Below are 144,179 nucleotides of genomic sequence, written 5' to 3'. Positions count from 1 at the left end.
AACACACTATTCCTGCCCCAACATGAACTGCTTATTGACTAAACAGCTGAACCAAAGCAAGCACCTCCTCCAGTAATTGTTTCCTTCTCCACAGCACCCCATTTTCCACTGTAGATACCCAGCGACCAACCAGCATGACAAAGTGTGCCAAGGAAAGGCCTTTGATTGCCCATGGTCTGTCCCCAACGTTCACGCACCTTGCATTCCACTGTTTCCCTGTGGTGATTATTCAATGCGCCTAAATAAGTACCTTTCTACCTCTCTGCACATGCATAATAGCAAATGCTTTAGTTGACCTTCATATCTACAGTGCCTGACTTAATTTATGAGTCAATTTTTTTTAAAACAAAATCAGTGCTTCTGCATTTCAGCTGTTTTTATTGTCTTATGCCATGGAGATTGCTAACTCACTGAGCAGGGATATGAGATCAATAGTCAGCTTTAGAGCAACACCTCGGTCTCAAGGCTGCTGCAATTCCACACTATTAAGTTTTAAAAGCAGCATTTTTAGGTATATTCAGAAGCTCTCCTTTGCCAGATTAGATCAAACAATAACAAATATGGTTATCCTATTAACAGGAAACATTGCTGTAACAATATTTCACACATGAATCCAATTAAACAGAATCAAAGGTTTGGAAATAAATAAAATCAGGGTAAAACAAAAGAAATGTTTGAAGATATAAATTAATTTCATGTAAATCCAACCAAAGGGGTTTGTTATTTAATCAGATCGAGTTTTCACAATGGAATACTGATTCTTTTTATCACAGCAAAGCTCTGTAATTAAATCAACAATACCATCTGCTATTTAAGTCACAGACGCTAGTTGGACATTACGGTCAAGAAAATCACATTCAGGCATGTCATAGCTGTTATTATTCACAGTTATTCATGCCAGAGAGAAATGCCACTCCTCTAGACAATGCCCAGTTCTATACTTCAAGAAATTATTGACACTCATTAAGAAGGATCGTACAGTATCTGGGAACGAAGGAAGCTCCTGTAGTTCCTATGGGGAATAAAATTTTAGGTGATTCACTTTCCTGTGAACAACCTTCACATTGGAGAAATCCACCTAATTTCCATAGTTCTTGTAGCAGAAAAGACAAAAAGCTCATTGCTTTACAGGAAAATATAGTCTGTAAAATTTGAGAGCTGTGATCTTGATAATGTTCATTTTTCAAAAACGGACTTACACGACACTAAAAACATATATTCTTTGTATACTGCCTCCTGCAAAGATTTGTAATATTTTCTGTTCTAGAGTTTGTAAAATATAATATGTCTGTAAGTAAATGCATCATTTTAAAACACTCTGCTGCTTACATTTGGCGTCATGGAATATTGCGTGGTCACCTGAGTTGAGGGTGCTTAAGGTTGTTATAGCCAGGAGTGGTAATGGGGACAAGATCCCACTACTTATTAAATGCTCCCAATGATGTACGCCTCAAGTAGCCTCTGGCAACCAAGTCCAGCGCCTGGCCTTCACATGTGGTTTAGCTACTAATCCTGGCAGAACCATTTCTACTGACAGGAGAAGGGGCAAAGGCGGATTTCTACTGCCTTGGGCAGATGGGGCTCATAGCCGTGGTTGGCAGCTCATTTAGGAGAAGGAAAACTCTGATCTCAAACCTCTGCTGCCTTGCAGTTATACCCACCCACGAGGAAGGATTCACGAGTAAATCCTGATGGGATAATCTGGAACCGGAGTCCCTTCGGCAGTCCTACGATGAGTTTAATGCTGACTGGAAACTCCTGTGACACTTCTGGTATCAAACTATCTGCCTCTGTTGTCCCTTTGGGCTTATCAGAAGTGTGGAGGGGGGAGCCTGATACATGGGCAACAGCTTGCTCTCTATATTGTACTGTCCAGGCTTGCGCTCTGAGCAGCTAGGGAGCAACATCCAAGGTCGACCATGACCGACGGAGGCTTCACTCACTCACTCACCTGAATCCAATATAAAGTGCTTCAAAGGGCTTGTGTACTGATGGTGTCCGTCTCTAGCGGCTGATTCAGGATCCACACATTCCGGTGCAGTGTGGGTATGAGTAAGTGGTGGCTGTGGTTAGTGGTTGGGTTGTTTGGTTGAAATTTACTACGCTTCAGTCATACTGTTTAATTCATTCCTTATCTTGATAGTCAGAATTGGATTCCCTGTGTTTCTTTTGAATGTCCTGAATTTTGTATAACTATCAAAGATAAACTTTTAAGTTTCAAAGGTACATTTAATGTCAGAGAAATGTATACAATATACATCCTGAAATGCTTTTCCTTCACAACCATCCACAAAAACAGAGGAGTGCCCCAAAGAATGAACGACAGTTAAATGTTAGAACCCCAAAGTACCCTCCAGCCATCCTCCCTCCCATGTGAAAACGGCAGCAAGCAACAATTCCCTCTCCCCCCACCGGCAAAAAAAAGCATTGGCACCCGCCACTGAACACTCAATCATGAGCAAAGCAACAGCAAAGACACAGACTTGCAGTTACCCCAAAGACTTCATGTTTCCCCCCCAGTATTCGACACACCACATGCTCTCTCTCTCTCTCCATAATAAGGGAGAAAAAGGTGTCTCAGTTTTCACAGCGAGTGGGGAGACGTAACAAACAGCTTGTTGGTTTATGATGTTGAAAGTCCAATTATGTCACTTTTTTTGAGCTCTGTGCCCAAAGATTTGGGCACATAGCCATGGATATTCGAACTCCCCCGATGACATATAGGTCTCCAGTCATGACACTGACCTTCAATCCACCCCTTTCCAGAGCCCCGAGATCCTAGGCCTCCTAAGCTGAGTCAAACTCTTAGGCCGAGCCCTTGGCATGCCAAACAACGGCCAGTTATGAAACCCTGAGAGTGGGTTCCATTCCCACAAAGAACCACAGTCAGCGTGTAACTCAAGGTCAGGGTCTTCAAAAGAACACTGAAAGGGAAAAATAAAGATATTAAAGATAGAAATAGAACTCTTTCCAAAGATGCAAGCAAAGGAGTCACCATTTAGCACCATCATTACTTCATTCCACCTCCAGATGTTGACCCCACTTAACAGCTTGTGGCTGTCTGGAACTCAGAAACCAACAGTTATAATATTGTGTCTTGGAAGCACCATTTCTCCATGTGACACATTTCAATTTCAACACAAGGAGTTGAAAACCTATAGATTCACTGATTCTAGACAATAAATTTGCACTAAATACTGGGTGTGCTTGTGTATGATTATAAAGAACAGCACAGGACAGACCTTTCAGCCCACAATACCTGTGCCAACCATGATATATATCAAAACTATTCCCATCTGAATGCACATGGCCTGTCTTCCTCCATCATGTGTGCCTTTATAAATGTTGCTATCACATCTGCTTCCACCACCTCTAGCACATGCTAGACATCTAACACTATCTGTGTTAAAAAATTGCCTTGCACATCTCCCTTAAACTTTCCCCTTTCTACTTAAACTTGTACCCTCTATTATTTGGCACTTCTATCTTGGAGAGAGATTCTAATTATCTATCCCAACTATGCCTCCCATGATTGTGTGTGTGTGTGTGTGTGTGTGTGTGTGGCTATCACTCAGCCTCTGACACTCCAGAGAAAACAATCCACATTTATCCAACATTTCCTAAGAGCTAATGCACTCCAGTTCATACAATGTCCGAACGAACTTCCTTTCATCTCTCTCCAAAGCCTGCATGTCCTTCATATAATGTGGTGTCTATTAGAATAGACTAAACAATATTCAAAAATGATCTAGCCAGAGCTTTATACGGGTGTAAATGACTTCATTGCCCTGACAGTTCAAAGCAAGTATGACATTCACCTTCTTTACCGCCCTATCAATTTGCGTTGCCACTTTCAGAGAGAAATGGACTTGACTCCAAAAAACCCCTGTGCATCAATGCTCCAAAAGATCATAAGATCATAAAACATAAAAGCAGAACTAGGCCATTCAGCCCATCATGTCTGTTCTGCTCTTCCATCATGGTTGATGGTTCCCACTCAACCCCATACACCTGCTTTCTTGCCCTGAACAATCAGAAAACTATCAACTTCCGCCTTAAATATACCCTCGGACTTGGCCTCCATCGCAGTCTGTGGCAAAGCATTCCACAGATTCACTACTCAATGGTTAAAAAAATTCCTCCTTACCTCAGTTCTAAAAGGTCGCCCCTCAATTTTGAGGATGTGCCCTCTAGTTCTGGATACCCCCATCACAGAAAACATTCTCTCCACATCCATCTTATCTAGTCATTTCAACATTCAGTAGATTTCAATGGGAACCCCCCACATTCTTCTGAATTCCAGTGAATACAGGCCTAAAGCTGCCAAATGCTCCTCATATGTTAAACCTTCATTCCTGGAATTATCCTTGTAATCCTCCACTGTACTCTTTCCGAAGACAACATATCCTTTCTTATAGAGTCCAAAACTATTGACAATACTCCAAGTGCAACCTGACTAGTGTCTTATAAAGGCTTGGCATTATCTCATTGCTTTTATATTCTATTCCCTTTGAAATAAATGCCAACATAGCATTTGCCTTCTTTACCACAGATTCAAACTGTAAATTAACCTTCTGGTAGTCTTGCAAGAGGACTCCTAAGTCCCTCTGCATCTCTGATGTTTGAACTTCCTCCCCATTTAGATAATGGTCTGCACTGTTGTTCCTTTTACCAAAATGTATTATCATACATTTATTTCCCAACACTGTATTTCATCTGCCATTTTTTTGCCCATTCTTCCAATATGTCTAAGTCCTGTTGCAATCGCTCTGCTTCTGCAGCACCACCTACTTCTCCACCTTGTCTTTGTATCATCCACAAACTTTATGACAAAGCCATCAATTCCATTATCCAAATCATTGACAAACAATGTGAAAAGTAGCGGTCCCAATACTGACCCCAGAGGAACACCACTAGTCACTGGCAGCCAACCAGAAAAGGCCCCTGCCACTTCCATATACTTTCCCCTGGCAGTTAACCTCCCGAAAAGCAATACCTCAGCATTTTCTGGATTAAGTTCCACTGGCCATTTCGCATTCTGTATTTCCAACTGGTCTATTTCCTGCTGCACTTTTGACAATCTTCTTCACTGTTCACAACTTTGCAAACTTTCATGTCAACTGCAACTTTATTGATCAGCCTACCAACATTTTAGTCCAAATCATATACATACAGTATATATCTATATATGCATATATTCTTGTATGTATGTGTATATATACTGTATATAAATGATTTGGACAAAAATGTCCAATTCAGAAAAGTATGAGTTGTTGCTCTTTGGTAGATTAACAGTAAATAGCAGGACCTTTTGGAGTATTGATGTACAGGGGAATTTTGGAGTCAAGTCCATATCTCTCTGAAAGCGCAAAACAAGTCAATAGGGTGTTAAAGAAGGTAAGTGTCATAGTTACTTTTATCTTTCAGGGCAGTGACATGTGCAAATCATGTCACAGCTATATGAAACTTCAGCTAGGCCAGTTTTGAATATTGTATGGTCTATTCCTAAGGTTGAAACATTACGTGAAGGACATGCAGGCTTTGGAGAGAAATGAAAAGGGTTCACTGGGGTATAGTTTGGATTGGAGGGTGATTGGAGTACATGTTACAAACAACAGAGGTCTTAGCACTAATCCCCACAGAACGTCACTGACCACAGATTTCTAGACAGAACAATACCCCTCCGTGGATCTTCTATCACCAAGCCAAAGCTGAATCCAAATAAATTGATCCCATTTGTGCTTTAATCTTCTGGATCAGTCTGAAACAAAGGGCTGTGTGGAATGCATTGTTAAAGTTTATGTAGGTAATATTCACTGCCCTCTACACATCAGTCACTTGCATCATCTCTTCAAATGCTCAATTGTTCATAAGACATGACCTCCCCACACGAAGCCCTGCTGACTATCCCTAATAATCCATGATTTTCAAGATGGAATTAAACACTATCCCTAAACATCACCTCCAATAATTTCCCAACCAGCGATGGAAGGTTCATCGGCCTATAATTTCCTGGTTTTTCCCTATTGTTCTTTTTGGAATTTTAAAAATATTCTAGTCCAATGTACTAATCCAAAAATCATATCAAACTTCAATGATATGGATTGTGTAATCTTGAATTTGAAAAATACATTAAAAACAAATAAAAAATCTGCATTGAATAAAAAATGGTCAGAAAATGGTTTGGCTAAATGCACTAATTTCACAAATTTATTGGTTTAGACATATATATATATGTGTGTGTGTGTACCCTCACTGTGTTAAAGTATTACAAACGGTGAGTGATACAACATTGCAGGACCATTATAGATCAAGAATAGAGTCAAATAACAGTGAGCGAAATAAATGTTTTCTAAGTATTGCTTATGTGCTGAGCATGTAGAATAGAATGATTCTGCCATTATTTACGGTAGGTATCAGTTGCTAAGGCACCTGTTCTAAACTGGCCACCTACTGAGCACAATATCATTCAGGAGACATTTTAATTGCTCATATTATCTATGGTTTCTGCTGGCATTAACTGTATCTTTGAAAACTATACTCCTACTACCTCAGGCTGATATTCATTTTATAACTGATTAATGAATTTCCTTAGCACTTTGAAGTTGACGATAAATTACTTTACTTTTTGGCATGGATGAGGAGCAACTGTATACTTGTGCGTCTGGTGGATTTTTATATTGTGAAGTTAAACTGATCATCTTGAACAATATTTTCAGAAGTTTTTTTTTCATTTTTTTAAAATGGTCATATAAATACATCCAAATTCTGCAAAAGAACTACATTCAAAAACACAAACCAGAACTGAAGACTACTGTAATATTAACTTAACAGTTAACGTTGCTGCAGTAACATCTTCCTAGTAGAAGATCCAAGTTAAACTGGATGTACTAATGGGGTAAAAAACAAATGTGTAATGTAATCATCAAATGGTTCTGCGTATTCTTAGATCTGCTATAGAGAAATCGTCTATGGTGACCCCTGTTCTTGATCTCAGCATGGGTGGGCTTTCTCAGAAGGTGCAGTTTGGATTATGACGGACTTCCTCTCCACCCCAGCAGAAGACTTTGACTATAGAGTAGTGCAAATTTGATCATTGTAAGAAATCAGGCAAAAGTGGGTTTTGTATGCAAATTACTAAAGAACTGCAACAAAGTTGAAATTGCTTCCATCACCTTGTCTAGTCTTTCAGCAGTAGTTCATAAAGTGGACGACAGCTGTAAGACCAGACAAGAAGCTAGAAGCATTCTCACGGTTTGCTTTTTTTCAAACAAGGTAAATATCTTATTTGGCATCAAAGTCAATATAAATTTAAGAATAATATTGATTTAACGTACATTAGAAAGGAAACTCAAAGTATTCAGTTTATTAGGTGAACCAATTTTTTTAGACTTTTCCTTTATAATGTGCATATCTTATTAATATCTAAGCTGTCAACCTTGTCTTCGTGCCAGAACTCTCTCCTCTCAGGTGAAAGGTTGAGGATTAAGCCTTACTCTGCAAACACATAATCCAAGCTAAAATTTTCAGGGCACCAACCCAAAGATATCCAACTGCAGCTGGTTATTTGCTCAATGCAGACCCCACACTCTTCCACTCTATTTGGAAATTCTCTTATTCTTTTCCACTTCCAGAAATCACAAGGGATATTTTTACTGTGCGGAGAAGCACAACATATGAGTAATTATTATGATTCTGACTGTATTGCTGATTCTCCTTTGGTCTGTAAACTTCCTTCTTTGAATCTCTCTGCACCTCTACCCTACTTGAAGACACTCATTAAATGGTAGAACTTCCAGTTGTTCTAATTGAACAATTGGTGGCACCAAGGTGCAAAGCACAGTATGTACTGTGCTGGAGTCCTGGGTCCTGGGCAAGGTTTATAAATGTGGTTTGTGGACTGGATTCTGTAGTTCACATTATGTGTTTCTGGTCACTACCTTTCTTGTTGCTATATTGTGTGATTTTGATTTGGGTTGGGTGGCACTCGACTGGACTGAATATGCCTGGACTCTTACAATGACTTTGGAGGTTTGGTGTTTTGGTTGGAGGGGGAGGGGGAGCAGCCAGATGTCTTAGTACATATTGGTACTAATGACAAGGGAAGGATTAACAAAGAGGTAAGATGAAGGAACACATACCAATTCTCATAGAGGGGTCAGAAGTGGAGAGAGTGAGCAGTTTCAAGTTCCTGGGTGTCAAGGTCTCTGATGATCTAACCTGGTCCCAACATATTGATAAAGAAGGCGAGACAGTGGCTATATGTCATTGGGAGTTTGAAGAGATTTGGCATGTCAACAAGTACACTAAAAAACTTTTATAGATGCACTGTGAAGAGCATTCTGACAGGCTGCATCACTGTCTGGTTTGGGGGAGGGAGCTACTGCACAGGACCAAAAGAAGCTGCAGAGGGTTGTAAATCTAGTCAGTTCCATCTTGGGTGCGAGCCTACAAAGTACCAAGGACACCTTCAGGAGCAGTATCTCAGAAAGGCAGCATTATTAAAGACCTCCAGCACCCAGGGCATTCCCTTTTCTCACTGTTACCATCAGGAAGGAGGTACAGAAGTCTGAAGGCACACACTCAGTGCTTCAGGAACAGCTTCTTCCCCTCTGCCATTCGATTCCTAAATGGACATTGAACCCTTGGACTACCTCACTTTTTAAAATATACAGTATTTTCTGTTTTTGCACAGTTTTTAATCTATTCAGTATATGTATACTGTAATCGATTTATTTGTTTATAATTATTTTTATTTTATTATTTTTTCTCTTCTATATTATGTATTGCATTGAACTGCTGCTGCTAAGTTAACAAATTTCACGTCACATGCTGGTGATAATAAATCTGATTCTGAGAGGTTATGACGAGAGAATTTAGAGAGTTAGGTAGAAAGCTGAAAAACAGGACATCCAGGGTAGTAATTTCTGGATCGCTACCTATGCTAGGCAGGGTAGAAACAAGATGATTTGGCAGATAAATGCATGGCTGAGGAGCTGAGAAGAGAGATGAGAGTGGATATAGGACCACTAGTAAATGAGACCAGAGAAATAATAACGGGGACAAGGAGATGGCAGATGAGCTGAATGAGTATTTTGCATCAGTCTTCACTTTGAAAGACATTAGCAGTAGGCCAGGTGGTGAAGGGTGTGAGGGAAGAGAAATAAGTGCAGTTGCTATTACAAGGGAGAATGTGCTCAAACAGCTGAAAGATGTAAAAATGCATAAGTCACCAGACCAGATGAACTGCACCCTAGAGTTCTGAAAGAGGTAGTGGTAGAAACTGTGAAGTCATTAGTAATGATCTTTCAAAATCATTGGACACTGGCATGGTTCTGGAAGACTGGAAAATTGCAAATGTCACTCCACTCTTTAAGAAAGGAGAGTGGCAGCAGAAAGGAAATTATAGACTAGTTAGCCTGACATCAGTGGTTGGGATGATGTTGGAGTCAATTGTTAAGGATGAGGTTATGGAGTACTTAGTGATACTGGACAAGAAGGCATGGTTTCTTTGATGAAAATCTTGCCTGAAAAACCTGTTGGAATTCTTTGAGCAGATTAGAATTTGGATAGATAAAGGGGATGTAGTGGATGTTGTATATTTGGACCTTTAGAAGGCCTTTGATAAGGTGCCACACACAAGGCTACTTAACAAGTTAAGAGCCCATGGTATTACAGAAAAGTTACAGGCATGGTTAAAACTTTGGTTGATTGGTAGGAGGGAGTGTGTGGGAATAAAAGGATCCTTCTCTGGTTGGCTGCCAGAGACTAGTGGTGTGTCGCAGGGGTCAGTGTTGGGACCACTTCTTTTTTTGCTGTATATCAATAATTTAGATGAAGGAATAGACAACTTTGTTGCCAAGTTTGCAGATGATATGAAGATTAATGGAGGGTCAGATAGTGTTGAGGAAACAGGAAGCTGCAGGAGGGCTTAGACAGATTGGGAGAATGGGTAAGAAAAAGGCAAATTAAATACAATGTTGGAAAATGAATGGTCATGCACTTTGGTAGAAGAAATAAATGTGCAGACTATTTTCTAAACAGGGAAAAAATCCAAAAAGCATAGATGCAAAGGAACTTAGAAGTCCTTGTGCAGAACACGCTAAAGATTAACTTGAAAGTTGAGTCAGTGGTGAGGAAGGCAAATGCAATGTTAGCATTCATTTCAAGAGGTCTAGAATATAAGAACAGGGATGTGATGCTGAGACTTTATAAGGCACTAAAGAGGCCTCACCTTGAGTATTGTGAACAGTTTTGGGCTCCTTATCTAAGGAAAGATATGCTAGCATTGGAGAAGGTTCAGAGGAGGTTCACAAGGATGATTATGGGAATTGATGGCTCTGGGCCTGTACTCACTGGAATTTATAAGGATGAGGGGGGATCTCATTGAAAACTTTTGAACGTAGAAAGTCCTAGACAGAGTAGATATGGAAAGGATGTTCCTTTGGTCAGGGAGTCCAGGACAAGAGGCCACAGCCTCAGGATAAAGGGGTGTCCATTTAAAAAAGATATGCGGAGAAATTTATTTAGCCAGGAAATGGAGAATTTGTGGAATTTGTTACCATCGGCAGCTACCGAAGCCAGTTTGTTGTGTGTATTTCAGGCAGAGTTTGATAGGCTCTTGATTGGCTTGGCATCAAAGTAGTCCAGAGAGCGGGGCAGAGGAAGGGAAAAAAAAGATCAGTCAGAGCAGACTCGATGGCCCAAATGGCCTAATTCTGCTCCTATGTCTCATGGTTTTATATTCTGTGTTTTTCACTCATTTCTTTTGCTATTTGCATGATTTGTTCTTTTTTTGTGCATTGAGAGCTTGATGATTTTCCTTGAATGTTTTCCATAGTGTTTCTTTGTTCCATGGCTGTCTGTTGAAAGACAAATCTCCGGACTGCATACTGTTTGCATATAAATGTACTTGGAATCTTTGAATCTTTCTATATCATATACACCACATAAAATAACATTAACTGATAATAAAAATATTCTGCAGATATACAAGTTGACATAATGTGCAAATATGACATATAGTTGAATATACAACAGTCATAAATAATATGTATTGGGTGGTAGCAAGTGTTCAGAAGTCTCACAGCCTGAGGGAAGAAGCTGTTACTCTAATAGTTGTTATGGTTATACTGCAGTACCTTGTGCCCGACGCAAGGACAAAGAGATTGTGTGATGATGGGAGGGTTCCTTGACAATGCTGAGAGCTCTGCCAACACAGCACTTCTGTATGAACGAGAGAGAAACCTCAATGATTCTCTCAGCTGCCTTCACATCCTTTGCAGGGTCTTGCAGTCAGATGCCTTGAAGTTCCCATACAGCTGGTCGGGACACCCTTGGTGGTGGCAACACGCACAACACGCTGGAGGAACTCAGCAGGTCAGGCAGCATCCATGGAAACAAACAGTCAACATTTCGGGCCCAGACCCTGCTCAGGTTAGAATGGGGGTGAGGCCTTGTTTGCCTCCTGAGGAAATCAAGGTACTGTTGTGCTTTCTTGGCCAAAGAGGTGGTGTTGAGGAACCAGGTGAGATCATCCGTGATATACACTCCAAGAAACTTGGTGCTCCTGACGATCTCCACAAAGGAGCTGTGAGTGTGCAGTAGAGAGTGATCAGCCTGCACCTTCCTGATGTTCACAATCATCTCTTTAGCCTTGTCCACTTTGAGACTCAAGTTGTTTGCACCAGCCCTCAAGCCACTCCACCTCCTCTCTGTATGCTGACTCATCATTGTTGTTGATGAGGCTGTTGTGCCATCTGAGAACTTAATGATGTGGTTTGAACTGGATCCAGTATCACTGTCATGCATCAGCAGTGTGAACAGAAGTGAACTGAGCACACGGCTCGGGGGTGGGGGGGGGGGGTGGTGCAGTGGCTCAGCATTATGGATCTAGAGATTTTGCTGCCAACACAAACTGCCTGAAGTCTCTCCATCGAAAAATCCAAGATTGAGTTATTTTCACCTTAAATCCATAAATCCATGCACTCCTGCTTTGATCTGGGAATATGATTCTGACTATCTACCCTATCTACATCTCCTATTATTTTATATAGCTCTATCAGGGCATTTCTCAGCCTCCTTAGCTCCAAGGAAACTAGCCCAGCCTACCTAGTCTCTCCCCATAATTAACATGCATCTTAGGGAATCTACTTTGCACACTCTCCAGTGCAACCACATCCTTTCTATATGTGGCAACCAAAAATGCATACAATAATCCAAATGCAACTCTGAACAATGGACTTCCTGGAGCAGCATTTTGGGGTTGATTGCAAGCAAAGAAACACTCCAATTGACCTTGGATGCCTACGTATGCATGAATGCAGCCCAAAGTCAGTGGGAATTAACATTCATTTTGGGTGCCTGGAGTGTGAAGAAGGAAGTGCTTGAAAACTATATGTAATTCAAAGGAAGCATTGCAGATACACTGTAACTATAGGATTGTCCTGCTGCTACCTTCAATTTCAGCATCTAAAAATGTCATGTAATATTGGGTCAGGTTCTTCCAAGAGTGCCTCAAATATGATACCTGCTGCTCATTTTGCTGAATAAAGACACCTTTATCCACCAGCTTCAGTGTTTTTGTTCACCGTCACAAGTTATCATATTCTTCCTTGAGATCCATTTTCTTGTAGGCATTTACAGGAACAAAAGAAATACTATAGAATCTTATGAAAAACAAAGGCTGACACCAAACACCAAAGTACAAAAGAAGACTAACTGTGCAAAATATTACTGAAAACATGAGCTGTAAAATGTCTTTGAGTGTGAGTCTGTAGATTATAAAATCAGTTCAGACTAGAAGTGAATTAAGTTGTCCATGCCAGTTCAAGAATTTGATGCCTGAACCTGGTGGTGTGAGTCCTAAGGCTTCAGTACCTACCAACTTTCAGGTAGAGCAATGGAAGTGCTGTGTTATATATTTTTGTATTTCATGGCTTTCTGGAGAAGATGAATATCAGAGTTGTATTGTATATGGATACTTTAACAATAAAATGAACTTTGAAATTAAGCTAATATAACTTTGAAAGACCTGGGATTAGACGATGCATGGGTAAATGTATCAGTTATGCAGGATATAGAAACTCTGCTACAAATAGTGTATACAATGTTCAGCAGGTGACTGGTTAAAAAAAGAAAGCTAGAAGAATTAGCTAATGTCACAGAATGTGACGTTGTGTCATTTAGACCATTAAATGAAGTAAGATGGCTGTCAAGACATTTTGCCATTACTGCTTTAATGAGGAATTACAAAGTTTTGATCCAGTATTCCAAAGAGCAAGTTAATGAATGATCCAATTAGCAACAACTGTCTGAAGATTTTGACCAATCCACAATATTGAATAGTATTATCTGTCCTTAATGATGTTTTAGATCAGGCATCTTTTTGTAAATTTCTTCAGAAAAGCTATTTGAATACAATTGAAGCACTGCAAAATGCAAAAGCAAAAATTAATGAGTTATGGTCACACTATCTTGATAATACCATTTATTGGAGTTACAAAATGAAAGATCCTCTTGCACCTGATATTTTGATGTTGATTCATTCAACATGTGTGTAATCACTTTGATAATAGATTTTCTGAAGATGAGTTAAGAGAATGGCAAGCTCTTGATCCTGTTGCTATTGCGAATGCAACCAACTTTGAATTTGGAAAAGAGAATGTTGTACAATTGACAAAAAATACTCAGCTACTATTACAAACAATGACTAAAGCATTGCCTCAAAAATATCACAGCAATACAGTGATTTCAAATTTGTAATTTCTGAGTAAGTTAAGCCTGGTTCAACTAAGATGTTCACTGATATTTTGAACTATGTGCTTAGAAGCAAAGAATTAGAAGAACTGTCAATTCTTGTTGACATCATTGGAACATTTCAAGCTACTCATGCTGATGTGAACGTGGATTCAATCAAACGTTAATCTAGAAACAGACTAGAGGTGGAGCATTTGAATGATCTAATGAGGATTAAGATACTTCTTTCATCTGGATACAAAGTTAATCTGGACAGTGTTTATAGACAGTGTTTTGTAATAAAGACAGATGAGAAAAAGTTTACGAAGCATGAAATACTTTCTTTGTTGTACATTTCATTACACTAATTAACAAATAAAATAAAAAGTATGTGATTTTTCAGTTTTTATTCTAAATATTCATTGTATGCATATTACAAAAAAGAACATTTAAAATGCTGCACAGTTTTCAGGCCGTGAGTGTAAAGATTTCCTGCTCAGAGCAATGGCTGGTCTGCGTAGCTGTAAATATAATTAGAGGAAACATTAGAGACAGATATATTAGGGAGATTTAAGAAACTCTTAGGCACATGGCTGAAAGAAAAATGGAGGGTTTGGTGGGAGGGAGGGTTAGTTTGGTCTTGGAGTAGGCAAGTAGTCTAGTAGTCAGCGCAAAATTCATCTGTTCCCAGGATCTCTGGTGTCCTGGAAAGGAAACCCACATCCTGGGAACAGATGAATGTATCTGCATTAGCACGTTGTTAAAGGTGTATCCCTGCACAGGACACACAGCTCAGGACAGATCTGTTTTGCCACTTAACCCTCTGCTTGGTTTCATATTCATGTAGCGACCCCTTAGCCCTGTATCAAAGCAGTTTTTGGAGTTTGTACTGGCTTTTGTGATACCAGTTCTGAATATATTCAAATGGCTTCTACAAGTAGGTATGTGCTACCATTGAAAATATCTAATTCTGTAAGTTTACCGGACTATATTAAAATTGATAAGTAGATGTTCATAGCAATTGAAATTGGAGTTATTTATTGTTATCCTTCTGTTGAAGAAGTATAAAACCTTGTGTCAGGAGAATCAACTCCTGCCTAAGTAAGGACCTGGACCTGCAATTTGTCTATCGCCCGATAGGTCTACAGTGGAGACCTATATGAGGCTGTATTTATCGTTTACAGTTCAACACCATCATGCCCTCATTACTAATCAACAAGTTCCAGAGTTTGGGCCTCTGCCCCTCTCTCTGCAACTGGATCCTTGACATACTCATCAGAAGACCACAGTCAGTGTGGATTGAAACTAACATCTCCACCTCTCTGACAATCAAGACTGGAGCACCTCAATGCTTAGCCCACTGCTTTACTTGCTCTACACCCACCACTGTATGGCTAGGACCTACTCAAATACCATATATAAGCTTGACAATGACACAACTTTTGTTGGCAGAATTTCATATGGTGACAAGGAGGTGTACAGAAGTGAGATAGATTGTCTGATTGAGTAGTGTTGCAACAACAACCTTCCACTCAGCATCAGTAAGACTAAGGAATTAATTGTGGACTTCAAGAATGGGAAGTTGAGGAATCACACACCAGTCCTCATCAAGAGAGCTTTTGCATCACTGTCTGCTATGTAGGGTTTAAAAAAGCTGCTGAAAGTTGTAAAGTTGGCCAACTCCATCATGAGCACTAGCCTCCCCAACATCGACAGTACATCAAAGGGCAATATCCCATAAAGGTGGCGCCCATCATTAAGGACCCCATCCTCTAGTGCATACCCTTTTCTCATGGCTATCATCAAGGAGGAGCTACAGGAGCGTGAAGACACATATCTAACTTTTTTGGAACAGTTTCTTCACCACCACCATCAGATTTCTGAATGGACAAATGAACTCATGTACACTTCTTCACTATTTTTTGACTTTTTGCACTACATATTTAATCTTAGATACATAATTTTCTTATTGTAATTTATATTTTTATTATGTGTTGTAATGTACTGCTTCATGACATATGCCAGTAATATTAAAGCTGATTCTGATTCTGACTGACACTCTTGGATTCTCCTGGATATTTGCTGTGTGAATAAAGACTTTTATATTTCCCAGTGATAGCTCCCATGAGGCTCAGTTTAAGTCATTCACAACACCCACCAATGAAGTTACACTGACCGGCCTATAATTTCCTGCATTTGCCCTCTCCCTTTTCAAAGAGTGGAGTGGCTTCTGCTATTTTCCATTCCTCAGAAACCATTCCAGAATTTAGTGATTCTTGAAAGCTAATGCCTGCACAATCTCTTTGGCAACCTCTTTCCAGTTTTCTGTAATTCTTTTCCCTCCTTCACCATCCATACTTCCCCAGCTCTCAGTCTCATTAAAGGCAAACACTTCATTAGTCCCTACATATCAGCCTCTAGCGACATTCTATTTGAATCTGGATTGAATTCATTTTATTTCTTACATACTTCACATATATGAGGAATAAAAATCTTTACATCTAAATGTGCAATTGAAGTAATTTATAATAATTTATAATAAATAGAACAGTCAATGCAACATGCACTTCTATTTGCCCTTTGTTGCTTTTACTAACAAGCCATCTTCCCTCAGGATTTCCTTCCTCACATCACATCCACTCCTTAATCAACACCTCCTCGTTCCATTGCTTGTTTTCTCTTGCCATTGGCACTTCTAACGCAAGTTATTCTGACACAAAGCTCAGTCATGTGTGGTTTTCTAATTGGTAGCTGTTACTCTCTAATCTTCTGGAATGGAGTGGTTGAAATAGGCAACTATTGAGAACATAATTTTTTTATTTGCTGTTAATTGTAGATACCGGTAACACACTTAAAAATGAAAGCTGCCTCAAATTTCAATTTACTAGTAGGGAATTTCTAATTTTTCACACATTTTTCTTTAAAAATGTGATCGTAAGCTGCTCTTCCCAGTTTAATTTTCGTAACTAATTATTTTATTTGTGGTATCTCTCCGAAGACTACATTTATTTGCACTATCAATACTCAAAGGTTTGTAAGGTTACAGCGCCCTCCAGTGCATTTGTGTGGTACTGAGAACTACCATCTGATAAACACAAGAGACCCTGCGGATGCTGGAAATCCAAAGCAACACACATAAAATGCTGGGGGATCTCAGCAGGTCAGGCAGCATCTATGGAAATTAATAAACAATCAACATTTCAGATAAATTAATTTTGTTCTTTAAGCACTAGCAGCAATCTCCGGGATAAAACAAACTACAACCAAAACCATAAAACCAAAAATGTAAAGTCAAATGAACGACTATACTCATCAAAATGTTTCAAAGTGACAGTGAGTCAGAGAGCGAGAACTTTGCAGAGCAGAACCTATTTAAAAATAAGTCTCGTTGAGTGTTTTTTGGAGCCAATAAAAAGAAGTTAGATGTGAGTGGGGCGGCCATTGTGGGAGTGGCCCAGTGTTAGAGCGGTCAGGTTTTGGCTCACCAAGCCTAGGGAAGAAAGAGGGGAAGATGTTAGTTAAGTACCTTGTAAATTTTTGTTTTTCTCTGTCTATTAGTACATAGATTGTGTGATAAGAAAGGGTCCAGGGTTAGTGGTAAGTACTTCATCTGAGATGTGGGATCTCTGGGAGACTTCCAGTCTCCCTGATAACTACATCTGCTTGACATGCATCCAGTGCAGCTCCTTACAAACTGTGTTCAGGAACTGGAGCTGCAGATGAATAACCTTCCGCTCGTACAGAAGAATGTGGAGATGATAGATAGGAGTTACAGCAAAGCAATTGGATGATTGTCAGAAGAAAGAGAAAGGGAATAGGCAGGTAGTATGGAGTGCCCCTTAATAACAATACTGCCTTGAATACTTTTGAGGGGGACAACCTGCCTGGGGAAAGAGGCAGGAACCAGGTCTCTGGCGCTGTGGCCCAGAAGGGAAGTGGGTAGCAGAGGAGTTCAGTAGTGATAGGGGATTCCATTGTTAGAGGAGCAGACAGGAGATTCTGTGTTTATGAAAGAAACACCCAGATGACATGTTGCCTCCCAGTTGCCAAGGCAAGGGATGTCTCAGATCAAGTCTAAAGAGCATTCTAAAGAGGGGCAGTGAGCAGCCAGAAGTCGTGCTACATATTGGTACCAATGACAGAGGGAGTAGGAAAAGGGAGAAGATCCTAAAGAGAGTACATAGGGAATTAGGAAGAAAGCTGAAAACATACAAACATACAAACAGTAAAAACCTACAACACAAAACAGGCCCTTTGGCCCATGATGCTATGCCATACATGTCCTTACCTTAGAAATCACCTAGGGTTACCCATAGCCCTCTATTTTTCAAAGCTCCATGTACCTATCCAGGAGTTTCTTAAAAGACCCTATCTTATCCACCTCCATCACCATCACCAGCAATCCATTCTAAGCACTCAACCACCCTCTGCGTAAAAAATTTACCCCCGATATCTCCTCTGTTCCTACTTCCAAGCACCTTAAAACTGTGCCCTCTCGTGCTAGCCATTTCAGCCCTGTGAAAAAGTCTCTGACTATCCACACAATCAATGCCTCTCATCACCTTATACACATCTATTAGGTCATCAAGTGAAAAGTAGGACAAGTGTAGTAATCCCTGGACTGCAGCCAGTGCCACATACCATTGAGAGTATGAATAGGATGATTTGACAGATGAATACATGGCTGAGGATTTAGTCCAAAGGGCCAAATTTCAGATTTCTGGATAACTGGGATCTCTTCTAGGGAAGGTACACTATGACCTGTACAAAAAGGACCTGTACTCCTGAATTTGGTGGGGGGTTGCGGGGAGCAATATCCCTGCGGGCAGGTTTGCTAGAGCTGTTGGAGAGGGTTTGAACTAATCTGGCAGAGGGATAGGAACCAAAGTGACAGGGCGGAGGATTTGGCAGTTGGTATCTAAGTAGATGCAGTGTGTAGTTCAGAAGTGGATAAGAATTTAACTTCCAGTAATATAGGAGAAAATTTGAGAAGGCTGATAAATGAACCTATATTTGAGTATATGGAATATGGTAGATGATCTTGTAGTGTAGTTAGAGATTGGTAGGTATGAGGTTATGGCCATTACTGAGTCGTGGCTGAAAGAAGATCATAGTTGGGAGCTCAACATCCAAGGATAAATATCGTATCGAAAGGACAGGCAGGTAGGCAGAGGGAGTGGGGTGGCTCTGTTGGTAAAAAATGAAATCACATCCTTAGAATGAGGTGACATAGAATCAGAAGATGTATAATCTTTGTGGGAAGAGTTAAGAAACTGCAAGTGTAATACGACCCTGATGGGAGTTATATACAGACCTCAAAAACAGAAGCCAGGATGTGGGATACAAATTACAATGAGAGATAGAAAAGGCATGTAAAAAGGGCAATGTTATGACTGTGATTGCCTGTGTTTTCAATATGAGGTGCATCCTTAGCCGTTTAGTAACATTCTATGTTCAGTATTAAAAGCAAGTGGTGTAAATTCAGCACAGCAATTCCAACCATAATAAACTAAAGTTCGAGGAGACACATGAGATCTTATTTCTATTTCCACTGGAGCAGATAAAAACCGTGCAAATTGAATGAAGGCTTCTAAGATTTGATAAGAGTAAATAGGGAAACACTACTTACATTGTTCAAAGGAAAATTGATTTAAAATTGCTGTTGTGAGAGTAGAAGCAAGATTATAATAAATGTATTTAAACAGTGAGTTGAATATGATTAAGTGGAAAATAAATGAATCAGGCTAGCGTGCAAGTTTGTGATTTAGCAGGAAGCACACAGTAAATAGGCATAACACCATACTCATAACTAGTATTTCAGAAACAGAATCAGAATCAGGTTTAATATCAATGGCATATGTTGTGAAATTTGTTAACAGTGACAGCAGTACAATGAAATACATGATAATATAGAGAAAAAGTACATCATTTACAGTGTGTGTGTGTGTGTGTGAAGGAGAGAGAGATTAAATAGTTAAATTAAAACTAGAACAAAAGTAGAAATAATATAACTGAGGTAGTGTTCATGGGTTCAACGTCCCCACTTTCCCAAAGGAACTGTCCCTGGGTGCTGGAGGTCCTTAATGATGGACGCTGCCTTTCTGAGACACCGCTCCTTGAAGATGTTTTGGATACTATGGAGGCTAGTATCCATGATGGAGCTGACTAAATTTTATAACTTTCTGTAGCTTCTTTCAATCCTGTGCAGTAGAACACCCCACCCCACCACCACCACACCAGACAGTGATACAGCCTGTCAGAATGCTCTCCACAGTAGATCTGTAGGTTTCATGTATTTTAGGTGACAAACCAAATCTCAAACTCCTAATGAAATACATCCACTGTCTTGCCTTCTTTATAGCTGCATCGAAATGTTGGGACCAGGTTAGATCCTCAATATCTTGACACCCAAGAACTTGAAATTGCTCACTCTCTCCACTTCTGATTCCTCTGTGAGGATTGGTTTGTGTTCTCTCATCCTACACTTTCTGAAATCCACAATCAGCTCTTTGGTCTTACTGATGCTGAGTGCCAGGTTGTTACTGCCACACCACTCAACTAGCTGATATATCACACTCCTATATGCTCTCTAGTTCTGTCAAAGATTCTGCCAACGATGGTTGTATCATCGGCAAATACATAGATGACATTTGAGCTACGCCTAGCCATACAGTCATGGGTATAGAGAGAGTAGAGCAGTGGGCTAAGCACACAGCCCTGAGGTGCACCAGGGTTGATCATCAGCAAGGAGGAGTTATTAATACCAATTAGCACAGATTGCGGTCTTCGGGTTAGGAAATTGAGGATCCAATTGCAGAGGGAGGTACAGAGGCCTAGGTTCCATAGCTTATCAATCTGGACTGTAGGAATAATGGTGTTAAACGTTGAGCTATAATCAACAAACAGAATCCTGACATAGGTGTTTATATTATCTAGGTGATCTAAGGCTGTGTGAAGAGCTATTGATATTGCATCTGCCATAGACCTATTGCGGCGATAGGCAGATTAAAGTAGTTCCAGGTCCTTGGTGAGACAGGAGTTCAAAGCATTTCATCACCATAGATGTGAGTGCTCCTGGGCGATAGTCATTAAGGCAGCTCACACTCTTTCTCTTGGGCACTGGTATCATTGTTCCCCTTTTGAAGCAGGTGGGAACTTCCAACAATGAGAGGTTGAGAATGTTCTTGAATATACCTGCCAATTGGTTGGCACAAGTTCTCAGAGCCTTACCAGGTACTCCATCAGGGCCTGCCGCCTTACAAGGTTTCACCCTCCTGGAAGACAGCCTGACATTGGCCTCCAAGACAGAGATCACAGAGTCACCTGGTGCAGCTGTAGTTATATCCTCCCTTCCAAAGCAGGCATAGAAGGCATTGAGCTCATCACTGCCATTCATGATAATGGGTTTCGTTTAATTTCCTGCCAACCCTGCCAGAGTTGACTTGCATCTGATGTCGCTTCCAACCTCACTTGGAATTGTTTCTTCACTCTTGAAATAACATCTGCAAGACATATCTGGTTTTCTTGTAAAGGCCTGGGTTGTTAGACTTAAATGCCACAGATCTAGCTCTCAACAAATGATGAACCTCCTGGTTCATCCCTGGCTTTTGGTTCGGGAATTTACAGCAAGTTTCTGTAGGCACACATTCATCTACAAAAGTTTTAATGAAGTTGGTAACAACAGTGGCATACTCATCCAGATTTGAAGATGAATCCCTGAAAACAGTCCAGTCCCCCAATTCAAAGCAGTGCTGTAAGCATCCCAGTGTTTCCCTTGTCCATACCTTTTGGTGCTGCGGTCTTCAGTCTCTGCCTATACTCAGCGAGTAGAAGTACAGCCAGGTGATCAGACTTGCCAAAGTGAGGGTGTGGTAGAGCAAGGTGGGCATTCTTGATTTAGTGTAACAGTGGTCCAGTGTGTTGTTTCCTCTAGTATCAACACACTGGACCACTGGAACCCATTGTCTCATTACCCAGAAATTGTCCCATTTCTGGGTCATGAAACAATGTATGCATTTGATATACAAATGAAGATACTAAAATTCCAAAACAGAATCAGAAACATTCAGTAGATCAGGCAGCAGAGAGAAACAGGGATAATATTTCAGGTCAAGGACTTTTGCGAACTGGAAAAATGGAAAACATGTTAGTTTTAAGTTGTAGAAAGAGTGGGATAGGGATAGATAAGATAAAGAGAATATCCCTGATAAGCTGAAGGCAGGGATTTTGCAGTGATAAGTTATTGGTACCAGTGTTGTCTACTGTATCTGGTGAAGTTTCCTCTGCACTAGCGTGACCTGACATAGACTGGACAACTGCTTTGTCAAGCACCTTTGCTCCATCTGTCACACGAGGCAGGAGTTCCTGGTGGCCACCATTTTAATTCTACTTCCCATTCCAGCTTGTCGGTCCATGATCTCCTCTGCTGCTACGATGAAGCTATTCTCAGGTTGAAAGAGTAACATCACTTATTCAATATAGGCAACCTCCAACCTGAGAGCAAAATTGCTCTAATTTCTGGTAATTTCTCCCTTGCCCCTCTCTTTTTCCATTCCCCATTTCTTGCTCTCCTCTTATTCTTTCTCTTCTCCTCACTTGTCAATCCCTTCTCTCTGGTGTCCCTCCTCTTTCTTTTTCTCCCCGATCCACTCTCCTCTCCTATCAGATTCCTTCTTCAGCCCTTTACCTCTTCCATCTATCATCTCCCGACTTCTCACTTCATGCCCCCTCCCTCACTCATCCACTCACACTCCTCTCACCTGGTTTAACCCATCACTTTCCAGCATACTCCTTCCCTTCCCCCCACATTCTTATTCTGGCTTCACTCCCCTTCCTTTCCTGTCTTGATGAAAGATCTCGGCCTGTACCATCGGCTGCTCATTTTTCTGCCTGGATGCCTGACCTGCTGAGTTCCTCCAGCACTCTGAATGTGTTACTCTGGACTTCCAGCAGAATACCCTGGTGACACCAAGCCACCTGACTGAGAGGTTAATGAGAATCAGGGAGAAAGGCCACAAACAAAGAAACAGTAAAAGCTGTGAAATGCGGAACTGTAGGAAATGCCAAGCAAGTCAGGCAATGCTAATGAAGAAAGAAAAGCTGGTCAATATTGCAGATTGAACTCCAACAGAAGTGACCAGTTCTGAGAGAGAATTGGAAGTATGAAGCCTGTGAAGCTGTTGATTTCACTGTTGAATCCATGATGCTGGACTCAATACTAAAATCATTAGAGCCCAGTGCAAATGGAAGACGGGTGCTGTTCCTCAAGCTGACATTAGGGTCTCTGTTGTGGAGGAGGCCAGAGATGGGGAAGGTGTAGAATGGGATGCAAGATTTAAGTGACAAGCAACTGGAAGCGCCTGATTTCCCCCTATGGACAGAATAATGTCCATCTCCGTTTAATTTTTCCATTAAAAAGGAGAGCACATTGCATGCACTGAATGCAGTACGTTAGACTAGAGACAGAGTGACCATCAGGAAAGGGAAAGAGGTTAAACAGCCAGTGCAGAGTACCCCTGTACCACCCCCCCCCCCAACAACAAGTATATCACTTTGGATACTGTCGGGGGGGGAGTGGGGGTGACCTGTCAGAGGAAAGTCACAGCAGTCAGATCTCTGGCACTAAGTCTGACTCTGTGACTCAGAAGAAAAGGGGGGAAGAAGAGGTAAGCTGTGGTGATAGGGAATTTGTTAGTTTGGTGAACAGAAAGAAAGTTCTCTGGATGAGTACGAGATTCCTCGATGGCACGTTACCTCCTAGGTGCCAGGTTCCAGGACATCTTGGATCGAGTCCTCAGCATTCTTAGGTGGGAGGGTGAGCAGCCAGAGGTCATGGTCCATGTAGGTACCAATGAACAGGTAGGACGAGTAACCAGATTCTGCAAAGTGAGTTCAAGAGTTAGGTGCTATGTTAAAGGACAGGACATCCAGGGTAATGTCCAGGGCTACCTATGACATGTATTAGTGAAGTCAGAAATAGGAAGATCAGATAGGTTAACGCTGATGCACCATCAATAACTCTCGGAGACGTGAGGCGAGATATAGGATTTTATTGGCTAGAAGAAAGAACAAGCAGCAAATTACCACCACACTACATCCTGGAGACTGAGGCCAGGGCTGTGTCTCCAATTGCCCTTTATAACGGGGTCCGTGGGAGGAGCCACAGGAGCAGTCAGCAGGGGGTGAGTCCAGACAGGTATCTGTAGTTCACCACATTCACCGCCCCCCCTTTGTTTTAAAAGAGAGTCTCCATGGGGCGAAGTTTCTTACAAGTATATTTACAGGTTAAGTCTATCAGGTGGTCGAATCTGTCGCTGCGATCTATGTAGCACCGGCTGTGATTGCACAGGTGCCAGTGGTTGCGCTGGTTCCGGCCTGACTGGAGGTGTCAGCCCACTAGGCGTCAGTGATCCCTCATGTGTGTGCAAGGCACCTGGTATATGCGTGTGCGAGGTGCCCAGTATGGGAGTGTCGTGAGGAGTCTGTGTAGGGCTTGGTGTACGTGGTGTCACCTCGGGTACAGGGTTCATAGTCACCGTGGAGTGTTCGGAGTAGGGGTCTAGTGCTCCTGCGGGCACCAGGTCGCAGACAGAGACCGTGTCCTCCCGCCCATCAGGTAAGACCACGTAGGCATACAGGGGGTTCGCATGTAGTAGGTGAACCCTCTCAACCAGCGGGGAGTATTTATTGCCCCGCGCATGTTTCCAGAGCAGCACTGGCCCTGGGGATGTCAGCCAAGCCGGTAGGGTGGCCCCAGTGGCATACTTACTGGGAAAAGAAAAGAGTCGCTCATGAGGGGTGGCATTGGTAGACGTACATAACAGGGAGCGAATAGAGTGGAGTGCCTCAGGGAGGACCTCCTGCCATCGAGAGACCGGCAACCCTTTTGACTTAAGGGCTAATAGTGTGGCCTTCCACACTGTGGCATTCTCCCTCTCCACCTGTCCATTTCCCCGGGGATTATAGCTCGTGGTCCTACTTGTAGCAATGCCCCTAGCCAGCAGGTACTGGTGCAGCTTATCACTCATAAAGGAGGACCCTCTATCACTGTGGATATAGCAGGGATATCCGAACAGAGTGAAGATCTGGCGCAGGACTTTTATGACGGACGTGGCAGTGGTGTCGAGGCAGGGGATGGCAAAGGGGAACCGTCAGTACACGTCGATAATGTTGAGAAAGTAGACATTGCGGTCGGTGGAGGGAAGGGGGCCCTTAAAGTCAACACTCAGTCGCTCAAAGGGGCGGGTGGCCTTGATAAGTTGCGCCTTTTCAGGACTGTTGAAGTGCGGTTTGCACTCAGTGCAGACTTGGCAGTCCCTGGTCATCGTCCTGATGTCCTCAAGGGAGTACAGCAGGTTCCGGGCTTTCACGAACTGGTAAAGTCGGGTGACCCCCAGGTGGCAAAGATCTGCATGGAGGGCGTATAGCTGGTCGAGCTGTGCGTGGGCACACGCTCCCCAGGATAGGGCATCAGGGGGCTCATTGAGCCTTCCAGGCCGGTACAGGATATCATAGTTGTAGGTAGAGAGTTCTATTCTCCACCACAAAATTTTATCATTTTTGATTTTGCCCCGCTGTTGGTTGCTGAACATGAACGCAACCGAGCGCTGGTCGGTCAGCAAGGTGAACCTTTTATCGGCAAGATAGTGCCTCCAGTGCCTTATAGCTTCCACTATGGCCTGGGCTTCTTTCTCCACCGCGGAGTGCCGAATTTCAGGGCCTTGAAGGGTACGAGAAAAGAATGCTACTGGCCTGTCTGCCTGATTGAGGGTAGCAGCCAGCGCGAAATCGGAGGCATCACTCTCTACTTGGAAGGGAATGGTCTCGTCCACCGCATGCATCGTTGCTTTGGCAATATCCCCTTTAATGCGGCTGAAGGCCGCGCAGGCCTCGGCAGAGAGGGGAAATGTGGTGGACTTGACCGGGGGCGGGCCTTGTCTGCGTAGTGAGGGATCCATTGGGCGTAATAGGAAAAGAAGCCCAGGCACCGTCTGAGGGGTTTGAGAGTGGTGGGAAGAGGGAGTTCTAACAGGGGGCGCATACAGTCAGGATCAGGGCCAATGACCCCGTTCTCCATGACATACCCAAGGATAGCGAGTCGGGTGGTTCCGAACACACACTTGTCCCTGTTATAAGTAAGGTTCAGGGCTTTGGCCACTTGGAAAAATCATTGGCGGTTGGAGTTGTGATCCGGCCAGTCGTGACCACAGATGGTTATGTTATCCAGATAGGGAAATGTGGCCTTCATTTGGCACTGGTCCATTTCCCTCTGGAAGACAGAGACACCATTTGTGACACCGAAGGGGACACACAGGAAGTGATAGAGCCTGCCGCCCGCCTCAAAGGCGGTGTAGGGGCAGTCCTCTGGGCGGATGGGGAGCTGGTGATAAGCGGATTTCAGATCTATGGTCGAGTACACCTTGTACTGAGCTATCTGGTTGACCATATTCGCGATGCGGGGTAGGGGGTACGCGTCAAGCTGCGTGAACCTATTGATGGTCTGGCTATAGTCCACGACCATCCTATTTTTCTGCCCGGTCTGAACAACAACCACCTGGGCCCTCCAAAGACTTGTGCTTGGCTCAATGATCCCCTCCCTGAGCAGCCGCTGCACCTCTGACTGAATGAAGGCCCTGTCCCCCACGCTGTACCTCCTGCTTTTAGTTGCCACAGGTTTACAGTCGGGGGTCAGGTTGGCGAACAGCGGTGGGGGAGGGATCTTGAGGGTGGAGAGGCTGCAAGTGGTGTCAGTAGCGCAGCTGTTGGCATGGTGCTGGGTGGGATGTGTGGGTCGGTGTGTGCATGTGGTCAGTAGTGGGGTATATGACGAAGTCCCACAAAATTGAGGATTCCTGACAGTGACTGGTGGGAGGGGCCCATCATATGCCATAGTCACACTTTTGAGGTGGCTCTGAAAGTCCAGCCCCAATAGCACAGGCGCGCACAGTTGAGGCATGACCAGTAGCGCAAAGTCCCGATAATCTGTGCCCTGCACCACCAATGTCGCTACACAACCCCCCTGGATGTCTGTGGAATGCGACCCAGAAGCCATGGTGACCCTCTGGCTTACCGGCCGTGTCACGAGTCCGCAGCGTTGCACCGTGTCCAGGTCAATAAAACTCTCAGTGCTGCCCATGTCAATCAGGCACCTAGTCCTGTGCCCCTCCACCATGATGTCCATCATTGACCTTGCAAGCTGGTGAGGGGCGCTTTGGTCGAGGGTTATGGAGGCCAGAGTTGAATCGCCATCTTGGTGCCCAGTAAGCACCCGTGGGTCGGGGGCGGGGCGAGGTGGCGCCAACAAAGATGGCCGCCCCCATGTCTCGCACGAGGTGGGCAGGCAAGATGGCGGCCCCCATGCCTCGCATGCGGCGCTGCCCGACCCCATTCATGGTTTAGACTTACAGACCTTGGCAAAATGGCCCTTCTTTCCACAGCTGGAGCAGGTCGCTTCTCAGGCCAGGCAGTGTTTTCGGGGGTGCTTTTCGAGTCCGCAGAAGTAACACTGCATGGACTCGTGACTGGCAGCAGCGGTGGTGGATTCGCTCGCATGTGGCGGGGTCTGCAGCGTCCACAGAACCAGCGGGGGATCGCTGCGTATATTTCAATGCAGGAACTATTGCAGGAAAGGCAGATGAGCTTAGGGCATGGATCAATACATTTTATGATATTGTAGCCGTTAGTGAGACTTGGTTGCAGGAGGAGCAGGATTTGGCAGCTCACTATTCTGGGGTTCTGTTGCTTTAGGCGTGACAGAGCGGGAGGCTTTAAAGTGGAAAGGATGCTACTACTAGATAGGGAAAATATCACAGCAGTGCTCAGTCAGGACAGACTAGAGAACTCCTCTAGTGAGCAACCACTTTCCATCTAGTAATCATAATGCCATTAGTTTCAAAGTAAATATGGAAAAGAATAGATCTGGTTCACCAGTTGAGCAAAATTGGAGAAATGCAGATTTTGATGTTATGGGAAAGGATCCAGCAAGTGTGGAATGGGACAGGCTGTTCTCTGGCAAATGTGTAGTTGGTAAGTGGGAGGACTTCAGAAGTGAAATTTTGAGAGTACAGAACTTGAATTTCCCTTAAGGAATAAACGGTAAAAATAACAGGTTTAGGGGACCTTTGGTTTCAAGAGAAATTTCTGGCTAAGGAAAAAAATGGAGGTACATAGCAGGTAGGAACGAATGAAGTATTTATGGAGTACAAGAAATGTAAGAGAACACTTAGAAAGAAATCAGGAGGCTAAAAGAAGGCATGAAGTTGCCCTAGCAGACATGGTGAAGGAGAATCCAAAAGGATACATGAAGAACAAAAAGATTGCAAGGGACAAAATTGGTCCTCTGGAAGATCAAAAATGTACCTATGCATGGAGCCAAAAGAGATTGAGGAGATCGTAAATGGATGTTTTTGCATCTGTAATTACTTGAAAGATGGACATAGAGTTTATATAAATGAGGCAAAGCAGCAGGGTGGTCATAGACCCTATACAGATTACTGAGGAAGAGGTTTTCTCCTGTCTTGAGGCATACGGGGGTGAATAAATCCTCACGGCCTGACAAGGTGGTTCCCTTGGACTCTAAGTAGGGGCCCTAGCAGAGATATTTAAATCATCATTAGTGACAAGTGAAGTGCCAGACAACTGAAGTATAGCTAATGTTATTCTGCCGTTTACGAAAGGCACTAAAAATAAACCAGGAAATTATAGGCCGGTGAGCATGAAATCAGTAGTGGGAAAGTTATTGGAAGATATTCTAAGGGACTGGATATATAAGTATTTGGATAGACAAGGACAGATTAGGGATAGTCAGCATGGTTTTGTGCAAGGTAGCTCACGTCTAACCAATCTTATAGATCTTTTGAGGAAGTTATCAGGAAAGTTGAAGGCAAGGCAGTGGATGATGTCTACATGGACTGTAAAGGTTCGGAGGTTTCAAAGGTTTATTTTATTGTCAATGTATGAATGCAGAATACAACTCTGAGATTTGTCTTCTCCAGATAGCCATGAAATATAGGAAGACCATAGAGGTAATTGAAAAATATCAAGTCCCCCCTCCCCACCATGAAAAAGAAGAAGAAACAAAAACTCACAAACCCCAAAGCTCTCCAACCCCACCCTTGCACAAAAACTAACAGATTGCCTGTCTGGAAAATGGCAGCTAAAATATCAAACCCCAAATTTCCAACCCCCTCCCTTGCAAAAAAAGTAACATAAAACCTCAAGAGAAAAAAACAGAGACAATGACATCAAACTCCCAAATCCCTCTCTCATACACAAAAAATCTAACAGAAGGCCCACATAGAAAAATACCTACAAGAACATCAAACCCCAACCCCAACCTCACCCACACCTCCTCGCACAAAAACCAACATATCACCCACGACATTAAAACCCCAAACCCCAAATCAGCCAATCTGTAACAAGAAAGAAAACACAGAAAACTGAAGGAGACCAATATAAGCTACAGTCCACACCAATGATCACATAAGGCTCAGAATTTCCAAAATATACTCCATCAGCTTCGAGGAGAGCGATTGCTCGAACTCAGTCCCTCCTTGGAGAGTGATCACCAACCTGACTTTCTCCGCATTCACCTCGACGTTTCAAACTTTCTCAGCATTTTGATTGGCCAGAGATGGAGTCGATAAAGGCCCCACACCCCATCTCTCAACTTCTCCTCAGCGCAGCTCATACTCACAGTCCTCTCCTGGTATTTTCTTGGGAACAGCAGAGCACTAGATCACTCAATCGAACTCCAACCTGTAAGTCACTGGCTCCAACAGTTTCAGAAACACAATTAAAATAAAAGGAATAAGTAAAAGATGGAGAAAAGTGAAATCATTGACTATCTGAAAGATGTCACCCAATGAACCATTGTTCACTGATACCATCTTAACTGGAAGCAAGGCATTAGACAAGGTCACACAAAGGTTCGTTAGAAAGGTTGAATCGCTTGGCTTTCAAAATGAGGTAGTAAATTGGATTAGACATTGGCTTTGTGGGAGAAGCCAGAGAATGGCAGTAGATGGTTGCCTCTCTGACTGGAGGCCCGTGACTTGTGGAGTGTTGCAGGGATCGATGCTGGGTCCTTTATTGCTTATCATGCATTATCAGTGATCTGCATGAGAATGTGGTTAACTAGATCAGCACATTTGCAGGTGACACCAAGATTGTGGGTATAGTGGACAGTGAGGAAGACTATCAGAGCTTGCAGCGGGATCTGGACCAGCTGGAAAAATGGGCTGAAAAATGGCAAATGTAATTTAATGCAGATGAGTATGAGGTGTTGCACTTTGGTAGGACTAACCAGGGTAGGTCTTACACAGTGAACTGTAGGGCACTGAGGAGTGTGGTAGAACAAAGGGACCTGGGAATACAGCTACATAATTCATTGAAAGTTGTGGCACAGGTACACAGGGTCATAAAGAAAGCTTTGCCACATTGGACTTAATAAATCAAAGTATTGAGTACAAGAGATAGAATGTAATGTTGAAGTTGTACAAGATATTAGTGAGGCCTAATTTGGAGTACCATCTGCAGTTCTGGTCACCTCCCTACAGAAAATATGTAAATAATGATGAAATAGTACAGGGAAAATTTACAAGGATATTGTTGGGACTTGAGGACCTGAATTATAAGGAAAGATTGAATAGATTAGGTTCCTTGGAACATAGGAGAATGAGGGGAGATTTGACCGAAGTATGCAAAATTATGAGGGGTATAGATAGAGTAAATACAAGCAGGCTTTCTTGCACTGAGGTTGGGTGGGATTACAACTAGAGGTCATGGGTTAAGGGTGAAAGGTGAAAAGTTTAGCTGGGAATATGACGGGAAACTTCTTCAGAGGGTCATAAGGATGTGGAATGAGCTGCCAGCACAAGTGATACATGCGTGCTCTATTTCAACGTTTAAGAAAAGTTTGGATAGGTAAGTTGATGGGTGGGATATGGAGGGCTATAGATCCCGGTGTAGGTCAATGGGACTGGTTCAGCATGGACTATAACCATATAACCATATAACAATCACAGCACGGAAACAGGCCATCTCGGCCCTCCTAGTCCGTGCTGAACTCTTAATCTCACCTAGTCCCACCTACCCGCACTCAGCCCATAACCTTCCACTCCTTTCCTGTCCATATACCTATCCAATTTTACCTTAAATGACACAACTGAACTGGCCTCTACTACTTCTACAGGAAGCTCATTCCACACAGCTATCACTCTCTGAGTAAAGAAATACCCCCTCGTGTTTCCCTTAAACTTCTGCCCCCTAACTGTCAAATCATGTCCTCTCGTTTGAATCTCCCCTACTCTCAATGGAAACAGCCTATTCACGTCAACGCTATCTATCCCTTTCAAAATTTTAAATACCTCGATCAAATCCCCCCTCAACCTTCTACGCTCCAATGAATAGAGACCCAACTTGTTCAACCTTTCTCTGTAACTTAAGTGCTGAAACCCAGGTAACATCCTAGTAAATCGTCTCTGCACTCTCTCTAATTTATTGATATCTTTCCTATAATTCGGTGACCAGAACTGAACACAATATTCTAAATTTGGCCTTACCAATGCCTTGTACAATTTTAACATTACATCCCAACTTCTGTACTCAATGCTCTGAAGGCCAGCATTCCAAAAGCCTTCTTCACCACCCTAACTACATGAGACTCCACCTTCAGGGAACTATGCACTGTTATTCCTAGATCTCTCTGTTCCACTGCATTCCTCAATGCCCTACCATTTACCCTGTATGTTCTATTTGGATTATTCCTGCCAAAATGTAGAACCTCACACTTCTCAGCATTAAACTCGTTGAGCTAGATTAGACTAGATGGGCTGAAGGGCCCATTTCTGTTTTGTACTTTTCTAAGATACTATGGAAGTTCAAATGAATCACTGTTTCACCTGTTAAGATTGCTTGGGATTGTGAAAAAAATGAGAGTTGCAGCACCTATAATTACCTGTGACAGTGCTGAAAGAAAGGGGAATGGTTGGTGGATCTGAAAGAGTAGCATCAGGGAGTAGCAGAAGGAATGGGTACAAAACAGTATAATATTGAATGTATGTTTGTCCTCCTACCTAAGGAAGAACACTGGAGGTTCCAATGTTCAAAATCGAAAAAAGCTACTGAGGGCTGTGGACTCAGCCAGCTGTATAAATGGCATAACCCTCTCCACATTTTCAAGAGTTAGTGCAGCAAGAAGGTGGTTTCCACAGCAAAGGCCCCTCACCATCTGGGACTTGCTCTCTTCTCTGTACAATCATTGGGGAGGAGGTAGAGGAGCGGAAGACCCACAGTCAACATTTAAGGCACAGCTTTTCTCCCTCCACCATCAGATTTCTGAACAGTTCATGAACACTATCATGTTATTCTTCTTTTGCACATTTTAAAAAATGACTTTTAGTAATTCTTATGCCTTTGCATGTACTACCGCAAAACAAAAAAATTATGACATATAACTGTGATAAAAAATCTGATGCTGATTCTGACATACTGTAAATTGCAAAAGAGGGACTGCAAAAAAGATTAATGAGAATGACTCCTGGAGTATGGATTTTGTCCTAAAATTAATACCCAGTGCTCCTGAATTTAGAAGGACATGTAGTGATCTCATTACAACATCTGGGGCCTGACAGAACATAATGTAAACATGACGTTCTTTCCTGACTGGGGTATCTGGATTCAGGAGTCACCATCTTAAGATGAAAGGCTGGCCGTTTTAAGAGAAAGACATTTCATTGCCCAGAGGGGATGAATCTTTGGAAGTCTCTATCTAAGAGGACTGTTGATAAATGTATTCAAGATACCAGTTAATAGATTTCTGAATATTAAGATCATTAAGAGATGCCACAATAATGAGTTATATCTTTCTCATGTAACACTGACAATCAATATCATCTTCTGAGCTCCTCAACATACAAACTCCATACAATACCCAATAACATTGGTATTATTTTCATTGCACAGGACCAGATCCAGGATAGCACGTTCCCTTGTAGGTTCAGTAACATGTTGTTCAAAAAAGTTATTACATATGCATTCTATGAAGTCCTCCTCAAGACTTCCTCGACCAACTTGGTTCACCTAATCTATGTGCAAGTTAAAGTCCCCCACGATAACTGCTGTTCCATTCTTACATGCCTCAGATATTTCTCTGTTTATTGCCTGTGTCCCTGTAATGTTATTATTTGGTCGCCCATAGACCACTTCCACCAGTGCTTTTTTTCCCCTTACTATTCCTAATTTCTACCCAGATGGATTCAACATTCTGCTTCTTAGATCTTATATCGTCTTTCACTGTTGCTTTGATCTCATCCTTAATTAAGAGCACTACCCCATCTCCTCTACCTTCCTGTCTATCCTTCCGTATTACCTGATATCCTTGAATATTTAATTCCCAATCCCCCATCCTGTAACTACCTTTCTGTAATGACCACTAATCATACCCCTTGGTACTGATTCATGCCACCAGTTCACTGACCTTGTTACGAATACTACAGGCAGTCAGATAAAGTGCCCTTACACTCATTGTGCCTTTAAAATCAAGTAATCTTTGTCTCTTATGCACTTGCCTTTTCTGCACTCCACCCTTTTGTCTTAACTTTTGTTTTTACTTTATCTTTAGCCACACTTTTCTCTTTTACTTTATCCATACTTCTCCAATCTGTTGAAACCACCCCCCTGCTATTTAGTTTAAAGCCCTATCCACAACCCTAGTTATGCGATTCGCTAGGATCCAAGTGCCATCATGGTTCAGGTGGAGCCCGTCTCAATGGAACAGCTCCCTCCTTTCCCAAGAATTCAAACCCATTTCTCCCACACCAATCCTTGAACCACATATTTAACTCTCTAATCTTCTTAACCCCATGCCAATTTGCAAGTGGCTCAAGTACAATCCAGAGATTACAGCTTTTTGGTTCTGCTTTTTAATTTAGTCCTTAGCTGCTCAAATTCCCTCAGCGAGACCTCTTTCCTTGTTCTTCCTATGCCGTTGATACTCATATTGACCTCTACAGGAATAACCTTCCACTTACTTCTAACTAATCACCTGCAGCCTATTTAAACCCAGTTGTCAGCCATAGTCCTTGTTCACTCATCATATCAGCTCCTGGCCTCCAGTTACCTTGTTGCCTGTCGTTTTAGTATTTGTTCTCTCTTGTTTTATGGCCCCTCATGGCTTGTTATTTTGCAGTTTATTAGTAAAGTATCATTTACCATTAAGTCATCTCTGCTGCATTGCTTTGGGTCAAACCACCTCTACATTTCCTGGCACTTGGTAGTTAATGTTTGGATCCTTTGTCAGTCTTTGAAATAGACGCAATGTTTTATTCATACACTATTTTGCAGAAACCCGCCCGCGACGTTAAAATCGATCGAAACCTCGGATGCCACCTTCAGCGTGGGGCCGGGGTACAAGAGCACCAGAACCCGAGATGGCCGTTCGCTCGGATGTTATTGTTCGGGAGAGGGCATTCGTCCTGGCAGCGGGCGCGCAGGAACAGAGAGGGTCGGGGACGCGGCGGCGAGATCTGCGGCTCCCCGGAGAAGGGCGCGCGGAGACAGGTCGCCATGGTTACCGCATTGACGGTCTGCACCAGAGGGGGGAAGATGGTCATGTGCTGAGGCAAAATGGCGGCATGGAGAGCGGAGGATGTAGTTTGATCCCATCCCTGGCACTGGTAATTAATCTTTACGGCACACTGTACCTCTGGGGTCCACGTTGCACAGATCCCACGTAATATTTCCCTTTTTTTGCGATCGTATTTTAGAAAGTGATCTTCCATAAACCGTCATGGTTGTTTTATTTTATTCTTGCGGACCGGCCTCCAATCTGAATAAAATGTTCTGTTTTTCTGTTTGGTTATTTAGCATGTTAAGAGATGGAGTGTCAGATATGTAATCCATTGCACATTTAATTCTTTGTCACGTTTGTAGAAGAGACGATTAGGGTGTCTTTAAGCACATGAGGCGGATGACGGGCATTGGCGTTTATGAGTCACTGACTGGACATTGAGAAGCTGCGAACGGAGAGATTCAGATTCCCAGCAATGATGGCTCTAAGTGTGTTTGGTAAGTTGCACTGACAAACTTGAATACTGAGTTAAATGACTTATCTATTTATCTTATAACGGAATGAACTGTAATATCTCCGCCAAACAATCTTACACGATTTTACGAAAGGTTATTGTTTTATTGCCTAAATTCAAGGGCGTGTGCTCTCAAACATATGGCATTACATTTTACAATGAAGAGCTCAGTTGAAGTTTGCTGATAATATGCGTTTGTTTTGTTTAGATTCTGTAGGCTGCGGTTAGAAAACATCAAAATATAAATATTCCGTGAATACCATTGAAATGCGTTATGTACATAAATCCTGAACTAGATTTATCTATGGAATTGACATTACCATCCTGTTATCTAGACAAGATGAGGTAAACATAGTAGTACAACTGGCACTAAACATAAATAGCACAATAAGCTATTTTCAGTCACTGATACTGATTTTGGAAATGCATTATTAAATTTCTAACACTAAAGAATGTATTGTTTCAAAGATTGATCAGAGTGCTACTGTAATCTATAAAACAAAATACATAAAAGTGGAATTTGTATTAATTTCACTATCTGTTTAACTCCATTAATTAAATGAAAACAAAGTACTCATCCAGATTAAATGTTGCTAATACAAATTGTTGCCTACTCCAGATTAGCAGTGAGAAATGTATGTGTGACTGTTTGTGTTGTGAGAATGTCAAAGCTTTTCAGTGGTCAGATATTGCTTTTCAGACTAGGCAGTAACACATGATTAATTCAGAGAGCATGGTTCATTTTTTTTTATAATTATAAAACATACAGTAACAGATTATTTGGTTTTTCTACTTGAGTTGATGGCATATCTATAGCTAGAGCATTCTACCTAATTCCTTGTTATTTCTTTTCCTGTATATTTTTGTTTTCACTCATGTTTTAGTTGATATGAATATTGAAATTGATTGTTTCAAATCTCATCTCAAAGAGGACATTTCAGTGCTGTACAAAGACAAACCTTGCCCTGACATATGTGTCATTTTTTTTTTGTCAGTTTGCAGATAAAGAATGTGCAAGATACCTAAACAACAAATTAAATTTTTAAAAAATCTGGGCATTGTTGCGTTGGAACTTTGACTAGGTTTCCATAAAAATGCTTTGGGACATCCTAATGTTGAAAAATCCACTATTGATATACTTGTATATTTTCAAAGTGATGCTGTTTTTGCTATATATCCACATAAGGTAGATATTCTATATTCAATTCTTGACGGGGAAAAAATCTTTAGTTTTTGGTGTGCTTCTTAGTCAGTTCCTTGCCCTTTATATTTAAAAAGTTACTATCTTTTAGACCGTGACTACATTTCAGACTTGGAATATTTTCCTTCGGATAACATCTCAAATGATCTATTATTTCCAATAGTGTTCCAAAGAATTTTATTACGATTATGCTAATTCTACATTAGTTTATTTGGGACATTATTAGAATGACACATAACATTCTAATTACTATCTGATCAACATCTCATTCAAATTGTTTTGTAAACTTTACTCAAAAATAATACTAGTTTCTATAGTTCTGATCACTTTATTTGTATTGTTACCCATATGTGTAGAAATATTTGTAATTGAACTTTACTATTTCTGCTCTTTTTGAAACTTAACTATTTTGGCTACACTTCTATCTTTCCCAAAATGCTTGGGAAAGATCTTTTTAACTTCTCATTGTACTTGACACTGATCTGGTGGCCACTCCATCTTCCTCGCCATTCTTGGTTCCACTTAATTGGTATTATCTTGAAATGTTGGTAGTAGCTGTCTGTGTCCCAATTATTTGTATAAATAGGAATAGGATTTATTCATATAAAACAAAATAGATAGGCACAAGATTTAGTACAGTTTTTGAATCCCATAATTCAAGAACCTAAATACAGTCCTTGTGATATAGTCATCAGTCTGCTTCTTTAGTGACCACTTCAATATGATATAACTTTATTATTGTGATGCCTTCTTGAATATCTTCAAGATAAAATAAATAGTCCATACATTTATGTGTCAGTTTAGTTTTATCATATTCTTTAAGATCAAGATTTAACTAGGTCTCTTCAAGAATCAAAATCTTACATTTCCATGCTGATAGAGGATGATTGATTTTTAACTGCTCAACAATTTTATTTTGTCACTAAATAAAGAGAGTGGCAAAGTTTATTCAAACTCATTTGCTATCAGCTCCAGTGATTCTGTGGTCATTTTTTGATAGCAGTTCTTCAGAACTTTGTCTTTGACAATTAGATATTGTACCCATTTAACCACTTAAGTCGTAATGGTTTTAAGAGGGTACCTTCACGTGTGAAGCATTCAGCAGACTGGCTGATACTATTTGGAAGTTGTCTACAGCTTAAAATGTCGTTGCAACACTCTTTGGTAGAGGGTTAGTATGTAATAAAGGTTACACACAAAAAAAATAATAGGAGTTAAAAATCAATCTCCAAATGCTGGAAACCTAAAATAAAAACAAATTGCTGAAAAGAGAAACAGTTAACATTTCTGCTTGAAGACCCTTCATATGGAGAGTCTCCTTTCTAAAACATTAACTCTCTTCTGCACAGCTTGACCAGCTGGGAGTTGACTGTTTCTGAGAGAATTGTCATATTTCTTCGAGAATGGATGACCTGAGGTACAATTTATGGCAAATTGACAAATGCAGTATTTAATGAAACTTAAGCCTTGCAAGTCAATGTCATCATGTGGACTCCTTCATTTAATATCACTATTACCATACTGTGAGAAATTCCACAATGTACATCTTCCATGTGCAGACAAGCAATATGTCATGCAGGCCAGTGTCTGCTTTCCTAAAGTTGCTTGCTGTTTATTTCAGTTTGTCAAACCCCACTCTATTTGCCCCTGCAGAATAAGTGCAAAACTATATGATACTTATAACCATATAACATATAACAATCACAGCACGGAAACAGGCCATCTCGGCCCTCCTAGTCCGTGCCGAACTCTTAATCTCACCTAGTCCCACCTACCCGCACTCAGCCCATAACCCTCCACTCCTTTCCTGTCCATATACCTATCCAATTTTACCTTAAATGACACAACTGAACTGGCCTCTACTACTTCTACAGGAAGCTCATTCCACACAGCTATCACTCTCTGAGTAAAGAAATACCCCCTCGTGTTTCCCTTAAACTTCTGCCCCTTAACTCTCAAATCATGTCCTCTCGTTTGAATCTCCCCTACTCTCAATGGAAACAGCCTATTCACGTCAACTCTATCTATCCCTCTCAAAATTTTAAATACCTCGATCAAATCCCCCCTCAACCTTCTACATTCCAATGAATAGAGACCTAACTTGTTCACCCTTTCTCTGTAACTTAAGTGCTGAAACCCAGGTAACATCCTAGTAAATCGTCTCTGCACTCTCTCTAATTTATTGATATCTTTCCTATAATTCGGTGACCAGAACTGCAAACAATATTCTAAATTTGGCCTTACCAATGCCTTGTACAATTTTAACATTGTACATTAACATTAACATTAGGAATAGACACGAATTACTGGAAGAACTCAGCAGGCCAGGCAGCATTTATGAAAAACAGTTGACATTTTGGGCAGAGACTGTTCATCAGGACTGGGAAAAGTGAGAAGTCAGAGTAAGAAGGTGGGAGTAGGGGAAGGAAGAAGTACAAGGTAGTAGGTGATAGGTGAAACAGAGGGGGAGGGGTGAAGTAAAGAGCTGGGAAGTCAATTGGTGAAAGAGATAAAGGGCTGGAGAAGGGGGATATCAGATTAGACAGGGTAGAAGACTGTGGAAGAAAGGGAAGGGGGAGGAGCACCAAAGCAAGGTGATGCACAGGTGAGGAGACAAGGTGAGAGGGGGAATGGGAATGGTGAAGGGGAGGCAATTACTGGAAGTTTGAGAATTCGATAAGGTTTCCCAAACTTTCGGTAATTGCCTCTCCCTCACTTCAGCATTCCCATTTCTCTCTCTCATCTTATTACCTCCCTCTGGTGCTCCTCCTCCTTCCCTTCCATGGCCTCTGTCCACTCCTATCAAATGCTCCCTTCTCCGGTCCTCTAGCTCTTTCACCAAAGGATTTCCCAGCTCTTTACTTCACCCTTCCCCCTCCCGACTTCACCTATCACCAAATTGCTTTGTATTTCTTCCTCCCCTTCCTTGACCTTCTTAACCTGTCTTCTCATCTTTTTTTTCCTGAAGTTTCTCAGCCTGAAATGTTGACGGTACTCTTTTCTATAGATGCTGCCTGAGTTCCTCCAGCATTTGTGTTTTATTTTGATTTCCAACATCTGCAGATTTTGTCTTGTTTATGATTCTGCTTGACTTATAACTTTCCTTGGGAGCCCATGATAGGCTGCAGATATCTGCTACAATATGATTCATTGATCATCTGAAGCCCTTAAATAATGATTTAGGTATATAGGCATAACTATTTACTTCTAGTGATGTGAAATGCAAGATTGTACTCAATTGTATTTTGTGTAACTTTTAATTTGCATCAAGAAAAGTATCAGTGAAGAAGGGTGCCGCTAACATAGTACAGATGGAAAGTGAAGAAAAGTTACCTGCAAAATTGCTTCCCTATTGGCTCGTTGAGGATATCTTCAGCAGGATGAAACTCCCTCAATTAGCATTCCTGCCTGAAATCAGAAATAAAATTTGAAAATGCAGGAAATACTCAGCAGGTCGGGTGGAATCATTGGTTCTTCTGAAAGATTATCAGCCTGAATCATTAACTCAGTTTCTCTCTCCACAGATGTTACTTAAATCACTGAGAATTTACAATATCTTGTGTGTGCATTTGTACAGTTAAAATGTAATTTAAAAAGTACTCTGCCAGTACCTGTGGACATCTTCTGAAGGGGAGTAGAGGAAAGCTTCAGACAGATATTAGAGGTAGGTTTGTTCTCCCCCCACCCTCCCACAGATGTAGGTGCCTGGAATGCAATGCATGTTTGGTGGTAGAGGATGACACAATAGGGACATTTAAGAAACTTGTATATAGACACATGGATATAAGAAAAAAAATGATGGTTTGGGCCATGTAAGAGGGAAGGGTTAGGTTGATTATGGAGTAGGTTTATATAGTTCAGCACAACAGCATGGGTTGAAGGGCCCATTCTATGCTGCACTGTTCTATGTCCAATTCACATATTTTAAATTTTTTGTCTCTCCTTTGGTGTCTGATGTCCTTGTGGATCTGTACATCCATACCTTAGTGCTTTAGACCCCATCAAAACTTACTCTGGATTCCCCTTTACAAGCATTCTGTATACTTAATATTGACAACAGCCCTATTCCCACTAAGTTTTCCATTTTATTTTAGCGGATACTGCTAAACATTTCACTCCTCTTATCTTTCTCCTTGTGTTTTGGCATTCCTCCATTCCTAATAGTAAAAAAAGCTTTTTTACTTGCAAATTATTGCTGATTTCCAGCCTGCCTTTTCTTCCCATTGTTCCCTTGAACATACAGCTTTTCAAATTTGCATCAGTTTCTTTTTTTTAAGAACTTTTCAAGGTGTCAACATCTGAGGATCTATCTTGGGCCCAACATTTCGATGCAGTTACAAGGAAAGCTAATAGCGGTCATATTTTATAATGAGTTTCAGGAGATTTGATGTGTCACCAAATACATTTGCAAATTTCTACAGATGTACAGTGCCGAGCATTCTAGCTGACCCCATCAGTCTGGTATGGTGGGAGAGGGTGCTGGTGGACTACTGCAGAGGATTGAAATATGCTGCAGAAAGCTCCATGAGCACTAACCTCCCCAGCATCCAGGACATCTTCAAGAAACAATGCCTCAAAAAAAAGGCAGCATCCATTATTAAGGATCCCGTAACAGGACATGCCTTCTTCTAACTGCTACAACATTGAATTGCAGTGGATTTAATTTTGCTTTTTTGACACTGGTCAACGGAAAAAGACATGTCAAAGTGAAAAATTTCTACAAATTGGTCTAAATTTATTACAATTATTAAACAATATTAGATTTCATAATTACCACCTTCAAATCATTTTTTAGTAGATGCACCTTTGGCAGCAACTACAGCCTGAGTCTATGTGGATAGGTCTCTATCAGCTTTGCACATCTGGACACTGCAATTTTTCCCCATTCTTCTTTACAAAACTGCTCAAACTCTGTCTCATTGCATGGGGGATCATGAGTGAACAGCTCTTTTCAAGTTCAGCCATAAATTCTCAATTGGATTGAAGTCTGGACTCTGACTTAGCCACTCCAGGACATTAACTTTGTTTTTAATCTATTCCTGTGTAGCTTTGGCTTTATGCTTGGGGTAATTGCCTTGCTGGAAAACAAATCTCCCAAATCACAGTTCTCTTGCAGACTTCATCAGGTTTTCCTCCAGGATTTCCCTGCATTTTGCTGCATTTGTTTTTGCTGTCTACTTTCACAAGCCTTCCAGGGCCTGCTGCAGTGAAGCATCCCCACAGCATGATGCAGCCACCACCGTGCTTCATGGTAGGGATGGTGGGTTTTTTTTAATGTGCAGTGTTTGGCTTATGCCAGGCATCGTAATTTAGTCTGATGGCCAAGAAGTTTAATTTTGGTTTAATCAGACCATAGAACCTTCTCCCAGCTGACTTCAGTGTGTCCGATATGCCTTCTGGGAAACTCTAGCTGAGTTTTCACGTAAGATTTTTCAACAGTGGCTTTCTGTTTGCCACTCTCCCATAAAGGTGCGACTGGTGAAGCACCTGGATAACGGTTGTGGTATGTACAGTGTACCCCATCTCAGTCACTGAAGCTTGTAACACCTCCAGAGTTTTCATAGGCCTTTTGGTGGCCTCCCTCACTAGAGTCCCCTTCCTGCATGGTCACCTGTTTTTGAGGACAGCCTACTCTAAGCAGATTTACACCTGTGCCATATTCTTTCCATTTATTAATGATTGACTTAACTGTTCTCCAAGGGATATTCAGTGACTTGGAAATTTTCTTGTATCCAACTCTGTCGTGGTTTCTCGTGCCCCACAAATGACCAGGAGATGCAGAAGATTGTTCAAGAAGGGTTAAACTTTAATTTGCAGATCAAAGCTGAGACAGTCATTGAGCTAATCGCTGATTGCCCACCAATCCTTGGACATAGCATGTTTTATAGCAATCTCCTGGTTTAGTTGCATTAGCATATGCAATCGGTCTATAGTTGGGTACCGCACGTACATCCGCCACTATTGTTTCTACCCATTGACTTAATCATTTTCTAATCTACATCTCTTAGCTACCTCTCATTAACACACCATTGTCTTCTACATTCTTAATATTTCATTCTCCTACTAAATTGGGTACATGCATAGCAAATAGCAAACTCAGATTACATAATTTACATTACTTAGCTTCCTCTTATTAACACAACATTGTCTTCTACATTCTTAGGATTTCATTCTCTGGCAAATAGCAAGTTGCAACTTTTATACTCCAATAACTCCTGACTTGTGTTTTTCAGTAACCTTTTCACAAAGTTGCTTGGTGTCTTCATAGTGTAGTTTTTGCCAGGATACTAATTCACCAGGAGTTGGACCTTCCAGTTACAGCTGTATTTTTACTATATTCAATTGAAACACCTTGACTGCACACAGGTGACCTCCATTTAACTAATTAAGTGACTTCTAAAACCAATGATGATTTGCTGTGTCATATTAAAATGGATGAATACTGATGTAATCAATTATATTGTTTTATATTTGTAATTTGTAGAAACCTGTTTTCACTTTGACACAGAATAGTTATTTTCTGGTGATCAATATCAAAAAAAGCAAAATTAAATCCACTGATTTTTTCTGTTGTAAAACAGTAAAACATGAAAACCTCACAATATTAAATAATAAAAACTAAATTAATGTATAGTATATATAATGCACACTAATTTACAGTTTTTATTATGTATTGCAATCTACTGCCGTATAACAGATTTCACAGCATATGCTGGTGATATTAAATCTGATTCTGTTTCTCATAAATATCCAAACCCCATATACTGATAACATTAACTCCATCTCAAAGCTATTTTTCTTTACTTCTTCGCTGCCACTAAACTGTATGACTGTTTGTACAATATACATGGCTGAATGTGCAAAAATTTCCCCCAATAAGATTTAACAATACCAGGAACCAACCTTTAGATCTTTAGGCTGCTGGTAATGGTGGTGGAGGCAGATACGATAGGGTCTTCTAAGAGACCTTTAGATAGGTACATGGAGCCTGATAGAACTTCAAATTCAGTTTGAGAATTTGAAACCAGTGTTCTAAACTTAAAAAAGCCACTATATTGATGTGAGGACGGAATTGGCTAAAGCAGAGAGGAGAAGTTGATTAAACAGTAAGTTAGTGGCCACAGTGGCAGTCATTTCAGGAGATAATTGAATTGAATTTAAGATCTTAACATCCGTCCCACAAAGTGAGGGAGTAAAAAATCTTTGCGTTATGGTGAAGCTGTTTCATAGCCTGTTTGTCCTGGCTTTATAAATGTGATAATATTGTTTCTGATTGCAAGCGCTAAATAGGTTACTTCATTGGCTGCTTGATTTACCTGCTCTGCACATTTGCTTCCATTGACGTCAATGATGTCACAGAAATGTTTTTTAGTGCACTTCTTCACAATTAGAGTAGATGGCCTTTTACTTCTGTATTGTCCATGGTCTGTTTTTTTTGTAATTTGAAAATTTTAAGTAAACTGTGGCAGATGGAAATCTGAAATAAAGGAAGTGCTAGTACTCAGCAGATGAAGCAGTAACTATGAAGCAGAAATACCCTTTCAAATTAGTGATCCTTCACAACCCTGGATACGTGAAATGGAAGGACTGTAATAGAAAGTTATGATTATGTAGTGCAGATGAAGTTATGAATATAGGGTGCAGTACACGAGGGAGGATAGAGCCCTGGTAAAGCCTGAAATTACGGGGAGCTCTGATGAAGTCTGTTGATTTGAAATATTAACTCTTGTTTTTCTGCACACAGATTCTACCTGACCTGTTGAGTATTTCCTGCACTTTAGTTTTATCCTGTTTTTGTTTTCTCATGGGCATTTCTGTTTAACTGTCAAATGCTGCTAATTACACCAGGTTCCCTTTGGTAATTGTAAAAAATATAAATGGATGTATGTACTGTATCTCCAAAGGTACTGTATATAAAGAAACAGTGTTAATTTCTGTTGGTTCCTTTGAGTAAATAAACTAAGTAAGATGAAATATTCTATCTCTAGGGTAAAATGTTAGACAATGCCTGCTTTTGTTAAAAGCTTTGTATTTCTCAAATGTCCCAAATGATTGAGGTTCCGTTTGAGTCTGAAGAACTGTGTGGCCAGGAATCCTGATGAATGTAATGAATTTGCAATCAAGGCAAGAGTTGTTAGTTTGGAAACATCATGGACCTGTTTCCAAAGAATTTAAATGAAAAATTGTCACATTGAGAACTTGAGATGAAATTAAGCTGATACAGCCAGGTGTAAAATTAAGTTGTGCTCTATAGATCAATGAATGTTGAAGATGTAATGGGTGAATGCAGTTGGATGGTGTGTGGATGAAGTTATTAGTGTACAGTGTGAAGCAAGAGGAAGATCAGAGCCCAGATGAAGATAATAAAATTTGTAAAAGAAACTTAAGAAGATGAATTATCAATTGCAACAGAGACACGTTTGTGAAATTGATTTGCACAAGTTATGGGAAACCATGTAATCATTACCAGTTTAGCATACAAGATCTGTACAAAGGAGAGACAAAGGATTGCAGATGCTGAAATCTCCAGCAAAAAGCAAACTGCTGGAGAACTGTCTGGAGGTAATGGAAATTTCCAAAATAAATAGAAATTGGGCAACCACGATAATATGTCATCTAGTTTATTAGAATTACTTATTTAGGAATAGGAAAAAAGCTGAGAGTAATTTAAACCTATTCATTGAAGGTGAAAAATTGTTGTTTAAATCTTGTTGATCACAAAAATTTCACTCATAATTTATAAGATTTATCTATGAAGAAAATAGTTTCATTTTATTGTGTGGATTTCTGAGGTCTGCCTTTTTGTTGGAAGATTGGTATTGCTTCTCAATTGTAGTATGCATGAGTGATTGAAGAATGCAAAATTGATCCATATTACTGTAATATGGAAAACAACAAAATTATTCTTTCTCAAAACTAAGTCATCGCTAGAAACCCAGCCTTTCCAAAATATTTTTGAGTTATTTTTAGCTATGCAATGGATCTTTTAACTATTTGCACAAAAATGAGTTAAAATTACTAAATGATTTTATTTAGGTGTTTGAATTTGGGTGTTTCATTCCTAATTACAGAGAATTTGAATATTTTTAAAAGTTGCCAGTTTATCGATGTAACTTGTATTGTTTTAAAGATTAATTACATGGCCATTGGAATTATCTACAAACTTGGTCAAACTTGTAACTTAGATTAAATTTCATTTTTTGATTACTTGCAGCTGGCATTTATTGCTTGCTTTCTGTTACTGTTTGATGGTACATTGGTTATACAAAGAGTTCTGGCGTTATGTCAATGAATATAACACAATGTAGATAATAGCAATTATTTTTTTTTTAAAAAGGCTTTCCCTTGCCAGGCAGCTAAGTTAACTTGTTGCACTGACAAGCCAGGAAATATTTAGTGAAAATGAACTAAAAGAAGATGTATGATGTCTTTGATTAAAGTCATTGAGCTCAGAAGGTAGGAAAGTAGAAACTCAGTTTGTCCTATCTCTGCCAGATTTCTTTATGATTTGCCCATGTCTATATATAGTTAATAGCTTTTCATAATGCTTAGTGAAGTTTGTACTTCAGAATTATGTGAGGAGCACTAAAATTAATCATTTAAGCATCTTACTTTGTTAAAAATACCAGATATTTTAGATCTGGTCATTGGTTTGTTCAGAGCATCTGCAACCAAAGTCTAAACACTGACCATTAACAACAGCACTAACAAGTTGTGATAAAACAAATGTGGATTCATCGTATTATTTAATTTCTTGAACTCAGGAAAATAAAAATGGGGAGGAAAAGGTGCAAAGAAAATTTGTTTATGAATTTTTTTTTGTTTGCTTTTTGTTGCTGTTTGCCATGATCATACAAGCAAGTAAGTTGAATTGGCCTTTAACTGGAGATCTGGTATTATGTCAAGAAATATCCACACAGCAGCAAATATTGAGAATTTTCCCTTGCCAGGCAGTTGTTAACTTGTTGCACTAATAGCTAGAAGATATTTAGTGAAAATAAATCCAAAGATGTATAATATATTTAATCATAAAATACATTTTTAAAAATGCTAACAAAATATTAATCCATTTCTAGCTAGCAATGGAATTCTGAAGATTTGAACTTTGCAATTAATTAAAAAGCAAAATGATAATCTGATAGTAAATGACAGCAAAGTGAAATATTAACCGAGTAATATCTCAAAATCATTGAGATTGATACTCAGTTTGTTCTATCTCTGCCATTTATGTGAAAGAGCTAGTTAATCTCAATCCCTCCCTATCCTTAGCTCTAAAGTAGTTGATCCCATTGGAAAGTTATTGTTAGACTGGTTTTGTCAGCCTTTTAAGCCACACATTCAATAAGGATATAAAGGAAGGAATGAAAAATAAAGCAGCATAAATGAAGTAAGATGGAGAAATAGGATTTTGTAATTTGATCTAGTATATCTCACTTTTGGAGAAACGCTTGAGGGATTCCTCAATTTATTGATGTTCAGTTTGAGTTTTTGCTACAACACTCGACTTCTTGGACCATGTGTCCGATTTCTGAAGCTATTTTTTCCACCATATTATATGGTATTCCACTCGTCCAGGAAGGCACTGTATAAACTTGCATAATGCATTTTGCTCAGCCTTTTCAAATAACAAAATTCCATAAAACAAAGCATTTTCCAGGCATTAAATTGATTTTACAAATTGAGGGTGTATTTTTCAGTCACCAGCTATGAATATATTGAATGGAGCCCACCCACCCACCCCCATTTGCCACTACCTGACATTGCAAAGTTGTTTTAAGATGGTGTCCTCTCTGATCTGTTAATATTCATGATGTAGTTGACTCCTATCATGTGACCTTATCTATGTTTCCTGTCTCCAGCACTGGTTGATCTCTCAATCTTCAGACTATCAGTATGACTGCGCCAGTTGAGCAGTTTTATTTTGTAATTAAACAGAGGGAAAACCAAATTGTCATCATCAACACTGTTTTTCAAGCATTGCATTACCTTTTGACATTCTCTATGCACCTGTCTGAAATTGAGGTATATTGTTCAAAGGCATATTTCAAAGGTATATTGTAGTAAACACAAGGTAGTGATTGTGGGAGATTTTAATTTTCCACATGTAGACTGGGAAGCTCATTCTGTAAAAGGGCTGGATGGTTTAGAGTTTGTGAAATGTGTGCAGGATAGTTTTTTGCAACAATACATAGAAGTACCGACTAGAGATGGGGCAGTGTTGGATCTCCTGTTAGGGAATGCGATAGGTCAGCTGACAGATATATGTGTTGGGGAGCACTTCGGGTCCAGTGATCACAATAGCATTAGCTTCAATATAATTATGGAGAAGGACAGGACAGGACCTAGAGTTGAGATTTTTGATTGGAGAAAGGCTAACTTTGAGGAGATGCGAAGGGATTTAGAGAGAGTGGATTGGGTCAAGTTGTTTTATGGGAAGGATGTAATAGAGAAATGGAGGTCATTTAAGGGTGAAATTATGAGGGTACAGAATCTTTATGTTCCTGTTAGGTTGAAAGGAAAGGTTAAAGGTTTGAAAGCACCATGGTTTTCAAGGGATATTAGAAATTTGGTTCGGAAAAAGAGGGATGTCTACAATAGATATAGGCAGCGTGGAGTAAAGGAATTGCTCGAGGAATATAAAAAATGTAAAAGGAATCTTAAGAAAGAGATTAGAAAAGCTAAAAAAAAAGCTAATTATCTGGATAGACAGGATCTGATTAGGAATAGCCAGCATGGATTTGTGCGTGGCAAACCTTATTGAATTTTTTGAAGAAGTTACGAGGAATGTTGACGAGGGTAAGGCAGTAGATGTAGTCTATATGGACTTCAGCAAAGCCTTTGACAAAGTTCCACATGGAAGGTTAGTTAAGAAGGTTCAGTCGTTAGGTATTAATGCTGGAGTAATAAAATGGATTCAACAGTGGCTAGATGGGAGATGCCAGAGAGTAGTGGTGGATAATTGTTTATCGAGATGGAGGCCGGTGACTAGCGGGGTGCCTCAGGGCTCTGTTTTGGGCCCAATGTTGTTTGTAATATACATAAATGATCTGGATGATGGGGTGGTAAATTGGATTAGTAAGTATGTCGATGATACTAAGGTAGGAGGTGTTGTGGATAATGAGGTGGGTTTTCAAAGCTTGCAGGGAGATTTATGCCGGTTAGAAGAATGGGCTGAACGTTGGCAGATGGAGTTTAATGCTGAGAAGTGTGAGGTTCTACATTTTGGCAGGGATAATTCAAATAGAACATACAGGGTAAATGGTAGGGCATTGAGGAATGCAGAGGAACAGAGAGATCTAGGAATAACTGTGCATAGTTCCCTGAAGGTGGAGTCTCATGTAGATAGGGTGGTGAAGAAGGCTTTTGGAACGCTGGCCTTTATAAATCAGAGCATTGAGTACAGAAGTTGGGATGTAATGTTAAAATTGTACAAGGCATTGGTAAGGCCAAATTTGGAATATTGTGTACAGTTCTGGTCACCGAATTATAGGAAAGATATCAATAAATTAGAGAGAGTGCAGAGACGATTTACTAGGATGTTACCTGGGTTTCAGCACTTAAGTTACAGAGAAAGGTTGAACAAGTTAGGTCTCTATTCATTGGAGCGTAGAAGGTTGAGGGGGGATTTGATCGAGGTATTTAAAATTTTGAGAGGGATAGATAGAGTTGACGTGAATAGGCTGTTTCCATTGAGAGTAGGGGAGATTCAAACGAGAGGACATGATTTGACAGTTAGGGGGCAGAAGTTTAAGGGAAACACGAGGGGGTATTTCTTTACTCAGAGAGTGATAGCTGTGTGGAATGAGCTTCCTGTAGAAGTAGTAGAGGCCAGTTCAGTTGTGTCATTTAAGGTAAAATTGGATAGGTATATGGACAGGAAAGGAGTGGAGGGTTATGGGCTGAGTGCGGGTAGGTGGGACTAGGTGAGATTAAGAGTTCAGCACGGACTAGGAGGGCCAAGATGGCCTGTTTCCGTGCTGTGATTGTTATGTGGTTATATGGCTTGTTGTTATCCTGGTCTTTGACAGGAATTTTTGGCCAATGGTTGCTACAGCTTAACTGGCAGTAAAACTCATTTATGCCTTTGTCACCTCAATATCACAATATACCATGCCAGAGTCTGTTGTTTGTGGTTTTACACTCTGTAAACTTGTGATTGTTTTCCATTGTTTGCTGCCTGTTCCCTAACCTGTGTGTTCATTATCATCCTGCTCACTTATAATACCATTTACATGACAATTTTTATTTGAAAGTCTCATCGTTTCTTTTTATCTGCTCCAAATCTCAGTAATATCATCTGTTAACATCTTCTCAAATTCTGTTTTTTTTCTTCTCTTTGTTCCCAACTTTAATTCTCCTCCAAGGTTCCCTTTGCTGTCACGGGCTCTGAATGTGTTCTCTGATTCTTCATGATTTATTTTGTTACTGATATAGAACATAGTACAGCACAGTATGGGCCCTTTGGCCCATGATGTTGTGCAGACCTATATAAACCTACTCACTGATCACTCCAACCTTTCCCTCCTACACAGCCCATAACCCACCATTATTCTTTGATCCATGTGCCTAAGACTTTCAAATGTCACTATTCTATCAGCCTCACTGACCACCCCGTCAGTGCATTTAAGACACTTGCCACTCTGATTTTAAAGAATTCTACCTCTGACATCTCCCCTAAACTTCCCTCCATTCACCTTAAAAGGGTGTCTTCTACCATTAGCCATTTCTGCCCTGGGGATAAAGGCACTTGCTGTCCATTATATGTATTACTCATAATCTTGTACACCTCTATCAGGTCATCTCTCATCCTCCATCACTCCAAAGAGAAAAGCCCGAGCTTGTGCAACCTTTCTTGATAAGACATGTTCTCTAATCCAGAGAATATCCTTGTAAAATGTACCTCATTGACTAGGCTCTTTGAATGTTTATGTGCCCAGTTTTGTTTGATAGAATTCTTTGACAGTGGAGTATTTAACAACAATATAAATGCTATGATGAAAAAGTACATTAACAGAAACATACAGGCAACTTCCAAAGCACAATGTGAAGTTTGGGATTTGAAGATCAGGAAGCCTGTGGACAGAATATATACATTTTGTATCTGAGAGCAAAAAGAGAAATGTCACAAAAATAAACAATGATAATAATCTACAACATTTAAAATTTCTGTTTGTTTCAAAATAGTAACTTCTCAAATGTCAGCTGTTCTCTTCATATGTCAGCACCTATTTGAGGTGTATATTTCTGAAGTAAGGCTTGTAACAGGTGAACAGATTTTTCCAGAACATTTTGCTTCATTCTGTCAGTTTACAGAAGAAAAGTTAAAGGAAGGCCAATTCAGCTTATTTGCTTGAAAATTGTAATGGAGCAAAGAAACATAGGTGCTGTTGAGTGTTGTGTTAATAACACTAGGTCATCCATTTGAACATTTCTAACTGTGACTTAACTGAGATAGATTGCATGTACAGTTTACCATTAAACTCGCTGTACTTCCAAATGAGTTTGACCAACTGGGCCTTCACTGAATTTCATGCCTCTTGTTGAACTTCGGCACATAGAAAATAACCCAGCCTGGCTGACATAATGATATGAAATGCTTGGTTGCTCAGGTGAGGTCGTTATCGTAACTTGTATCAATTTGTATTCATGTTTCACAATGTTGACAATTACTCCACTGATTCATGGTTTGAGCCATGTATTAACTATATTAATTATTAAATAAATTAATACATGGCTCAACTGGGAGTTGGTACAAACCTATTTTGATTCATAATTTGAATTGGTCATAATCTAATACTGATTCAGTAAGACATATGGGAAAAAAATGGCAGGGACCTTAATGGTGTACAGAGGAAATTTGGATGGAAGTCCATAGCTTGTTGAAAGTGGTGACACTGGTGGATAGGATAGTGAAAAAGGCACTTTTAATACTTGCCTTCCAAAGCCAAGGGATTGGGTATAAAAATTGGGACATAATGTTAGAGTTGCACAGAATATTAGTTAGACTACAATTAGAGAAGTCCATGCTGCTCTGGTTGCCACGCTACAGGAATGTTGTGATAGCAACAGAGAGAGTGCTGAAGAAATTAATTAAGATGTTGCCTGGAAGGCAGAGCTGTAGTTATAAGGATCAGGTAGGCTGAATTAATTCTCTCTAGAATATAGGAGGCTGAAGGATGACCTCAGAAGTTTAAAAAAATAAGAGAGAAATAGATAGGATATAGTATTTTTTTCCACGGCAGGAGAGTCGAGAACTAAAGGCATAGGTTTACCATGAGAGGGGAGAAATTTAAAAGTGATCTGATAAATTGCTTCATTATTGTCACATGTACCAGTAATACTAAGTTTGATCTGTAAGATTATATTTTTGGAGTATGAAAGTGAAACTATTCAGCTTTGCCTTTGGCTAGTATTTCTATTATTTTTTTAAATCTACTGCATGTAAAAGATCAACTAATGAAATTAGTAAGCTAGCAACCTATAGTGTATTGGAGGAGAATCTTTCAAGAATCACTGGCTTGCTACCACTAGTCAAGATTTTGGTCCAAAAATGATTTGGTTAAGGGTGAGATGTTGCTTATTTGGCTTTGGGTCCGGTATAAACTAGTAACGTTGCCCTACTCTATAATTTGGAACAATTGAATGACCAGCTTCCTGAAACATGCAAGTTGTTTGAAATTTAAACCTACCATTCAGAAATCTCTCCTCCATCATTAATTCAGCTTCTGTATAAAATTAGGAATTATCCCATAGGATAATTTGTCACAAATACTTGTTCAACAAGTTTAATTTCCTTTCTTGTAATTTTTCTTCAACCTTTTTTTTGTACACAGAAAATGATGAATATAAGCCTCCAGTTTGGAAATCTTACTGTAAGTATAAACTTATTTTGATTAACATTCAAATCAGAAGATTTAAAGTGGACTTGCATTTATTGAAAAAACAAGTTCCTGAAACAACCTTTCCAGTTTTTTGAAATCCCTTCCCATATCCCTAGATAAGTAGCTGAATTTTGAGATTGAGGTAGCTTCTCAACAAGTATTCTTTTGCTATCCATGCAACTATGTTTCAGGAAGAATATAGTTTTAGTTACTTTTTAATGATATTCTTCTAAAGAGAAATTTGCTAAGTTGAAGTCTCTAACTGAAGTACTGTATTGTAGAAGAATCTATTAATTTCCTCATGAATGAAGTGTCTTACAGTACTTTCAATAATTGTATATAGATTATCTGAAGACTTCAGAAATGATAAAGTCTTGGTAGCCCAATAGCTGTAGTGGTACAACACTCGACTTCCAACCAGAAGGTCACGAGTTCAAGTCACAGAGCTGCCTCTCACTGGAACTCACTTGCCTCAGTTGGGTGAGTTCTATGATTTATCAGCTGGGTGTTAAGTGAAGTGCCACAAATTATCAAAGTGTAAAAATATTTGGAAGAAAAATGTGCCAGAATGTTACTACCCCAACTTAAATTATATCCTTTTCAAATTCTTCTCTTCATGCGAATCACTAACAATGAGACTGAAAAGATCAAACTTCTTCCCTTTATATTGCTCCCTAAAGAATAATGTTTACCCACATGGTAGAAAATGTTATAGAGTTAATCAATTGATTCATATACTTAAGTCCTGATTCATAGGTGATTCTTCGGCGCTATATATATTCTTTAGTGATTTACAAATTTCTCATTCTCAATTGAGCTGCTGAGTGAAGTCAATTAGTTTGGTACATCCAAATCTGATAGTGGATTGGAAAGGGCAGTCTGATTGAAACACATTATTCTGTCATTTGTTCCAGAATAGCCTAGGTGAAAACAGTCCTGTCAGAGATTAAATGCTTCTGCATGCACAGTTTCTGAGGAGATATTGGATTGCGTAAAGGGAGAGTGTTTAAAAGAATTGAGTCGGGGCATTCAGCACATTTTGCGCACAGCAGTTCCCTAGGAGACATTGGATTGCGCATAATTAGGCACTTGGCAAGATCTAGTAAAAAGTGAGATTTAAATGGAGTGGCCATTGGGTGGGTGGGCCAGTGTTAGAGTGGGAAGTTAAGGCTTCAGTGAGGAGAGTAGTAAGCCGTAGGTAGGTTATTTTAGTTATTTATTCTTTTTCTTATTGCACATTGAGAGCAGTGGGAATGCCAGGCAGGGTGGTAGAATGCTCTTCTTGTGGGATGTGGGAAGGCAGGGAAACCTTTGGTGTCCCTGATGACTACTCCCGCAATAAGTGTATCCAGCCGCAGCTTCTAACAAACAGTGCTAAGGAGCTGAAGTTGTTCTGGAACAAGATGAACACTGGATCATTTGGGAGTCTGAGAAGTTAATAAACAGGACATACAGGGAGGTAGTTACACCCAAGGTGCAGGACACATTTAACTGATTGACTGTCAGGTAGGGGAAAGGGGATAGGCAGCCTGTGGCGATTCGCCTGAACAATAGGTATACTGCTTTGGAAACTGTTGGGTGGGATAAGCTAGCAGAGGAAAGCCACGGAGGTCAGGTGTCTGACACTAAGCGTGGCTCTGTGGCTCAGAAAGGAAGGGGAGAACAGGAGAGCTGTAGTGATAGGGTTCTAAAAGGAGAACATGATGGTTTGTCATTTCCTGGGTGTCAGGGTGAGGAGCATCTTGAATAGAATCCACAGCATTCTTAACTTGGAATGTGAGCAGACACATGGTCCATGTCGGTAGCAGTGGCATGAGTAGTAGGAGTGACGAGGTCCTGCAAAGTGACTTCAGGGAGTTAAAGACAGAACTTCCAGGATTGTGCTAGAGAGGTCAGAAATAGGAAGATCATACAATTGATCACATGGTTAAGTTGATTGGTGCAGGAAGGAGGAATTCGGAGTTTTGGATATTTGGGCTGTCTTCCAGGGAAGGTGCCTATACATAAGGGATGGTATGCACCTGAACTGGAGTGGGGACTAATATTCCAGTGGGAAGGTTTCTTACTGCTGTATGGGGTGGAGGGGGGAGGGTGTGGTGGTGGTGGTGGTGATGTCAGATTGGAGTTACATGGGGATGGAAACCAATTGCCAGAACTGATAGCGGAGTGGTTGTGAAGAAAGATGTTTTTAAGCCTACATGCAAAGCCAGGAATCAAAAGGATGAGCATGGTAGAACTAATGTTCCGAGCTGCATGTTTTTCAATGCAAGCAGTAAGAAAGGTGGATGTATCAGCATGTGGAATTAAGTCAGGAAAATGTCGTAGCAATGCTCAGACAGGACAGACCTTGTCTAGTGAGGCCTTATGGGTAGAACTGAGAATAATCAGTTATCATAATCATAAGTTATCATTATTCATAATCTGAATAAGGAGTATATGACAGCATTAATGGAATTGTATTATAGACCACACAACAGTCTGCAAGAATTAGAGGAGCAAAGTTGTAGAAGTAATGCAGACAGTTGCAAGAAACATAAGGTTGTGATAATAGGTGATTTTTAACTTTCCATGTATTGACTGGGACTCCCAAATTGTAAAAAGGCTGGATGGGAAAGAGTTTGTCAAATGGGTTCAGGAAAGATTTCTTAATCAATACATAGAAGTCCCAACCAGAGAGAGAGGTCTGATACTAGATCTCCTATCAAGAGAATGAGACAGGGCTGGTGACAAAAGTTTGTTTAGGGGAACAGTTTTTGCAACTAGTGATCATAAGGAAATTAATTTCAAGGTAATTACGGAAAAGGATAGATCTGGCTCTTGGGTTGAGTTTCTATGTTGGAGAAAAGCCAACTTTGATGGTATCAGAAAGGATCTGGCAAATGTGGATTGTGATGGGTTGTTTTCTGACAATGGTGTACTTGGTAAGTGGGAGGCCTTCAAAAATGAAATTCTGAGAGCAGCATTTGTATGTTTCTGTCAGGAGTAAAAGTTAAGGATAATAGGTTTAAGGAACATTAGCTTTCAAGAGATAATGAGGTCCTTGTTAAGAAATATGTAGTAGGTATAGGCAGGTAGGAACAAATAAGGTGCTTATGGAGTATAAGAAATGCAAGAGAACACTTAAGAAGAAAATCAGGAGGGCTAAAAGAAGGCATGACGTTCTAGCAGATGAGTTGAAGGAGAATCCTAACTGCTTCTACTGATATATAGTAAGAGCAAAAGGATAGCAAGAGATAAAATTCTGGAAGACTAGAGTGCTATTTTATGCACAGTGTTTTGAATGTTACTCGCTATTTTTGATGTTTGCTTGTTATTTTGAATGTTTTGCACCTTGGCCCCAGATGAAAGTGCTCTCATTCAGCTGTATCTATCCATGGTTTGAATGATAATTAAACTTGATTTCATTAATTTTGGTGTGGATATATAAGTATTTGGATAGACAGGAACTGATCAGGGATAGCCAGCGTGGCTTTGTGCTTGATAAGTCATGTCTAACCAATCTTATAGAGTTTTTCGAGGAAGGTTGTAGATGTTGTCTACAATGGACTTTTAGCAAGGCCTTTGACAAGGTTCCGCATGGGAGGTTGGTCAAGAATGTTCAGTCACTTGGCATTCCAGATAAAGTAGTAAATTGCATTAGATATTGGTTTCGCGGGAGAAGCCAGTAGTGGTAGTGGATTTATTTATACTTGCATTTGCACAGTCTGTTGTTCATTGATCCTGTTTACAGTTACTATTCTATAGATTTGCTAAGCATGCCCACAGGAAAAAGAAGCTCAGGGTTGTATGCGATGACATGTATGTACTCCGATAATAAATTTTACTTTGAACTTTGGTTGTGTCTCTGACTGGACGCTTGTGACTAACGAAAGGTGTGCTGCAGCGATTGCTGGTGTCCATTGTTGTTTGTCATATGTATCAAAGGCCTGGATGACAATGTGGTAAACTAGATCAGCAAATTTTCAGATAATGCTAAAATTAGTGGTGTAGTAGATAGTGATGAAGACTTTCAAAGCTTGCAGTGGGATCTGGACCAGCCAGCTGGAAAAATTGGCTAAAAAATGGCAGATGGAATTTAATGCAGACAAGTGTGAGGTTTTGTACTTTGGGAGGATCAACCAGGGTAGATCTTACATGGTGAGTGGCAGGGCACTGAGGAGTACAATAGAACAGAGGGATCCTGGAAAACAGATCCAAAATTCCTTGGAAGTGGCATCACAGATAGGGTCGTAATGAAAGCTTTTGACACATTTGCATTCATGAATCAATGTAATGAGTACCAGAGTTGGGATATTATGTTGAAATTGTATAGGACATTAGTGAAGCCTGATTTGAGTGCAGTTTTTGTCACCTGCCTAGAGGAAAGATGTAAGTAATATTGAAAGAGTGTGGGGGAAAATTACAAGGATGTTGCTGGGACTTAAGGGCCTGGTTTATAGGGAAAGGCTGAATAAGTTAAAACTTAATTCCCTAGAGTGTTGAAGATGGAGGAGATTTGATAAAAGTTACAACATTGAGACATTGAGGGGTATAGATATGGTAAATACAAGCAGGCTTTTTTCACTGAGGTTGGGTAGGACTATAACTGAAGGTTATGGGTTAAGGGTGAAAGGTGAAATGTTTGAGAGGGAATTGAGGGGAACCTCTTCAATCAGAGGGTGATGAGAGTGTGGAACAAGCTGCCAGCGCAAGTGGTGGATGCCGGTTCAACTTTAGCATTTAAGAGAAATTTTGGATAGGTACGTGTATGGGAGGGTTATGCAGGTCAGTGGTCTAGATGCAGGTTGATGGGACGTTAATGGTTCGGCATGAACTAGATGGTCCCATCTAGTATAGGCCGAAGTACCTGTTTCTGTGCTGTAGTGTTCTATGACTCTAATAGGAAAAGCAAAATAAATTTAAATATTTATATTTTTAACAAAACCTGTTATTTCGTTTTCCAATGCATTCATCAAAAGTAAGGAGTTAAATTGAGCTCAACCTTCTGAGCATTGCAGTAACTTCTTTTTAAACTTATCTTTTAAATCTATTTAGGGTTACATTGAAATGTATCTAATAATTCCAGTAATGCAACCACATTTTTCTATTGGTATAATATTTGAATATTTTGTATTTTTTTAAATCTTTATTCTAGAGAATTTAATCACCTTTTGCTTTGTATATTTTTTTCTAAGACATATAATTAGGGTGAAATCTGTGTTGAGGTCTCATGCAGTTAACCCAAACCTGATTTGATGAAATACACTGTACTGCCCATGGTGGCAATGTTTTGCTTGCACTCCATTCTGTGGAAAGGGTGTATCACATTTTGATGCTGATTTAGATATTCCCTGAAATGGAAAAAATACAGAATGCCCTTTCTGAGGCTGAAGCAGGTTTGCAGTCTATTCTTGGCTTCACCACAAGCAGTCAAAATATTATAACTTCAGAAGATACTCGGAAAAGAGATGACTTTGTTCAGTTTCTTATTGGTTAGAAATTTGTGAACATTCTGAAGCATGTTTTCTCCTCAGGTATAACGACTTTGAAAACATTTTTAAGTGTAAGCTGATGAAGTAAATTTATGCAGTCCTGGAATTAAACTGTTGCCGTTTCTGTTTAACAGAAGTTATTGATGTATATTATTCAAACTACTTTCTGAATACCAGAGGAAAACTAGAATGTGCTAAATTTGTCATTTTTTATTTGTTAACTTATGCTAAATTAACACTTCAAAAACATTAAAGTAAAAACAAAAATATGATGTTAAGATGGGTGACAGCTACTCTATTTGGAGATTGTGAACAGTACAATTAAACAGCTGTACATTCTACCACTTCATTCCAGTAGTGACAATTGCATATAAAAAAAACAATAGAATACAAGTTAAAGTGGTAGATATTCTTTCAAAAGGTATTACGAAAACAAGACAATAAGCCCTATCAATTTTCACTATAAACTTTAGAAAAAAAATTGCTATGCTTTTAAGATCAGTTGATCCACAGTGTTACCTATCTATATAGGTAATGTTTTATTTTGTCTCCCCGTTTAAACAATTTGTTATCATACTGTACGTCAATTGTGTTCTTAAATTATAATTTAACTTTGGTTTTTCACTTCCCACTTTTCAGTGTATCAGTTACAACAGGAAGCTCCTAATCCAAGGAGGATTACATGCACATGTGAGGTTGGTTCCATGTTGACCATGTTTCTTCAATTTATAGTCAAGTAGATTTATAATCAAGTAGTTGCTGTTTTATTTCATTTACCCAAAATAATTTTAATCTGTTTCATAAGTATTTCAAATTTGATAAGAAACTGAAACCATAACTTATTTGATTGCTCTTCTGAGCCATTGCTCAGGATGGAGTACTCCTACATTAAAAAAAGGATTTGCTATCAAATCAAAATTTATTGAACAAATTAACGCACAATTCAACAAAAAGACTATCACCAAGGTAGCAATCCCAGAGGAAATGCAGTTGTCAGAATTTTTGTGTCTGCATTAGTCATTGATTTCAGTACTGCAGATCCTATTTCCAGTTATGATTAGGAGTTTGACTTTCATAGTAAAATTTCATGAGATAGTATTAATAGTGAACACCTTGACAGATGCACTGGTCATGGTAATCTCACCCATGTCCCTGAGTGCATTTCTACAGTCTTTTGAAAGTTGGTCACTACAAAGTTGGTTGATGCTGAAGGTAAACCAGTTTGTAAACTTGCAGTTGTTTAGCATGCAAGCATAGTGGTATTTAAAGTTAATTCTTGCCACCCTCCACTTTATTTTAATTCAGAGTAACTATGTGACAAGGGAAATGACTGTCCCACTGACCCTGTTAGCAAGCTAGGTATCACCTTTCATGTCAGTTCTTCCTCTAATCCTGCTGTATGTATACAATCTGAAGTAGAACTTGGCCCCAATTTCCCTGAACAGACTGTCTTTTTTTTTGAACTAGTGAGATTTTTATGTTTGTGGTTATCTCTAAAATAGGATATTATAGAACAGATCTGTGATCTCTTCTTGGTTTGTGCTTTGTACAAATTAAAAGAATGCCTCACCAGAAAAATCTTAGCTTTGTAAAAGGGGCTGTTACTTATTTTTATCTCTCACCCCTTCATGCCCAGGAGGATTTTTTAAACAAATTTTTGCATGAACATTGATAATATTGAGAAGTTTTGCAGAAATGTCTAGGAACGATGTCACTATTCCTTAAGTCAGTACTGTTTTGTGGCAGTTTTGGTTCTAGAAAGAAGATGGATATGAAATTTCAGATTTTTATGGTAGTGGCAGTGAATTTGCCAAAGTTAAGGTAATGTTAGCAGAAAAGATTGCAAGAATGAGAAGATGATGTGACTAAGTCTGGTGATCTGTAACATGGAAACCTTTAAGAAGGCTGTAATTTAGCCACAGAATTTGGAAATGGATATTGATAAAATGAATATGCAAAAAATTATTGTGATGTTACGTATGATAACTGATGCAGAAATTATATACCTAAAACATTATAGTGGCAGGATTGAAAATCAAGAGAACAGCTTTACTCTGACAAGATTCAGACAAATTATTTTAGGCTTTGAATGAGAAGTTCTTTCCAAATATAATAACGTTTCGTTAGTCCAGCATCTGATTCTTTTGAAATCCTGATGGTTCAGTATCTAGCTTAGTTATTAGTATGATTTGTGAGCCTAGCGTCCAGATTGCAAACATGGTGTGTGGGCAGAAACAAGGGCCTGGAGTGTAGCCAAGGTTAGGGCCCAGACCAGCCTGAAGCTCAGCTTGGGGTTCACAACACCAGGAGTCAAGAACAGGATTGTTTTGCAGCCAGATGTGAGCAGAGAGTGTGTATGTATTTCCCACTCTGTTTGAACTCACAGGTCACTGGAATGTTTATTGTACAACTAAGTAATTATGTAAAGTAAAAACTGAAAAAGAAGTGTTTGGGTATGAATAACAATACATCCATTAGCCCAGAAGACCTGTTAGTCCAGCATGATCAAAGTTCCAAGGATGTCTGAATAGAGGAGTTTTAATGTAAATGCTTTAATTTACACTCTTGAAAATATAGATACATTTTATAAATTAGTTTTTTACCAGAGCTTTTATACAACAAAATAAATTTAGTTAAATTGGATAACAAATTCAAAGATTTCTAAATTTTTTACACATCCTCAGTATAATTGCATTTTAAAATAGGATCACACTCTAATTCCCTAATTGTTTGCTTTTAAATTGCAAATTAAAGGTTTCACTCAATCTGACGACAGTACACGATTAAATAATTGTGGAGAAAGAGATACTTAGCTTCATTGACCTTGGACTAAAGAGCAAAAATCACCAAACCTTGTGCTGGTGATTACTTTCAAGTGAGCCTAATCATAGGGTATAAAATTGAGAAATTGATTTGCCTGTGAGGTCTCATATTAAAAAATACCTTGCTCTCTTGACTTACATATGAAGAGTGACCTGCTGATGTATTATTATGCAGCTGGCAACATGATTTGCAGTCAGCATATTTTGGAAGTTAAGAAAAGAGATTTAATAAAGCTATTTTTAGATTATCAGATATTTATTGCGGTGAAATAAAATGCTTACACATCACACATATTGAGTACTGTGTACAGTTTTGGTCTCCATATTTTGTGAGGGATGTGAAGCACTACAGAGAGTTCAGAGAAAGGCACCAAGACTCATTCCAGGTCTGCAAGGTATGAGCTTTGAAGAAAGATTGAAAGAATTAAATCTTTTTAGCCTAATTAAATGTAGAATGAAAGGAGACAAGCTAGAAGTGTTCAAAATCATTAAGTGTATAGGTAAGGTGGATGCCAGCTGTTACTTCAAAATTAATTAATCAATAAAGACACAGCCATAGGTGGGGTCTGGTTAAAGGGAGATTTCAGACTAACATCAGGAAACACTTCTTTATACATTGAGCTGTGGCCACATGGAACAAGCTACCCTATTCAAATCTAAACTTGATAGTTATTTCAGCACACTATGTGAACAGGAATTTGGCAAGCTTTGTTGGACTGAGTGGCCTGTTCTTGCCAAAAACTTTGATGTTCTAATATTGGAACTAAAGTAGTATAATTTGGAGTTATACAACACAGAAACAGGCCCTCCGCTGTTTCCATACCAACCTTTTTGCTGATATACTGTATACTTATTCCATTTACCTGCATTAGGTCTATATCCTTCTACGTCTTGCTTATTTAGGTGGCTTTCTAAATGACTCTTAAACATAGTGATTGTATCTAGTTCCACCACTTCGTCTGACAGTGAGTTCCAGATATCAACCACTGTCTGTCTGAAAACAAAATTTCCCCCTCAAATCCCATTTATAACTCTTTCCTCTCACCTTAAACTTGCACCTCCTTGCTTTTGATACCCCTAATATTGGAAAAGATTTTGACCATTTACCCATCTATGCCTGTTATAGTTTTATATACCTCTGTCAGCTGCCTTCACTCCAGGGAAACAAGCCTAGCCTATTTAATCTCTCCTCAGAGCTAAAATCCTTCAATCTTTATAACGTTCCAGTGAATCTCTTCTGTAGTATCTCAAAGGCAACCATATTCTTCCATTAGTATAGCAACCAGAACTGCACACTGTGCTCTGAGTGTAGTCTAATCAGTGTTTTGAAAAAGTGATATGATAATATCCCAAATGTATTCCATGTCTCGACCTATGAAGACAAGCATGACCTATGAAGAAAGCCCTGGTACCATTAACAGTGCTGTTCTTCCATCAGCCAAATTTCTGCGATTTTAGTAACAACATAATTTAAAGTGCTGATCCATGCTCTGAGCTTGTCCACCTTCTTGCATTAAAGTGTACACAGTTAAACCTTATAGTCCTTCCATGCTCCCTAATCTTTCAGTCTCCTCTGCCCAATTTACTCCACATTTCTCCCCACTTGCTGCCTTACTGCTATGCTTCTCTCCACTCTACTTCTGTTATTATATATTATGAATGATGCAGAAACTATTTATAGGTGATCCCTACATTATGGCCATTTGGTTACAGATATTGCCTTTACAAAATTCTCAAATCATTACCCAGAAATTCATGATAAGTAATAACATTTGTTCTTGTAAAATTTGTGTGAAAAAGAAAAATGAACACTTTTTTTAACAACTCACATTTCTTAACGTATGAGTAAATGACACATGCTTGCACTACAGAGGATTCCAAATCAGGTTTCTAAGAACCCGTGCTCCTATTGCACAAGTTATTCTTGTACTTCAGACATTTCTACACAATTTAAAAGTTACATTTTTGTGCCATGAAGAATTGCATAATTGTGTTCTCAAATGTTGTTTGTCAGACTGTACATAAGGGGAATATAAATAATTTTATTTTAAAAAGGCATCAGATGCAAAATACATACAATTGTTACAATTAGTACATGACAGCTTTGAAAAGATTAGTGTATTAAGTACTGTTTAAACTGTTAACTTCAAACTCTCAGTAGCTCAAAATGATCTGTGTATTCTGAAGCAGGGGACTTAACACCACAAGGGTTCTTGTCTTTATTAAATTGGCAGGCATACATTTATTGGCATAGTCAGTCCTGCACTTTGTTTTCACATTTAATTAAACCAGAATTAGGTATAGGGACAGAAGGGCCTATTCTGCATGGCAATTTAATTTAAATTCAATTTAGCTGTAAGGTATTCCATTCATGCAGTTACTAATATCTTACAATGAGAGATATACCTTTGAGGATTTTAAGAATTTATTAGGGAGTAGAAACTGCTCTGAATTGCTTCATAGACTATTTAATCTTTTCAGCTTAAAGTGTTTCTATGTGTTGATTATATTCCAATTTTAAGCATTTATGCTGCACTTTTAATCCAACTAACACCATGTTCTATTTGCTCTTTTTAGAAAACATTCTTTAATTTTATTATGCCAAAAATATTATTTTTGTAAATAATAAAAATATTTCACAATATATACAAAGACAAGTAACTTAAGATTCTTAATACTGATAGGGTGTTTTTGGCCATTGCAGGCTGGGTGTTGACTAGCCATAATTTTGGTAAAAACTTCGTCAAAAGCATTAGGGCACATGCCTGAAACAATTTTTTTGTCCTTTGCATAAGCCACAGTTGAGCCCAATATATAGTGGAAGATTGTATTGTGCACAATTGTTAAGCACCAAGCACAGTTTTTATTTCTTTGGTTAATTTTACAATACAGCTTATGCATGCATTATAATGTTTTTTTTAAACAAGTAGACTTCTTTTTCATTTACAGGTGGAAAACAGACCCAAGTACTATGGAAGAGAGTGAGTGCAGGTTTAGTTTTTAACTTGTGTTTTCTAAAACTGTTTAAAATTGTTATAAATGGAATAGCGGAAATAAATCGTCAAATAATAATTTGAATTGAATTTTATAAAAACTGCATTCTTTGTGTTTCTTTTTGGGTAGCAAATTTTAAGGCTTATGGTGCAACCGTGACACCCTGAAACTTAAGTACAAAAATCTATACTCTAAATTAGACCTGAGCAAGTGCTGCATTGTCAGAAGTTTCGACCTGCAGGTGCATTCTTAAACTGAGACCCCAGGTGAATATAAGTTCCTATGGCACAGTTGAAGAAGATCAGAAAAGTTAGATCCATTGTCTCAGTTCCTCTGGCAACAAAACAGAAATTGGTTGTTTAGTCATTATTAATCAGTTTTGAGCTTACTGAGTGCAAATTGAATGGCATGATTCCTCAAACACAGCAGTGACTATGCTTTCGAAATACTTTATTGGCTGTAAATAATTTGGGACGAACTGATGCTCTGAAGGATGACATACAGGGCTAGAAAGTCCAACCCATTGTTCTCTAGCTTGTTACTTCAGAGTAAAGGCTGTGATACTCCTGATAGGCTCTATTTGTGAAACTTCAGCAGCTCTAACAAATTCCTAACCAAATCTCATGACTTGTGAAGGTCATGTACACTTTGTGCACACTGATGATCCTGCATGAAAGGCACATAGCCCTAAAATCTTGTTGTATTGGATGTACTGAATGAATAAACTTATTAAAGTGCTGTGTAGTACTGCTTAATTATTATTTGGGAGCTCATTATTCTCTCAGAAAGGCATAATAGTTCCAGATTACATCAGGAATTTTATGGGCCAGAACACCCATTATACTCCAGGTATATTTTTCTTCAGCTGATGAGGCCATGATATATACCACTCAACAAATCCTTGGGTAAACTGCTGAACTTCCAAGAGAATTTAGCAGTTTTCAAGCAAATCAACTGCAGTGCTAATCTTGTAGGTGAGTGTGGGGGAAAACAACTGGGCCATCACAGACTGAGGCCCGATTTAATGTCAACCACTCCCTTTCCCAAACTTTGTTCACCATGCCAGCAAGGCCTGACATAGACAAGTAAATTTAAATGAGTAAATTAGTTTACTGTTGTCATATGTACCAGGGTACAATGAAAAACTATTGACTGCCATCCATACAGAGCATTTCATTGCATCAATGCATTGATATAGTGCAAGGGAAAACAATAACATGTTACAGTACAGAGACAATAAGGTGCAAGGCCTTAGTGAGGTCAAGTGCCAGTTCTGATTGCACTAGGAAACTGTTCAATAGTGTCAGAACAGTGGATTAGGTATCATTGAGCCTGGTCCTACATTCTTTCAGGCTTTTGTATCTTCAGTCTGATGGGAGAGGGAAGAAAGACTGTCCAGCATGGCTGGAATCTTTGATTACGCTGGCTGTAAGCTGCATGAAATATAGACAGTCTGTGGAGGGGAGGCTCCAAGGTAAAAGCTAGGGTTAAACAATTCTCAAATGTGATTGAACTTCAACTGCTTCCTCATTTGAAGTGCAGTTGGTGATTGACAATAAATGATAACATTGTCACTGATGTTCTCAAGAGGTTATTTGTTTGGGATCTTGGAAGCAGAAGACTACAAATGAGTATGTTTTTATCATTGTATCTTTCTGGTTCTGTGACACTGTTTCCTGGGATGTCCCACAGCTAGGGACTTACAATTCTGCAATCATCCAAATTTGTTGAAAACTCCAGGCTGAATTGTGCCAGCAAAGGTAGTCTGTTGATGAAAAGATCTCCTCACTCCTGGCATCTTGTAGAAGTGGTTGAAAGCTTGCAGGCTTAGTTATAGTTGAACAACTACATTGGTGCAGCTTGCTTCCAACCGGAAATGATTTTCTGGCTCAAATGCTTATCTTTTGCTCTTTAAAGACTGTAAGATGTAGATCTTGTACTTCATGTGGATGTGTTACTTTGAAGTGCTTGGTCAGTTACCCTGCATTTGCTTCATGTGATGAATACTTATGGAAGTCTCAGAAACTGATTTTGGGCACAACTAAGCTTCTTTGTTTGTGGGCAAGATGATCAAGTAATAATGTAATTTAATGCTGTTAACCTATAAATGATCCACAAATTTTGAAGGCATTCATGCCTTCATAAACTTATTTAACTTAAATGTTCTGTTTTTGATTTGTGCCATTACCTTAACATTTCAACCTTTGTATTTTGTGTGCAGAGTAATAAGCAATTAGACTCGATCTTAGATTTCATAAAAATTTTGTGCAGGAAATTTCTGGTGAGTTGAATGTATTCAGAGAATTTGTAGTGCTGATTTTTTTTCTTGTATGTCTCTGAATTATAAATGCAAGCCAATTGCATTGTTGTTTTTCAACTCTTTGTGGAAAGGGAAACATTGATGTTCCGAATGTCACGATTAACTAGGAATGAGTAATCTTATAGATCAGTGCTTTATAAATAAATAAATTGGTGCTCTGCTTAGTTCTTAGCCTAGTGAATTTTTTTTCTTGCTAACAAACAAGAAAATTGAAAAAAAGACAGAATTGTGAAAATTTACCAGCTGAGAACTGCCATGCTGTTCATGTTCACTCAGCCATTGAAAATGAATCATATCATTGGTGCTTGGCTACTGAGAGTGCTGTATGTAATGACCAGTTTTAACGTGTATTCAGTTAATACATACATTACTGGGAACATCACCCTGAATACTAAATGAGAGACTGGTGCAGTAAAACACATCTCCTTTTGTTATTAAGGCAGAAGAAACCCATTATATTCAACTTGACTTCTCCATAGTAGATCAGTGTGAAAAGTTATCCCAAATTACCATTACTAATATAATAAAATAGACTTGTTCGTCTTATTTCAGCAGTGCCTTGAAATTTCATGGTATTAGAATGAGGGCAAGAGCAAGAGATGTTGAAGTTCCATTGATCGGGTGCTATAGAAAGGGTGCAGAGGAGATTTACAAGGATGTTTCCTAGATTGGAGAGTATGCCTTATCAGAATAGTTTGAGTGAACTTGGCCTTTTCTCCTTGGAGCAGCAGAGGATGAGAGATGACCTGATAGAGGTATATAAGATAGTGAGAGCGATCAATCGTGTGGATAGTCAGAGGCTTTTTCCTCGGGCTGAAATGGCTAGCACGAGAGGGCACAGTTTTAAGGTGCTTGGAAGTAGGTACAGAGGAGATGTCAGGATTAAGTTTCTTTATGCAGAGAGTGGTGAGTGTGTGGAATGGGCTGCCGGCGACTGTGGTGGAGGCAGATACAATAGGGTCTTTTAAGAGACTCCTGTATAGCTGCATGGAGCTTAGGAAAAATAGAGGGCTATGGGTAACCCTAGGTAATTTCTAAAGTAAGCACATGTACGGCATAGCATTGTGGGCCAAAGGGCCTGTTTTGTGTTGTAGGTTTTCTATGTTTCTTCTAATAAGAGTGTGATAAGACCCCTGCATCCAAGCACCACAAAGAGTTTATCATGAAACACAGACCCCCAGCTTTTGCCTTCCCCAAATCAGCAGTTTAGTCCATCCTCTGTATTGAGAAGACTTTAGGTCTTACTGAGGCATCTGACATGTCTGGAATGAGCCATATCTTTGTGAAACACAATGCAGCAATTTTTCCCTTAGGTTCTCAGTGTTGTTGTCCACTCACTGTACATTTGCTAAAAAGATACCAGGTGGAGAAAGTTTCATATCTCAGTATTTTAGTCTGGCTCGGTCCTTCCCTCCTCCTTCACCTATGGCATGCTGATGCACCTTTGTACCTGCGTTCTTGAGAGTTAAGTGCACCATGTCCTTCAGAAGATTGTGTTTTTGCTTGTTTGTTAAGATAGTTCAAAAGTATGTTACTTAAAGGAAAATTACAGGCTACAGATTGCCGTTAGAATAGCACCATCAACTTTCACCAGCAACATGTTAGAGTTTTAGTCTTACCCCAATTTTAGTGCAGTCATTCTATCTGTCACTTTTCAAATTTATTTTCTGTTATTTCTTTAAAAGTAGTTCCTCTAATTTGAAATTTTTTACTCCTATGGATGCCTAATAAAAATATAAGATTGTATTTAATTGCTGAAACTGATTTGTATGCAGGAATTATTTTATTACTAAAGAGCCACATAAATTGCGGGATGCTGTAGCTGCAGCATTTTATGACAAAATTTCATTTCTTTTTGCAAATAGGTTTCATGGAATGATTTCACGAGAAGCAACCGATCATCTGCTAAGTGTAGCAGAGGGAAGTTACATTATTCGGGAAAGCCAGCGTCAACCTGGTACCTATACCTTGGCACTGCGGTTAGTGGTAATTTATATATTTAAATTCTCAGTGAAATTTTGAACCACACATGTTACCAGCTAAATTGATAGTTACTCATAACATAAAATGATAGAGCTAATGCATTAATTGAAAGTATATGAGATTTACATTTTGCCTTTATCACTCTGTTGTCTTATACACTAGAGGATCAGCTATTCTGGACTGGGTGTTGTGCAATGAACCAGAATTGATTAGAGAAATTAAGGTAAAAGAACTCCTGGAACAATTCATCATAATATGATTGAATTCACTCTGAGATTTGAGAAGGAAAAGCTAAAGTCAGATGTATCAGTATTACAGTGGAGTATAGTGAATTACAGAGGTATGAGAGAGGAGTTTGGTCGGATTGATTGGAAAAGAACACTGGCGGGGGTGATGGCAGAGCAGCAATGGCTGAACATTGTGGAAGCAATTCAGAAGGCACAGGATATAAAGAGTATTCTAAAGGAAAGGTGACACAACCATGGCTAACAAGAGAAGGAAAAACCAAAGATTAGTGGGAGGTTAGAGAATTGGGAAACTTTTTAAGGAAAAAACAACAGAAGGTATCTTAAAAAGTCGTTTAGAAGGTAAAGATGGAATATAAAAGTAAGTTAGCCAATAATATTAGAGAATAGCAATAGTTTCTTCAGATACATGAAGTATGAAAGAGAGGAGAGAGTACATTTCAGACCGCTAGAAAACTATGCTGGAGAGGTAGTAATGGGAGACAAGGAAATGGCAGATGAACTAAACTGTGTTGATATTCACTGTGGAAGACACTAGCAGTTTGGTGGAAGTTCCAGATGTCAGGGGTCATGAAGTATATGAAGTTACCATTACTGGGGAAGGTTCTTGGGAAACTGAAAGGTCTGAAGGCAGGTAAGTCACCTGGACCAGATTGCGTACACCTCAGAGCTCTGAAAGAGGTGTATGAAGAGATCATGGGGGCATTAGTTATGATCCTTCGAGAATCACTAGATTCTGGAATCATTCTGGAAAACTGGAAAATTGCAAATGTCACTCCACTCTTCAAGAAGGGAAAGAAGCAGAAGAAAGGAAGCTATAGGCCAGTCAATCTGACCTCAGTGGTTGGGAAGATGTTGGAGTCGATCATTAAGGATGGAGTCTCAGGGTACTTGGAGGAGCATGTTAAAGTAGGCCAGAGTCATCATGGTTTCCTAAGGGAAAACCTTGCCTGCCAAATCTTTTGGAGTTCTTTGAAGAAGTAACAAGCAGAATAGACAAAGGAGAATTGCTTGATGTTGTGTACTTGGATTTTCAGCAGGCCTTTAACAAGTTGCCATACAATGAGGCTGCTTAACAAGCTATGAGCCCATGGTATTACAAGAAAGATTCTAGCATGGATAAAACAGTTACTGATTGGCAGGAAGCAAACAGTGGGAATAAAGGGCGCCTATTCCTGGTTGGCTGCCAGTAACTAGTGGTGTTCCAGAGGGGCCTGTGTTGAAACCAATTCTTGGATTATGGAATCAATGACTTTGTTACAAAGTTTGCAGACAGTATAAAGGTAGATGACAAGGCAGGTAGTTTTGAGGAAGTTGTGAGGCTACGGAAGGACAGAGATTGGGACAAAGGGCAAAGAAATGGCAGATGGAATAGTGTCAGGAAGTGTATGGTCATGCATTTTGGTAGAAGAAATGAAAGGATTGACTATTTTCTAAATGGAGAGAAAATACAAAAAAATGGAGACACAAAGGGACTTGGGAATCCTTGTACAGGATTTCCTAAAGGTTAATTTGCAGGTTGAGTCTGTGGTGCAATGTTGAGACTTTATAAAGCACTGGTGTGGCTTCACTTGAATTATTGTGAGCAGGTTTTGGCTCCTGACCTTAGAAAGGATGTGCTGTAATTGGAGACGGTTCAAAAGAGGGTCACTAAAATGATTCCAAGATTGAATGGCTTGTCAAATGAAGTGTGAATACATGCCTCTGGGCATGTATTCACTAGAATTCAGACAACTGAGGGGTGACCACATTGAAACCTATTGAATGGTAAAAGGCATTGATAGAGTGAATATGGAGAGGATGTTTCCTATGATGTGAGTGTCTAAGACTAGAGGACATTGCCTCAGAATAGAAAAGTATCCTTTTAGAAGGGAGATGAGGAATTTCTTTAACCTGAAGGTGGTGAATCTGTGGAATTCTTTGTCACAGGCAGCTATGGAAGCCAAGTCTTTTTGTATACTTAAGGCAGACGTTGATAGATTCTTGATTGGTCAAGACATAAAGGGATACAGGGAGAATGCAGGAGACTGGGGCTGAGAGGAAAATTGGATCAGCCATAATAAAATGGCAGAGCAGACTTGATGGACCAAATGGCCTGATTTTGCTCCTATGTCTTATGGTCTTACGGTCTAAAAGAGGTTATGTTAACAAGAACGAGAATCCAAGGTGGATTGTTGCCTTTTGAGTGCTAGGCTCAGGGTAATCTTGGATTGAATCCAGGGCATTCTTAAGTGGGAGGATGAGCAGCCAGAGGTCATAGTGCATACCAATGACATGGGTAGGAGGGGTGATGAGGTCCTGTAAAGTGAGTTCAGGAAGTTAGGTGCTATGTTAAAGGACAAGACCTCTAGGGTTGTGATCTCAGGACTGCCACCCATGCTACGTGCTAGTGAGGCCAGAAATAAGAATATCAATCAGTTTAATACATGGCTAAGAAGTTGGTGCAGGATGATCCAGAATTTTGGATCAGTGAGCGCTCTTCCAGGGAAGTCTGGACCTATAAAGAATGGACAGTTTGAACCTGTTGAACCTGTACTGGAAGAGGGCCAATATTCTTGTAAGAAGGTTTGTTGGTGCTGTGAGTAGTGGGGGGGGGGGTGGTGGGGTAGGTTTAAACTACGGTTGCAATGGGATGAGAATCAGTGGAACAGAAAAGATAGTGGAGTGATTGTTCAAAGGTCAAATTTAATGTCAGAGAAATGTATACAGTATACATTCTGAAATGTTTTTCTTCACAAACATCCACAAAAACAGGAAGTGCCCCAAGGAATGAACGACAGTTAAACATGAAAACCCTGAAGTTCTCACCCCCAGCTTCCCCCTCCCGTGTGTAAGCGGCAGCGAGCAACAATTCCCCCTCCCTCCACCAGCAAAAAAAAACACACATTGGTACTATCACCGAGCCAGAGCATGTGCTGAGCAATAGCAAAGACACAGACCAAAGTTACCCCAAAGGCTTTGCATTTCATCTGAAATTCAACAACCCACAGGTTCTCTCTCTCCCTGGCAAGGGAGAGGGAGGTGTCCCTCATTTTCACAGCAAGCAGGAAACATAACAACAACCCGCTTTTAACATTATGATGTTAAAAGTCCGTATTGTCGCTTTATTCAAACTCTGTGTCCGAAGATCGCAAAGACCTCAGGGCTTTGGGCCCACAGCAAAAGATTTTCTGGCCTCGCCGACGACAAATGAGTCTCTTGCCATGACACTGACCTTTGATCCGCCCGTCTCCAGAGCCCCGAGATCTTAGGCTTCCGAACACAATCGAGATTCTCAGGCCAAACCCTTGGCATGTCAAATAGCAGCCAGTTGTGGAACCCTGAACATGGGTCCCATTCCCGCAAAGGGCTAAAGTCTGCATGTAACTCCAGGTCAGGGCCTTCAAAAGAACCCAGATAGGGTAAAGTAAACATATTAAAGGTAGAAATAGAACTGTTTCCAAAGATGCAAGCAAAGTGGTCAATGTTAGGCGCCATCATTCCTCATAAGCTCTGCCTTGTGGAGAAAGATGTTGTTAAGCATGCATACAAAGTCAGGAATCTAAAGGTTGAGCATACCAGAACTAATGTTCTGAGCTGTATATGTTTCAATGCAAGCAGTATTGTGAGAATGGTCGATGAGCTTAGCGCGAATATCAGCACATGGAATTAATGAGATTTTTGCCATTAGTGTGACTTAATTGTATGAGGGACAGGACTGTCAGCTCAATGTTCCGGGGTTACATTGTTTTACACGTGGCAGAGCTGAAGGGATTAAAGGGAGAGGGGTGGCATTAGTAGTCATGGAAATTGTCACGGCAGTGCTCTGTCAAGACAGACTGGAGAGTTGGTCTAGTGAGGCTTTATGGGTAGAACTGAGGAATAAGAAAGGTATGACCATATTAATGAGATTATATTATAGACCCATCAGTCTGTGGGATTTAGGGGAGCAAATTTGTAGAGAGATTGCAGACTGTCACAAGAAACATAAGATTGTGGTAGTAGGTGATTTTAATTTTCCACATACTGTAAAAGGGTTAGATGGGAAATATATGTTCAAGAAAGTTTCCTTCATCAGTATGCAGCAGTCCCAACTGGAGAGAATGTGATACTAGATCTCCCAGACAGGGCAGATGACTTAAGTTTGTATAGGGAAACCATTTTTGCATCTATTGATCAGAATAACATTAGTTTCAAGGTAATTGTGGAAAAGGAAAGGTCTATTCCTCGTGTTAAGATTCTAAATTTGAGAAAGGCCAATTTCAATGACATCAGAAAGGATCTGCCAAGTGTGGATTGGGATGGGTTGTTTTCTGGCAAAGGTGTACTTGATGAGTAGGAGGTTTTCAAAAGTGAAATTTTGAGAATATTGAGTTTGTTGGTTCCTGTCAGAATAAAAGGCAAGGATAACTGGTTTAGGAAACCTTGGTTTTTGAGAAATATTGAGGCCCTGGTTAAGAAAAAAGGGGTGTGTAAGCAGGTATAGGGTGGCAGAAACAAATAAGGTACTTATGGAGCATAAGAAATGCAAGAGAACACAAGAAAGAAATCAGGAGGGAAGAAGACTCCAGGTTGCTTTAGCAGGCAAGGAGGATGACCCTAAGGTTTTCTACAGATAAATTAAGAGCAAAAGGATAGCAACAGACTAAATTTGTCCTCTGGAAGATCAGCGTGGTCATCTATGCATGGAGCCAAATGAGATAGGGGAGAACTTAAATGGATTTTATTGCATCTGTATTTGCTGGGGAGATGGACTGAGAGTCTATAGGTGTGAGGCAATGTAGCAGCAAGGTTGTGGACCCCATACAGATTATAGAGCTGGAGGTGTTTGCTGTCTTGAGACAAATTAGCGTGGATAAATTCCCAGGGCCTGACTCTCTGTTCCCTTGAAACCTGTGGGAGGCTAGTGCAGAAATTGCAGAGGCTCTGGCAGAGATACTTAAAATATTCTTAGCCACAGGTGGTGGTGCAGGATTGAAGGTTGACATGTAGTTTTGTTGTTCAAGAGGCTGTAGGAATAAGCTAGGAAATTAGAAGGCAGTGAGCCCGAAATCAGTAGTGGGAAAGTTATTGAAAGACATACAAGTATTTGGATCAAAATGGACTGATGAGGGACAGTCAGCATGGCTTTGTTTGTGGTAGATAATGTCTAACTAGTCTTAGAGTTTTTTGAGAAAGTTATCAGGAAAGTTGATGAAGGCAAAGCAGTGGATGTTGTGTACATAGACTTTAACAAGCCCTTTGATATGGTTCTGCATGGGAGCTTGGTCAAGAGGGTTCAGTTGCTTGGCATTCAAGATAAGTTAGTGTAACCCCCTGGGTCGCCTCCGGCTCGCTCAGCTCGTTCTCGTCTGAGGGGAGCAGCCCTCGGCCCTGCCAAACTGGGTAATCAGCTGGTGTGGATGCTGTGTGATGTCCCCGCCTCGCCCAGAAACAGACAGTACACCATAAGCGATTAAATGAGTACAATTTATAAAGGTTACTATAACTAAGTGATTAATAACGATACAGTGTATATGAAGAGAAAAAATAAAGAAAAGGCGCCAAACTTATCAAAGTCCAAACCACTTTGTGCACAACCGTTGGAGCTCAATTACTGAAGTCTTCTGGCCACCATTCGATCCCCTCCAAACTCCTCAACTCGCAGCTCAGGACCCTCCGAGTGGTCAACCAAGCACATCTAGCTCCATCCCCCCCTCCTCGGAGTACCTCCTGGCCTCGGACCCCCGCTTGGGGTCCGTTCCTCGCCCAGCTTACAGCATTGCGTCCTCTCTCTCAACCCCCTCGCGCCAATCTGCCCAAAGCCCGTCAACAAAAGCTTACAGACTCAGAAGAAAGAACATTAATCCCCATTTAGTTTACAAAGGAATACAATTCTCCCAGCACTCTCTCGCAACAAAGAAACATTCCTGCTTTTAACAAAACAAAGAAGCCCTTTCCCAACAGTAACAAAGAAAAAAGAAGAAACCCCCTTTATACTTTCCCCCCACCAAATAAAAGTCATGTCCTCATGACTATTAAATAACGCGCCACCTTTCCTGCCAACACACCCTAACCCAAACACAAACAGTGACATTTCCTCCCCACACAGTAAACCTCACACCCTGTTCCTCAGGCGCTACTTAGGCCAACTATCTGGGAGTTCCCTAACCCTTCTGAGATCTCCGTACCCCCTCACCTAAACCCTTCAGGCTCGGACACAACTGGGGATACTTTGGGCCCACTACCAACTCCTCTCTCAACCTCTCACTCATGCCCCACACTGCACACAGCAAACCCTCCCCGCTACACCTGACTCAATGGGAGAAGGGCCAAAGGTCTCTTCCTCAATTGAGGGAAAGTCAGCAAAAGGCAGCATGTACCAAACATCCAGCACATTATCCATCGAATCTGTATTCTTCCTCATTTCTGCGATCGGTAGCTGCTGTTTGATCTTCTCCAAATGGAAACATGTGGCCTGCACTGCTCCTGCAGTCTCTTCAGCCTCCTGTTCAGTATTCACTGCACTTCTCTCCAGCTTTTTCTTCCTCATGACTTCTTCCAGATCAACTTTCAGGTTTTGCACTTCATTTGAACTGTCGATGGTCATCTTCAGGTTCCCTTCAAGCTTCCGCTTCCCTCTTCTGAGTTTTGACTGTAATTTCTTCACCTCCGCAAACTCCCCTCTCCAGGTTCTCAGTTTGTTATTGCCCTCAGTCAGACAACTTTCTTCATTCTCTCCAACTTGTAAGTCTTCCGAATGGTTCCAGATCACTTTCTCCAGTCTCTCCGTCTTCACTTCACACTTGATTCCGTAGAGACAGTCACTCACGAGCTGCGACCTTCGCCAGCCCTGGCACGTCTCCAGAAAACACTTTAACTCTGTAATTCTCAGCTGCTCCTGCAACGACCTCACTTCATATTCTGCTGAGGCAAGTCCAAATACCAAGAGATCATCCACATACACCAAAACTCCAACCGCCTCCACATCCCCTATGGTCTTCCACCTGCCCTGCAGGAAGGTTGCAAGGGCTCCAGATATGCCCTGTGGCATCTTTTCAGACCGGAAGACTCCTAGGGAATTTATAACGGCCGTCTTCTCTTTGTCGGCCTCATTCATCGGGATCTGGCAACATCCACTCCTCAGATCCAGCACCTTAAACCACGTTGCACCACTCAGACAGGCCATCGCCTCTTTGCCCCTCAGGGCCATATTCTGGTTGCTAACAGTGCGCCTCTTCAACGCACTATAATCCACACACATGCTGCCTACGTCTTCCACGGCTGTAGGGGCCAGTCGCCACAACCTCTCTCTCTCCGAGGTGTCTTCAGCAGTTAACTCCCCTCCCTCGTGGTATTTTGCAGCGTCCACTAAGAGGGTCTCGCCCTCAGATACTTCCCCCAGGCTATACCACCACCGGCTCTTGTTTGAATTCGGTATCGGCCCAATGGTGCTACACACATCTGCACAAGCAGCTCGAAACTCTGGGTGCATCGACAATGCCTCCAAACAGCGCTCACCCGCCTCCTCCGGGCAGGCCCCCAAGCGCACCAGCAGGATATTGGTTCTCTCCAGAACCGAAACGCTGCCCATCTTAACAGTGTCCGGACACATCAGCATTAACGATTCATGAACCTCAGTCACCTCCACATTTGCCTCTAAGAACTCCATTTTCACTGACCAACAACCGTCGTCTGGATAATCAACGGCACTGGTACCCCAAATCTCCAGTGTCCTCAATGTCATCAAGGGTAAATGCTTCCAATAACGGTTATAAAACAAACTGTACAGCAACTTAACCGGCGCCCCGGTGCCAAGGATGGCTTTAGCTTGACTTCCATCCATCCGTAACAGCACCTGTGCGCTTGATCCCTCTAAGCCGTCAGGAACAGGGTCTGCTCCTTTCGGGAGTTCCTTGGTACTTTGCTGAGAACATGCTCCCCCAGAGACCCCAAGCCGACACCTCTCGAATCAACGGAACAACTGATCCCCTTGACAGATCCCCTTGGCACCACAAGCAACTTATCTGCCCTCCTAGGCAAAAGGGATACCCTAAAAACTTTCCACCAATCTCCTGCCACAGATATGATAAGCCCCCCAGCTGCGGCATTTGACTTCCAGTCGAACCACATGCATTTTCCCACACTTTCCCAGAACTGGCAGCTGTCACTTCGAGGTAATTGCGCCCGACAGTTCTAACAAAGTCACCAGCCCGCCTACTCAAACTTTCAAACCTGTCGCTTTTCCTCAGCCAAGCACTGCCACTCACCCAACAACTGAGGGGTCTGCTCCGCCCACGTCTCCGCCCCTTTAGGGCTGGACATTATTCCAACAACAGGGCGGAGCCCACCACTGCTGAAACATCCCAACCTGTCACTCCTCACTCTCCAAGCAGTACGGACAACCCATGGTCCCACCACCATTTCGTCAGCACTAGTCGGAACTCGAACAACGACCTCCAGGCTACCAACAGCAGCCATCCCACCCAACACACACGCAGTGATAACCAGCAATCGCACACCCACAAAGGCACACCAGCTCTTCGCCGCAGACACAATTTAAGGAGGGTGATCACACAGCTTCCACAGAAGTCAATCCCGGACGAGCACCTCACAATGTAAGCCCCTGGGTCGCCTCAGGCTCGCTCAGCTCGTTCTCATCTAGGGGGAGCAGCCTTCGGCCCCGCCAAACTGGGTAATCAGTCGGTGTGGATGCTGTGTGATGTCCCCGCCTCGCCCAAAAACAGACAGTACACCATAAGCGATTAAATGAGTACAATTTATAAAGGTTACTATAACTAAGTGATTGATAACGATACAGTATATATGAAGAGAAAAAATAAAGAAAAGGCACCAAACTTATCAAAGTCCAAACCACTTCGTGCACAACTGTTGGAGCTCAATTACTAAAGTCTTCTGGCCACCATTCGATCCCCTCCAAACTCCTCGACGCGCAGCTCAGGACCCTCCAAGTGGTCAACCAAGCACATCTAGCTTCATCCCCCCCCCCCTCCTCGGAGTACCTCCTGGCCTCGGACCCCCACTTGGGGTCCGTTCCTCGCCCAGATTACAGCATTTCGTCCTCTCAACCCCCTCGTGCCGATCTGCCCAAAAGCCCGTCAACAAAAGCTTACAGATTCAGAAGAAAGAACATTAATCCCCATTTGGTTTACAAAGGAATACAATTCTCCCAGCACTCTCTCGCAACAAAGAAACATTCCTGCTTTTAACAAAACAAAGAAGCCCTTTCCCAACAGTAACAAAGAAAAAAGAAGAAACCCCCTTTACACTAGTAAATTGGGTTAAATGTTGGCTTCACAGAATTTGAAGCCAGAGAATGGTTGCAGATGGTTGCATCTCTGTCTGGAGGCCTCTGACTAATAGTGTGGTGCGGGGGTTGGTGCTAGGTCCATTATTGTTTGTCATTTATATCAGTGATCTGTGGTAAGTTAAATCAGCAACTTTGCAGTTGATACCAAAATTGGGGGTTCAGTGGATTTTCAGGAAGACTATCAAAGCTTGCAGCGGGATCTGGACCAGCAGGAAAAATGAGTTGAAACATGGCAGATGTAATTTAATAGAGACGTGAGGTGTTGTGCTTTGAGAGGACCATCAGGGTATGCTTTGCACAATGAGTGATAAAACACTGAGGAGGGTGGGAGAACAGAGGGATCTGGAAATACAGATCCATAATTCCTTGAAAGTGGCATCACAGGTGCCTAGGGTTGTGAAGAAAACTTTTGGTACATTAGCCCTCATAAGTCGATGTATTGAGTACAGGAGTTTGGATGTTATGTTGAAATTTTATAAGACGCTTGTGAGATCTAATTTGAACAAGATGTAAATCCTGCAAGAAAGATGTAAATGAGATTGAAAGAGTACGGAGAAGTTTTACAAGGTTGTTGCTGGGACTTGAAGATCTGAGTTATAGAGAAAGGTTGAATGTGTTAGGATTTTATTCCCTAGAGCGTAGAAGATTGAGGGGAGATTTGATAGAGGTGTACAAAATTATGAGCTGTATAGATTGGATATATGCAAGCAGGCTTTTTCCCCATAGAGGTTGGGTGAGCCTACAACCAGAGCTCATGGGTTAAGGGAGAAAAGTAAATGTTTGAGGGGGAACTTAGTCACTCAGAGAGTGGTGAAAGTGTTGAACAAACTGCCAGTTTAAGTGGTGGATGCAGGATCAATTTCAACGTTGAGAAGAAATTCGGATAAAGGGATAAGAGGGCTATGGTCTGGCTGCAGGTCAACGGGACTAAATAGATTAATGGTTCACCACAATCTAGATGGGCTGAAGGGTTTGGTTCTGTGCTGTAGTGCTCTTTGACTTTATTTACCACATTGTCTGTCTGTTCCCCCCCCCCCCCCACTTTAGAATGCTGAGAACCTGATCAGAGGCATCCCTGACCCTGGTACCTGGGAGGCAAGTGCAATTAAACGTGCACTGAATTAGAAAAAGGTGAAACAATAACAATGCAGAATAAAGAGTATAGGCTGCCAAAAAAGTGCAGGGCAGATAAAGTGCAAGATCATAACAAGGTAGATTCAGTCACAAACAAGAGAAAATCCAGTTAATACACAAAATGCTGGAGGAACAGCAGGCCAGGCAGCATCTGTAGAAAAGAGTACAGTTGACGTTTCAGGCTGAGACCATTCAGATTCAGCTTTATTGATCACATTTACATCAAAACATACAGAGAAATGTGTTGGTTTTGTTAACAGCCAACTCAACCTGGGCATGTGCTGGGAGCCAATGTTTGTTGCCAGACATTCTGGCACCAACATAGCATGCCTGTCTACAATTCTCAGAAGGAACAATACAGCAACAGCAGCAAAACAACCCCCTTTCCTCTCTCCCACATTCCCCTCCACCTATCCACACACATGATCCTCCAACTCCAGAACAGGCTACAGCCATCAGGCTTTGACTTCTGGGCCACTGACCAACTATTAGGCTTCTAACTGGCAGACTAGCCTATGATGCGACCTTGAACTCCATGCTCGAACTTCAAATATGCCGACTGAAAAGCCTTCCTGCCTCCTGTTTGCATAGACTACTGGTCATTGGCCTTTGAGCATGGAGCAGAGACCTGGACTGCAGATGTTTTTTGTCACTGGTGTTCAAGTATTGAGTGGAGGTCTGGACAGTAGATGTCATTCATAACATGAGAAATTCTGCAGATACTGGAAATCCAAAGCAACACACACAAAATGCTGGAGGACCTTCTTCACCAAACCTTATCGCTGGACTTTAGCACAGAGTAGAGGCCAGACCTCCATCTTCCCCACAGACAGTAACTGTTACTAAACCCTAACCTGACCTCCAACTCTTCTCTCTGTCCCCAAAGCCATCCCTAAGAAGTTAAAAGAACTACTAAGTCTGAGCCATGATCTTGAAGGAGACCATGGCTCAGCACCATCTTAATCAAAAAAATTGAGGCCAAGAGTCCATTTTATCATACAAAAGATCCATTCAAGAGTTTGATACAGTGGGATGAAATGGAGGTATTGGTATAACTTTGAACAACTCAACGTTGTTGGCAGAAAACTGATTTAGCCACACAAGCCCCACATTTGGTTGGACCACAGTAAACTTTATAAGACCTTATTCACTGTTGCTATAATGTATTTATTATTCAAAGGTTTTCTGGAAATATATAGATCATGTCAGTTTTTTTTCTTTTTCATCACAAACTGTTCTTAAACCACCTTACAATGCCTTCTCTAATAATGTGTAACAAGTTCATCAACGTTTTTTGGTTGCAAAGATTAATGCTCTCTAGTCAGGTAACTTTTTCCTTATATTCTTTCCCTTCCTACCAACCCAGACTTCCCATATATGTTGCTTGTTGTCGTACAGGTTTCCCCCGCAATCCGAAGGTAGAGCGTTCCTATGAAACCGTTTGTAAGCTAAAATGTCATAAAACGAAGAAGTAATTACCATTAATTTATATGGGAAAATTTTTTGAGCATTCCCTGACCCAAAAAAAACCTACCAAATCATAACAAATAACACATAAAACCTAAAACACTAACATATAGTAAAAGCAGGAATAATATGATAAATATACATCATATATAAGGTAGAAATATTGTATGTACAGTGTAGTTTTACTTATCAAATCGGGAAGACAGCGAGCTAAAATCGATTTGGAGAAAAAAATCAGCATGTACATGCGTACACAAATACATGCATGCGCACACAACTGCCCGTGCAAGGCTTCACGGTCATGGTAGTCTTTCTCAGGGTAAACACACATATAAAGCGGGCGTCTTTTTTTTGTAAAAGCGAAAATCTTCTTTGGTTAGTGTCAGAAACACACTGAGTCTCAGCAATTTGCAGAACGGTAAACTTTATTTTTCGAGTCTGCAGAGTCGGACCCAACCAGCTCCTGCTAGATTGAGTGCCGAATTACACTTTGCACAGTTTTTTATACCCTACTTGTTTACGACTTTGTGAGTTGCACCCATGTGAGGTGCAGACATTCTTCCTTAATCTCATTACAAAATTACAAATGTGATTACCCTTTGGCCCACTTATCAGCCTCAGCGCATTAACACCGTTATTGTTCAACCGTTAAGCATGTCTTCCCGTTACCCGTATCGCTTCTTTAATCAGCAAGCTATTGTTTCATCCTCATTTTGCAAATTGGTTTATACGTTGCCCTGCAAGTTGCTTTGCACGCTCTTTCTGTGTCAGCACATTCTAAATGGACTCCTTAAGTATCATTTCTCTCAGTTAGCAAAAACAGGTACTAATGTAGGTCTTTTGTAACAGCGAGCTGTCGTAAAGCGAACGTTCGAAAAATGGGGTCCACCTGTAATCCTACACTCCACTCTTTGGTGAGATTCTCTTCCACCTCCTGTCTTTACCTGTTTTAGTTGATCTTGTCAATAAAATCCAGTTCCGATTCACTTGAACCTATTCCAACCAAGTTCTTAATCTCCCAATTGCTTCCTGAGCTAAATGTAAACTGATATTGTTCATAGTTCTCCTGCTGTGATACTGCTATTCCCACTTTGAGAACTGTCGTTATCACCCACTTCTTTTTAAATCGAAAATACTTAATTGTGGCATTTAATCACTGTTTCCAATCTGTCTTTCTTATCCAGTGAAGAAGGTATCACTGCCCAAATCCATGCCCATCTTTCCTCAGTTCTTTGATTGAACTGTGCCTTCAACTGCCTTAGCATTAAGCTCTGGATTTTCCTCTCCATTTCTCTTCTTTAAATGTCTTTTAAAACACAACTGTTCACATAGATAATACCAGGTGCCCAAAAGCCCTTTAGCAGCTGGGTTGTCAAAACACATCAATTTTAAGCAATTCTTAAGTGCCTTAAGTCATAGCTAAATCATTAATTACTATTAATGCTTGTCTAATTAAAAGTATTATGCATGGATAAGAATGTAAGAGATAAGTTACTGGCAATAAATGTCAAATGAAGAGCTATATGTGAGGTCATAAAAACAAACTTACTAATTTTCATTTTAATATGCATGGAAAAGTAACAGTAAATCAAAGCACAGTCTTTTATAAATGTTTATCTCATTTCATTATAAAGAAAAATAAACTAGCAAAACAGTTTCTGTCTTTAGTTGCATTTTCTTACTGAAGTACGGTATGTCCATTTCCAAGAATCAAAGTGTGCTATTATTGTGCCTGAAGATATTTCAGGTTTCAATTGTAAATCCAGTTCCAATGATTTTGGTTGGGTTTTTGTGTTAGTTGATGGAAGATGGTGTGCATCATTCTAGTCTCTAATCTGTAAGGGCTTGCACTAAGAGAAAATATTTTGGTTATTTATTAAACTTGGAGACTTTTTGGAGGTACTTTAAGTTATTGTACATAATGTATTGTACATTATATTGAACAAATATAAGGAATGACCATGTAATATGAATTTGTTGAGTAAATAAGTAATTTTAGAAGTATGGTTAAATTCTTAAAACCTGAAGTTTTGTTTGAATCTCAAATAAGAAGGAACTATTTTACACAAACAAACTTAAAGAAACAAACTTTTGATGTCTATAACACTAAAAAAATTTTTCCATGTTTTAGGATTTTAGTGTTGCAACAGGTCCACAAATACTTATACAATTTACTATTCATATAAGCTTTTGTTTTTCTTTTTGCAGTGTGAACAAATCTCCCTCTATATTTTTATAGGTTAGTATTCTCTGTTGTTCCATGTTTTTCCTTTTTTGAACAAACATACTTTGACTGGAAAAGGAACACAGAGTCTAAAATTTCATTATGGTGTGCCAACAGTATTTTGGTAGTGGCCCAGTGCTGGAAAGTAAGATCAGCATACTAAATGCCAGAGGAACTCAGTGGGCTAGGCAGCAACTATGAAGGGAAATAGAGAGTCAATGTTTTGGATCGAGACCCTTCATCAGGGCTGGAAAGAAAGAAGGGGAGTGAGTGAGTGAGTGTGTGTGTGTGTCAGTGGAGGGAAAGGTGGCAGGTGATAAGAGCTGGCAGGTGATAGGTGAATCTTAGTGAGGGGGGAATAATAGGCAGATGAGAGGGGAAAGTGGAAATGATGTATTAAGCTGTGAAATAATAGGTGGAAGTGACAAAGGGCTGAAGAAGATAGAATCTAATAGAAGACAGTTGACCATGGAATAAAGAAAAGGGGAGAAGAGGGGTACCAGAGTGAGGAATGAAGGGTTGATGGGCAGACCAAGAGGGTGAGAGAAGGTGTGATTAGTCTAATGGGATAAGAGGAAAAGGGTGGGGTTACTAGAAGTTAGAAAAATCAATGTTCATGCCACTGGGTTGGAGACTACCAGGGCAGAATATGTGATGCTGTACCTCTAGTCTACACTTAGCTTCAACTTGGCAGTAGAGGAAGCCATAGAAAGGCATGTCAGTGTGGGAATGGGATTAAAATGGTTGGCCACTGAGACCACTGAGGCCACTGGTTGTTACTACTATTGTGTCTGCTTGAAGGTTAAATGTTGGCTGAAGGCATGGGCACTAGAGAATATTTTGTGGAAGGGAAAGATTTGAGCAGATATTGCATGAAAGAGAAACAGGACAGAACCATCGGGGAGGGAGGTGGGGTCTAAATATAAATGTCACAGATCAGGATTGGGTGTGGGGGAAGATTTAGGTGTCACCAAGTATTGAATCAAGGGCCTCCTGTTCACTGAATCATTTGGGAAGGGAAAAAGTGAGCGCAGTGTGTCAAGGGGTAGAATTACAGGTGTGTTGATTGTATGATAGGGCTTCTGGTTTTGTGTATTGGAACCTAATACAATTAGTTAACAAATAATTGAAGAGGATCAGGTAAGATTTGTGATCCTTGGGAGTCAGGTTGGGAGCTTGGGAACATAAAGAAGAGCAAGTAAGTTAATAAATCAGACCTATCTGAATTGGGTTCCGGGAAGCAGAAACAGAGCTGATATTTCTGATCTTTGATTCTTCTGGTTCAGATGAAGGACCATATACCTGAAACAATAAACTTTTTTTAATTCTCTCCTCAGAATCTGTGATCTGCTGAATATATTCAGCATTTTCTCTGTAGTCACATTCCATCTGGAAAACATTGATTTTCATATTTATAACACTGAAGAAGCAGTGCTATGTGATTTGAATTTCTAGGGCATTATAGTTCCAAGTTGTGACCAAGATATCCCTAATAATGCATTTGTGGAGGGTAAAAATTAAATGTTCCAAATAATCATCATGGCCTTGAAACTTTCACTCTATCTCTCCATTAATGCTGCCTGATCTGCTGAATTTTTTCAGCATTTCATTTTATATTTTCAGAATTCACAGTAGTTTCCTTTTGAACAAATATCTGTTAAAATTTAAAGCAGTCAACTGTTAATATAATTCTGATCACAATGTCTGTATGTGTCAGAGCCATTTAATTGCTCTCTAAGGAGGTTTTTATTTTTTTAATACTTTTGTTTCAATGTTAGACTGTAAACAGCAAAGAGCTTGAGCTACTCCCAAGTTGTATTAATACTGTTTGTTACGAGTACATGCAGAGGCATGTAGGACTGGCTTTAACAATTCATTTGTTTTTCCATCAGTTGAGCTGCATCTTATTTCTATTTGTCTAATGTGTTCTTCTGCATAGTTGCAAGTTCCCAAGCTTCCATTTGCTCACATTTCATTTCATAGTATTGTTATTTTGAAAATGTTATCCTTCTAAAATTCAGCATAAATTGATATTTTAAATTAATTCATTGTATTAATAGTTTATATTGAATTTTTTTTAAATCAGTGATGAAAATATAAATGGTAATATCCAGGAAGGTTATCAAAGGCTCATATATAGTTTATAATGACATACTAAGATGAAAAGAAAATTCACATCACATTCAATTACAAATTTATATACTTCATGTCATAGATATGATTTGCAATCAGGTGAATAGGTACATTGGTGAACTGGTAAACATCACCAATTTCTTTATGTTCACTCTGAATAATATGCTATCCTGAACTGTATAGTCAAGTTGTATAAGTTTGCTACAGAACAGTGCTAAGTAACTGCTTTGGTAGTTTAATATTTAGGACAGAGTGAAATTCTGCTAGCTTATTGCGTTCTAAATTTTGTTTTAAACTATAACAGCTTTGGGACTCAGACCCGAAATTTTCGTCTTTATTATGATGGGAAACACTTTGTGGGAGAGAAACGGTTTGAGTCGATTCATGACCTGGTAACAGACGGTTTGATTACATTGTACATCGAGACAAAAGCAGCAGAATATATAGCCAAGATGACAATTAATCCAATATATGAGCACATTGGCTATACAACTTTAAACCGTGAGCCAACAAGCACAAAATGTCTTCCGGACCTCGGAGATGTTGAAGCAGAACCCCAATCTGCCAAAGAGGATGACACACCAGAAGAAAGGGTAAGGATCAAATTTACATTATTACTTTTTCTCCAGACTTTATCTTTACTACTCTGAGATTTTTAGACATGATTGACTTAGTTTGTAATGTAGGTTCAATAATTTAATCATGCTTTTAAAAAAAACTGAACAACCAAGTTGAAATTTAGCAATATGGGTAATGACTCAGTAATTTGTGTATTTCTACTGTGAAGCACTTCTTTGTCATGTAGTCCTCATGTGGAAATATTATTTCAATGTACATTGCATTAATTGCATCAGGTTTTGTTCCAAGTAAGGGAAAATGTAAGAAATAGGAAGTGCATGGATTAATGTTTGAAGCTGAACAAATAAAATCACAAATTTGTATTTGAAATGAACTCAAACAAGTAAAATTTAATTTAATTAGAATGCATCTTTATAACTTCAATTTATTGAGGGGAGTTCTTCCTGAAGGATAGGATAGAGTTTGTATCTTTCACTATTGCTGGTCCTTGCTTTGATTGCTTAAATCTGTATTTTCAAAACTCATTTTGCATTTTCGGCAATAACTCTTCAGCTACTAAATATCCACTTTTTGATACCCTAGTACTCATTAAAAGCATACACCTCATCCACTACGGCGATTTCACAATTGAGCTCTCATCTCCACTGCTTTAAATTTAAGAAAAGTAGACCAAAACAAATATCATAGACAACAAATTCAGCCATTTGTACCTGAAACATTGTAAGACCCCCCTGCCCCATTTGCTAAAATTGTACCTTTTTCCAAACAAATTGTGCAATGCAAGAAAAATGTCATTTCTCCGACTGCTCTTTGCCAATTGCAAATCATCATTATAAGTTCTTCACTGTGTCTCTCTGAGATCAATTTGGTATCTACTGTACCCAAGCCATGTGTTACAGACTGAATTTTGCAGACTTATTCTTCTGAAAAGCATTGTAATATTTCAAGTGTTGTGAAATTACTGAATTTTCAGGATTAGCTGTAGATAAATACTTCATTGATCCCAAAGGAAATTAGCATTAGTCACAGTAGCATTGCAAGTGCACAGGTATAAATGTTAGAAGTAGAAAGAATAAAAAATGAGTTACCACAGACAAGGAGAATACTGAAATTTAAAATCATTTGCTGTTACTCCCCCCGCCCCATTCTTGCAAGTAGCCAATGGAAGTTTAGTTTTGAAATTCCTTGCTAATTTACATTTTCTGTAAACAGTATTAACTCACAGGAAATTTAATACTTATAGAACTGCTAAATTGACAATTCCTCAATGACATAAGTGCACTTTACAAAATGGAAAAGTATGCATCAGTAATTTGTAGTTGCAATGTTAATTTATTAACTAAAATTCTTCAGAGTGGAAAAATCTAATGCTAATGGGTGGCAATAAAGGTGACGGGACATTTGATTGGATAATAATTAGATTTAAAGAGGCACTAGGAAAGATGAAGTAGTACATTGAAGGATTTCAGGAGATTGTCCAGGTGTTGCTCTACAATTGCTCAAGTCTCTGCTCTTGAAGAAATTGAAAGTGAAGAGATTACAGGTTTTTCCCGCTATCCGAAGGTAGAGTGTTCCTATGAAACTGCTTGTAAGCTGAAATGTTGTAAAGCGAAGAAGCAATTACCATTAATTTATATGGGAAAAAATTTTTGAGCGTTCCCAGACCTAAAAAATAACCTACCAAATCATACCAAATAACACATAAAACCTAAAATAACACTAACATATAGTAAAAGCAGGAATAATATGATAAAGATACAGCCTATGTAAAGTAGAAATATTGTATGTATGTAGTTTCACTTAACAAAATCGGGACCATAGCGAGCCAAAATAGATTTGGAGGGGAAAAAAATCGGCACGTACACGCATGCACACACAACTGCCTGCACAAGGCTTCATGGTCATGGTAGTCTTTCTTGGGGTAAACACGAGTATAAAGCGAGCGCCTTTTATCGTAAAAGTGAAAATCCTCTTTGGTTAGTGAAAACAGGTACTAATGTAGGTCTTTCGTAACAGCGAGCTGTTGTAAAGCGAACGTTCGAAAAACGGGGACCACCTGTATTATAGGAAGCAAAGTCTGAGAGTGGTGCATTTTTTTTAAATTGGATGGTTGAGAAAGGACAGAACATGTTGTACTTTGAAGTAATAATGTGGGTTTCTAATTTGGAGGCTTGGCTTTAGGAAACCAGTGATGGATTTTAGAATATTCAGTGTTTATGAGAGTACTCTGTATAATCAGTGAAATGCTAAATTTACTCTGCAAATAAGGGGAACAAAATAATCATTAAATGTCAGAGTTGCAAATTGTGTGGAGGAGGCTTAAATATTTCAAAGTACTGTCAGGCTTCCAGTTTATGCTGTAAGGTGATGTATTAAAACCAAACAAATCATATTAATAGGGACTTGTGTAAACCTCAAGGATACGATACAAATATTTTTTCACAGAAATTTTGGTTAAGCTTAGGTCTAAAAAAATTCTTTTAGATTTTGAATTGAACTGTTTGCATTTAAGATCCATATTTTACAGCCTAGGAAGCTGAATAGTCTGGGTCAGATTCTTCCACAGCTCTCATCCTTTAACTACGGAATGGGTGACTCAGTCTGTGCTTCTCGCATGGAATGACTTACCGCTGTGCACTGTTGCAGAGCTCAAATCTGAGAAAATATCACTAAGTTGACGCATAGAAAACAGTGAATAATTATTACTAGGTTTGGAACTTTCTAACTTTAGATACTGAACAACTAAATGCTAGGTTTTTAATTTCACAGATTATAGGTAAGTAATGGAACAACATTTCCAATTAGTTGTGATACATTTTTAAGGATTTCAAAACGTTAGCTAATGTGTATATATAACATCACTAAAAAGAAGAGATGTATTTTCCCTTAAAACTGTAAGCTTCTAATAAGGGCAGATATGTCGCAATTTTATTGACGGTCCGATACCAGTGTAGTTGTCTGTTCACTTTGTAAATGCGCTCATCATTGAGCCCAATGGAAGAGCATTAAATAGAGGGTCCAGCTGCTATTTGCATTTTTAACATTAATTTTATTGCTACTTTTGTTTTGTACCCAGGCTGATGTAGATTAAGGGAGGATTAGGCAGTGCTATTAACCAGCAACTGATGCAGATATTTCTGTGATCCCTTGCTTGGATGATGACATGCTCAAACAGGTACCAGTGCCTGAATTAGGGCTGTTACCATGAGGTCTTATGCAGTCCTGTTCACTTTGAATGGTATTGGCAAAACTTGGAAAAGATGAGCGGCAATCAGAGTTGCTTAAACATTTTTAAAAGATCTTGCACATCCGTGAAAGTGAGTCTGGTTATCTGGGTACAGGACCCCAGAATACAATGCCTCAGGCCTTCTCATTCTATAGAGTTTCCTCCCCTCACCATCTTGAGGTGACTTAATTCTCCCATCCTGTCACCCCAAGAAGGTCCAGCTATTTGTAATTTTTTTTGATAAAAGGTGACTGTTTCAATCTAATTTAAGTTTCTTTTGAGAACATTCTTGCATTTTGAAAACATCAAGATTGCTTTCAGTTCATATTGACATGGTTATATGTGCTTCCTGCAGTTTCACTAATTTATTGATGACAATTTCATTAATTTATTGATTCATAAGTTTTCCTGCTTTAATTTATTGATACAGAGTGCTTGATAATCTGTTAATTTATTACACCATAAATGCACCTTACTCAGCTGTGGGTGGGCTCTTAGTTTCTGACCTTATCTCTTTCCTCCACCCCCATTGGGCAAAAGCGTGCATCATTGGGCACAAGAATAACATCTATCCCCATGCTGTAAGACTATTGAATCGTCCCCTATTATGATAAGAATGTAGTCTTGACTTCATAATCCTCCTCGTTATAGCTACTGTAACAACTTTATTCTACATTTTGTGATTGGTTTCTCTTGCGCTATCTAAGTGCACTGATGATAGGAAATTACCTGTATGGATGGCAACAAGGGCAAGTTTTTCATCATGCTTCGGTACATGTGACAATAATAAATCAACTTACCAGTTTAGTAAAGTAATTTGACAGCAAGGAAACATTTTTATGCTGCTGATTAAAGTACTGTAGGTTGCTTTTTGCTTTTTAAAACTAATTGCATTAATTGTGTACAACTATAAAATGTTAGATTTTTTGAGCTTGCCTTTTGAGCACTTTTCAACAGTCTTAAAGAAAATAGGTTATTAGAAATTCAAAGGTTTAAAACACTTGATATAAAAGCAATGCTGGAAATATCCAGCCAATCAGGCAGTGCCTTTGGATTGAAACACAGTTAAGTATTTTAGGTTAATTCAAAGTTTTCATCTATTTCAGTGAATTGTCATCACCCTTAAAATGCCTGACTTGCTGAGTCTTTTTTTTTATGGTTTCTGTCACTGAAAGTTAATACTTGAAGAGAAACTATTTTCATCTGACAGTTTAACTCTAAGTACTATCTTAAACTACCAAGTTTTGTTTCGTCATTAGTGTGTAGTTGCTATGCAATTCATATTTCATACAACAGTCATATCTGCTTGTTGTCTGTATGCAACATAGAAGGTTGCTTGAACACAAATTACCACTGGCGGCTCTAAATGTACGTCAATTTTGTAGCTGCTTTACTGCATCAGTTATATAAAACTCAATGTTTCTGTTTTAAGTTGGGAAAAATCATTTTTATGTGCTGACTATTAGCCATGTAGAATTAACTTGTATTCAGGTGTAATCTGATTTAAATCAGTATTTTCATTTCCAGTATAGATAAAACTGCTTTGAAGTTGTTTAAACATGAATGTAATAAAACTTAAATTGCTGGCTCTTCATTCAAAAGACTCATTGTCTCCAAAACCTTACTCAAAGGCAGCTATTAACATTAAGTTATATTTTTTTGTGTAATGGATACAATATGCTATTATACAATACTTTTCAGAGGCATTAGAAGATGGTAATTCTATATAACCTGCTAATGCACTTTATATTTCACTTTTGATGGCAAAACTATAATACCCAGAGAATCATAGTGATAATTTCATTCTTGCACATTTAAACTCTGGCACTAGATCATCAGTTTGGTTCCATGCTGGTTTGAGATAATTAATTGAAATGGATGTTTTTGATACTGAATTTTTTGAGTCATAACTTTGCCACCAATTAAATTTTGTTGCTCAGCCACATCAAGAATGTATATTCCCTTGAGGAAATATTCCTCAATGTTCTATGTATGGTTCTATGGTTGATTTTCCAGTACTTCTACATTTAACCTCTACACTCAAGTGTAAAATGTATATTTGCAGAAAACACAAAATTGAAGAAACCTTGAGTTGAATGGTAGGGTTATTTATGTGTCTTAAGGTGGTTTGTAAAATGTACTTCCTGTAATTTGTAATATTGTTGTGTGTGCACTTTTATTCCCAAAACAAATTAACCTTTGACTGAAGGCTATTTAGATTAAATTGATTACTTTTTTAAAAATGAAAATGTTAAAGTGACCAAGAATATTAACAAAATATCTGAAACTCACTACTGATATATTAACACATTCATATGTATCTTTTACTGAAAACTTCATTGTTCATCTTTTAAATTGCAGCTAACTTGTAGAGATCTAGAACTCTTTTTTTCCCTTTACTCTTAATTTTGAAAAATGCGGATGAACACAGTTTAGAAACTAAAGTCCCCATTCAACAAATTTTACATTGACCAGAGCAAATGTATTCTTGTCCTTCCAACCTTGAAAATTGTAAGTGAGTAGAATAAATCACTGTCCAAACCACCCTGACTACAATTTCTTGCCTTCCATTTTTCATGATCCAAAGATGGAATGACTGAATCCTTAAAGTTGTAGAGTATTTAATTTCATTAATATATGGATTGTAAGTTTTTAGTTTAATAATATCTACTTGTTATGTATCCTGGTGAGTTCCTGAGTTTTACCTGACCATAACTTTATTGTGATTATACCAACACCAGTGTTAAATTTAAATTATCCTCAAGTTAGTTTTAACTATGTCTTTCCCAATCTACTTAAATTAGTTTCCTTAATATGCAGCATGGTATTAGTAAGGAAATGAGTATTTTTCAGTAGAAGTGGAGAAAACTCCTAAACTGTTACCTTGACTTTATATGCAAATATCTGATAAACATGTTAATGCAATTTATTGGGTGAAATTATGTTCATAAAACAATTAGCGTAAAATACTGAATTGCTTGGAAATCAATCAGTGCATGCAGTAAAACTGTTAATTCTGAACTACTGAGGATTTATAAAACCAATAAAACAAATATGAATCAAAATAGCCTTGTAAAGACTGGACCAGATAGCTGTCAAAATCATTTGAAATACTGCGTCAAAATGCTTTCAGCGGAGGAACACAAAATAGTTTCTTCGAGAACAGATTAAAAATAAAACACCACCTTCCCTTTCAACTGAATGGGGTCCTGTTTTCCTTTTCCATTTAAAGTAACTAGAGCACCATTTCTTGTGTCCACTTTACACTTACGACCAATTAGATGGTATTGTAAAATCCATCAATCTAGCATCAAAGTCTTAAGCATGTCGGATTATCAGAGTTGTACTGTAATTCCCAGGGCCCACAGTTAGCAAGAATGAATGATGGTGAATGATAATAGGATGAAGAGTAAGAGAGGAAATGGACCTTCAGCTGCTTTTATTTTTGGAGGAGGAGAGTTGGTGGTAAAATGCAAATGAGTGGGTATATCAATAAAAATGAGGGGGTAATTGGAATAGATTTGCATAATCTGTGGTATGCTCCAGCCTGTATAGGCTTCTGACTTCATTTCTTTATCATAACAATCAATGTTTTCATAACATTTTGTGAATTTATTGATGAAAGCATCTTTCATGCCTTTATCATTCCATATTTAATAATTTGTTCCAACTCATCTGTGCAGCCTCCTGTTTGCCCCTTAAACTGCATTACATCCAAATTTACGCTAATTTAGCTAGCTGATTGACATTACAACAACCTCTTACTCGGTGTCAGCATGACCAACGAGCTGATTTTTGACTTCGGGGAAGGAATCTAGAGGTTTATGAGCCAGTCCACATTGGGAGACCAGAGGTGGAGAGGGTCAACAACTTTAACTTCCTCTCATTTCAGAGATTATTATTTTTCTTTATTTTTGTATTTGCACAGTTTGTTGTCTTTTGCTCACTGATTGTCCACCGTGTCAGTGCTGTCTCTCATTGTTTCTATTATGTTTATTGGATTTAATGAGTATGCCCACAGGAAAATGAATCTCAGGATTGTATATGTACTTTAATAATGAATATACTTTGAACTTTGATCTTATAATAGGTTCCAAAAGCTGAATGTTGTATTTTCACTGATACGCATTGGCTCCCAGCTATGTACCTAAAGATCATAAGCGACTAGAATAATACAGCATGGAAGCAGGCCCTTCAGCCAAACCGGCCCATGCTCTAGTCCACATCTGCACTTACTACGGCTTGACCATATCTTTCCAACAACAGGAACACCAAAACTTGTACACAATCCTCCAAGTGCAGCCTCAGCAATAATTTATATAACTGTAACAATGTCCCTAATTCTGAACTCAATGCCCTGTCTCAGTTGAGTCTTTTAAAGCTAGAGGGGGAGCATGCTTCATGACTAACTCACTCTGGTGTATAGACATGACAGTTCTGTCTCAGTTCTTCTCACCTGACCTGGAACAGCTTGTAGTCAACAGTCATCCATTTTATCTACCAAGGGAATTTTCCACCATCTTAGTAGCGGTGTACATTCCACCTTGAGCCATTGTCAAGCAAGTACTGGAGGAGCTGAGCATCATGATCAGTAGACACAAAACAGCACACCCTGATGCCTTCCATAACATTGCAGGGGATTTCAAACAGGCAGCATGAAGAAGTCTCTGAAAACTATCACCAACATATTACCTGTGGAACCAGAGGAGTCAAAACGCTTGACCACTGTTATACAACCATCAAGAACGCTTAATGTGTCATCCAACATCCTCACTTAGGAAAATCTGATCGCCTGGCATTACTTTTACTCCCGCCATGTAGGTAGAAACTTAAGACTACAAAATCATTGGTGAGGACCGTAAAGGTATGGTCAAGGGAGGTGGAGGATCGCTGACAGGACTGCTTTGAGTCGGTGGGCTAGACAATATTCAGGGATTCATCTTCGAATCTGAATCTGAATGAATATGCCACAGTTGTCACCAGCTTCATCAAGACCTATGTGGATGAGTATGTGCCTTCAAAAACATATTTGACATACCCAAACTAGGAGATTCATAATCTGCTGAGGGCTAGATCTGTGGCATTTAAGACCAGTGATCCAGTGTTATACAAGAAGTTCAGGTATGACCTACGGGATGCTTTATTTTTTTAAAGAGTGAATAAACAATTCCAATTGATGTTAGAGACTGAATCAGAGTGCACGTCAGCTCTGGCAGGATTTGCAGGCCATTACTTCCTACAATGTCATGAATGGTTGTGATACTTCACTCTAAGATGAGCTAAGCACCTTTTATGCACACTTTGAAAGGCAGAATAAAGCTCCACCTGTGTAACTCTCTGCACCATTTGATGATCCTACAAGCTCTGACTCAGAGGTCAACATAGAGAACATATTTCTTGAGAGTGAACCCTAGAAAGGCGTCACGCCGTGATGATGTACCGGATGGGGTACTGGAAACCTTTGCTAGCCAACTGGCAGGAATGTTCAAGGATATCTTCAGTTCCTCACTGCTGTAGTCAGAGGTTCCTACCTGCTTCAAAAGGGTGACAATCATACCAGTGCTTAAGAAGAGCACTGTGAGCTACCTCAATGACTATCACCCAGTTGCAGTCACATCTACTGTGATGAAGTGCTTTAAAAGATTGGTCGTGGCCATAGTCAACTCCTGCCTAAGCACGGACTTGTCATACTGTAATTTGCCTATTGCCACAATAGGTTTATAGTGGATGCAGTTTCACTGGCACTCCACTTGGCCTTGGATCACTCGGACAATAGCAATAACTATGTCAGGCTGCTGTTTGTTGTTTGCAGCTCAGTATTTAATGCCATCATACCCTCAGTTCTAATCAACAGACTCCAAAACCTGGGCCTCTGACTTGACTCTTCCTCTGCAACTGGATCCTTAACTTACTCTTTGGGAAACCACGGAGAGTGTGGATCAGAAGTAACATAAAGCATTGAGCATTGACCAGCGACCAATCCGGACATCAGAAGATTGGGGTTAGGGGATTTCAGTCAGGTCCTCTGCCTGAGTAGAAAAAGACAGCAGCAAGCAGGTCGTGGCAGCGTAATAGAGCATTGACTAGCGACCAATCCACATTTGTGATTGATTAACAAGAGCAAATTAAAGGAAGGCAAGAATAAGCACATGGTTATCATCTGAGTGGACAGAGTTAGAGTGGTGATCTTGAGGCTTTAACTCTTTAAGGCTTCAGAAAAGAGAGCCTTCTGTCAGAGAAAACAAAAGAAAGAAAAGCTCAGACAGGATAGTGGAATGCTCCTCTTGCAGGATATGGGAAGGTGGGGAGATCTCCAGTGTCCCTGATGACTACAACTGTGAGAAGCACATCCAGCTGCAGCTTCTGACAATCCATGTTTAAAAAGTGAGAGCTAGAACTGAATGAACTCTGGATCATTTGGAAGGCTGAAGGGGTGATAGATAGGATGTAGAGAGGTAGTTACACCCAAGGTGCAAGACACAGGAAACTGGATGACAGTCAGGAAGGGGAAAGGGGTTAAGGAACCAGTGCAGAGTACCCCTGTGTTCATAACAGAGGGAAATCAATGGTCAGGAGTCTGGCTCTGTGACTCAGAAGTGAAGTGGGTGAGAAGATGCACAGTGTGGTGACAGGGGATTCATTAGTCATAGGAAATGGACAGGAGGTTCTGTGGGCAAGAATGAGATTCCCGGATGGTTCGTTGGCTCCTGAATGCCAGGATCTGGGATAACTCGGATCTAGTCAGCATTCTGAAGTGAGAGGGTGAACAGCCAGAAGTTTTGGTCCATGTAGGTATTAATGATATGGGTAGGATGAGCAATAAGTTTCTTTTAAAGGTAGTTCAGAGAATTAGGTGCTAAGTTAAGGGGCAGGACCTCCAGGGTTTGGATCTCGGGATTGCAATCCATGCCATAACTAGGCCAGAACTAGGACGATTATACAATTATATAGCTAAAAAGTTGGTGTAGGAGTGAGGGCATAAGAATTTTGGATCATTGGGCTCTCTTCCAGGGAAAGTAGAACCAACACAGAAGGGATGGTTTGCACCTAAACTGGAGGGGGACTAATATCCTAGTGGAAAGGTTTATTATTGCCGCATGGTAGATTTTAAACTAGAATTGGAAGGGGATAGGAGCCAGAGTGCCAGGACAGTTAGTGGAGAGGTTGTGGAGGCACATGATGGTAAGACCTCAGATAAAATTGGGAATCAAAAGGTTGAACATGGTGCAATTAGTGTCCTGAGCTATATATATTTCAGTGCAAGAGTATCGTAAGAAAAGCCGATGAAGATAAGGTAGCCGGTTTACAAACAGGCATTGTGTAGTAAGGAGAGACTGTTGATAGGGCAAAATTCCAATCAACAAAATGAGTCGCAACTTAAAAGGCAAACAAATTGAAAAGGTTGAGTACAGAACTGAGGGTGTTATATTTAAATCCACACAGTATACAGAATAAGGTAGATGAGCTTGTAGCACAGTTGTGGATTGGCATGTATGATGTCACAGGTATCACTGAATCATGGCTAAAGGAAGATTATAGCTGGGAGCTTACACAGTGTATCAAAAGGACAGACAGGAAGACAGAGGAGACAGTGTTGCTCTGTTTGTAAAATGTGAAATTAAATCTTTAGAAAGAGGTGATACAGATTTGGAAGGTGTTGAATCATTGTAGATAGGGCGAAGGAACTGCAAGGGTAAAAAGGCCAGATGGGAGTTGGATACAGACCTCCAAACAATTGTAAGTCAGGAAGGCAAATTAGAATGGGAGATAGAAAATACATGCCAAAAGGGCAATGTTACAAGAGTCATGGGGGATTTCAATATCCAGGTAGATTAGGAAAATCAGGTTCCTACTGGATTCCAGGAGGGATCATTTCTAGAATGCCTATGAGATGGCTTTTTAGAGCAGCTCATGATTTAGCCACTAGCTAAATTCAGCTATTCTGGATTGGGCGTTGTGAAATGAACCAGAATTGACCAGAGAGCTTAAGGTAAAAGAACCCTTAGTGGAAAGTGATCATAAGGCAGAATTTGATAAATTCTTTATTGGTCAGGGATAAAAGAAGAAGGCAGGAGATTGGGGCTGAGAGAAAAAAATGGATCAGCTATAATGAAATGATGGAGCAGGCTCAATGGGCCAAATGGCCTAACTCTGCTCCTATGTTTTATGGTCTTATAATATGATCGATTTCATCCTGAAATTTGAGAAGGAAAAGCTAAAGGTAGATGTATCAGTATTAAGTGGAGTAAAGGGAATTACAGAGTCATGATAGAGGAGTTGGCCAGATTGATTAGAAAAGAACACTGGCACAGAAAGAATGGCTGGAATTTCAAAAGTTCAAAGGTCAAGTTTAATGTCAGAGAAATGCATACAGTATATATCCTGAAATGGCTTTCCTTCGCAAAACATCCACAAAAACAGAGAAGTGCCCCAAAGAGTGAATGACAGCTAACCATGAGAACCCCCAAAGTCCCACCCAGCTCCCCCCTCCTGCACATAAGCGGCAGTGAGCAATGATCCCCCCTCCCCCAGCAGCAAAAATAAACGCGCATCGGTACAGTCACTCAGCCCAAGCATGTGCTAAGCTATAGCAAAATCAAAGGCCAAAGTTACCCCAAAAGCTTCTTACTTCATCCGAAATTTGACAACCTTCAGGTTCTCTCTCCCCCTTGCAAGGGAGAGGGCGATGTACCCATCTTCACAGCAAGCAGGAAACATAACAACCCACTGGTTTATGATCTTAAATGTTCATTACGTCGCTTTTTTCGAGCTCTGTGTCCAAAGATTGCAAAGACCTCGGGTCTTTGGGCCCATAGTGTAAGATTTTCCAGCCTCCCCGACGACACATGAATCTCCAGCCGTGACACCAACCCTTGATCCGCCTGTCTCCAGAGCCCTGAGATCTTAGGCTTCTGAACACGATCGAAACTCTCAGGACAAACCCTTGGCATGTCGGATAACGGCCAGTCGTAGAACTCCGAGAACAGGGTCCCATTCCCATAAAGAACCGAAGCCTGTGTGTATTTCCAGGTCAGGGTCTTCAAAAGAACCCTGAAAGGAAAAAAATAAAGATATTATAGGTAGAAATAGAGCTGTTTCTGAAGATGCAAGCATAAGAAGTCACCATTAGGTTCCATCATCCCTCCTAAGATCCACCCAATTTGGAAGGCACAGGATGTATACATCCCAAAGAGGAAGAAATATTCTAAAGGAAAGATGACACAACCATGGCTAACAAGAGAAGTTAAAGCCAACATAAAAGGAAAAGAGAAGGCATATAATAGAGCAAAAGATGTATAATAGAGCAAAAGTTAGTGGGAAGCCTCTAAAAGTCAACTTGGAAAAAGTCACTAAAAAGGTAAAGATGGAATGCGAAAGTAAACTAGCTAATAATATTAAAGAGGATACCAAAAGTCTCTTAAGATATATAAAGTGTAAAATGGTGGAGAGAGTAGATATCAGACCTTGGGAAAACAATCCTGGAGAGGTAGTAATGGGGAACACGGAAATGGTAGATGAACTGAATAAATATTTTGCATCAATCTTCACTGTGGAAGACATTAACAGTATGGTAGAAATTCCAGGTGTCGGGGGCATGAAGTGTGTGAAATTACCATAACTAGAGAGAAGGTTCTTGGGAAACTGAAAGGTCTGAAGGTAGGTGAGTCACCTAGACCAGATGGTGTACACCCCAGAATTCTGAAAGAGGTGGCAGAAGAGATCAAGGAGGTATTAGTCATGATCTTTCAAGAATCAATAGCTTCCGGAATGGTTCCGGAAGACTGGAAAATTGTAAATGTCACTCCACTCTCTAAGAAAGGAAATAGTAGATCAGTTAGCCTGACCTAAGTGGTTGGTAAGATGTTGGAGTTGGTTGTTAAGGATGAGGTTATGGAGTACTTGGTGACACAGGACAAGATAGGACAAAGTCAGCATGGTTTCCTTAAGGGAAGATTGGTGGGGAGGGGCAGGTAATGTTGAGGAAGCAAGAAGACTGCAGAAGGACTTAGACAGATTAGGAGAGTGGGAAATGAAATACAATATTGGAAAATGAATGGTCATGTAGACTATTTTCTAAACGGGGAGAAAATCGGAAAATGTGAGATGTAAAAGGGCTTGGGAGTCCTTGAGCAGAACATCCCATAGGTTAACTTGCAGGTAGAGTCGGTGGTGAGAAAGGCAAATGCAATGTTAGCATTCAATTCAAGAGGTCTGGAATACAAGAGCAGGCATGTGATGCTGAGGCTTTATAAGGCACTGGTGAGGCCTCACCTGGAGTATTGTGAACAGTTCTGGGCTCCTCATCTAAGAAAAGATGTGCTGGCATTGGAGAGGGTTCAGAAGTGGTTCATGAGGATGATTCCGGGAATGAAAGAGTTATCATCTGAAGAACATTTGATAGCTCTGGGAATGCATTTGTTGGAATTTAGAAGGATAAGAGGGGAATCTCATTAAACTTTTTGAATGTTGAAAGGCCTAGTCAGAGTAGATGTGGAAAGGATGTTTCCCATGGTGTAGGCGTCTAGGTCAAGAGGGCACAGCCTCAGGATAGAGGGGCATCCATTTAAAACAGATGCAGAGAATTTTCTTTAGCCAGAGAATGGTGAATTTGTGGAATTTATTATCACAGGCAGCTGTGGAGGCTAGGATATTGGGTGTATTTAAGGTAAGGCTTAATAGGTTCTTGATTGGATGTGGCATCAAAGGTTTTGGGGAAAAGGCTGAGGATTGGGGCAGAGGAGGGAAAAACAGAATCAGCCATAATTGAATGATGGTGCAGACTCGATGGGCCAAATGGCCTAATTCTACTCCTATGTCTTATGGTCTTTATATAACTGAAAAAAACTTTTGGTATCCTGCTTTATATTATTGGCTAGTTTGCCCTTCTATTTTATCTTTTCCTTTCTTAGTTGCTTTTTGTTGGATTTTAAAAGCTTCCCAATCATCCAGCTTCCCACCCACTTTTGCTATTTTATATGCCCTTTCCTTGGCTTGTATGCAGTCCTTAATTTCCTTTGTCAGCCACAGTTCTCTACCCCTGCCATTTCTTCCTCTGTGAGACATATCTATCTTGAACCTTGTGAACTTTTCCCAGAAACTTCAGTCATCTCTGCCAGTATCCTCCTCCAATCCACCTGGACAAGCTCCACCCTCATGCCTCTGTAATTCCCTTTATTCCATTGCAATACTGATACATGTGCCTTATGCTTCTCCCTCTCAAAATGCAGTATGAATTCAATCATATTATGAGCACTGTCTCCTAATGGTTCCTTTACATTAAGCTCCCTAATAAGTTCTGGGTTATGACACAACACCCAATCTAAGATGGCCTTTCACCGAGTAGGCTCAGACTTGAGCTGCTCTAAAAAGCCATCTCATAGGCACTCAACAAATTCTCTCTCTTGCAATCTGACACCAACCTAATTTTCCCAATCCCTTACAGTGGCATGCAAAAGTTTGGGCACTCCTGGTCAAAATTTCTGTTACTGTGAATAGCTAAATGAGTAAAAGATGACCTGATTTCCAAAAGGCATAAAGTACAAGATGACACATTTCTTTAATATTTTAAGCAAGATGACTTTTTTATTTCCATCTTTTACAGTTTCAGAATAACAAAAAAGGAAAAGGGCCCGAAGCAAAAGTTTGGGCACCCTGCATGGTCAGTACTTAGTAAAACCCCCTTTGGTAAGTATCGCAGCTTGTAAATGCTTTCTGTAGCCAGCTAAGAGTCTTTCAATTCTTGTTTGGGTTTTTTTTTGCCTATTCTTCCTTACAAAAGGCTTCTAGTTCTATGAGATTCTTGGGCCGTCTTGCATGCACTACTCTTTTGAGGTCTGTCCACAGATTTTCGATTATGTTTAGGTCGGGGGACTGTGAGGGCCATGGCAAAACCTTCAGCTTGTGCCTCTTGAGGTAGTCCATTGTGAGGTGTGCTTAGGGTCATTATCCTGTTTTAGAAGCCTTCCTCTTTTCATCTTCAGCTTTTTTCACAGACAGTGTGATGTTTGCTTCCAGAATTTGCTGGTAATTAATTGAATTCATTCTTCCCTCTACCAGTGAAATGTTCCCTGTGCCACTAGCTGCAACACAAGCCCAAAGCATGATCGATCCACCCCCATGCTTAAAAGTTGGAGAGGTGTTTTTTCATGAAATTCTGCAACCTTTTTTCTCCAAACATACCTTTGCTCATTGCGGCCAAAGAGTTCTATTTTAACTTCATCAGTCCACAGGATTTGTTTCCAAAATGCATCAGACTTGTTTAGATGTTCCTTTGCAAACTTCTGACACTGAATTTTATGGTGAGGATGCAGGAAAGGTTTTCTTCTGATGACTCTTCTGTGATGGTCACATTTGTAAAGGTGTCACTGCACAGTAGAAGAGTGCACCACCACTCCAGAGTCTGCTAAATCTTCCTGAAGGTCTTTTGCAGTCAAACAGGGGTTTTGATTTGTCTTTCTAGCAATCATATGAGCAGTTCTCTTGGAAAGTTTTCTTGGCTTTCCAGACCTCAACCGTTCCTGTTAACTGCCATTTCTTAATTATATTACAAACTGAGGAACAGCTACCTGAAAACACTTTGCTATCTACTTATAGCCTTCTCCTGCTTTGTGGATGTCATTTATTTTAATTTTCAGAGTGCTAGGCAGCTGCTTAGAGGAGCCCATGGCTGCTGATTGTTGGGACAAGGTTTGAGGAGTCAGAGTATTTATAAAGCTTTAAAATTTGCATCACCTGGCCTTTCCTAATGATGACTGTGAATAAGCCATAGCCCTAACAAGCTAATTAAGGTCTGAGACCTTGGTAAAAGTTATCTGAGAACTCAAATCTCTTGGGGTGCCCAAACTTTTGCATGGTGCTCCTTTTTTTCACTCTAAAATTGTACAAAACAAAATACACTAATCTTGCTTAAAATGTTGAAAAGAATGTTTCATCTTTAACTTTATGATTTTGGAGATCAGCTCATCTTCTACTCAACTATTTACAGTAACAGAAATTTTGACCGGGGTATCCAAACTTTTGCATGCCACTGTATATATTGAAATAACCCATTATAATTGTGTCATTGCCCTTATTACATGCTTTTTCCGGCTTCCTTTGCAATTTGAACTGCACGTCTTGGCCATTTGGAGGCCTACATATGTTTCCCATAGTATTTTTTTTTACCCTTAACTCTTAACTCCACCCACAAAGATTCAACATTGACCCTATATCACCTCTTTATAAAGATGTAATTCCACCTCTTACCAAATGAGCCACTCCTCCACCTTTGCCTTCCTACCTGTCCTTTCGATACAAAGTATATCCTTTGATGTTAGGCTCCCAACTGTGGCCTTCTTTCAGCCACAACTCAGTGATGCCCACAATGTCACACCGACCAATCTCTAAATGGGCCACAAGTTCGTCCACCTTATTCTGAATACTACACGCATTTAAATACGGCACCTTCAGTCCTGCATGCTTCCCCCTTTGGAATTTTGCCTCTGTGGTACAATTTAACTTTTTGCTCTGTCTGCTTCTGTACCCAATCATTGGCTTGTCCTTCCTTACCTTCATGATACATCCATCATCTACTTTAAACCTGCTGGCTCATCCTCAGCTCTATCATACTGGTTCCCATCCCCCTGCCATTAGTTTAAACAACTCTCAACAGCTCTAGTAAATTCCATGTGACTTAACCTTCCAGATCGGTCTGCCATGAAAGACTGTAATCCATATAGACAACATCCACTGCCCTGCCTTAATTTATCCTTGTTCCCTCTTCTGAAAATTTGAAAAGATTTGTCAAATATGACCTCCCTCACACAAAGCCATGCTGCTGATTCCTGATCAAGCCTTGATTATCCAGGTAATGTAGATTTTGTCCCTCATAATTCCTTTCAGTAACGTCTTTGCAACTGAAGTCAGGGTCATCAGCCTACAATTTCCTAGCCTGTTGTTGCTACTCTTCTTGAAAATTGGAACATGATTAGTCACCCTCCATTTTTCTGGAACTTAGCCAGTGCATAGTGATGAAGGATTTTATCTCGACAAGGATCTCTGCAATTTCTGCCCCAGTGTCTGATGAAATCTGGGGATGCACTTGATCAAGTGCTGTGGGATTTGCCTACCTTATTGCACTTCAAGGCAGTAAATACCTCCTTCCCCTTATGTGCATGAACCAAGACATCATTACTTATTACCCACATTTCTTTGGCATCCTTGATATTCTTAAGTAAGCATGAGGAGAAAAAGACATTCAAAATCTCAACCATCTCCAGTGGCTCCACACATCAATGGCCGTGATGGTTTTTAAGAGAACCGAGTCTCTCTCTTTGTCATTCTTTTACTATTAATATTACTGAAAATTTTTAGCAGTGTGGAGGATCAGAGCAATCTTGGGGTCTGAGTCCATAGGACACTCATAGCTGCAACATAGGTTGACTCTGTGGTTAAGAAGGAATACGGTGCGACTCTGTGGTTAAGAAAGAATACCGTGCATTGTCCTTCATCAGTCGTGGGATTGAGTTTAAGAGCTGAGAGGTAATGTTGCAGGACCCTGGTCAGAACCCACTTGGAGTACTGTGCTCAATTCTGGTCACCTCACTACAGGAAGGATGTGGAAACCATCAAAAGGGTGCAGAGGAGATTTACAAGGTTATTGCCTGGATTAGGGAGCATGCATTATGAGATTAGGTTGAGTGGACTCGACCTTTCCTCCTTGGAGGATGAGAGGTGACCTGATAGAGGTGTACAAGGTAATGAGATGCATTGATCGTGTGGATAGTCAGAGGCTTTTTCCCAGGGCTGAAATGGCTAGCACAAGAAGGTATAGTTTTAAGGTGCTTGGAAGTAGGTACAGACGAGATGTCAGGGGTAAGTTTTTTACGCAGAGAGTGGTGAGTGTATGGAATGGGCTGCCGGCGGCGGTGGTGGTGGAGGCAGAAACGATAGGATCTTTTAAGAGACTCCTAGATGGATACATGGAGCTTAGAAAATTAGAGGGATATGGGTAAGCCTAGGTAGTTCTAAGGTAAGGACATGTTTGTCACAGCTTTGTGGGTAGAAGGGCCTGTATTGTACTGTAGGTTTTCATGTTTCTAAGAGCCGCTTGAGGTTATCTTTAACCCTGCCTCCCAAATCCATCTCATACTCTCTTGATTTTTCCCTTGAGCTAGATCTTAAACATTTTATACTTATCAAGGGATTCATAAGGCAGAAGAGTAGAATCAGGCTATTTGGCCCGTTTTGTCTGCTCCACCATTCCGTTGTGGCTTATTATTTTCCCTCTCCATTCTCCTGCCCACTCCCCATAACCTTTGATGCCCTTAATAGTCAAAGACCTGTCAACCTCCACTTGGCAATCAATTCCTCAGATTTACCACCATCTGACTCAAGAAATTCCTCCTCATCTCTATTCTAAAGGGATGTCCTAGACAACTACAATGGAAACATCCTCTCCATGTACACTCTACTAGGCCATTCAATATTTGGTACATTTCAATGATATTCCCCTTATTCTTCTAAACTTCAATGATTGCAGGCCCAGACCCTGCTGCACATACATGAACTCTTTCATTCCCAGGATCATTCTCATAAATCTCCTCTGGACCCTATCCGTTTGCAGCACATCCATTCATTTGTACTTAGCTGCTTAAACACAATGTAAACTTCCTTTTTTCTCTTTACCAGAGTGTCAATCTCTCTAATAAGCCTAGGTTCCTGGGACTTGGTAGGTCTACCTAACAGGAAAATCTGCACTCTTGAAACAACACTTTTAAAAGCCTCCCGTTTGCCACTGTTCTTTTACCTTTAAATAGAGCCACCCGGTTGATCCCAGCTTGTTTCTGCCTAATGTGCAGGAGTAGGCCACTCAACCCCCTCATGCCTGCCCTTCTACTCAATATAATACTGGCTCATTAGCCCAAAGTCACGTCTGTTTTGTGCTAGTTCCCGTAGCCCTCAATTCCTTGATCTTTCAAAAAATGTTTATTTTTCCTCTTTGAATATCTCTGTTGACCTAACCTCCATAACTCTTCAAGACAGAGATTTCTGGATAATTCACCATCCTCTTTGAGGAGAAGTTCTAAGGCATCTCAATTTCAAATGTAATCTTGTAACTGCATCACCTCTTTCACAATTCTCCTTCACTGAAACGTCTCAACATTTACCTTGGCATGCCTCTCAGGATTTACTTGTTTCAATATAATCACCCCTCTTGTACATACTGAAGGATATATAGCTGATTACTTCAACTGCTTGTGATTGGACAATCCTCTCAGTCCAGGATTATTAGAACTACCTCCAAAACAACTATAATCTTTCTTAAATATAAGTCAAAACTGTGCAAGGTACTTCAGAACAGTTTTAACAATATTTCCTCATTTTTAATTCCAATCCTCTATAATAAAAACCAATATGCCATTTTTTGTATCTGCCTGTAATCTTGTATTTCATATAGAAGAACACCTTAACCTCTACATCACTCATCTAGTCCTTCTCCATCTAAATAATGGTTTGCATATAGATTCCTTTTACCTAAGTGCATAACTTCACATTTTCTAATACATTCATTTGCCAAGTTTTCAACTTATTTAACCTAGCTTATTTCCAGTTGAAGAGTCCTGATGTCCTCTCTGCAACAAGTCCTTTCACCTAATTAAATTGTAATCATTAGCTGATGCCTGTAACTTATTTCTGCACCATATCCCTCTGCTAAGTTCTATTCCTCTTATGACCTTGTGTTTTCTTGCCTTTCTTCAACATCGAATATGAGTTTAATGTCATGGTGCAAGTACGTACATGCACAAGTGGTATGAAAAATCTTGCTGCAGCATCATAGGCTTATGGTATCATGGTGTAGCCTTCAGAAGAACAGCATTAATTAAATATAAATCATAATTTTCAGAATTAAAACAAAAAAAAGCAATGTGTGTTATACTGCAACATAGTAATAGTGTTGCTATACTGTGGTAGTGATAAGGGTTGTGCTGGTTGTTTCAAGAATTGAATAGCTGAAGGGAAACTGAGACTTCAGGTTTCTGTATCTCTTGCCCAGTGGTAGTCACAAGAAAATGGCATGGCTTGGATACTGTGAATCTTTCGATGTTGGATATTGCCTTCTTATGTTTGGGAGGGAGGGGTGTGTTTGTGATTTAATAGGCTAGTCCACTACTCTCTATGGCAGCTCCGATTCCTGCACATTCAAATTGCTGCATCAGACTATAAGCAACCAATCAGGATACTTTAAACAGTATATTTGTAGAAGTTTGTGTTTGGTGACAACCCAAATCTACTTTACCTTCACTTTGTCACTGGCTGCAGTGCTTCTAGATGTGCAAAGTTATGTCCCTCAGCTCTCTGAATGTACATTTTCATAATTTCTATGACAAACTTCTTGTTTATCTTTTCTAATATCTCCTTTCTATTCACGGTCCATTGTAACATATGGATCCAATAAGTATGTTGGGCAATTTATTTATAAATAAATACATTTTAAGTATATATTAATTGTCAAAATTTAAATCCTGATGCAGATACCTGAACTGGAGAAGGCACTGTACACAACCTCTAACATCTTTCTTAATAAATGCTGGTTTTTTTTAATACTGAAAATAGAAACATAGGAAATTAGGAGTGAAGAAGGTCACTTGGCCCCTGGAGCCTGCTCGTCCATTTGATGCGATTGTGACTGATGCTCTGTCACAATAGTTTGTTCCTGCTCCCTTTACCCCTTGATTTACATAAATGACTAAGAAATAGCTCCATACAGGAATTGTTTGCAAATAACTCTTGTGCTGCTTATGGAAGTTATATGAAGGGTGAAGGGTGAATCTTTTCAGTTGTAAGCATCCCTATTGATGCGTTACAAGTTCTCCCAGCCATCAGTGTGAAACAAGTGCAGTTCTTGCAGGCGGTTCTTAGAGTGCCATACTACAATACTACAATTTACAAGACAGTATATGACTGAATGAATGGATGCTGCAGTGATGTAGGAATGAGAGCACAGAAGCATTCTTCTTTGGGTTTCGGGGGGGGGGGGGGGGGGGAACCAGGACAGGCCAAGAGTGGAACAGTGCCCACAGGAGGCATAGCAAAGAAACGGAAAAGTTTAAGGTACTTTAGATAAGGGATGATCAGTGGTGGAAGTACATTTATTATCATTATGAATAACATAAAAATAGTTAATTCAATGGTGCTTTTCACAACTCCAGGATACTCCGTTACATTTCTCCATTACAGAAATCTGTCCCAGGAAGGCCAGACTTTAAGGAGGACTTTAAGCAAGGCAGTGAAAAAGATCCTTCCATTTAAATCCCTTTCACAATTACTAACCTATGTCTACACTTCCTAACATCTCAAATTGGTTATTACACTGACCAGAGATGGCAATCAAACATTCCAGTTATTTGATCACAATCTACTCGCACCTTCGATCTCTTGATAGCTAAAACTATCAGTAGTTAATGTCAGAGTTACACTGTAGACAGGGTTTTAGCAAGGCAAATTTGTTTCAGGTTCACAGGTGATAGTTCACATTCCATGCCATGACAGAGTATTAGATGATCCATGCCATGACAGAGAGAGATGATCTTGACAACCAGTCTGTTAGATCAATCTACAGAAGGGTTTGGGGTGGTCTCTATTCTAATTACTGCAAGGACCTTACTGTTCACTTTAGTCACTATACACTGATATGCACTCTCCGTCTTCTGCATTTGTGTTTCCACTCTTTCATCTATGGGTCTACTTCCATTAGGTGTGGTCAGATGTGACACAACAGGCTGGTGTTCATCACTTAGATTCCCTGTAATGACATTGTTAATGAGTGGACCTGATCCCTTGTTCTGTTTGTGAAGGTGACAAGAATTACCCTGTTTAACCTGAATCCAGTGTTTCCACTGGGGTTCCACACCTGGGGAAGATTTCCTGATCTAAAATCTATGCTGCTATGCTGGCAGAACAATCTTTCATTGGGAAAGCCTCTACCTACCAGGTGAAGTGATCCATGATCATCAGACAGTAGCTTTTTCTCCTGCTTTTTGGCAGGGGCTCCATGATATCTTTATGAATGTTTTCCCAGAGGCTCCTTGGCTGTGGCGTTTTTGCCAGCTGCACCTTTATACCCTTACCAGAGTTATGCTGGGCACAAATAATACAACAACAATAGCATTTCTTACCATGTCTGCCAGATTATCATGATTGTGCTGTGCTTTCCCTAATGCATTATGTGGTGATATAACTTCAGTAGTATCTGCCTTGTATATGGTGGGGCTTCCACAGATTTACTAGTCATTGCCCCTAAGTGACCTGCTTCATCCTTTGGGGCAATTAGTAGATCATCTATGTACATATTGTAAGATGGTTGAGCAGAAGGGGGTTAAATTAATCTTTCCCAAAGTCTATGCCATGACCTTATGAAAAATGGCTTGGGCTATTGTGGAATACCTGGGGGAATCTTGTCCACATACACTGCTACCCACCCAGAGTGAAGGCAATTTGATCTTGGGACTTGGGTGTTCATGGGGGCCCCAAAATTCATCAGCAGTGTCCAGAAATGAGAAAAATTTATGTTCTAGAGATAGGCCATTCAGAATTGTGGCAGGGCTGGTCACAATGGAATGCCATCTTAGTGTGGTCTTATTAAGGGTAGTCTATTGTTAACAGATATGACCATATCTGACCATATAGGTGAGTTAGTGGTACCTGAGGTATACGCTAGTTTTTAAAATTCTGTCACTATACTCTGAACCATTGTTAGGGCATCAGCTTTTATAGGAAACTGCTTATGGGGTTTGTGCATATTCCTCCCCCCCCCCCCCTATTTTAACTGGGTTTATCTTTACCCATCCACAATCTTGCTTGAGTCCAGCCCATATCTCTGGGAACTGCTGACAAAGTAACCCATAGACACCATCTTGGCTTCAGTCCCTGATGATTGGAGTGGCTGTGGCTATGCTGCCAAGGTTGTGTACTCTTACACGTTCATTGCCCCTCATTTGTCCATCTTATTTCTCCCTTTCCAGAGTCTATAACAGCCCCTGCCTCCCTCAGTATGTCTATTCCAAAGATAGTGCCCTCATTATTTGGACAGACCCAGAAATATTCTGAAAGCTGCACCCTATTGATTTTGGGTATCTGTGACTCAATTCTTTCTGCCTTCACTATTTTTTGCCCTTCACCCATAATATAAACAGCCTCTCCAATTATTGGCAAGAGTTAAGGCTGATTTGTACTTGTGTGTATGGGCTACGCCGTAGCGAGCATGCTTTGTTGTACACCAAAATGCTAGTTGGCGGTGGAGTTTCTTTGCCACTGTGTTGAGTTTCTTCGTGAGAGACATGGACGAGGAAATGCAATTCAGACATTTTTGCATGTCGGCAGGTAGATTTGACAATTTGGTTCATCTATTTTGTATTGGTTTACGCACAGCCTGCAGACATGGCAGAGAAGAAGCAACCGGAAATGTGTAGGAGGAAATGCGATGCTACCAAGCGGACCAATCACAGTTGTTGTGGTCTGCATCACCGCAACACATGAGTAACTTTTCTGGAGAGGTGCACATCACCCTACAGAGTAGGGTACGACCTAGGTATGGTGTAGGGTATGCGGTACCTACGATGTCGATGCGACGCAGAAGTATAAATGAGCCTTAAGGCATTTATCAATACCAATGCCTTTGTGTACATCTGTCATTCTATAATCTGGTCAGTAGTCAGATTGGACAATAGAGGGTGCTGTCTAAGTTTGGGACATAGGTTCTGTTGTGGCCTCTACCTTTTTTGGTGGGTGACTCCGTGTCTCCTTCCTTTAGGACACTCTCCAACTATGCTGTCAGATATGAGTGCGGAGACCACAGCTGTCAGATATTATCTCTGCCCTTCTATGTCTAGTGCGGCGGTCCCTCGGCTAGTAGCCTGGTCAGTAGCAAACGAAGCAAGATCCCTGTGTCTTCACAGCAGCTATGTCTGCTACAGCCACCTTACAATCCTTCTTCTCTCTCTTATGATCAATTTCTCTGACCCATGAAACTATTGTGGAGTACATGGATCCCACCGTTACTTAAAACCTCCTGGTGGGCTGAGCTCAGCCTTTCCTTGAGCATTTTCAGGAAGACTGGATCATCCTTCCCTGGATTGCCCAGCCCCAAATAATTCTTCAAGCCCGGTATTTTCACTCTGTATAGTCCATGGCAGGTTCATTGGCCTTCTGAACAACTGGCATTACCATTCTCCAGATACACTCTCCTCTTCCAAGTTTCACTTCTTCCTTAAAGTTTCAATATCTTTCTTCATTCCTGGTATTCCCTCTAGTTGCCCATGATCATACTGTCCCATGTATTTTTCAGGCATTTAGCTTTAACCAATAAGTGTATGTCTTTGGGGTGAACATTTCTTGTAAGTCACGCCAAAATTCTCATTGCCATATTGAGGCCAGTTTGGATGGAATCCTCTGCTTTTCCCCTAGGGTGAAGGGTTTATGAATGGTGGAGATGAGTGTAAGTGCCTGGCTTGGATCATCAGGGTTCTAAGCCTGTCATTGCCTGGTCTCTATAGGTACCATTCTGACAGGTAATACTGGGTACTACCTCTCCTGTTTGTGTGTGCTTTTCCACTTGTCAACTCCTTGGTCCAGTGCTTCCCAGTTTACCTCATCATAAGTCCACGAGAGATAGGAGCAAAATTAGGCCATTCAGCCCATTGAGCCTGCTACGCCATTTCATCATGGCTAATCCCAGATCCCACTCAACCCCATACGCTTGCCTTCTCACCAGATCCTTTGATGGCCCAACCAATTAGGAAAGTATCAAATAAAAACACAAAATGCAGGCAGAACTCAGCAGGCCAGACAGCATCTATGGGAGGAGGCAGTGACGACGTTTCAGGCTGAAACCCTTCATCAGGAGTGAAGTAACATGGGATGGTTGAGGGGGTAGGGATGAAGTAGATAGCTGGGAAGTGATGGGCTGGGGGAAGGTGGAGAATTATGGGAAATAAAAGTGAAAGAAAGGTAGAGCTGGGGGGAGATTATAGTGAGGGGGGAAAAGAGGGAGAAAGAGAACTAGACTAAAATTATAGATAGGGATGGGGTTAGGTCAGGGGTGGGCAAACTTTTTGACTTGTGGGCCACAAAGGGTTCTAAAATTTGACAGGGGGGCCGGACCAGGAGCAGATGGACGGAGTGTTTTGGTAATACACCTCATAAGAGAAAATAAAATATCATGGGATATGTAGAAAACATGTGCTTTAATTTCAATTGAAAATGAACAAATGCATTACAACAAAATATCTGTCTTTGAAGTCCCATGGTATTTAGCTATTTATTGAAATGACTTTTAAAACACTGAAAATTAAATGAATAAAATACAGCTTTTTTTAATAGTAACAGTTATTATTTTAAAGCACTGAAAATTCTGTTATCCTTCAAGATATTATCATCATCACTCTCCTCCTGACTGTCTTTATTTCAAAAACGGTAGGAGATGCAGGTCTACTTGTCCTGCTCCTTCTTATTCAATTGTCCCCTGTGCCAAAACTCAACAACGACCAGCACAAAGACAGAACACTGACAGCTCGCCAGTATGCGGAGCGCGTTATTTGATCTGGAGCGCATTTTTTATTTTGAGAACGTACGTGCACCTGTGCACTACTCATGTCCATCACTTAACAGAAATGACATGTAACATGTAAGGCTTATTGAAAAAAATATTTTCAAATGCATTTTTTACATAACACAACGAAGAAACTTGTTTTGAATTTCAGTGGGAAAAGTGTTGTTGGTCTCCCTTTTTAGCCAGCGCATCAAAGTCTGGATTTAGTTTTGTTGTGGCGATTCTCAGGATGGATCTGAGGTGTTGGTCAGTTAACTTGGATCTGTGGCTGGCTTTGTTGATGTTGCTGAACGCCTGTTCACACAAATAGGTCGAGCCGAACAAAGAGTAAAGCGCAAATGTGGAGTAATACGCTGCACCTCAACAAAGGTCAATGTATATAGAGTGCGTCATCTATTGGGAAAACGCCAGAGTTGCGGGGGAAAAACGTTAACAAAGTTTATTAATATAATTTCATCAAGTTCTGCGGGCTGGATTAAAAAGCTTAACGGGCCGCATATGGCCCACGGGCCGTAGTTTGCCCATGCCTGGGTTAGGTGGAGGGCAGGGGTATCAACGGAGGTCTGTGAGTTGAATGTTCATGCCAGCAGGTAGGAGGCTACCTAGGTGGGAGATAAGGTATTGCTCCATCAACCTGCGTGTGGGCTCATCTTGACAGTTGAAGAGGCCATGGACAGACATGTCGGAGTGGGAGTGGTCTGTGAAATTGAAGTGTGTGGCCGCAGGGAGATCCCGCCACTCCTGGAGGACCGAGCGCCGGTGTTCGGCGAAACAGTCTCCCAGTCTGTGGCAGGTCTCCCCAGTGTATAAATGGCCACATCGGGAGCACCGGATACAGTATATCACCCCAGTTGACTCGCAGGTGAAGTGGTGCCTCACCTGAAAGGACTGTCTGGGGCCTAGGATGGTGGTGAGGGAAGAAATGTGGGGGCAGATGTAGCACTTCTTCCGTTTGCAGGGATAAGTGCCTGGAGGGATGGGGGGGATGAATGGACAAGGGAGTTGCATAGGAAGCGATCCCTGCGGAAAGCCGAGAGTGGGGGGGAGGGGAAGATGTGGCTGGTGGTGGGATCCCGTAAGAGGTGGCAGAAGTTACGGAGGATTATACGTGGGATCTGTAGGCTGGTAGGGTGATAGGTGAGGACCAGGGGGACTCTATCCCTGGTGGGCTGGCAGGTGGATGGGGTGAGGGCCAAGGACCGTGAAATACGGGAGACGCAATGGAGGGCAGAGTTGATAGTGGATGAAGGGAAGCCCCTTTCTTTTAAAAAGGAAGACCTCTCCTTTGTCCTAGAATGAAAGGCCTCATCCTGAGAGCAGATGCGGCGGAGGCAGAGGGATTGAGAGAAAGGGATAGCATTTTTGCAGGAGACAGGGTGGGAGGAGGAATAGTCTAGGTAGCTGTGGGAGTCTGTAGGTTTGTAGTAGACATCGGTGGATAGGCTGTCTCCAGAGATAGAAACAGAAAGATCTAGAAAGGGGAGGGAGGTGTCGGAAATAGACCAGGTGAATTTGAGGGCGAGGTGAAAGTTGGAGGCAAAGTTAATGAAGTCGATGAGCTCAGCGTGTGTGCAGGAAGCAGCACCGATGCAGAGACAGTGGGTCTACCTGGACAGACAGATTTGTGAATCTTAGGTAGGAGGTAGAAACGGGAACTGCGGGGTGTGGGAACTATAAGTTTGGTGGCCGTGGGTGGGAGATCTCCAGAGCTGATGAGATCAGAAGTGGTATGGGAGACAATGGACTGGTGCTCCCTAGTGGGGTCATGGTCCAGGGGTAGATAAGAGGAGGTGTCAACGAGTTGTCGTCCTGCCTCCGCTATGTACAGGTCGGTGCACCAGACGACAACAGCACTCCCCTTATCAGCGGGTTTGATGGTAAGGTTAGGATTGTTGCAGAGGGAATGGAGAGCAGAGCGTTCAGAGGGGGTAAGGTTGGAATTGGACCAAAGGGTGGTGAAGTCGAGACGGTTAATGTCCTGAAGGCAATTAAAGATAAACAGATCGAGGGCAGGTAGAAGTCCTGGGCAGGGAGTCCATGAGGAGGAGGAGGGTTGGAGATGGGAGAATGGGTCATCTGTGAGGGTGGGAGAGTCCCTACCAAAGACGGAGCCAGCGGAAGAAGAGCTCCACGTCCTGGTGCACACGGAACTCACTGAGGTGAGGGTGAAGGGGGACAAAGGTGAGGCCTTTACTAAGGACAGAGCGCTCAGCCTCAGAGAGAGGAAGATCATAGGGGATGGTGAAGACCTGGCAGGGTTGAGAGCTCTGGTCCAATGCGGGTGGGAGGCTGGTGGAGACAGCAGGGAAGGGGTGGGGGTGAGAGGAAGCTGAAGTCCTTGAGGGCCCGGGAACCGGTGATTGAGCCTCAGGCTCGGAAAGATCAGATGGCAGCGTGGTGGTGGGGGAAGGGGAGACGCCAGTGTGTGGAGGTCCAGCTCCGACGCCAACACGTGTGAATCTTGGATCACGCTGAAGAAGGAAAATATCAACTTCTGTTTTAAATATACCCACAGACTTGGCCTCTGCTGCAGTCTGTTGCAGAGCATTCCAGAGATTCACTGCTCTCTGGCTAAAAAAATTCTTCCTTACCTCTGTCCTAAAAGGAAACACCTCAATTTTGAGGCCAACCTCTCTAGTTCTGGAAATCCCCACCAGAGAAAGTATCCTTTCCACATCCACCTTATCTAGTCCTTTCAACATTCAGTAGATTTCAATGTGATTTCCCCCCTCCCCTCCACATTCTTCTAAATTCTAGTAAGTACAGGCCCAAAGCTGCCAAACGCTTCTCATATGTTAACCCCTTCATTCCTGGAATCATCCTCATGAACCTTTACTGGACTTTCTTCAATGACAACACATCTTTCTGAAATATGGGGCCCAAAACTGTTGACAATACTCCAAGTGCAGCCTGACTAGTGTCTCATAAAGACTCAGCATCATCTCCTTGCTTTTATATTCTATTCCTCTTGAAATAAATGCTAACATTGCATTTGCCTTCCTTACCACAGACACAACCTGTAAATTAACCTTCTGGGAGTCTTGTACAAGGATTATTAAGTCCTTCTGCACCTCTGATGTTTGAATTTTCTCCTTTCCTCATCAGTTATTCGCAGGGCTGCTGCCCAGTGGGCCACCTCCTGTTGGGCTTTATCACAGTTACCTCTCAGTCTGCCCAGGCCCCTGATTAATTCATTCTTGTATTCTAATTGTTCTGCCTGTTTTCCACCCACATCCCTTTCTCTCCGTAACTGTTCTAGCTGTTTCTTCAATCTATATAGCTCTACTTGTACACTGTCTCGCTATTCCCTACATTCATCACTTGCCTTCTGTAGCTCTGTTTATACACAATGTGATTATGGGTACTTTGTTCTCTCTGTCAATTATACATGACATAGAACAATGATGCTTTATCTCCCTTCCTCTGCCAATGTTCCTCTGGGTTCCATTACTGCCGATGTTCCTCCGGGCTCCAGATCTTAACCCACCCAGCTTTGTCCATTCCCTGCTCAACCTTCTCAAGTTAATGGAGTATATACTGTGTGAGTTCTCCCCTTCTGTCTCAGCAATTGATTCTCAGGTTTTCCCACACACAGGCAGTACACAGATAATTCCTCAAACGAGTATACATGCACCCTCTAGCATCCTGAACAGTATCTCGCACACTACCCTAGTGTTCTCAGTAGCCACACAGCATTTAATCCGTTACCCACTGAATGACTATACAAGTACCTTTTGGTGCACTAAATGGTCAATGACCATTCAGGCTGCCAGAGGGTACTTGTATAATCACTCAGTGGACAACAGACACACACCATACTTTTATCTTGTATATTTACCAGTCGGCTCTCCTCCATGTCCTTTGATGCTCTGTGATCCAGTGATTGTTGACCTAAACAGATCCAAGTATGAGTGCTACTCTTTTTTTAAAAAAACTCAACTCCTTTAGAGGGCTGGAATCACTTGTCACATGGTGGGTAGTGAATGTATCCTGGACATGCCTCCAAATGTTGTGACTAACCAAAGTGACCAGAGAGACACAGAAGCTGGCAATATAAAAGTCTTTATTCAGCACAACTAGCAGGCGTCATTCTGGAGACACTCTCAATAGAGGATCACAAACCCAAAGGTACATCACATTTTAATACCCTAAGATCAATGGTAACAGTAGATGATTCAATACAGTTTCAATATTCAATGACATTGTTTACTTCAATACTTTGGGTTGACAAACAGTTCCTTTGAGATGCATAGTTGAAGCACATTGTAATTGATAAGACACCTCTGAAGTCCAAAAACCTTTAGGTGAAACTAATTAATACAAATATTTAAAACCTTACAACAGAGAGCAAAACAACCAAAATTAATGTTGTCAGCATACTTCTGAGTACACAGTATGGTAAGTACACAAAACCTATTGATTGCCTATACCCCTGACCATGTTTGATATGCTAAATGACCACATCTGTCTGGACTGTCAGCATGCACTCAAATCACAATGGTGCAAGTAACTTAACCATGTTGTCTGGTTTGATGCAAACCAATTAACACAACCTCATTTTCTTAATGTTTGGCTCTTGGACATGCAATCTCTTAGCCTGTGGAGCAGTCTGTGCTTTTAACTTCAATTTACTGCTTGTAATTTACAAAATAAAACTGAAGGCTAATTTCAAGCTTCGTGAACTTATTTACATTAACAGTAAGAGCTGAAGCCTTGTTCTTGTTTGAATTAATATCTGCTATATTCACACAACTCCAGAATACTCCATAATACACACCATCCTGACTAAGAAATACACCACCAAACCTCTGTTTGCTCTGTTTAAAATTGGAACTCACAGGACAACAAAAATGTGGCAGTAAAGTACCTTTAGCAGAAGGACTTCCAACTGTTCAAGAAAGAAGTCCTCAAGGTCTATTAGATATGGACAATAAATGCTGGTCTTGCAGGCAAGACTCAGATCCCAATAATGAATATAAAAAATAGCTATTCACTTTCCAAGTCTTAATACATTTTATTATTCATTCACATAGAAATTTTCATTTATTATGCTGAAGAAATTGGGGCTAGCTAGTTTAGTATCAGGATCATAGGCCAACCATTTAGAAACCACAATGGGGTATAAATCCTGTATTCCTGAAGGTCTTAGATATTCTTTGGGTTTCTTCAAGACTGATAGATGATTGTACAGTAAGGGGCTCAGGATATAGGATCATGTAATAAATTAGATGTTGGACAAAAGTACCATTCTTTTAATATTAGAGAGACAGAAGTTCATATTTCTTTGATTTTTATCAGAAACCCTTTCCATTTAGTTAATTTGTTCAATGATATAGCATAACAATGTGGCCTCTGAAGCTTGTTGCATCATTTAATAAGATTTCAACCTCAACTTTTCTTTATAAGTACAGGGTAGATGGGTATGTAGTTTTTATTTGTAAAAGCATGTGATTTGAAAAATGAAATTACTTAAAGGAAAGTTTATGTACCTTTCAAGTATCTAAATGTAAATGAATCATCCACTTAGTTTTCACAGATACAGTGATGAAGTGTTTTATGATTGAAATAAGAGGTCCTTACACATTTGGATTTGCTCCATTTCCAGTGTCATTTCTGGGAAAAAAATGATTAATGTGCCTCTAACACATGTCACTTTCAACCCACTCACCATTTGCTCAGGATTTGCTTTTATGTTTTATTTTCTTTTACTCCCATCTTGTTCCAGTACTTTAATTCTTATAGCAGTATCTGTGACAAAGTGTATACAAGGATGAAATTTATGGTCCTTTTCCAGTAGAAACTATGACAGAGAACTATGAAGGGGAGTAGGGAACTCATCCAAGCTACCAAATGTAGGTGGTTATGTCAGATTTTGAACTTTATGCTGTCCTCTTTTAAATGTGTAGGTCAGGTTCTAATGGAATTATTGGGGGCACTTTTATTGTATTTTTATTTATTTTCAAGATACAGCGCAGTAATAGGCCCTTCTGGTCCAACAAGCCATTGGTGCCCAATAACACCCATTTGACCAATTAATTTTTTAACACATCTTTGGGATGTGGGGGGAAACCGGATCATCTAGAGGAAACTCACACGGTCATGGGGTGTACACAGACAGAGGCAAGAATTGAACCTGAATCATTGGCTTTTCAACAGTATTAGGCAAAGAGCAATACTACCATACCACCCAAAACTTGAGCAATGGTTTTATACTAGACCAAGATAGAAGAGTTAATGGCCAGGTCATTTTGGTTATAACATCTGCCTGAAGCAATCAGTGCCCTGTCATTAAAATCATTTTGGTTATCCCTGCTTGCATTCCACCTTAGCACCTTGACTTGAAATGAAAATACATTTACTAGGCTTAATTATTATTCATTTTTCTTCTGTTAGTCCTAAGTTGAATGTCATAATTGTGATTAATAAAATGATTGGTTTCACTATACAAAAACTGTGGTCAAATTATAAACACAAAGTACACTGCAGATGCTGTGGTCAAAGCAACACGTACAAAATAAATTCCTCCAGCTTGTTTGTACGTGTGGTCGAATTATGCAGTTTGCTTGCACGTTGGTGTTAGCGTGCAAGCTTATTAATACTGGCAGTATCCAATGGGTATCTTAAAATCTTATCTTTCATATAATTGTTTACAGATTCTGTGATTGATTTAGTATAATGTGAACAATTTTGACACATTGCATATTTAAAAGACCAGTTATATAATTGTTTCTTCCAATACATTGAAACATACCGTCTGTGTGCAGTAATAAAACATAATAATTTTGAAGAACTCTATTAAATCATCACTCAACCATTTCACAGGAAAAAGAACTCAGTAATTTCATCCTTTTCTGATATGTATATACCACATTACTGACATCACCCTTGGAAAATTTTGTACTCCTTCTACTGTCTTTGCGTCGTTTTTGTAATTAGGCAAATACAGAAACTTCTCAAGCAGGCCTCTAAACATTTTCTAGCCATAGTAATGAGACATTCATTTTCAATTAATCCTCTGCACCACCAATGTTACAAACAGGACCTCAGATCACAGACTTGCTACCTGACAATAACTCAAGAGTCCTCAATACAGACTCAACTGATCTTCAGAGAAAGGTATGCTGCCCGACCAGAACCATTTAAGCAGATCATCAGTGTGCAAGTAATGCTTTCATTATGAACTAATTTCGAGAACTTCTACAGCTGATCCATGTTGTGTTTCCAGGTGTTGCATCTTATGGTATATTTCTTCTGTATCAGGAACCAGTGCTTAAAAGCCACCTGGGAAACTAAAATATGGGAGCAGAGGCAATACCAGTAAGCAGTTCTTACATTAAAAAAATCCCTTTCCTCCCCAGTACACAGAGAACCTTGTCATCCTTAGTCCTCACAACCATTAGTATTTATAACGATACCAAAACTGCAACATAAGGCATCCAAAATTCAATTTCAATTTTCCTATTTGCTTATCCTGTATGAAAATTGTCATTAAGCAAATTTAATAAGATATCCTGCCTGTTTTCCTTTTCTCATACTAAACCAGCATTGCCATTATCTACGTTGTGGGAAATTACTACAAACTTCCATTCTAAGGGTACCTTGATAATCAAAGGAAATGATCAAAGTTATTTCTGAGCTTGGAACAGAGAACTGAATCCAGTTGGCTGGTTAACATGGACAAATGCGGCCATGTGGTTGCTTGAGGTGAAAGCAAGCTGTCGTAAGGAGGAGGGCAGCTGTCTTTCCCATGAAGCTAAAGTTAGTCACCTGAGACAGTATCTGTGGCTCTGCATGAGAACAGAGTTCAGGAGTGATTTGGTATTTTTCAAGCCGCTTTCAATACTATATTGTACTTCAAGACTTGTTCATCAACGATGCTTTTGAAATTGTAAGTTTCTCGTTCTGGATATTGTTATGTCTGCGGATCTAGCTATTACTGCTCATTGATTGAATGCTTAACACAAGTTACTTTGCTTTCCAATATTCTCAACCTTATTCCTAATGCACTTAGCAATTCTTACTCTAAATCCAGTATTCAGTAACTTCACTCCTTAAACACTAGGGAAGCAAAAATACAGGAGCAGGGACAATATCAATGAGCAATGCTGGATTGGGAGCTAGTCCCTCCCGTTGATGCTGCTCTCCAGTGTTCGCTCGGTAGAAGACAAGCTAAATTGCATTCATCTGCAGGCTTCTGTGGGCTTGTTCTTGCTGACAATATCCATGGACTCAAAGACGAGTTATATTAATCTTTTTGTGATACAGTCCCATGTACTATATGTTTCTTGTGCTATGGGCATGACGGCTGGTACTGTGTTTTGCACCTTGGCCTGAAGGAACATTGTTTCGCTTGGCCATATTCATGGGAATTCATGTATGGTTAAATGACAGCTAAGCTTGTACATTAAATTAAACCATTAGTAGTCCAACTGTGAAGTCTGATACCAGTGGCTTTTACTCTTAGATCTAGCTCATTTATTCAAGGTGGTCTAGTTCGAAATAAATTTATTGTCAAAGTATGTATATGTCACCATAGAGTATCCTGAGATTCATCTTCTTGCAGGTATTTACAGTTAGAAAAAGAAATACAGTAGAATCAATGAAGAACTACATACAAAGACTGACAAACAACCAATATGCAAAAGAAGACAAACTGCAAGTACTATTAATTGAGAAATAATAGTTATGAGTTATAGAGTCCTTGAGGGTGAGCCCATAGGTTGTTGAATCAGCTAAGTGTTGAGGTGTTTGAAATTACTCACACTGTCAGGAGCATGATGGTTGAAGGGTAATAATTTCCTTTGCCTGGGGGTGTGGGACCTAAGTTGATGGTAATTCCTGTATAAAGTGCACATGGTTCTAGTCTCTGATCTTGTCATATCAAATGAAATTGCAGCTTCAAGGAAGTAACCCTCTTTTTTTCTTGAGGTAATGTCTTTAATGCTTAAGCTCCTAAAATGGAAGACGAGTTTATGTATTTTATTTATATATGTGAGGAGAGTAGTTAGAAATCAGTGACAAATGAAAATACCTACAGTAAATGGGATAATCCTGAAAAAGCAAAAGCAGAGTACAGTATGAAAAAGCCATGGAAATCGACGTATCTTAATGCCCATCATCACAGCTGTGACCTGCCCCTTGTCCTGATATCTAATCTTTATAGGGGTGAGAGTATGTGTGCAAACAGGCTCAGTTTTTTTCCAATGCCTACCTAATATCCCTGGTGTGTGCAGTCTTCCCTTATAAGAAAAGAACATGTGAGCCTGTGACAACATTGAGCTATTTTGAGAATTTTCTTCTTGCAGATGAATAGAGAAAGTATGTGATAGCTAAAGCCTGAGGTAAAGAGCAACATTTGGAGATTTAGATCTGTGAATAGAGTGAGCAGAAAATTAATTTTAGTGAGTGATTCTAGGAAGGTGAACGGAGGTGTTGAAAATATTTGTTTTTGCAAGCCATGCACTGAATGTGTGATAGAGTTAGGATTCTTGCTTTGACAACTCTGAGGCTGTCAAGCTATTCTTTCTGGTTTGAAAACTGTATCCTGGCAGTTAGCCTACAACCATTGACCTTTGTGCACTTTCAACCACCAGTGAAACTGTTGCCTGTAAGACTTCATATGTCTCAGGGATTACGAAGTCTTTCAGGCAACAGATCTCCATCCTCTTGTCAATTTTCAGAACCAGAGCCCTCAGTGCTGCATCAGAAGACTTGATTACTCATTACAAGCTTTTTGCTAATGCCATCCTTCAAGGATTTTAGTTGATTCGTCAGAAAGCAACCATCAAGAGGTGCTGGCTTCTTTTAAATGGCACTAATAGCACTCTTTAACTTTCAGATTGGAAAAATGGAATAGTCCATATTCATTCCACTTTTTTAATATTTTATATGGCTAGTTTATTGTCATGTTGCTTAACAAATGTTTTAAGACCTCATTAAAACAGATTATAAATAACTTCTGATAGTTGCAGATGTCATACAAATCAATGGCTTTCTAGAAATAAGAAAGCTAAGATCTTGCTCTTAACTCAATTTTAGTTATCAAGATGAGGCACTTCTGCAAAACTAATCCTATTTCTGGTGAAATAGTTTACAGTTTAAACCATTTAATATCTATCTAATTTGAATATATTCATAATTGTGAGAAAAGAAGCTAAATTATGGTTCATTTTATACTTTCCTCCATGAAACAGTGATGTAGAATATTAAAGATTTTTTATTTATAAAATAATGTTTTCAATATTTGTGTGAACAATTTTGTAATTCTCAACATTTCATAGGACTGAATAGGAAAATTTAATTGTGATTCATTTAAGATAGCAATATGGTGTTATATTTTAATGATGTATGAGTCATTCTTACTCATTACTTTCTTTCTGATAGTTGTTTTTTAATCTAATGTGATGAAAGCATCAGTCGTGGGAGCAGTGGATCAGTGCCAGTGATTTTTATTGGCTGGCTGCATTTTTTAATATGACCTGACTAATTCACTGTGGTTGCTGAAACCCAACCCCTCCCCCAAAATTCTCCCAGTCTCCCTCTTCCTCCAGCCCCCGGACTCCATGAGATTAATGTTGACAAGAGCTTAGTAACCACAAACTGGTTGACAGCAGGACTTAGAGCATTGTTAATTCAGGAAGCCATCAGAACAAATGTGCAGAGAATAATATCCTTAAATGGGTGCTAAATCTGACCCTCAGCTTGAAGATGAATTGTTAACTAGACCAAATGACTTGGGTGTTTTCATCTGACTAAAGAAGAATATTTTAAATTCTGTGCTTGTTCATTCAATGTATTTAATTTTTCCAAAGAAAATATCTGATGTAATCTGTCGTAAGGTGAAATAGTGACAGCTTGGCTACTTTTGAAGACATAGTTTATCACATGCAGAACGTTATTTGTAACCTATCATTCTGTGGATCACATCATTTTTTGGTGTAGCTAGATAAAATCTAACATCAAATTTTCATTCAAGGAAATAATTAACCCAGGTTGTCCCAAGCGATTGCACCATACAACAAAAATGCCATCCAAGCAATCTTGTTCTGGTACAATAGCTTATAAATTCCAAATTTGTGAACCTAAGCAAGAGAACCATCGTGAAGTTTTAGGAGCAGCACTAGGAATAAGAATGAGACCCAAAAAAATATTCTCAACTCTGTGGCAACCCCTAAAACAGTTTGCTTATTCACAGCTGTCTTCACTCGTTCGAAGAGCCACACTTAAGGAAAGTGAACGAATTCCCAAATATGAAAAAGTACATAATTTTAAGGTAAGGATGTGAACTTAATATTACTTAAACAGATATGTAAATTTGATAATTTACTTATTGATGATGATATTCAAGAAGTGTTTGTATTGTAAAGTTATCAATAATTTAAATTTAATTTTTTTCTCTATTCCAACTGAACAATTATCAAAATGAATTGATTTATTGAAACAGTTAAATTGAAATATGCTTGTTAAAATTACAAAATAATTCTGTACTGCATGTTACATAATGCTGGCTCTGGCAATTTTGCCTGATATTTTTAAATTTACTATCCATGCATTTAAACATTGAAGAAGATGCACTGAGCCATCTTCTCTCAATCAGATTGAAGGAAATGCATGATTTTAACAGTAAAATCTTCATACTGGCAGTTATTTGGAAATGTTGCATCTTCATTTAATACAACAGATCAGTTCTTTAAACATAGCCTAATAAGATATTGTTGAATATTTGTTGCACATAATTTGCCTCGAGTATATGTTCAGGTGTCTTAATTGTTACAAGCATCTGGGCTTTATTTTTGCTTTTAATGTTAATGAGGTGATGGGGATAAAAGATAGCACCACCACAAAGGATTATTCACAATTGTAAAGTCTGTTGTTTCTAATGTTTTTACTGGACTCTTGATAATTAGAAAATAATTCCCACAGAGATGTTTCCATGGCAGTTTAATAATTTGCTAATAGACTGCATAGGCTCATGAGATAATTGTACTATAATTCTAGTTTTTTCCATGTAATAATGAAAAAGTCTAAAATATATTTGCCCTTAAGCAATGATCTTTTAAGTCTCTTTCTAAATATTTATGATTATTAAAAAGTTCCAGTTGTGTGGGGCCGTTAAAGTGGCAAATATGTCCTAAAGGACTTACTGACTTTAATTATTAGAAAACTTTTGTAAGAGGAGTTAATTCTAAGCATTGGTTAAACTTGAATTTTTGTTGTCACTTGTTTTTCTGCTGTTTAATTGAATCAGTGAACAGAATAAATGCTGCTTTGATCAGAATCTGATAGAACATTGTTACCTTATTATTTAATATTATGCATGTTGTTTGATCTGGCATTTATGTACAATCACAGCACCTCTGCTTCTTCTCAGCAATACCAAAAAAAAATTTTGATTATCTATTTGTCTCTCGCAATAGTTGCAGATCTCTGGTTTGGTTTTGTATATGTTCAGACTTGAAAATGAAAGCTTCAACCATAAATATGTTCAGATATATTTGTTTTAATATGTTCTAGGATTTACTTAATGCACCTGTGATTTAAAAAATACCTTTGTAATAAGTTCATTTTCTAGAAATGGCTTTCAATAAAATATTACTGTTCCTTTGAATCTAAAAATGCTAATATTGATTGCAGTAATGTAACTGATAGTTGCCGTGGTAATGTACCTTTTATGTGTAGCCAATATATTATATAAAAATGCTTGGTGGTTATGGAATTTTGCATTTTAATGTTTTAATTACTCAAAAGACTGTGAAATATTGTAAGAATAAAAACTGTATTAAGAGTACCTGGGTCTCAATCACAGTTTCTCGACTTTTGAGTGTTGATGGTTTTCGCTCTTAAGAGGCCATTATTTTAAGATTTCTCTTCAACTTTGAAGAGTTCTGAATCTTAAGCAAATAATTAATCTCAAGAATTCTTAGTGCTATCCCATACTGTTTTTTTCTTACTATTGCTTTTTACAGGTTCACACATTCCGAGGGCCTCACTGGTGTGAATACTGTGCCAATTTTATGTGGGGCTTGATTGCTCAGGGTGTGAAATGTGCAGGTAATTTTGTCTTTAAAATGTGATTTTAATTTTATTTTTTGAATTGAAAATCATCTATTCCAAATATGTTTACAGATGTTTCATCATAAATTGGCATGTTTAACCATCAGATTTCTAAGCAATTTCCTAAAATTGCATGTTTTTCTCTGAAACCCTAGTATCAAATGAATAAAGCCAGCAATTGCCCTGTTTTAGAAGGGAAATGTAACTTTCACATGGGAAGTTCATAATGCACTCATTCTGCACGTTAATGCTATATGTGACTCCAGTTTCTGTTTCTTAGCAATAGAATTTAAAATGTAACTAGCATGATATGTTGCCTAAGACAAGACCTGATTGATAGTCGTTGCACAGACAGCACAACATAGCAACCCCTGTACATAAAGAAAATACAGAACTGACTGCACACTTGTGTCTCTGAAAAAGCAAACACAAAAATACAAATTAACTATTATTTTCATAAAGGGTCAATAAGAACATAAAATATAAACATGACAGCACAGGACCATGGCATTGTTCTGAACTAATTAAGCTAATGATTCCTCATTAAACTAATTGCTTTTGCCTCCACATGATTCATACCTTTCCATTCCTTTACATGTTCAAGCACCTCTTAAAAACCTCTATCATACTTGCCACCACCACAACCACCCCTGGCAGCATATTCCACTTGCCCCACACATTTCCTTTGAACTTAACTCCCTCTCATCCTAAATGCATACCTTCTAGTATCAGATATTTCAACCCTGGGAAAAAGATAGTGACTGTCTCTGTTTATGCTTCATAACCGTAAAAACTTCTATCCGGTCTCCCCTCAACCTCCAAAACTCCAGATCTAGTATTGCACTCTTTCTAGCTGGGACCTATTGTATTGATTAAGGAAACTTGCCTGAGTACATTTGACAAGCTGTATCTCATCCAGCCCTTTTTATAGGACAGCATTCTCAGTTACCCTGAAAGTGGCCACGTAAACTCATAGGGTGGTTAAAAAAAGCATACAGTGTACTTGCTTTTATTAATCAAGGCACTGAGTTCAAGAGTCAGGAAGTTGTGTTGCAGTTTTACAGAACTCTAGTTATAATGTACCTGGGATATTCCAGTCATTTCTGGTCAAGCTTCCTATGTGGAAGCTTTGGAGAAGGTGCACAAGAGGGCATTTGCTATATGGAAAGTTTGGACAATCTAGGGTTGTTTTCTCTGATGGTGAGGTCTAATTTGCGGTATTGTGTGTAGTTCTGGTCACCTACATACAGAAGAGCTATTGATATTGAAAGAGTGCAGAGAAAATATACAAGGATGCTGCTAGGACTTGAGTACCTGAGTTATAGAGAAACGTGAATAGGTTAGGAATTAAGAGTGTAGGAGAATGAGGGGAGATCTGATATAAGTATATAAAATTATGAGGAGTATAATCAGGATAAATGCAAGCAAGCTTTTTCAACCAAGTTTGGGGAGACTAGAGCTAGAGGTCATAGATTAAAAGTGAAATGCTTAACAGAAGCATAAGGGAGAACTTCGTCGCTCAGAACGAATGAAACAAGCTGCCAGTGCAAGTGGTGGATGTGGGTTTGATTTCAACATCCATCACTCGCTGCTTCCCATGGCCGTACCACCATTGGCTTCAACTGCTTGACCAATCAGAGGAAAGATCAAGGGGTGGGAGAAGAGAAGCAGGGAGGAGATAGGGGGTTGATTGGTTTTTCACCTGGCACCTTCCACCCTTCCCCCACCTTCTTTATAGGGCCCCTGCCCCCTCCTTCTTCAGTCCTGACAAAGGGTCTCGGCCCGAAACGTTGACTGCTCGTTTCAACGGATGCTACCTGACCTGCTGAGTTCATCCAACGTCTTTGGACATGTTGATTTGACCACAGCATCTGCAGTGTACTTTGTGTTTACTATGGATCTCCTATTTCAGATTTTTAACATCTGAAATTCTCTCATCACTTACACCAATGCAATATTGTGCCAGTATCTTGGTGACGTTTAGTATAAGGTTGTCAATTCTGCTTTAAGGACTTAAGGACTCCTTATTTTCATTTTTAACTAGCTCATGCACCCAAAAAATTCAGCTCATTAGTTCTTGTCTGCTCTTCACGTGCTAAAAGAATGAAATGGTTTATCCCATCATGTCTGCATCTGTGTTTTCTCCCTGAGTCACCATATCTAAACCCCAAATATTTATTTCCCCATATTGTTTAGCATTCTTTTTCGTGCAGTTGTGTGTAATGCCCTGGTTAAGATTTTTACTGCTATGCAATAGGTATTTCATTTTAGCAGTTCTATAAGAGCTGACATGGACAATCCATACTTTTTTAGAGAAGAGGAGAGTGCAGGTGAGAGTAAAGGATTGGGAAATATCTGGTGTGAAAGTTCTAATGAGTCCTTCAGCGATTGATTTAAATTCTGAGCTCGTTTTGGCTATTACATCACTGGCTGATAAATGCACAAGTATATCTGCGGAGAGTCAAAGTTATTGTAGGCTGGAAGTGTTCTCTGGGGTCAAGCCCACACCCATTGGGGAAGACGAATATGAGGCTTAGGCTGAACAGACATCTCAGTTACTGGATGAATGGCAGTGCTTTGATACAGTGAAAAACTGAGACTGGTAGAGAACTTAAAGAGCTCAGTGGCTGATATAGTGAGGTTCCTCAAGGCAGAAAATCCATTAGCCACATCAGCGAATTACCTTTGCAAACTCTGGAAGATGCTTTTGGCACTGCTGGAAGTGCAGCCAATCTTAGGATGTTTAGGCAGGAGGGAAGTTGCCTGCATTTTCAGGTTGGATAACCTTCTGCACTGTTTGTGTCACAAAGGGGGCATTCAACTGTCTGGGAGAAATTGCTTCAGGATGGAGAAAGTTGTGAAGGGTGCACTGTCACACAATGTGATTGCTCTATGTATTTGAATGATCCGCAGTATGTGCCCTCCTCCATCTTTTATGCAATGTAGGAGTGAGAGGCCTCCAGCAGCGCAAAGTCCTCAGTAGTAGTCTCTGCTAAAGCAACCCCTGATGCCACACAAGCAGGGGTTTTGCAGGATGCCGTGAAAGATCTGAGGGCTGAGCTTTTTTGGATGATATCAGCTGGTGGTGCCACCAAGCATGACAAGGCCAATAGGAAGCTGGACCCACTGGGCTGCTACTGAGCGGGGTCTCTTGACCAGGAGAGTGACCAGTACTTTCTGTTACAACTGTGGAGAAGATGGACATTTCAAGCAGGAGTGTGAAGGAGAGGAAAATCTTCAAAAACAAAATCAGCAATTAATCAAACAGAGAAGTTGGGGTAAACTATGGAGGGACCCAGTAAAGGAACAGGCTGATATTTCAGAAGGAATATGTTCCTATCAGTGTATCAAGGGAAATACTAAAGTACAAAACTCTATTCTTGAAGTTTTAGTGGGACCAATCTTTGTATCCATATGGATTGAAGGTGTTTATGCTAGAGCCATACTTGATACAGGTTCTCAAGTTAATTTGCTTTATAGATCCTTTTACAACTAGTATTTGATGCATTTACCATTGATGGTACTCGGTGCCCTTGAGATTTGGGGGCTTAGTGCTGATGAGTACCCATTCGATGGTTACTTGTTGTTGAAGTTGGAGTTTTCAGAAGCATATGTTGGAGTAGCTGAGACTATTGACACAGCAGTGTTGGTCTGCCCGGATCCAGTTGAAAAGGGTGGAGCTTCCATTCTTGTGGGGGCAAATACTGCTGTTGTGAGAAGGCTAGTGGGAGCATACAAAAAGAAATGGAGAGAACTTTTTGAAAACCTTGTTCATTCATCCTGTGCTCGGAGCTGCTTTTGAGAAGGTACAAGTTCCTTCTAAGCAGGATGAGCAGAAATGAGGAACTGTGTGGTACACCCAGTCTAAACCTGTCATGTTATAGCTAGAATGACAGGAACCCCCAAATTTGTCGGAATGTTCAAGGAATGGAAAAGGAGATTAACTGAGAAGATGTTGGGACACGTTCTATTGACGAGCCTGATGTTGGTTGCTCCAGGAGTGCTTGCCTCGCCTTTAGGGAGACTAAGGACACCCCTTTCCGAGAGAGATCAGCGGAGGTTGAAGATATTTGCTAGCACCTGTTTAAGCTGAAAGAAGTTAAGTTCAGTCATGGAGCAGGGGGGCCTGAGCCGCTGGAAGACATAGATAGATGGGGAGGCACTCTTTAGTAGACAGGAAGAGTCATAAGGGATGATTGAAGCTGGAAGAGCTGAAGATGGGATAAGGAGGTCTCACTGAGTCAGGAATCCCCCAGACAGGCTGGCTTATGACGCACCAAGGAAACAGAGTGTTGCATCTGTACCCCTAGTGAGATATGTCACTACTGTTTAAAAACCGATTGGAGATCCTAACATCATGAAATTCCTTTGAAAACTGTCATTAATGATAGGTTGATAAATTTCAAAGTCGTGAGGATGTGACTATTTTTGGTGGGGGGAGGTAGTGTAATATCCTGGTTAAGATTTTTACTGCTACGCTGTAAGTTATTTCATTTTAGCAGTTTTGTAAGAGCAGTGTATTCTGCTTTTAGTATGTTTGGCTCTGAGCTAAAGATATAGGGCTATGTTGTTCAACTTAGAAACGTTGTGTCAGCCAATCAGGATGTTGGAATTGGGATGATGAAGGTTTTTGTGACGTACACTGGTGCGGGTCGAGGCATTTTGGTGGGAGCTGGGAGAAGACAGGAGGGAAGATGGTGGAGAATACCATCCCCGTTGCACAAGGTGCTTTATGCAGATGAATGGCTCCAAGAGGAAGGAGCAATTCTCCCGAGGGGGAGCCCATTTGTCCGAGATGGATTCAAGCTCCAACTTTATGTGCACATTTGGACTGGGTTAATACTGTAATGGTCCCTTTTTAATTTTTTCTTTTTCCTGTAACTGATAAAGCTGAAATTTGTAAATAAACTTTCTTTATAATTGTATGCAGTGTATGATCTATTATTTCTTGCTGACGGCTAATTGCATGGGAGCAGTATTTACACAGTTTTCGCACAGATTCGGGTTTGAGTTGTTGAGACATCCTAACTTTCCAGTTTTGGTGGGACCCAAATCAAACCAACCCTAGATATATGGAGATGGAGAAAGGTGGTTTTCTCACTTCTAAGTCCAGTGGCTATTAGCGAGGGGTTAACGAGCCAAGTCCCTAGAGACGCCCCAGAAGAAGGGGTTTCTTCCATGGGGGTAACAGATAATACTTGAAAATATTTACAGATTCTGCTTTATCATAGATTTTGGCAATGTTTGCATGTTCTCATCAATCACATGTTCTCTTTTAAGTCTTTTATTATTTTCTTAGAATTGATCGTCCTTTTTTAACTATCTTGCCTATCAGTTGAAACAGTCTATAACTGCTTACAAGTCATACTTATTTACATTCTGAAAGCCTCAATCTGTTAGGAAAAGGGGGTTGAGAGAGATAATAAATCAGCCATATGAAATTGGCAGACCGTACTCAAATAGGCAGAATGGCCTAATTCTGCCCTTAAGTTTTATGGTCTGAAAGTAACAGCAAAGGCAGTAGGCACACGATCAAAGGGATGGGTACAAAACTACTGCATTTGTTCTGTTAGTGCCCAGCTATCAGAAAGTGAAGTAAGTGAAAAATTGACGATGCGAGCAGCAGTCACAAATTTTCAGTATTTTATTGGGTGATTGCAGAAAAAGAAGGTAATGATTTTTGCTCTAGTCAAAAAGTATTGCAGATGAAAAAGCTACCTTTATGTTGACTCTGAAGTTAAAATATCTCTAGATACAATATATTTGAGTTAAATTATTTGCGTGGGAGTAATTGCAATTTTAAAATCTCTGTCTTATTCTGCATTCTTAGATTGTGGCTTGAATGTTCACAAACAGTGTTCCAAGATGGTTCCACATGATTGCAAGCCTGATCTGAAACATGTGAAAAAAGTCTATAGCTGTGACCTGACAACACTGGTTAAAGCACATAATTCAAAGAGGCCAATGGTAGTGGATATGTGCATCCGAGAAATTGAAAGCAGAGGTAGGAGCCACGATTCTTGGATGATTGACGATCACTGATAGTTATAATGTTAATGAAGGTGAAAGACTTAAAACTGCAGTAAAGACACATAGATCATCCTGTATTCACTTCTGTCCACTTACATTGGTAACAAAGGTGTGCTTAAGTATTCAAAAATGAAATATTGTGGATACTAGAAATCTTAAATGAAACTAAAAATGCTGAAAATACTTAACAGGTCAGGTAGCTTCTATGGACAAAGAAATAGTTGAAACTTAAAACCAAGCATCATGGCCCTAAGAGGTTACTGCAGGATGTATCCAAGTTCCAATCATTTTCAGGTGCTTCATTAGTAATTTACCATCATGAATTCAATAAGAAGAATTTTCACTAATGATTGTCCAATGCCAATTTTTATTTACATCTTTTTACAAAGTAAACCAGCTAATACATACTAGTAACAATCATGCCATACAAATGCCAGTCAGTAACCACCTCCAGCAAGCAACCATATCTGACATGCATTACTACAGCAGAGTTTCCATCAACCAGTTGTGTACGAGTCATCATGGACCTGGGACAAAACTAGAACAGGTATCTAAAAGCTGACCCCAAGGACCATCAGAAGTTCGGCATCCTCTGGCACTGGTTCACTTTTTCTTATTCTCTAATGGCCTCCCTCATCCACGTTTGTAAGTCTGGAGTCTGTGCTCTCCACAGGTTTGGTTGCATGCAATTCCAACAATATTCAAGGAGCTCAACACCAGCCATGAGGAGACTGGCACCCACTCCACCACCACTAGTATTCACCCTACCGTCACTTATTGGCATACCTACACTATGTACCATGTACAAAATGCACTGCAATTACTAGCGTACGCTACTTCAATAGCTGTCATACTTGTCATTGTGAGTGTCAAAGGCTGAAAACTACGTTCAGGTTTGCCTTCAAATCACTTCCTAAACTTAACTGGAAGTATATTGCTGTTGCTTCAGAATCTTTAGGACGTAATCCTGGAATCCACTACAGAAGGAATACCTCATCAAAATATTCAAGAAAGTGGCTCACTACTATCATTTCAAATACAATTAGGGAAAAACAAAAAATACTGGATTTGATAGCATTGTTGTTACCGATAAAATCTTTTAAATTAAATTTGTCCTTGTTCTTTTCTTACCTCAAACTGCGCTGTCTGGCCATAAAGCTGTATATTGGAGTGGAATTCAATCCACTGTTGCTGATGACACATGGTGCCAGATCAGTGAGGTTAAAGTCACAACAATGGTTGAAAGAATCTCATTGTAACAGAGAAGTAAAATTTAGGATTCAGCCAAAGGTCTGATGTATAAAGGTCCCATAAGTTTATGAGGTTGCTGAAACCAGTAATGGCTTCAAGACTGGAACAAAAATTTTTTTTAAATTCTGATTAATCAGTTCATGACTTCCCTACTTTGTGGCTTCCCTACATTGGTGAAACTCGAGGTAGATTGGGAGACCACTTTGTCAAGCACCTTCACTCCATCCACAAAAAAGCAGAATTTCCCGGTGGCCAAACATTTTAATTCCAAACCCCTTTCCCATTCCAACATGTTGGTCCATGACCTCCTCTACTGCTACGATGAGGCCACTTTCAGGTTGGAGGAGCAAAGTCTCATATTCCAACCAGGTAGCCTCCAACATAGATTTCTCCAATACAGTAATTTTTTCCCCCTCCACCTTCCCTCTTCAATTCCCCACTCTGCCTCCCCCTTACCTGTACTGTTCTCATCACCTGCCTATCATCTTCCCCCAGTGCCCCTCCTCCTCCCATTTTTCCCATGGTCCGCTCTCCTCTCCTATCAGATTCCTCCTTCTCCATCCACTTGTGTTTTCCACCCATCACCTCCCATCTTCTTACTTCATCACCTTCTGCCCTCTCCCCCACCCACCTAGCTTCACCTATTACATTCGGGCTTGTACTCCTTCCCCTCCTCTACCATCGCCCCACCACCATGTTATTCTGGCTTCTTCCCCCTTCCTTTCCAGTCCTGATGAAGAATCTCAGCCTGAAACATCGACTGATTATTAATTTCCATAGATGTTGCCTGACCTGTTGAGTTCCTCCAGCATTTTGTGTGATTTCCTGACCTCCTATTGCTGCTGAAGACCTTAAAAAGATGCTGCAATATTGAATCGATCAGAAAATCTTTAATACACCTCTGTCTACCTTTATACAAAGACTTCACTCAAGTTTCAAGTATCAGATTGAAAACCAAGGCACGGATCACAAACATCAGAGTTTATGTCTCTTGTCCTCTCCTTTTTGGACCATGGTAGGTTACATAGCTGTGGGGATAGGTAAAAGGAATCTTTGGATTTCTAGCAACTGAAGGTTTTGTCTCTGAAATAAATTTAAATACTTTGAACCTTCTATTCAGTAGTAAAATAACTATTAAACTTAATTTGGCAGCCTGTTGACAAAGAAGCAAATTGTTTAATGCTTGGAAAATGGTATAGAGATTGAAGGAATGTTGAAAGGCCTAGACAGAGTAGATGTGGAAAGGATGTTCCCCATGTTAGGGGAGTCTAGGACAAGAAGGCAGAGCCTCAGGATAGAGGGATGTCCATTGAAAACAGAGATGTGGAGAAATCTGTTTAGCCAGAGGGTGATGAATTTGTTACCACAAGCAGCTGTGGAGGCCAAGTCTCCACAGAGTGTATTTAAGGCAGAGATTGATAGGTTCTTGATTGGATATGGCATCAAAGGTTACCGGGAGAAGGCCAGGGATGGGGCTGAGGAAGGGGAGAAAAAGCTCAGCTGTGATTGAATGGCAGAGCAGACTCGATGGGCCAAATGGCCTAGTTCTGCTCTGAAGTCATATGGAATCATATTGATTCATCTGTGCTCAAACTGCAGTTATTCTGTGAATTACAGCACAGCACACCGGGTTTACATTACTGAACAGCATGGAATTTTACACAGTCCAATTGCTTGAATAAGCAATAAATAAAGAAATTGGATTAATATAGTATTAATGTAAATGCGTAGTTGAATTTTGCTGTAGATTTGATGAGCCAACAGGCCAATACCCATACTATACTGTGTGCCTCTGTAACTCACTGGCTTCATTTTAGTTTACTAATATAAGCTTTAATTTTCCATGTACACATAACCTTAACTGTACTACATTTTTTAGGTTTAATGTCTGAGGGTTTATACAGAGTATCGGGATTTAGTGATCTAATTGAAGATGTCAAGCTGGCATTTGACAGAGGTATGTGCAGTTTAATTTTCCACATCAAACATAAGGGTAACATTCCTTGATATTTACAACAAGCAGATGGACACTATTATGTTTGCCTTTTTTTAGATTAGCACCTTTGAAGATTTCAGACTTTGACTGGGGTCAGTCTAGTCAATTGAAAATGAAAATGATGAGGTTTTTTGTGTCTATCAGCAGATAAAGGATAAAATAAATCCTATATCAGTTCTGCAGCTTCCTAAATTAGTGGAAAAATATCCTATAAATATATCAGTTCTCCAGCTTCCTAAATTAGTGGAAGAACTGCAAAGCCTTGTCAGTAACAGTGTGAATTTAAGTACACAGTGATCAACAACAGCAGCTGGTTGAATAGAGTGGTAAGTCTATTTTTATACTTCATTGGAGACAAAATTTTATTCTTAGTACTTAAGATTTTCTGTTTGTATATCAGTAATATTGCATATATTTTAGAGTCTCTAAACTGAATTTTTTGGTAGATATTAAGTCAAGGACAAACTTAATACAGTGTGTTAGATTTGCAGGGAAATACAGGAGTTCTTTGCTAGACTACTGGCATATACCAACTCGTCACCCCTGCCCTGCAGTTTGTGACTTCATTACATAAATGGAAGTCCTTGCTGACGAACACCAGCTAGTGATTTCCTGGCTGTTCTCCAGCTTTGAATTCCACATAAACTGTAAAATTGGAGTATGGTCTTGCTTCAGTACCCTGGTAAATGCATTGGAGAACCTTACCACAAAACCTTTTCTACCTGGGCAAGTTAGGCCTGGCACAACAGCAAGCCCATTTATTTACTACTCCTCTCGCCACCATCCCACTGTATACTTCTACTCCTCCCTGTTTTGGTTCAGGTTCCATTTACTATTCACCTCTCCTGTTATGGTTCCTATCGTCACCTCCTTTGTTTATCAGATCCCAGCACTGGTAGCCTTTGTGTTCTTGCTTATCACTCCCCAACAGCCATCTCCATTTTCACCCATCCCTCCATCTCACTCCATCTGCCTCTCCTTTGTCAGCCTCCTCATTATCATCGACCTGTTTCTGTCTCCCAACTCAACCTTCCCCCTCCACTATCTGATTTAACCTTCACCCCTCCTCAGACCACCAATCACCTTGGATTAATCTCATACCCCTCCTTTTTGCTTAAACCTCAAGCATACTAATATTTTCAATCAAAACCATGCAACTTTAACTGCAAAATTCTGCAATTAAAATGGTAAATCTGTATAGCTTTACAAAAACATTTATCATAATTCTGTACATTTTTCCCAAGCCAGACAATACCTTTTCTGCTGTAAACCACTTTATGCTGTATTATAGAAGAAATTACAGTTTATAGTTGTTGCAGAATTTTGCCATTTTGAGTGGCTTGGTGGCCTTGTGTTGCAGTGGTTAGTGTTGCTGCTCTGCAGTTCCACGGACCCATATTCATCCCGACCTTGTCTGCTGTATGTTACTCAGTGATTATGTGAGTTTCTACCAGGTGACTGGGTTTCTGCCTGCTGGTCTGTTTTCCTCCCACATCCGGAAGCTGTATCATTTGGTCACAGTAAATTATCCCTGAATGTGGATGAGTAACAGAATACTCAGAAAGGAAAGTTATGTGCAGTTAAAGAGAAGATAATGTAAAAATGTACAGTGTAATAAGGTGAGTGGGAATGAGACTGATGGGATCACTGTGGTGGGGGCTGCATGAACCTAATGAGCTAAGTAGCCCCTTTACTGTGTCATAATGACTGTAATATTATTCTGCCTAAAATATCTGTAATATGATGCTATTCATGGTGAGATATGAAGCTTGTAACTGAAGAAAATTCCGATCTTTAAAAATATTGCTGTTTTGGTTGTAACTTGAGCATTCTACTATGGTCTCTTTGCAGGAAGATACCGCATTGTGAATCAGAGAATATATTCAATCTGATCTGAATGTAATACAAAAATATAATAATTATATTGAATTGAATATTTGTTGAGGTTTTTGTTAACTGTTTTGTCTCTTAGATGGTGAGAAAGCAGACATTTCTGTGAATATTTATGAAGATATAAATATTATCACTGGTGCACTTAAACTTTACTTCAGAGATTTGCCTATTCCACTTATCACATATGATGCATATCCAAAATTTATTGAAGCTGCTCGTGAGTAGTTATCTTATCCATATAAAAACATAATTGTGTGTTTTATTGATTTATTGTTTACCAAGTTAATATAAAAGGTTTTTAATGTTCAATTATCTGTCAATCACAGGAAACACAGAGGGACAGCTAGTAGAACCACAAACTAACCTAACAGTGCTGGAGATCAGGACTGAATCCTGACCTTGGGTGCTATCTATGTGGTGTTTGTACATTCTTCTTACAACACTTTAAGATTCTTGCAAGTGTTGCAGTTTCTTTGCATATCCAAAAATATGCAGGTTTGTAGGTTAATTAGCCTCTAAATTGTCCCTTGTAAATAGGCGAGTGATATAAGGTGAGTGGATCTGATGAGAATGTTAATATGGAATTTCTATAAATTGGTAGTTGATGTTCAGAATAGACTGAACTAAAGGATTTGTTTCCATGCTATATCTATCTATAATTATCATGATGAACTGTGGTTTGCAAATTGTTCTTAGTCTATTCAAACAAAAATGATTAATGTCCACTTAATTGATGTTTTAAAGTTCCTTTCTTGGTCATAAAATGTTTCTTTTTTTCATTAAAGATTTGGTCATAATTTAAATTCGTCTCCCCTGCAGTGGCTTGTTGAGTTTAGAACAGGCAAACTTTGGTGAAATGATCATGACGTAACTTTGTTCCAACATTCATTAATTTTAAACATCCTTATCAAACCTTACAATAATTCCATCAGTTGCTATATTGAAGAAGAGTCCTAATGTGATTTGGAAAGTTTTCCCTCTACTTAGCACAATTACAGCTGGGCTGAGATGAGAGAATTCAGCTGAAACTGATTTCCAGCAAGTGTATTACTCTTGTTTCCCCTTTGTAAAGAGGTGAAAATTTGTCACCATGAAATTCCTTTTGCATGAGATAAATAAGAAAAGAAACTGTTAAAGCAATATAGACATGAGAAAGTCTGCAGATGCTGGAAGTCCAAAGCAACACACACAAAATGCTGGAGGAACTCAGCAGGTCAGGCAGCATCTGTGGAAGTGAATAAACTCTCAATGTTTTGGGCCAATACCCTTCATCAGGACTGAAAAGAAGGGGGAACATGCCAGAATAAAAATGTGGGGGAAGGGAGGGAATGATGCTAGCTAGAAGTTGGGTGGAAAGGTCAAGGGCTGGAGAAGGAATCTGATAGAAGAGGAGAGTGAACCATTGGAGAAAGATCAGGAGGAGGAGACCCGGGGCAAGTAATAGGCAGGTGAGAAGAGGTAAAAGTCCAGAGTGGGAAATAGAAGAAGAGGGGCAGGGGAAGGAAAACAAATTTTTTAACAGAAGGAGGAATAGATATTCATGCCATCAGGTTGGAGACTACCAAGATGGAATATAAGGTGCTGCCCCTCTATCCTGAGGATGGCCTCTTCTTGGCACAAGAGGAGGCCATGGAATGACATGTCAGAATGGGAATCAGAATTAAAATGTTTGGTCACCAAGAAGATCTGCTTTCTGCAGATAGAATGGATGAGCTCAACAAAGCGGTCCCCCAATTTACAACAGGTCTCACCAATGTAGAGGAGGCTGTATCGGGACACGGTAGATGATCCCACCATTTTTGCAGGTGAAGTGTTGTTTCACCTGGAAGGACTGTTTGGGCACCTGAATGGAGGTAAGGGAGGAGGTAAATGGGCAGGTGCAGTGCTATGGCTGCTTGCAGGGTTAAGTGCCAGGAAAGAAATTAGTGGGAAAGGACAAGGAAATTGTGGAGGGAGTGATCCCTGTGGAAAGTGGAGGGGGAAAGTAAAGATATGTTTAGTGGTAGGATCCCTTTGGAGTTGGCAGAAGTTGCAGAGATTGATGTGTTAGATGCTTAGTCTCATGAGGTAGTAGGTAAGCAGCAGAGGAACTCTATCACTGTTAAGGCAGCGGGAAGATGGGGTGAATGAAGATGTTCAGGAAATGGAGGGGACGTGGGTGAGGGCGGCAATGGTGGAAGATAGAAAATACTGTTCCTTGAGGAAGGAGGACATCTCTGATTTCCTGGAAAGGAAAGCCACTTCCTATGAACAGATGAGGGGAGGTAAAGGAATTGAGAAAAGGGAATAACATTTTTACAGGAGATAGTGTGGGAGGAGATGTGGTTAGCATAATTGTGGGGATCAATAGGTTTATAAAAGATGTTGGTTGATAGTTTGTCTCCAGAGATGGAGACAGAAAGATCAAGAAAGGGGAGGGAGGTGTCAGGAATGGACCAAGCTGGATGCAAAGTTGATGAAATTGGTGAGTTCAGCAAGGGTGTTTGAAGCAGCATCAATGCAGTCGTCAATATAGCAGAAGAAGATTTGGAGAATATTACTAGCGAAGGCTTCAAAAGGGACTGTTCCACGGAGCCAACAAAGAAGCAGGCAAAGCCTATAAAGCAACAGGCAATATCGCCTATTTATGACTGAAGTATTTTATGTTTAAAATGCGCTTCTCCTCAGGTAACTTCTATCAAATTTCATGATTCCTACCAAGATTGAAGAAATTTGTGAAATTTTGAAAATGTTTGGATCATTTAAAGTTTGAGTGATTTATATTCTGTTTCTTTTGCAGAGATTCCAGATCCTGATGCACGATTAGAGTCAATTCATGAAGCATTAAAAATGTTGCCACCTGCACACTGTGAAACTCTAAGATACCTTATGGCTCATTTAAAGAAGTAAGGCATAGCTGTCGAAGTTTGTTTATATTGGTTATAAAGTTCAAAATACTGATTTGAGCTTGATAGATGTATTCTGTTTCTTATCTAAAAATGATAGAAAATGGTTGAAAATTAAATCTACACTCTCTAGTTCTATATACATGCCAATATGTCTGATCTCTCCATGTTTCTGGCAGAATGCAAACTAAAAATACCTCCAATCAATCTGTTAGAGGAAGAAAAAAATCAAGGGACCAAATGTCACTCAACTGCATCCCATAATAGTTCAATCAGGAGCAGTGAATGTAATGCATCATGAAACCATATTACAAGTATCTATTGAACATAGAATTCATATGTTAATTCCTCATTTTCAAGTGCAAAGAATCAACATTGAATAAACAAAACCATTCTAATTCTGCAGTTTCCAAATATGGATTGGTTTCATTAAATCTGTTGAGTTTTGTTAAAACAGCATTATGGTTGTTTCTGAAAAGGCAAAACAGAGGCCCATATTTATAATCCTGAGACAACAGTTCAGATCTCACCATAGCAGAGAGAGAACATAAATTTGTTTGCTTCAATAAATCAAAATAAAAAACATGGAGTTTTACTCCCGTTGAGGATGTCATATTGTCACAAAAACCCACTGGGCTCACCAGTGATTTTTACTAGTAGAGATGTTTCTTGCTTCTCGATTCTGGCTTGTTTGTTCCTACTGAATCAAAGCAATATGGTTGACTTAATTACCCTTGAAAATGGTCCAGCAACCACATGATGAAACGGCTTCAAATTAAAAGATTAATAAAATCAGATATACATAAATGCCTCTGATAATGATGTTATAAATGGGTAGTAGAATCCCAAAAAATCCATCTGGAAATACAATATAATCTTATAGAACATAGAAAACCTACAGCACAATACAGGCGCTTCAGCTCACAAAGCTGTGCCAAACATGTCCTTACCTTAGAAATTACCGAGGATTACCCATAGCCCTCTATTTTTCTAATCTTCACTTTAGTGGAGACCTCCACTGTGTTATTTGATATGCCAATAGCACTAAATGGAAAATAAACACATTTTATCACTCAAAATTAAGCACCGAACATTTTATACCTTATCACCAACAGGAAGTTTCTAGTAAACCACAATATGTAACATCATCTCTTGCCATAGGTCTCACACTATCATGATCAGCACCTGTTCAGTGAGGAGTGTAGAAGAACACCACAGGAGCAGTAGCAAGGGACCTAAAAATACAATGCAAATTTGATGAAGCTACAAATAGGGTCTTAAGCATGCTAAACAACAAGGACGTGCTGTAAACAAAATTAAGAAATTTCAATAAGTCACAGCAGAGCAAAGTTGGAATTGGTTTATTTTCAAATGTACAGTAAAAAGCTTGCTTGCATGCTATTCATAAAGATCAAATCATTATACAGTGCATTGAAAGTTTCCATTTCTGTTAAAAAGCAACAGGAGAAGGAGATTTCATGAATATCATTATCCTAAATAATATAGAGGCCAGGGCATACATGCAAAACACCAGGCTACCTTGTTTCCAATGACATGCAACCAGAAATGCTGGATTGATTAAACCAGGGTTCCCAACCTTCTTTTATGCCATGGAACAATACCATTAAGCAAGAGGTCCATGGACCCCAGACTGGGAACCCTTGGGTTCCTCCCAAGTCCAAGTCCATTTAATGTTGGCTACAATAAGTGCCATCAATCACTCACTAGCAGCTTTCAAGCTGATACTTTAACTTGTTTAACTTGAAAATGTTTGTTGGATGGAGGAGACTGAATGGTCTTCTTTAAAGCTTTGTTCTTGTGCCTCAGGTGTTTATTCTGTTTTAAAGCTCACTGATCTTTGACTTGTCCTCAATGCTTGATTAGAAAGCCAATGAAAACAAATATATAGGATTTTGAGTCAAAGCTATAATATATTAATCTACAGTACTGCTTGATTTGAGTTGTAGCTTTGCTATCTTGCATTTGAGTGAATATTGCAAGCAGTATACTAAAATGGATAGTTGTATTTTGCAGGGTTACTCGACATGAGAAGGATAACCTGATGAATGCAGAGAATCTTGGGATTGTCTTTGGACCAACTCTAATGCGAGCCCCAGAACAGGATCCCATGGCAGCCTTAAATGACATACGTTATCAAAGACAATTAGTAGAGATGCTCATCCAAAATGAAGATGTTTTATTTTGAACTCGTAGAGAGGGCATTTTTAAACAATCACAGGAAAAATGCATTAGATTATTTTATTGTGGTAGTTGTTTCAGTGAGCAGGTCAAAATGACAGCAATCCTTTGTACTTTTTTTATAGTAGCTTGGGCATAATTTTGAATACTAAAACTGCTGGATTCTATAATGAGAGTTAAATTTATGACTTGCATGATTTGATCCTCATTTTTGTCATCATTTTCAGTGGAGCATCAGGAGTTAGTTTTTTTTTAATAGTATTAAATGAGCTTGCATGTTTGTGAGTTGTGTTTGTGTATTTGTTAAATGATCCAACTACACTTGTAGTTGATAATTCTAGACTAGGAATGACTATAATCACAGGATTTCAGAATATTATATAAAAGCTATTACAATCAGTGATACTTGCCACTGTATATTTCAGTCCTTTGAACCTTGGTATACTTTGTCATAATTGTGTAAATTTTACTTGTAGATTTCTTCTGAAGCAAATTGTTTTGTATAATATTTCTGTACAACCCACGTGATCAGTATGAAATATCATCAGGTGGTTGTTTCATTTGAAACAAAGATTTTACTTTTATTTTTTACATTAATTTATTAAAATTTACATCACTGTATTTTTATGAACAAGCATAATCGATAAATATTCAGTGATACTCTTAGCATTTAGTAATATTCCTGAATGGTTACTTAATTGTAATGAGTTCATAGTCAGTATAAAGTAATGGTCTAAAACCAATATTGTTGGCAGTTGGAAATTATTGAAGAACTTGTCCTTGAATATTCAAAATGCATTTATAACTTGCAGGTAAAATCAAGGGCGCACCAACTTCTGAGTACAGTGTTAGTCTGAGTGGATGAATAATGCTTATACATAATATTATCCATTGAATTACATTAAATGTTTAAAATCGGTTTGCAATTTCAGAAGTTTATGTCCTTTTTAAGAACTTATTTGACATAGTCAGTTCAAGATGGTATAAGTTCTTTTAAGTAAATGCTTCCTTTTAGACTAGGATTTAATCCTTTAGTTATTTTTACTCCACATTCCCTTATGCATTCAGTTTGAATAAGAAATAATATGAATCGAATACTTAAACAAGAAAAAGATTTCTTTGAGTTCAGACGTGACAGAATTGGTAAACATTCAATAAAATGAAGCGGAGACTATTTGAGACTACAGCTATCATTTGTCAATACCAATATCACAGAAACCCCTCATGTAGTCTTTACAGTTTGGCTTGTATTTTAGAATGAAGCAATGCGAAATTACAAATAGGCATTATTGTTTTGAAAGTGGAAAATAGTTACATATATTGGCTGAAGGAATCTTGTAAAATGGTCTGAATTTTCCTGAGATGCCATAAGGAAGTGCTAAACTTCCTATGATATTTGGTGGTTTCCTGACTGCGCTTCAGCATTAGATTCTCCAAGTCAGAGCATTAATTTACTTTAGTTTCCCAGAAGTTATGATATAAATAAGTAAGCTGAATTTGCACCAGGTTGGACCAGGCATGTATCTTGCAACTCCATTCATTGCAACAGTCATGGATGGCCTCTCAAGAGAGATGTAAGTTTCAGTTAATTACCTTTTTTAATCAACTGGGTTTGTTTAAATATATTTAATAATTTTCTGATATTATTAACCTTAATTTTATTTCTGATGAAATGTTAAAATTTTTATTTTATTATTAATTGTAACAGGTTTTTTAGTGGTTTGTGTATGTCAGAGACATTCTAATAGACTTGAGCATAAGGTGATTTAAAATCTAAATTGTCAAGAGTTTTTTTTGGTAGATAAGGCATGCTTATGCTTTATTATTTGCAGTCAGGAGATCCTGCATTGTCATGAGCAAAGTTGCTGCTTAAAGGCCCACATAAGGTAAGTTGGGACCTAGCATACAAGGATAGGTGAATGCGCAGTCCTTGCCTCTCCCAGGAAATTCTAGACTGATTTATATTTCTCAGGGTGCTCATTTTCAGGCTTAACTGTTTGGTTCAAAGATTTGTTTATCATTTCTGAAGTATATGCCCAATTGGCAGTTGGATTGTAAAAGCAAAAACTGTTTCTATCCCATTAATGGTTAGGATTCATACTTAACATTTTTACATCTGTATCTTCAAAGGACTTTAATACCTCCCAGGCAATATCTATATAAGCACTCAAAGAGTTAGGGACATATTAAACTCTGTATGAAATATCTTGCAAGACAAATCAAAGATTAGTTTCAAGTATCTGTTATTGAAGATCAGGGTAGGAAAAATATCTTTATCATTTTTGATTGGCCACAAGAGCAGAATATTGAGCAGGTTGCAAAATTATATTGAGGGAAACTACTAGGAGAGTAACAACAGTAGTATAACTTCAAAAATGGTTCCAGCAAGATAGTTATACAAGTTATAACTCTAGAGAGCTATTAGATTTTACTTTTAGTAAATATTTTAGTTATTTTGTTAAAGATAAGTTAATTTTCATCAACTAATGATGGAATATACACAGGCCTTATTGAGCCAGTGTTATAACTAGAATTGTTTGTGGTCCATGGTTTGCAGTTGCTGATCTTGTGCAATTATTTATAATGGTAAATGATTCTGAACTGTAATAAATAAAAGCAGATGAAGTGTTAATGCATAGTATGTTAACTAATGTTCCTCATGGGACTATTTGAAAACATGCCCCTTTGTAACTTAGAAGTATTTTTTTAAAAACTGATATCTGAGTGCAAATACCTTTGAATGGTGTATCTTCTGATGTGCTGTTCAAAGGAAGACTGAAATGGCCTTGAGTTATGTGTTAACGGACAGTGTATACTGGCTAACAGCAAAGATTTGTTTGTGTTTTGATTACTCTTTCTTAATAGGTATGATTGGACCAGATGTGAAATGTTGCCATTGCCAGCTTCAAGCTGAATTTAACCCATAATGTCTCCGTAATTACAACTAGTATTCCCATGGCAAAATATTAAGAGTTTATCAATTAAATCATGATTCTCTTAAAGGGAGTTTGCCTATAGTTTAGCGATACTTGTATGCCTCAGCTGCTTTTGTTCCATTGGGATGAAGGTGAGCAAGAGTCACCTGGAAACAAACAATTTTGTCTCTCACACATTTTATGGATCTAGTCACAACTTATTTATTTTTATGAATTATATTTAATCAAAACAGATCCACGTGTGACACTTGTGCCAGAACATAGATGCAAACTATAGATTTTCAAAGGAATTCCTAATGGTAAATAATATCCTGTCTGTAAGGATGGGAATGTTTTGCACTCCAGTGTGCATTGCTGCTGCTCAGTTGAAGCACTGCATCATTATGATCAGGAGATCGAATTTACTTCAAATAGGGAAAGCAGGTGGTGGGTATCAGGATAATTGCCCCGGTAAGGTCCAAAAACCCACCAAGAGTGAGGTAATTTATTTGGTTTAGAAAGAAGTTACATATATGTACTATAGCTACAGTAAGTGCTCCTGAAATGTGTAAACATCGAAAACAGTTTAAACTACTTTTGGTTACACAATTGTTGGTGTTGAAGTGAACAGAATTACATAGTTTTATAATAAAGGTATTATAGATTATAATGCCCAAAATATTATTTGCCGCTAAGCTAAAGCTTCATTTAAGTAGCCTGGTTCCATTGAAACAATTAAACTTTTGAGCTTTGTGTAAATATTATTTGTTGGTGGATCAGAAAATTTTGCAGATCTGAAAATACCCATCAATTTTGATTGCAGCTGAAAACCAACCAGCATTTGAAAATATTTTTGTCACTGTAAAATAGTGCAATCTGAAGTGTGAAATCTGCATGTGTTGAAGTGCCATCTTTAATATATCAATGGATAGAAATATATATAACAATGACAGTTGTTTGCAATTATATCTGTGAGTTTGTGTTTTCCTTAAGAAGTGAAGTATCATTGTGAACTGCTTGACTGCCAAAATAAATTTGGACTATCACTGAGAAAGGGTGTCCTTGGCTTTAATTGATCTAGTTAGATGCTATTTTTAAATTATGTTGTCACTTTCAAACTTCAGAGACATCAGCAATGATGAGAGTTACTGCTACTGATTGAGAGTTTCTAATGTTACCGTTAACCATTTATTGTCAATTTAAACAGTCTGCTTCTTGCTCTCAGCCCTGCATCGGATATTTAAGTACAGAAGTCGTTGAAGTAAAGTTGAAGAGAGCCTTTGCCGCTTTATTATCTGGTCTAAATTGCAGATAGGCGTTAAATCTAGCCATAGCTATTTTAAAGAGATAAGTTGAGAAGTGTTTTATATTTGAAACAACAATTTTCATCTCCTTGATGCTGAGCATGTTGGTATGTGATTAATCAGCAAGATTACCAGTCGTTTTTACTTTCATGTGACTTTGAAGTTGACTCGCATCCACTTCTGTGAGTTTTGAGGCAACTCATGGGGCTAATCAGGAAACAACAGATGTGCCCAAAGAACCAAGTGGGTGTGTAGTTTCTGATGGGCTTCAGTGTG

General features: G+C 39.8%; 1 protein-coding gene across 3 annotated transcripts; it reads left to right on the top strand.

Moving 5' to 3' along the window:
• The first annotated feature begins 34,286 nt into the window (after positions 1 to 34,286).
• Positions 34,287 to 143,646, top strand: chn1 (chimerin 1). Of its 3 annotated transcripts, none has more exons than XM_059966697.1 (14): positions 34,287 to 34,412; positions 34,669 to 34,803; positions 51,855 to 51,893; positions 58,013 to 58,068; positions 63,145 to 63,176; positions 67,375 to 67,488; positions 84,289 to 84,577; positions 121,572 to 121,649; positions 123,343 to 123,427; positions 129,261 to 129,434; positions 132,591 to 132,668; positions 134,680 to 134,817; positions 137,380 to 137,485; positions 139,520 to 143,646. In XM_059966697.1, the coding sequence occupies exons 2-14, from the start codon at positions 34,782 to 34,784 to the stop codon at positions 139,689 to 139,691; spliced, it is 1,383 nt and encodes a 460-aa protein (XP_059822680.1). In that variant the 5' UTR covers positions 34,287 to 34,412; positions 34,669 to 34,781; the 3' UTR covers positions 139,692 to 143,646. The 3 variants fall into 3 exon arrangements, with proteins under 3 accessions (XP_059822680.1, XP_059822681.1, XP_059822682.1); XM_059966699.1 differs by lacking the exon at positions 34,287 to 34,412 and adding an exon at positions 52,246 to 52,382 and having other exon boundaries at positions 34,720 to 34,803; XM_059966698.1 differs by lacking the exon at positions 134,680 to 134,817.
• The last annotated feature ends 533 nt before the right edge of the window (positions 143,647 to 144,179 follow it).

This window comes from Hypanus sabinus, chromosome 4 (assembly GCF_030144855.1).
Source record: "Hypanus sabinus isolate sHypSab1 chromosome 4, sHypSab1.hap1, whole genome shotgun sequence".
NCBI lineage: Eukaryota > Metazoa > Chordata > Chondrichthyes > Myliobatiformes > Dasyatidae > Hypanus > Hypanus sabinus.
The sequence above is the reverse complement of the archived record's forward strand: the minus strand, read 5'-3'. Positions and strand labels throughout refer to the sequence as shown.

Bases quoted from the DNA above. Each gene is read 5' to 3' on its own strand.
- chn1 (XM_059966697.1), top strand. From the start codon at position 34,782: ATGATGGCTCTAAGTGTGTTTG. The intron at 51,894-58,012 runs GTAAGTATAAAC...CCCACTTTTCAG, and splicing joins TCCAGTTTGGAAATCTTACT to TGTATCAGTTACAACAGGAA. The intron at 129,435-132,590 runs GTAGGAGCCACG...TACATTTTTTAG, and splicing joins CCGAGAAATTGAAAGCAGAG to GTTTAATGTCTGAGGGTTTA.